Raw genomic sequence first — 126049 nt, forward strand, 5'->3', positions numbered from 1 at the left:
CATGCCTCTCCTGTTTTATCTCTCTTAAGAGAAGCAAAGGTGACACAATTATAGATATTGTTCAGAAGAACTTGAACTTTATGTGACACCCAAATAAGCATTGCAAACTAATTACATTTATTTCTTTTAAATCTTTGTTGATGTCAGACTTGGAGAGTTGCTTTGTTGTGAATGGCTGTGTTCATTTTGCAGTAGAAAAAAGTTGAAGACACTCCCTTGATGGGATAGATTCCATATATTTATCATTGTTGGGTGTTCTCAAGTGTAGGTGGCTATTTGTAGGCCATCCTTGTAGCTCCATCTGCTGTACAACACTTTGAGTCAAAACATTTTACAGTTTGTTCAACACCCTGTTCCTTTCTAGTTTGACAATATTGTATTTTGGAGTAACAGTTTAGGTGGCATGTGTGGTTCTGCACTTCTCACCTAGACTTGCAGATAAAACTACAATGGAAATAATCCTGAAAAGAAGGTAGTGTTTAATTGCCTACTTTTTGACAGTAGCTTTGCCTTCAGCAGTTTGGGGTTTTCAGGAGACATTCTAGGAAAAAGTAGATGTACTTTGTGTGTAGGTGTGGTAGGAACTTCTCATTCCTTAGAAGATGAGGACTTAAATTGGATCTCAAAGTTTTATAGCAGGTAGCTATCATGAGACTGTCTAATCATTAACTCGACCATTTGTGGACTTCTACATCCACCACTAGTTCCAGTCCTTTTCCCTTTTAACAGAGAATTAAGGGCTATGTCCCTGGCAGTTGCATTTCTGGGTTTTGTTTTGTTTGCTTTGTTTTTTTCATTCTGATAGACAACATTTTAAAACTTGGAGAAATAATTTTGTCTAAGATTTCTACTTACTGAGCTTATTTTATGTTCCAGTTGTATACTTCCCCCTTTCATAGTGTTGGTTATAGCAGTTTTGCAGTCTGGATTCTGATGTTTTTGATTCCCAGGAAAACTAATTGTAAGTGTAGTTTTCCATTGGATCAATGAGACCTAATCCAGCTGACTGCTGTGATCCAGTCAGGGCCATCAGTGGGGATCTGCTGCTGGGAGTATAAAGGAAGAGCAGACCAGCTATTTTGATGGCAATGGATATCTGGCTCCACTTTGGAATTCTGTGTAACTGTGCTCCCAATGTGCAGTGCAGGGTGTGTTAGCAAAGCTGACTTTCCTCAGTCCTGTGCCTGAAACCACATTAACCAGAGTCAGACTGCCACGAGTGTGACAGCCAAATGCTGCTGGTGGTTTTAAAGACAGTTACTGGTGCTGAGTGTTGGGTACAGGAAACTGAAGACTGCTTCTGAAAAGTGGGTGCTGCATTCCTGTCTGCTTGTTATGGCATGGCAAGGAAAGCTGCCTGTCTCATAAGCTTGCAGAGATTTTTCAGTCTGCAAGTAAATTGAGAATTATTCACTTAATGCTTAGTAACTTGTCTTTAAATGCAGTTCACCTCCTGAGTGTGATCATGGCATTTGTAAGCTGAACCCTTTGGAGGTTCAAGTGAAGCAGGATTTGAAAATGAGCTACTTCTTGCTGCCAGGCTGTCATGCTGTGGCATAGGTCAAGAGGTTTGTGTTTTTTACAGACTCATCTTGACCCCAACCTTCTGTGTGTCCTTTGCATCTGTGCTGGAAGTTGATGCATTAACAGAATAAAGCTTCCTCTTGAAAAATAACTGCCTCCTCATGCTGCCAGCAGTGCAGTCAGCTGTGTCAGTACAGCACATTGCCTCGGAGAAAGTTTCCCCCAGCAGATGGCACATGGAATTTCTTCAACAATACCAGCACCTAAAAGCAGTAACAAAATATCTGCATATATATATATATATGTGTGTGTGTGTGTGTTTATTAACACATTGCCCAGGCCAGCCCCACTGGTGTGAGCAAGAGATGCAAAGAAACATCTCTAGCTTGTGAGCAAGCTGAGTGTATTCTATAAGCTTTTTGAGCAAATATTCAAAAAGAATACTCGTTGGATAGGGAGTAATATATGAAAGATATTAATAATAATTAGAAGTAACATAATTTCTACCTCAAAGTTAAGTAAAAATACATATAAGAAATTAGGCAAGAAAGTTGATGGGGAGTTGGACAGAAGATAGCATGAAAAATGTAAATTTTACTGCTCTGTTCTTGTTCTGTGGGATATCAGTAGCAGGTTTACATTGTAGGATGGTCAGAACGGGCACCAAGAAATTATCTGAAATGATCTGTTCTGTATTCCTCTCAACGCAGAATCATATTCATCTGAGAATCTTGACAAGTGTTTATTATCAAAGGCTCTCTTCATAGAGATCCTGTAATCTGTTCTAGTGCTTCCTTGTCCTTTATGAGACAAGTAGCTTACTGCCATCTGAATGGCTCGACTGCAGACTCTCTTGTGATTTTGGACCATTAAATCTTTCTTACTGGAATAGACTGGCAGACATAAGGGTTCTGGGCAGGGTAAGTGGAAATGAGGGGGCGTAGATGGCCTAGCCTCCAGTGGTGTGTGCAGGGACAGAAGGATCCTGTAACACCCTCTGCAAATTGATGGTGTTGCAGCACATAAGAACAGCTCTGGCCTCTCGGAGCCTGCAGCATTCCTGCCTTGCTTGGGTCCTCTCCATCTCTCCTGTCTGGTGGCTTTCAGCTGCTCTGCCAAAATAGCTGCTCCAGGATACTCCCTGGAGCCTCCCACGGCAGTCCTCGAGGGCTGGGCAGGCTCTGACAGCTCCCCTCTCATGTGCATCCCTTAGGAGTCCCAGCTCTGAGAAGTCCCTGGATGGGGAGAGGGTGCCCGTGTGCTGCCCACAGGAGAGGGACAGAGGTGTGCATTTCTCTCACTGGCCTTTTGTAGCCAGGTCTTAGGTTCTGAAGAAAACCAAGGCTGTGAATGAGACATGAGTTCTGTAAGACGAGAGTCCAGACAGGGTTCAACATGCTTGCCATAGGTTCTGTGGATGAGATAGATAATAACATTTATTACTGGGCTGGAGATTCAAGGGCAGCATTGTACCTGCAAATACCACATTGCTGCAGCAGAACCAACAACAGCTGAGCAGAATGTCTCGTATCGGATTTGAGCTGCTTCAGTCCACTACTGTCCGCAACAAAAATGGGTTTTGTCTAGGTCAGGTTTAAATGCTGGCAAAGACTTGGGTTTTAAATTTGGAATTTGACATCACACTAGGTTTAATTTGAACTTCTAATCAGAGTTAGAAGACCAAAAGACTTTCTCAATTGCTGCCTTTGCTAAATTAAGTATGTCCCAAGTGGCAGCAGGTAAACACGAGGCAATAAGGAAAGGACAGTGGGTTTTTGTGGAGCTGTAACAGTGCAGGCAGGGATTCGCATCGCGGTTAGGAAAGAGGCTCGGGTGCGCGATGGATGGAGGAAACAGACTCCGCTGCCCTTGCCGCGGTGGTCACGGAGCAGGGGGCGCGGGGCAGGCGGCGGGCAGGCGGAGGGGAGGCGGCGGGCGGGGCCGGTGCCGTCCTGCCCGCTCGGGGACCCTGCCCTGCCCTGCCGGACCCGAGCGCGGGGCGGACTCCGGCGGGGCCCCGCGCCCTCCCCGTGGGCGCTGGGGACCGCGGAGCGCAGGAGGGTTCGCCGTTCCCCGCGCGTTGGGAGGCGGCTTTGGGGTGCTCTGTGTGTGCCCGGCAGCGGCACCACGGCGGGCGGGTGGGCCCGGCACGGACCCGCGGCGGGGAAAGGGCACAGAGCCCGTGAGGAGAGCTGCGCACCGCGGGGAGAGCGGCGCTGCCTTTGCGCGGGGGGCGCCCGGCTGAGGTGCTGCAGGCAGCTGAGTAATGGTGTTGGTGGAGGCCTGGTGCTGCACTTCAGCTGGGCTTCTCAGTCTGCTGTTCTCCAGCTGCTGCCGGTGATGCAAACCCCAAGCCAATAGCTCATGCTTTGGTTTGATCCATCCTTAGCATCGCTTCCCTTACAGCGCTTACAGTAGCGCAGAGCTCTTCCGCCTGAGCTTTGCCTCTGCCTGGCTTGGCTTTTGCCTCTGTGATTCTCCATCTCTGTTTATGAAATAAACAGAGAAGGAGATGATATACAAAGAAACCAAACTACTGTGGGAGGTTTCCAAGTAACCTTGTAATCAGTAATGAATGTTCAGGCTTACAAATACTGGATTTTGCCCTACAGTTCAAAGGCACAGTTGATGGGTATGGGCTCTTAAAAGGGTCTTTGCTCTTACAGTTTGAAGCAAGGAGTTTGGTAAAGGTTGAAAGCCAACTGGTATAAAAGGAGGGTAATAGTAGGGTTATCTTCTGGAAGCTCTGCAGTAAGGAAATTACCAATTGAATCCTGTTATAATCTGGTTATTGTGTTATTAATTGAATTAGTGATTTTGCAGTGCTTGTTGCACTGGGTTTTTTTTGTTGTAATTGTCTTTTCTGTAGTGTGAACATAGGGCAAATTCTGTCTGGGGGCAGTTTGTCTTCTCTGACTGGAGTTATAAATGCAGATTTGGAGGTCAGTGATTCAAATGCAGGATCACAGCTCACCATACTGAAGCACAGCATATGCATAGAAGGGTGATATCTGGATTTTGAAGTGTTTCTCATGCATGGTGTAGAAAGAACTCATCCAACATCCCTGGTCTGACTGTGTAGATGGGAAAGCTGTTATTGTCAGTTACGTGCTTGTGGACTGGGAATCAGTGTTCAGGTCTTCTGTGTCTGCAGTCCGTGTGTGGCTCCTCCTGAACACCCCGAGTGCAGAGGACAGTGATTCAGAGATCTGCAGATAAATGGAGACCTGAGTCAGTACGTGTGTGGTGCTATTAGACAAGCTGACCTCTTGCAAATTACGTGTGGGAAAATGTGATAAAACTGTTTTATTAGTCTTTCATTAGGCCTTTAGTCTTCTGAGGGATGACAGACTCGGAGGCATACTGTACAGTGAGGTGTCTTGTGCATCCAAACACAAAGTAAAGTCAGATAAGTAGATAAAATTGGATATTTATGCCCAGAGGCAGTAAGCAAGCACAGCATGCAAATAAACACCAAGCAAATCAGTAGGTGTCCTGCTGGCAGCTGTGCTGTCATTGGGAAAGGAGAACATCCTGATCTGGATTTTTTCAGAAGCCGGGAGGAATTCAGATTCTTGCCTGCCATGTGTATGTTCATTCAAACCAGCTCTTGCTGCCCCTGCCAGCACCTTGGGGGTCTCCAGGTGGCTCCCCTTACCCTGTCTGCCTGGTGTGCTGTGTAGCAGCCACGTCTGAGAGCAGTTTATCCAATGCCTTCCTTGCCCACGGGCACATTGGGCAGCAGCCCAGCTGTGGCTGCCTGTGTGGGCAGGTGCAGCTGCACCCTGGGAGTGCAGAGTCTTCCTCTGGGTTTGTGTTCTGAGCTTGGGCCTGAATTAAAGCAGCTCAGGTGATGTCGTGATGTACCTGTGCTGCTGCTTAGCCTCATCATTTCAGGAATTATTAGATTTCACAGGATTAGAGTTCACAGCTGCTCTAAGGCCAATTGGATCTGGTTCTTGGCTCACAAGCTTTGTTTCATGAACTCTAGGATTGAGAGTCCATTCCAGAAACACTGCTATAATTTTTTCTCTGTTTCCATTACAAATTAAATTCCCTTCTTTTCTTATCCAAATGAAAACAGCTTGTGGAAGTGTCTCAGGAAAGAAGGCTATTGTGTGGCAGTATGTGTAGGTGCTGTATGAACAGAGTGGCACTCACTGCTGTATCTCTGTTGTAAAGATACAACCCAGTTGTCTCTTTAAATCTTGCTGAATTGGCTGTATACCAGAAACTTTAACTCAAATGGGGACTCTGAACTTGGATGAATCTCCTTTGCTTTTGGCTTTGCCTTTGTCAGAGGGAGCAGGGAGAAGAAAGGAATAGATCTTGAGTAATTCTCAGATTTCATGTAAGACCTTTCTCCTCATTATTGTTTTCAAATACGTTTTTGTTCCTCCTTGTATGTCGCACCTTGTCCATCTGTGTGCACCACTTTTGTTCAATCAGGCTTTTCCAGTAGTGCCTGTTCTTCTTTTGCAGTTCTTTTTAAGCTCTTAAGAGTTTTTCAGGCATAGTGATAGGTCTGAACCAAATAGTGAGGTTTTGAACCCATTTGAAAGAGCTGGGTTCCATCAGAAGGAAAGCTGCTGGTGCTGGTGTGTAGGGAGCTGTGAAAGTACAGGTAAGTAATGCAAAAATGACACATCAGGAGCAGTGAAACTTAAAGACCAAGAATCCACCACACAGATAATTATCACTGTGGGCCCATTGCCTGTGGAAGGATGGATATGCTTTAAAAGTTATGTAACAGATTTATCTTTCCAGAGGCTGAAAACACCCTATTCTTTTTACAGATGGATCTGCTTTCAAATTTCTCTTCTTTATGTACAGAAGATGTTGCCTTAGGGGTCAGAGCTGCTACCAACTAAAAGTAGATAATTCTTCCAGCCACTGTTTTGTGCCTTGAAAACCACCTCTGTCCCATCTTGTTTTTCTGAATGTTGTGATCTGTTTTATCAGATCATGGTCCTGTTGCCTGAAATGACAGCTATGGTCCAGGAAAACAGAGAAAGTTATATTTTCATAGCCATATGGTGTTTGTGCAAAAATAGCAGTATTCTGGGGGTTTTCCAAAGCAAGAAAAGTGTTTTAAACAGAGAATATTGTTGTAAACTATTTCTGTGGCTTTCAGACTCTCTTCTGTCTGTGGGAGTAAGGTTCTGTAGTGTATCCTTGTATTAGATTGTTTTTTTCTTTCACAAATTATTTTACTCTTCATTTTCCACATTTAGCCAGTACTAGAAATTCAGCAGAAGAATGAGTTAGGGACCTTGCTTATGGGTTGCAGCTCTTGGCTGTGTGGAAGAAGCAGCTTTTCTGTCTTACTGCCTCTCTTAGAGGTGCATCTACTTGCAGCAGAGAGAATATTTTTGGAGGGTATGATTTTCTTGTTGAAAAGAAATCCCACTTTTTTGCAGCATGAAGTTTAGTTTCCTTTTCCTAGTTTGTGCATTTGGAATATTATGAATTTTGTGTGTGACAGCTTCTACAGCCATAAATTCTGTTGTGGAAATGCATGCATGTCCTAGCAAGGGCTGGACAGTCGTGGAATGATTTTATGGCACCAGCAACGAGCTGATCTCATGAAGTGCCTTTGTGAAGGGTTAGGACACCTGCAGTGTCCAGGACACAGGTCTGCCCTAGTGATGAACTCAACTTTTATAAAATGATAAAGCTGTGCTGTCCTGTTTGATGTGAGAAAGCACTGAAGTCACTCAGCTAAAATACTACCTCTAGTAAGTGAATGCTGTCAGCTTGAAGAAATGTGAACTTCGTTTTTCACATTTAATTCCCCTTTGTAATGTTTTCTGCCATTATTTCAGTGAACCTCTCTCTCAGTTTTTATGCAGGAGATAAGGCATTTGTGTAGTGAGTGCTTGTGTTGTACCAATCTCCTCCTTGGGGCTCTGGCTGAAAGGCAGTGTACTATAAAACTTCTGTGGCAAGGTGCAAGACACTTGGAAGGCAATAAAGCTTCAGACTTGGTGACTTTCCCATTTACATTTTGTAATTTTCCTGAAATGCAACTTGGCATTGGCAGGGAGTGTTTACCTTCTTGTGACTCTTGGGAAACCTGGCAGTTCAAACACTAACATCTAGTCATACTGGTGTTCCTGGGGGATGTTCTGCAGCTTGCTAAAGAATTCATGTAAAAACTCAGTATGTCTCAAATACACTCCAGGTGACAGGATGAGGTGCCAACTTACTGGTTTAGCTGTGTAGCTGTAATTCTGAGAGTAGAAAAAACTAAACCTATCTCCAGCTTTCCCTTATCTCAAAAATATACCTTATTCCAGCAAGAATTTCCCTTGCTGTCTCCAAACAAAGCTCAGCTTTAATTTTACAAATGAAAATGCATTGCTTTGCAGCTGTTGTGCACATATATAATTATGTTTTACTAAGGAATGTTTTAGCAATGGCTTCGAAATGCCTGAAGTTTGAAACCTTGCGAGTTCAAGTACCTTGAAAATTGGCTGGATAACAACAAAGAAATTGGGCAATCCTGACCTGGCACCTGCTGGAATACACTAATCAATTTAACCCTGGCCTGCCTGGGTTGTGACAATGTGCCTTTCCCAAGATGTGGGCAGCCGGTGGAAGCCAGGCTGTTCTGGGAGTGCATCCCTGGGGTGTCCTCCCAGGCAGAAAGCTGTTTCTTTGCCTCAGGAGGAGGCTGCTGTTGTGAGAGAAGCCTGTACATGGTTCCTTTGGTTTCTGGAGCCCTTGTGTTCTGTGCTGGCTCCTTCAGGGTGCCTTTTCTGGCTCAGTGGAGAGGTTTGGGTTCAGGTTCCTGTGTCAGTCTGCTCTCTGTTCCCCACAGACTGTGTCGCTGTCCCAGCTGCATGGGCCGTGTTTGGGACCATGGGTGATCCTGGAATTGGGAGCAGAGCTTCTCTCATGCATTTCCTTTCATCTCTTCTGCCATCTGCATGTCAGGAGCACCACATTTCCTCTCCTGAGGCCTTCCAGCCTGTCCAGGGTGTCAGGGTGACGTGCTCTCCATTTCCACTGCTCTTCCCACACTTTCCAGCCCTTGTGTTTATAGCATCTCAGATCTGTTTTAAGAGCTCTTAGTCCTACCTGTCAGCTCTAAAAACAGATGCTTCTGCCTGGAAGACCATTACAGCTCTGCAGGAGGCACGGCAGAACATCCACCATCCTGCTGGGTGTGGAGCTGCTCGTGTGGAGGGGAAGCTGGCAGGGGGACGGGGTGAACTGAGGGACGCAGTGGGAGAGGTGTCAGTGGACAGCCTGGACCACACAGCCTACCTGTGGGTGGAATGTTTACAGGAAACATGGAAAAATGTTACCCAAGAGTGTGGATTGCCAGCACAAGGTTTTCTTTCTAGTTGTTTGTTGGGGTATTGGGTTTTATTCAGGGCTTTTTTTCTTTTTTTTCCCCTCCCCTTGTAACCTTGGTTTCATCACTGGTTTCTCAAAGAATAGAACAGTGGATGTTGGGAAGACACATAAATTAGTGATGATGTTTTTGTGGTGTCCTATTTTTGATGTTTGGCTCAATTTCAAAGCATCCAGATTCCATCAGTAAGCCTTGCACTGGGCAAAGCACAGGGCAGCAAGTTCCTCAGAGAAATTTCTAACCCAGTGCTGGCTGATTTCATGGTGACTTTGTTGTCTATACTGTCAATATAAATCACCCCTTCCTCTTCCTCTTTCCTCCCAGCAAATGAACAACCCTACAGATTTTTTTCACAAGAGATACCACCTCTTGCTCTTCCAGGCCTTTTCCTTTCTGAATGAGGTAGTGCAGGAATACAGGCTTCAGATGCCACTGAGGAAAACAGGAAAAGAAGATTAGTGTGCAGAGAAAGGAAAGAACAATATCCCTCAATTGTATTTGTAACTCATCAAGCTCAATTTTGATTAAAGACTTTGAACATCACCACAGCATGCTAATTTTGGCTTCCTCTTTTAGTGAAGGATGAAGTGCGGAGGTTCTTGGCAGCATCTCTTGACAGCAAACTCAACTGAAATCAACTCATATGTTTTAATTGGTCTGGCAATACTACAGAAACACGCATAAGTAACATAAATATCATGAAAATTAAGTATTTTAAATAAACTTGGTGTAAACCTAATAGCAGCAATATTTTCTTTTTCTGTTATGTTTCCTCCCAGTTTGTCTGTCAGGTTCCTTCTCAAATAATTGGAACCAGCCATCTTCTTCTCTGTTAAATCTCTTTCCACATCTGTCATGAATTACACATTTTTTTGCAAGGTTCTTGCTTCATATTCGTGTTGTGATGTTCACAAAAAAAATTAGGACACTGGGAGCAAAATGGAGGTATTAAGTTTGTGCTGAAGCATTATTCACAGCTCTCATTTTATATATCTGATTATATAAATGATTGCCTCAGTGGGAATTAGAGAACATGACAGGTAAAAAAGCTATTATAAACAAAACCAAACTGCTCTGGAAAGACTTCAGGCATAAGATGCTTTATGGCAACAGGCCAGAGGGTAATCCTGCCACAGGGTGCTGTGGCCAGGCTAAAAGCCATGACTTCTCCGTCCTTAACAGCTGCATCACTTCAGGCAAAGCTGAGCACACTGACACTGATGGTCCCCCATGGCAGGTGTGAGGGATGGGATTTACCTGTATGGACCATGCTGCGGGTGTGAGGGATGGGATTTACCTGTATGGACCATGCTGTGGGTGTGAGGGATGGGATTTACCTGTATGGACCATGCTGTGGGTGTGAGGGATGGGATTTACCTGTATGGACTGAGCTGTGGGTGTGAGGAATGGGATTTACCTGCATGGACTGAGCTGTGGGTGTGAGGAATGGGATTTACCTGTATGGACCATGCTGTGGGTGTGAGGGATGGGATTTACCTGTATGGACTGAGCTGTGGGTGTGAGGAATGGGATTTACCTGTATGGACCATGCTGTGGGTGTGAGGGATGGGATTTACCTATATGGACTATGCTGTGGGTGTGAGGGATGGGATTTACCTGTGTGGACTGAGCTGCCATTCCCTATCATGTTCTCCCCTCTCAGCTCCAGTATAAAGCAAGCCTTGTTTTTTGCTCCACAGCTATTGCTGCAATGCAGCTTCCTGGAGAGAGAAATAGGATTACACAATCAGAGTGTGCTGGTGGAGGTAGGAAAGCAGAGGATGAGCTGGGCTCGGATGAACTCCACATTCCTTGTTTGCAGGGTGGTTTTACCAGGTAATGGATCTACAGGGGAGCAGATCTTTGTTTGTTCTGTGGTTTGGGCACTGGGTGTTGGAAGGGGCTGCTGGAACGAGATGCTTCTGCCTTGGCTGTTGTGAAAAGCAGCTGAAGCAAAGCATGGAAAGAGCTGGTTAGTGTCACAAAGGGAGGGAGTAGAGGCAAGTGGGGACAATGACAAGCAGTGCAAGGGGCTGGATTCATGTTATAGGGCCTTTGACTGGGAAGGACTTTACTGATTGCAGCAACAATCTGTGCATTGCAGTAACTATCACTGCAAACCTTGTGCTTTTCTTCTTGTAATAGTGAAATTCAAATGCCATTTCCTTTTAGCAGTAACAGGAGACTGCTTGCCTAATTTCTCATCAGTAATTTTTTTTTTCCTTTAGCCAAGAAGGGGATTGGAAAACACGTCTTGTTTCTGATGCAGGCTGTAAGATTCCTGCTGTTCATTTATTCATAAAAATTGGAGCATTACCTGATTGTGTATGAGTTTAGAGTTTGTTGTTTTGCTTCTCTGTAGATTTTGGTGTAGTAGGATTTGGTTCAATCAAAAGGGTAGGACTGACTATGGCCATGGATTCCATGGGTAGGTGATGTTTCAACAGGGAGTCAGCTGTGGTGGCTCCTCAGGGTGGCCTTCTTGTTCCTCACACTGCTTGGTTATTTCCTTGCACTGGTTTGCTCTGAGCTGAACTTGTGACTCCACTGGACACCAGAAGGGTTTGGTGATTTTTCTTCCTCAAATTAGGAATCTCTCTGGTGTGGATGGGAGACTGAGTGATGGGAGCAGATGGCAGGAAAGCTAGCTCAAAGTGGGGTTCTTCAGAAAAGAAGCTCAGAAGGTGCTACTACCCTGCAAACCCAAGGCTAGTTGCATCATTTTGGGATGCAACACTTGCATAAAATATCTTTTTATTTTTTTCCCCCAGAAAATATGCAGAGAAAATGAGTTTCCAAAGCGATCTCATAAATGGTAGGAAATGGCTCACAGCTTCTCTTTTGTTGTTCCAAACAGGAAAGAGAGGAGAAAGGAACTGTTTGTTATATCTGGTCAAAATCCACATGCAGCCTTGCATAACTGATCCTCTGCTCTGGCTGGTGGAGCAAGATTAGAAGGCTTGCAGCCACATTCCTCTCATCTCTTGTGAAACTCCACCTCTGAATATAATTTATTTATTGTCACTAGTTAACAGAGAGGGAAAAGGGGAGCTTAAGATGATACTGACACTGACAAAGCACGTGATGTATCTTCTGTGAAGAGTTACCTGATCACTGGTAAATCCTGCAATTGCATCCATGTAGTGAAACCCTGACGTTATGAAGGCGAAGGGAAATTTGCTGTTGTTCTTTTCCTGAGCTTTTGTGACAGTGCCCTCTTGAGAGAGGTTAAGTGCCAGTGAGGGCAGCACTCTGAAGGGAGCCTCGCTGTCCCACTGTGCTAATGCTGCTTACTTTTTAAACATCTCCCATAAAAAGTTTTTGTTAAATAAGCTGTTCAACCTAACTACTAGCTCATTATTCCATACTGATTGTACTCATCCTGGATTTGTTATCCTGGATTTTCCCACTGTTCATGCAGCCTCTCTTGACATCACAGCTATACAAGGCATCCTTCATCAGTTTCTTGATTCTGGGTCCCTCTTCTCTTACCCTAGCAAGTAAACTGGACTTGCTTAACCTGTATTAGAACTCCTATAAAGATTTGTCCAAATCCTTATGGAATTTTCCCAAAACTAGTCAACACTTTTTAACTACCTGAATGTGGTGCATAAAGTCTGCACTTGGATGTGCCAGACTGAAGAGCAGAGCCCAGTTTCTTGTGGGTGTCAGTGTTACCATGACAGCTGAGGGTGCAATAGAGATGTACCTTGATGAGCCTTCACCAGTGAGTTTAGCCATTAGCACACTTAGTAAGCTCCAATTTATCTCCTCAAATTCCTATCCAGGTATTTAGTACCTGTGTGATAATGCAGCAGACTCATTAGTTTGGTTAAACAGGCAATATATAAGGAGTAAATAAACACAGTTCATGCAGCAGTCTTGTGGATTTTTCCCTAGTGGGTAACTTCCAGGTTTTGATCACCAGAGAGTCTTCCAGTTCCCAGTTATTCTACCATGCCTTCGATTCTGCAGAGTTCTTTGGCTCATTCCCAACTCTAGTTTTGTGAATGGACCCAGAAAAGTAAAAGGGACCACTTGAGAAACACGTATCTTGCTGAATCAGATTGGCACTAGTTTCTTTCTCCATCTGGAGCCCAAAAATAATGTTCTAAACATACTAGGGAATTTAGTAACAGAGTCTTTTTAACACTGTGTACATATCTATGTTTCCTGAACTGTTTTGAAAACTCCCCAACTGCTGTTCCTTTTTACCTATTGCCTGAATAAACAGGAAATAATAGGACTTCTGAATAGTAGAATTTCATAGTAATTGTGCTTAATTCCTATATCCCTTTCCTTCTGAATGTGAAATTCTCAGGTTTAATGGGAATTAAAGCAGTTGACATCTGAAGAACAGAGGGGGTGATCCCCCAGTGCCTGGGTCAGTGTGAGTTACAGCAGTTACTGATTAGTGAGTAGTGCAGGGGCAGTTCAGGTGTGCCCTGCACACGGGCAACCTCTGACTTTTTCAAGCTCAACATCTGCCCACCAAATGAAATCCCTGCAGTTAGTGGTATTGATTGTGCTGAATTCCACTCTGTTCATGAGCCTTTTAACTTCTTTCACAAAAGAAAAACTGCCTCTGTGCACAGAGTGTAAAGTTGCTGGATGTGCTAGGGTAGGAAGCAGCCTTCTGCCCAGCCACAGGCTGGAAAGCTGCAGTGTGCTGGCTTTCCCACAAAGATAAGCAATCCCAGTTGTCCTTTTTGTTTTGGTTTGCCCTTCATGGTAATCCTCTTCAGCCAAATAAGATCCTTATCCTACTATCTGCAAATTGTTTGCTCAGATTTTTGTAATTAACTTGGGGTCACTGTTTATATAGTCTTTGTTTCCTTCCAACTGTATTGAAATACCTTTTAATATATTTTAAGGTGAACCTAGTGATTACTGCTCACAGTACCTAAAAGTTGATCTGACACTCCCAGCTTATGCTGTATTCCTTCTCCAAACACAAAAAGTCCTTAAGAAAGGCATTGCTCTCCCTCTTCTTGCAGGTCTGGGGTCCTGAGACCCTGCTGTGCAGCTCTTGTGCAGCTCTGTTTTTTGAAGGAGGACTAAGACTTGGTGCTGAGTATCCTGCAAGCTTTGCTCTCTGCTTTGTGATACTGATGTGTTTTGTTCCCATTTCTTTCAGATGTGTATGACATTTAGGATTTTGACGTCTTGTCTCTGCCCTGGAGCTGCTATTTCTGAATACTGAATTCTCTTCAAGTACTGTAGCTGCGTTGTTTGAAATGCTTTGTTTTTCTTAACAAAGTGTAGAAGATGCTTTCTAGGGTGTGAGGCAGGGGTTAAGGAGGGCTGTAGAGTTGCTTCTGGAGGAATTTGCCATCATTTGCAGTGAAATGCACTGGTAACACAGTAAACATTCCAATATTTTCCATAAAAACAAAACATCTTTGATGCTAACCATGTGCTTTTCTTGGTGTTATGGACCAGCCTGGCCAGAATCTAATCCCTGTTTTGCCTTGTATCATCATTGTGTATTTCAGAAGGATGTTTGTAGCATTGATACAGGGAAATATACTGACAACTGGTTCTGCTGAAGCTGGACATTACTTTCTAGCAGTGAAGGATTGTGTACTGAGTGAATCTGCCTTTGACAACTGCAAATCAGGGCAGAACATGACCTTAGTGCAGGTGGTTGGCCACATCCCTTCCAATAACAGAGTGTTTAAACAGATTTCTTTACCAATGTTCTCTTGACTAAATCAAATGCAAATCCACTGGGTTTTGGTTACAGCTCCCACTTTCATGAACTGCACATTTTTAATATATCTTAAATGAATTTTTAATAGTTATAGTTGCATCAAACCAAGTTTTTTGCCCTGCAACAGGACTTAAATAGTCATTGTCATTCTCTTTGTGCATCCAACCTGCCAGGCAGGGTAGTTGTGGGTATGGAGTGATGAAAGCAGCCATACAAAACAACAGGAATTCAGGCTTTACTCAGGAAATGGCAGTTTGGTGTTAAGCCATTTGATGCAAGGGTTAAAGCAGAAGAAATCCACTACAAATAAAAGTCTACAATGGAGCTGTAATCTCTCTGCAGCTCTGGGTTTCCAAGCAGTTGGACACAACATGACTCAGCATGAAGGGGCACAGTGCTGACTGGAGTCTGTAGATGATGTTGCTATATAACTTGTTAGCACTTTGCAGCACCAAGTACTTTTCATCCAGCATCATTTTGGTTATAAGTTTAGCCTCACATCATCCAGGGCAACACTCAGCAGAGGTACAGGAACCTCAGTCTTCCTCAGGAGCTGTAATCCTGATTATTACTGCACTGAATAAGTGTAGTAATAAATCACTGACATAAAGAATTGCTCTTGAATTCAGTGTTTTATACATGGTGAGTCTAAGCCCCTGTAGCTTTTCTCAGTCCTTGCCCCTCTGCTTTGTGATGTGTATCTGCATTAACCATCTGTCTGAATAGGATTGTGGCACTTTCTGTGGTAGATTATCTGGCTAACAGGTTCAGTTTAGAACCACCAGTTTGTTCTAATGACTTTTTAGCCAGTACAGGCCAGTTTAAATGTGTTGTTTACAGTCTGAGTATGTAATTAATAACAGATTTTAAATTATGAAGAAGGTGAGGGGTGAGGTTCAGTTCTTACTTTGGATCAAATCCACTGCTTGTTATGGGATCTGTCTTACAAAAAACTGCAGTCAAGGCTCCTTTCTTGGCAGTTGCTCACAGTACTCACATGAGATCCCAGGCTACAGTCTCCAGCAAAGGGGAAGGGAACCAGAACAGGATTAACCACGTTGGATTCTCTTCCTTCTTGGTGTTAGTGGCATTTGGATTGGCACTTTGTCTGGATGCTGATCAATTGTCCATTTTGTGTAGAAAAGCTCTGGAAAAGAACATGGTTACTTTAAAACTTGTACTCCCCCGTTAACGGGTGTAAATTGTGTGGATGCTGGTGTGACACTGTGCTGCCCCTGTGTTAGCACAGTGACCATCAATCACACCACTGGCTGTCCCTCACTGCTGCTGTGTTAGCACAGTGACCGTCACACCACTGACTGTCCCTCACTGCTCCTGTGTTAGCACAATGACCATCACACCACTGACTGTCCCTCACTGCTGCTGTGTTAGCACAGTGACCGTCACACCACTGACTGTCCCTCATTGCTGCTGTGTTAGCACTGTGACCGTCACACCACTGACTGTCCCTCACTGCTGCTGTGTTGGCACAGTGACCATCACACCACTGACTGTCCCTCGCTGCCCCTGTGTTAACACAGTGACTGTCACACCACTGACTGTCCCTCGCTGCCCCTGTGTTAGCACAGTGACTGTCACACCACTGACTGTCCCTCACTGCTCCTGTGTTAGCACAGTGACCGTCACACCACTGGCTGCCCCTTACCGCTCCTCTGTTATCCACAGTGACCGTCACACCACTGACTGTCCCTCGCTGCTCCTGTGTTAGCACAGTGACCGTCACACCACTGACTGTCCCTCACTGCTCCTGTGTTAGCACAGTGACTGTCACACCACTGACTGTCCCTCACTGCTGCTGTGTTAGCACAGTGACCGTCACACCACTGACTGTCCCTCACTGCTCCTGTGTTAACACAGTGACTGTCACACCACTGACTGTCCCTCACTGCTCCTGTGTTGGCACAGTGACCGTCACACCACTGACTGTCCCTCACTGCTGCTGTGTTGGCACAGTGACCGTCACACCACTGACTGTCCCTCACTGCCCCTGTGTTAGCACAGTGACCATCACACCACTGACTGTCCCTCACTGCTGCTGTGTTGGCACAGTGACCGTCACACCACTGACTGTCCCTCGCTGCCCCTGTGTTAGCACAGTGACTGTCACACCACTGACTGTCCCTCACTGCTGCTGTGTTAGCACAGTGACCGTCACACCACTGGCTGTCCCTCACTGCTGCTGTGTTAGCACAGTGACCGTCACACCACCCACCCCAGCTGAGCCAATGCTGCTGCTGTGGCTGCTCTGAGAGAAGGGGGACAGGGAAGGTGGTGCTGCAGGAGCAGCACAGCCTGTAGTCATGCAGTTTCCAGGGACCTTATCTGCCTCCTGCAAGCATTGCATCTTCCATCTTTGTCCCTTGCTGCTGTTATCTATCCTTGCCTCTGCCTGCCTCAGGCCCTTCCTTGCGCCCAGCTCTGCTCGTGCTGAACCAGCAGCACAAGTCTGGGGCTCACTCTGGCTGCTCCCTCATCTCCCCCCTTGCAGACAGGGTGCAGCACCTCAGTCAGAAGCCTGTGCTGAGGAAGCATCCTGCCCAAGGGTTGCATCCCACAGCTGGAGCCTAGAGAGGCTAAGGCAGGAGCCCCAGCTCGGGTCTCGTTCCTGGCTCCCTGCTGCACTGCAGTGCTGCGTTTTGGGGGGCACGAGCTTCCTTCCTCTGCTCGAGCGGGTTTATTGCTCTGATTACTGAAGTGGGTAAGTCACCACCTCGCTTGTAATAATTACAGATTTCCTCTGTGATTTTTCACTCGTCGGTTGCCACAGCAACCGTGCAGTGGCTCGGCCGAAATGCTGTCACAGGGATTTAAATCTGAAGCGGCTCAGCCTCTCTCTGCGTTCTGGTGCATCTTCCCTCTTGCCCCCCGGCACCATGGCAACCTGGCCGTGGTGGCCCAGCCTCGGCAATGGCACCCTGTGCTTTTCCCTGCATCCCTGTGCCTGAAGGGAGGCTGCTGGTGTTCTGTGGGTATCCACATCCCCCATTCCCGTCAGGAGCAGGGTGCAGCGGGAGGTGCCGCTGGGATGCGCGCTGCCTGCCGTGCTGCCTGCGCACCACCTGCAGGGAATGAGCCGAACCAAGGTTATTTTGTGACGGTCGTGTGCCTGGGTGTCACCCTCGGGAGATTTGCAAACCAGAGTCAAATTAAGGGGTTTAGGGACAAAACCCGTTCTTTAACTTCCACAATTGTTGGAAACTAAGGAGCCATTTCAAACCTTAACGCAGTCTGGCTCTGCATCTCGGGATTTGTTTTCAGAAAGCTGCCGAGGAGGCTTTCGGATGAGCTCGGACACCCACGTTCCAGAGCCAGATTCTCTCAGGTTTGAGACGAGTCGAGTGTTCCTCTCTGCTGGCTTTGGCTGAGCACATGCTGTAGCTGCCAGGAGCTGGTTCCATTAACCTTCATTAAGTGGGGCATCCCCCCCAGCCGAGCTGCGGGGCTGCGGCGCCCGGCTTCCTCTGGGTGATGCCTGTCCCCGCTGCGCGGCTGCTGGAAGGAGCTGGCAGCAATGGCATTCCTCACCAGCGCGACCAGCAGCAGCCTGCGCTGAAGGGAAGCAGGCAGTGAAGCAGGGAGCAGCACTTCCAAGCCAGGAGCTGGCTGTGGGAGCAGCACTTCCAAGGGGAGAGCTGGAGTTTGCATCCGAGTCCTGTAAGTGCCTGTGCCGTGTGCCCGCGGGCGGTGGGGTGGGCACAGAGCTGCACACTCTGTGCCCAGGGGAACGTGGGGATTTGGCTTTGGGCAGGTGTGTGTGTGTGTGTGTGTCTTGTTACGGTGTCCCTGCCATGGATATGCAGAGATAGCTGCTCCTGGTTTGTTTTCTGGACCCCTCGTACAAGAAATCTCCTGCCTGGCTGTGCTGTTGATGTCCTCAGCTGGAATGGGGGTCACCTTGAGAAAGCACAGCTCTCTTGAGATGATTCCCTGGGTTTGGTGCAGGCTGGCTCCAAGTGAGCTGTTTTATGCCTTATGGCACAGGAAAATAAATTGTGCTTTTATTTGGTCCTATTTATCTATCTATTTTCCTGGTCTCTGAGGAGGCAGCAGTAAGATGCTATGAATAAAATCTTACAAGGAATATAACTGAATTTCCTTGGAAATACCACTTGAGGGTATTTTGCGATACTTTATTTTTTTCAAAACTACAGAATGCTTGTGGAGCAACTAACCTGAAAAACATGGCTGTGCCATAATTTGTTTAATCCATTGTGAGCTGGGCTGGTTTTGTCTGGGAAATGTGTGGAAATGAACATGGTTTGGATATGTTGTTGCCATCTGCATTTAAAATAATGGATTTTAAATATGCTTGAAAGGATGTTTAATATAGGCTTGAAGAGACATTTTTATATGTACCTCATTGGTAAAGTTCACTGGAATATCAATGTGCAGGTTTTTTCAGGGGGGACTACAAAGAAATTCCTAAAAAAATTTAGAATCTTTTTAGCTAATATAAGTTTTGTTGTACTTGGTTTTTATCAGCATTTATGTACCATTAGACCATTTGTGTAGATACTGTTGGCTTTGCATCTGGAACTTGCCCCATTTCTAGCAGATGCTTTTTCAGTTCCATTTTTTGTTTCCCTGAGACAATGTACTTTCACAGGGAAGTTATAGGCACATCTCATCCCACCTTAGTTGTGCCAATAGTTCTTGGATCAAAAATGAGCTGCTCAGAAGTTTAGTGGGTCACCTGGATCCTAGTGTGCCATAATCACAACATTCCTGCCTCTTCTTATTAATTGGTTTAGGGATCAGAAGAGTTTCCTTGGCCCAATATCTTTTGGAGAGAGGGTAAACAGAGACAAGGGCAGAAATATTTTATTTTAAGAAAAACGAAAATAACATATACGTATCCAGCCACCAAACCCTGCTTAGAGGGTACCTGAGGAGGAGAACCTGGACACATGAGTGCAGTGAAACTTTAGACTCCAAATGAGTTTTAAAACTTGATGGAAGGGCTGAACCTGTTCTGGCTGCACTGCTGGTTCAGCCCTGACCTGAGTGCAGGTGCCATGAAGCAGGTAGGGATTGTCGTGTCCTGGTGGATACTGGACAGTAATTCCAAGCTGTAGGTGTGGGATTTTCATCTTGTGCAGTGCAGCTTGGTTTGTGCTTTTGCTGCAGTGCTCACAGCAGACTGACTTGAATGCCAGCTGCATGTGGAGGGAGAGAAGAGAGCTGTGCAAAAAAACCCCAGTTTATTATGCTTTTATATGCAATATTTACTGTTTTGTCAAGACTTGAAGGACAAAACAAGTCTCTCCATTTCTGTTCTTCTGAGACCTCATGGGACTGTCCAACACTGTTGGTGTCGATAAATAAACAGGCAACCCTGAATAACCAACACTTGAGCTTTACTTGTAACTATGACAACTGTGTCCTTGACAACTTAAGTACAATCATGGAGTTTTCAATTACATCCTGTTCTATGCAAAGCCATTAAGATTATTATAAACAGCCTGTCAGCTTGTGAAGTGAAGGTTTTGGCAAAATCCATGTAGGTGGTGGATGCACGTTTCCATGTGCAGGTCTTTTCCTGGTGCTCCTGGTGGGAATTGCGTGGGTGAACTCTGCAGGCACAGGCTCGCCAGGCCTTGGGGACAGCCACACTTTGCTCTTTTTTGGCTGCTGCCCATGAAATTGGGCCACATAAGTGCTGAGCTTTGAAGTGCTCAGGGCTCTTTTGGCTGGGTCCTGCAGAGCCAGCACACCTCTTTCAGAGTGTCCATCTCTGTCCTGACCCTGCTGTGTGGGCTCCATGTTGTGGGGTGCTTGTAACCACCTTCACTTTCGGAGTATGAGCTATGGCCTTTGGTGGATCAAGGTGGGGGATGAGCAGCTTCTTTTACTTTGCTGTGCCCTCTCATGAGGATGCTGCCTCTGTACTGATCTTCTTGAAATTGAGGGTTCCAGCTCTGTTTTGTGCTGGGTTTGTATAGATACTTAATGAAAAATCTAATGCCGGCCTTTTATGAACAACAGATGTAAATTTTCTTGAAACTCTTCTTAACAGAACTATTCTATTCTATTTCATTTGAGATAACTTTGGCCTAGCTCTGACTGAATTGCTAAATTCTTGGTGTTACTCTTACAGACTTCTCTGGCAAATGCTGCTGTAAGCTAATCCGAATTGGTTTCAGAACTGTACTTTGGGATAAAACCCCAGCAGAAGTAAAAGGACCTGTTGTATTTCATTGTGTGTACTCAGGCTTTGATAAATGCATAGTCCATACTGAACTCTTAACTCTGCTCCTGGGACCAAGTGACCTGCAGTTAAATGCATCAGCATGCTGCCAGGCCTCTTTATTTACATTGTTTACTACATTTAAGGGGCTAAAGCATCAAAGCAGGATTTCTAAAGTCACCCTGTGCTCTGTCACTAACTGGTGAACTCATTCAGTTGTTTCCTGCTTTGGTCTGCTGGATGTGGACTCCTCAAAGGAGGGTGGGGCTGTGCCATTTTCAAACAGCAAGTGCTGTGTTCTTTGGATTTTTTTATCCAGATACCATAAATGCAGACTAAGGGAGGACATGATTATGTTTAATAGATGACAGCCTTCACTGTCTTCTGCCTTGCCCATACTTCCATTTCTTTGTGTAATTGTTCCAGTCTTTGAGATCTCCTTGAGCTGTTCACAGAAGTAAAATACCTGAGCCAAATCACCTATGTCCTGCTTGTTGATGAGATACAAGATAAATAAAGATGCTTGTTCATGAACACTACAAACCAGGAGATTTGTGCCCCTTTAACATTGTCCTTTTTATTTTCAGGAACCACAGCTGACTCGGTTTCTCAAGTTGCAGTTCCTTCTGCTGTTAAAAGGCAGATGCAGAAAGAGCAGTGTCAGAGCATGCTGAGCTGTGAAATAAAGACCTTTGGAGGGACTCCCTCCTTGCAGTCTGTGTTCCAGCTCACCTGGGGGTGCCAGGGCAGGCTGGCTGTGGGAAGGGAGGGTTGGCACAGGGCACAGCTGGTGCTGCTGTGAGCTCTGAGACAGGGGCAGGGCTCGGCAGCCTCTGCACCCACCAGAGCCCCTGTACAGCTCAGTGTGTGAGCCTACTGCTGGGTTCACATCCAGGTGGATCCAAGCAAACAGGACTTTGAGATAATTAGAGATGCTTGAAATTTCACAATTAGCACTTAGCGTGACTGTACACTTGCTGTGCAGCCTAGAAGAGTCAAGCAAAGGAAAACAGTAAAAAAAGGAATAAATTTGCCTTTAGCACCCTCCCTCCTCCCCAGCCACCCCAAATCCACTCTTTGGAAGCCTTGTGAAGTAACTGCCCAATGCAGCTTGTGCTGCTGTTTCTAAACCACTTAATTGTTCCTGGTTAAATGGGTTTGGAGCAGCTGAGGGACAGATGAATGTCCCCCATGAATTTCAAACAGATTTCTGGGTCTTTGGCAGAGTTGCAAGAAAGAGATGCAAATGTGCAGAGCTGACTTCTCCTGCCATCCTGCTGGGTCTCAGTTTTGCCTTTACCTGTGCACCTCCCCAGAGGATGCTTTCCAGGGCAGGTTCTGTGAGCTGCAGCCTGGCACTCGATGTCATGCTGCATTAGCTTCTCTGTTAGGGAGTGAGATTGCTGCACAAACTCCTAGTTTGTTTATTTTCTCTCTTGTATCAGGATCAAGCCCCCTCTTTCTAAAACTTCTTCCAGAGTTTCCCCCCCAGGAAACACAAGGTCATTCACTCATGGAAACAATACTTCTTTCTGTGTTCCCAGTAGGCTGCTGCTGCTGAATGACTGCTGTTCTCTCTAGTTACTAGTTTTATCTGTCAGAAATAATCTCTTGGTACAGAAATTTAGCAGCTGCTGTTTAAAAAAAATACATCCAATTTCACAGCATGAATTTAAAAAATCCACATATTCTTATGTTTCATGTGTGTGATAAACTGGACTGAGCTTCCTCATTGAAAATGAAAATTTTTCTTACTAGAAAAATGTGGCTGTGACTTAAACACATGCAGTGGCAAACACAGTTTATGTAATGCAGAATTACTGACAAAATTATGCAAATGTATTCGGAAAATTAAGGTACTGAGATTCACTTCAGAATAGCAGTTCTGTGGAGTCATCTGCACCGATGGCCTGCTCCAGCTCAGACAGCTGCCAGTAGGGGAAAAATGTTTAGGGAAGACTTATGAATCTTTTTCTGGAAGGGTGTCACATCTTTGTATTCTGATGGTCCTTCCCATCCCCTTTCCTGTCAGATATCTGAAACTGGTGGCTGTGTTTTGCCTGGGTTTTGGGAATTTGTGTGGCTGCAGTGGCTCCGGAGCAGCAGGGTGATGGAGCGTGGCAGCGCTGCGGCTCTGACACGTGCAGGAGCTGATTCTGCTGGATTGCAAACTCTGCTGCTGCTTGCAGTGCTGGATCAGCCTGGGCCAGTGGGAATCCATCAGGAGATGGGTTATTGAGGCAAAATTCAGTTAGTTATTGTGGTAACCAAATAATGTGTGCTTAGACTAAGATCCCAATCACATCAGCTGATTTCCTGTGAGAGCCTGTGTGTATAATGGAGATGGAAAGGAAGACGCTGGGTTTAGTTATAGTCACATGTGATGTTACGTGATTTATTCTGACTCTGGACTAGAAAATGATAAAACTTTTTATGTAAGAACTGTCAAGGAAAATTAGGGCTAAGCTACTTTATTTTTAAGCCTCATGCAGTAGGTTTTTTCTACGAGTGGTTCAGAAAGCCAATATCATTCCCAATTATATTTTTCAGCCTCTAATGGATACTGTAGTTTAACTATTAAAGGACCTGAGATAAACAGTAAATATATTTATAAATAAGTCACATTCTGGAGCAGACATAGGTGTGGTTCACCTAGGGAAGGAAGAAGGGAAACCTGGTACAGCTGTGGAAGGTATGTTTGATTTGTAGGTGAAGAGGCATCTCATACTTGTGGAGAAGGAAAGTTGGGCAGCTGGCAGCAAAACCCCCATGGGAGATGACTGAAGGGCATGAGAACAAGGAGTGAACCTTGGTGGGTTGTTAACTATGTTTGTACTGCTCCTTTTGTGAGTTCCTGCAGAGCTGTGTTCACTTTTTGACAGCTTCCTAAAGACTCTAAAAAAGTAACACTTTGCAGAGGAAACTTATGGAGGGAATTGGAGGTTGGAGTAGTATAGAGCAGATAAACAGCTCTGAGCAGAGGACAGCAATCGAGGTGCTGGGCATTTTCTTACTGACTTAGACTAGCATTTGGTTTTTGTTAGAGGGTGGCCATGAGATAAGAAATCCATGGTGTTGGGATATTTCTTCACACATTGATTATGCAAAAGTTAGCACAAGTAAAGAAAGAAGTTGAGAAAGAAAAGATAATGAATTAATTAAACTAATTTTGTCTTATAAGTGAAGTTCCTCTTTATTAAAAACAAAATTAACTAGTTCCCTCTGCAGTTGTGACCCAAAGTCTTAGGAAGGTAATCTTGCTTTTCCAGTGTGTGCACAAGTGTTGTGCAAGTGTTTGCTCATCTTGGCACATTGCAAACTACCTTGAATTTTAACTTGAACTGTGTGAAACCAAGTGCTATGTCAATTGTCTGGGGAGGCACAGGGAATTGGTTTTGTTCCTGACTCTTAATAGGTCTATGAATTTATAAATCTCTGTAGGCAAGAAGTTTTTTGTTTTCTTTTATATATTTTGAAAAAGCCCACATGTAAAGAAGAACAAATAGTGTTTCACATAAAGACAATACAGAAACTAAATTTCTGATATTTTTTGGTTCTGGATACAAGATACTTGCTGTCATGGTAGCAATAGTTCAGCTACTTCCCTGCATCACAAACATCTGCTGGCATGTTTTATTGATGGCATAGGACTGATGGAAGCTGTAAGCTGTGTTCTCTTTCTGCTGGAAGGTCAGCTGTACTCTGAGTGTATTTGTTAAATAGATTTTTTTCCAGGTTTATGGAGAATAGTGACATTTTGTCACTTGGACTGCAGGCCTCGGTCCACTGCTGCTCCATGGTGTGCATCCAGCAAGGTGCAAATGCCAGGCAAAGGCTCCAGTGTCCTACACAGGGCACAGGGGCCATGCTGATAAGTGTGAAGTTTGAATTTAACCTGTGTCCTGGATAATAATTCAATTACCTCTTTCATCTATTCCTGACTTCCAGCCAGGCTTTCTGCACAAGTGATCCATAGTGAAAAGGGAGGCATGTTATCTTTCATGCTACTTCACTTTCCAAGGTCATTTATGTGTAACCAGCTGATGTAGAACCACAGAATGGCTGAGCTTGGCAGGGAGCTGAGGGGTCAGGTCCAGCCCTCTGCCCAAGCACTGACACCTAAAGCAGTCTGCTCTGGACCATTTGGGTTGTGGATATCTCCAGGCATGGTGATTCCATGCCCTCTCTGGGCAACCTGCAGGGAGTTTTCCTGTGTTTAGGTGGAGCTCAGAGTATTTTAGTTTGTCCCCATTGCCTCTTATCCCATCACTGGACACCTCTAAGAAGCCCCTGGCTCCTTCTTTACTCCCTCCCACCAAGTATTTATTACACATTGATGGGATGCAACCTGAGCCTTCAGGCTGGACAATCTCAGCTCTCACATTCTCTCTTCACAGAGTTGTCATTAATGGGTGAAAAGCTGGGGTTTTTTTCAGGGGATTTATTTTCTTTTATTTCCTAATGCTTGTCCTGCTGTCTTTTGTTTTAGATGAAAAAAGCTGGTTTTTTCAGGGGATTTATTTTCTTTTATTTCCTAATGCTTGTCCTGCTGTCTTTTGTTTTAGATGAGGTTTTCCTCATAAACTTAGGTCAAATCAAAAACAACAGCTTTGGCTTGAGAGACTGACTGGAAACTTTTTTTTTTTTTAAAAATTCAACATAGGCTACACATACAGAGAAAGCAGAGAGGAAGAGCAAGGGCAAATATGTCCTGACCTACCCCCTGGCCCTGCTGAAGCTGGGACATACAGCTTTAGCCTAGAAGTCATTTGCCTTAGCAAGACCAAGCCAAGAATCAGACGTGTGGCTCAGTCCTGAGACTGCTGTGAACATCAGCATTAATCCATCAAACCATGCTCCCGGTGCCTTTGGATGGAAATTAATGAAAGGGGGAGTACAGCACAGTAATAGTGGCTGCATCTACAGGGACATGAATAAGTGTTTGCTTTTCTTTTTCATTTTTTTTTCCAGAACATCAACCAGAAAGAAATCTCTCAAGATTGAGTCTTTTCCAGTAAAGAAAAGATAAAATGGCGTCAATGTTGCTTAGTCGACAGCTTACCTGTTGCCTGCAGCAAAACTCCAGACTGCTGGTATTTGGTAAGTGTTTCCTTGCATTTTCCTGCTTTGTACTTGGTAAGTGTTTCCTTGCATTTTCCTGCTTTGTACTTGCTAAGTGTTAACTTTATGCTGGTGGACAGAATTCCAATTTGAACACTGCTGGTGTTTGTCCTGTAATGTTGAGTCTTTCAAAACTTGAGGAATATGATGTTCTGCATCTTAGATAATGGTGCAGTTGTAGTCCAAAGTGGACCACAATTGTAACCCAAAGTATATCTGATTTTTTTCATTTTTCAAACAAGAGTGTATCAAGTTAATAATTTGCCCTGTAAATATGCTAACTGAAGTAAAGCTCTTCAGCCTTGGAACTCTGCTTTTACTCTCTGGTACTACGTGGTGCAGAGATGAGACAATCATCCATCAAAATGAACTGGGTTTTCTCTTTGTGCTGTGTAGCACAACCTTGCCCATCTTCCCTTGTGAAGAGTTCTGTGTGACTGGCATGAAGATGTGACCCTCACTGGGGTTGTGTGTTTTTGCCTCAAGTGAGCTCTAGTGTGAAATGAAAACTTGCCACACAGCTCAACCTACTTCCTCCTAAGTGAGTGGCAAGTTTTGGCTTGGCCCTGACTTGAAATTTAGCATGTGTATATTAAATCTGCAGTCTCTGTAAAATAGATACAGAAACTAAATTCCTGTTGGCTGTGTTGGACAAAGTGGTGTGGAGTCTTAAGAACATCCACGTACTGTTACACTGAGTACATCCACGTACTGTTACAGTATGGCTGAATATGAATATGGCTTTTTTTGTGACTGAATAAATCTTAGTGTTTCTCCTGTCCTTCCACCCTCCTTCTGCAATGCCACTGTGCTCCTTCTGCCACTGCCAGGATAAACCAAGCACACCCTTCCACTTGCTCAGAAATTTAAACATCATTGATTTCCTTTTAAATAATACACTTCAGGGAGCAACTGACCTTTGACTAAAGAGCACCAAGTTGGGTGTTATAACTATTAGAAGATATTAGTGTTTCAGTGCAGGATGCATGTCTGTTTCTGGGAGTGATGCACTGATTGTCCACCCTGGGCAGGAGCAGGGAGCCTTGGGTCCATCGTGGGCAGTGGGAAGTGCTTGCAGCAAGCAGGCCTCATTAGCTGGCAGTCCTTTGAGCTAATCTGTCACCTCAGCATCACTTCATGCTCCCTGTCCCTCCCAGTGTCCTGTACAATTCCTGCTGCTTCCCAAGCGCAGAGGTGCAAGTGGGCAGTGGAGGGCAGGTGCCCAAACTCGTCTTCCTTTCTCACCATCAGTGAGGGAGTGTAGACCCCCATAGGAAAGGAAGGCAGTTCTGAGCTCCATTAATGCATCCTTGCTTCCAGGAAACTTCCAAGCCTGCTAAAATATTGAATCAAATAACAGAGGGCTTTGGCTGCAGGCTGTGTAAGGGACCAGTGGCCTTTGGGTCTGAACACTTGTGTGAGTGAGCAGAGATCAGGAACGGTGGAGCAAGAGGAGAGCCCCTGGCAGGAGGAGCTGTGTCCTGTGATGCTGCTGCCTCACAGAACAGGCAGGAGACTCTGGTGGCTGTAGCCAAAGCTGGAGCTGCAGGCCATTTCCCTGAGCCCCAGCCCAGGCTGCAGTGCTGCTGGGCTCTGTGGCTTTTAGGGAGGTGCTCAGGGTGACATCCAGGAGCTCTCTGCTCCAGAGTGCTCGCCTCCGAGGTATTTTTGAGCACTTGAGTTCAGAGCTTTACAGGCTAAAAAAGAGACTTACTTGTACATTACTCCCACAGAAATCCTGCAGTGCCATTTGGGCTGATACTTCTTTTTGTGGATAACGAAATGACAGGGTAGCCACGGGTTGATGGAGGTGGAGAGGAGGGAATAGATTGCCTCTTGGTGGGTCTTTGTGTCTGTAGGCTGTCATTTTCAGTTGTATGTGTGCATTAAGCAAATCTTCCTGTTCATCTTGAATCTACAGTAAATTTATTTACACAAAGAGATTTTTTTCATCCTTGACTATTTCTCTTGTTAGAAAATCTTTGTTATTTAACCACTGCACACTGTTCCCCTTACACAATGTTAAACCCTGTCAAGCAAACTAGAAATGGAAAATGGAAATCATTTAAGTTGATCAAAATGCAAAAGCTAAGCAAAACACGTGATAATAAGTAATAAATAATAAGCAATACCCGACTTAAATTTTACCCAAAAATGTGAAGCCTGTAAGTGTCATGCCCTTCTTGAAAAGAAGCCCTTAATCAGGTATGCTTTTGTTTTCCTTCTCTGTTTGATCTGCTTGATAGTTTGCCCTCAAAGTTAAAGTTCACTAGAATGTGAAGGGTGGCAGAATGACAATAGAGTGAGTAACTAACCTAATCTTCCTTTTACAAAGCCTCCTGCATTGTGCTCTCTGTGGGAATCAGCCAGGCAGGGCCAGGAGAGGCAGCTGCTGGTGGAGAATGAGGGTTTATCTTGGTGTTACATCTTACCTGAATTGAATTCTGTTGTTCCTATCAGCCTGGTGTGCTGCAAGTTGATCACAACCGGTAGTGTGCATATCAATGTTTATTCCCTTTGTGCCAGCTCTGCTTTTATCAGCTGAGCACTGCAGCAGGAAAGCTGTTCTGGCTCCATGCTTTGGGGGCAGGTGGTTGTTGGCTGGTAGGGCAGTCCCATAGCTATTAGGACAGGCTGGCACTCCAGAGATGTAGTTCAGTTTCCTGCTGATTACCCAAAGGGGTTGAATTTGTCTTTGAATCCTGCACTGAAAGCATGGCAGAAGGTCAGGCTGCTGCCTGAAGGTAGCATTAGTGCATGCCCATGCCCTTCTAGGATGCTGATCTGTTCTGCAGCTTCTGCAGCCCCCCCAGGCAATTTGCTTATTGCTGGACTGACCTTACCTTTAAAACTTTTTTTCTAATATTTAGCCTAAGTTTCACAACAGGGAAAAAATCAAATCCTTACTATTTGTCCTGCCCTCAGAGGACCTGGAGGCTGGAATGTTTATTTTTTCTTTGCAGCAGCCTTTTACATGTTTGATAACTGTTACCTCCCACAAGACCTCATACTTTTTTCTCTGCTGAATACTGTTTGAATCTCTCCTCATAGGTCCAGTTTTTCTCCTCCAGAGTCTGTGCCCTTCCAGTGCAGTGCACTAAGTAGACTAGCACTTGTTTGCTGTCTCTCTGGAGAGGATAATAATGTTTAGCACCTGGGTGCACTGCAGTAAAGTCTGAGAGATGTTCATACTAGTTATTGACTTATCCCCATCACAGTTACCACAAAGAGGCTGGAAAGCCATGAGAATGATTTATTCTCAGTCACACTTTTGTCTCCAGTATTGATCCTTGCAAAGACATTTTACTTTTTTTATTTGGTTTGTACATTAAAAGCCTCCCTAAGGAAATCAGAGAGAACAGCCTGGATTTGTGTGAGGGATGTATGGCAGAAGCAGAGAACAATCCCCTTCTTGGGATTGTAGAGGTCAGCTTGAGGTCAGTTTCAGCTGAAGCCCTGGAATCTTGAGTGCAACCTCTCCTGCTGGACTGAGGAACCTTTACTTTTCTGTCTGATCACACGCTTTCACAAAAAGCTGAGCTATATAAAAACAATCATATAAATAAAACCTGTTGTTGTAAGCAAGCTCTGCTACAAGGCAAAGTCTGAGCTGGGACTGCTGTTCTCGGTTCCTTGAGTGAATGTGATACTCCTGTCCAGTTTTCTTGTTCCTTCTGTGCCACAAAGGCTGGCTGTAGCAGTGCTGGCTGTTTTCCCACCTGGGTGTTCCTTGTGGTTGGTTGCTCACCTCCAGAGGTGCCCTGATGAGCTCTGTAGCTGTTGAGCTGTTGGAAGAGAGAGGATGTTACAACTGGTTCAGATCACAAGAACTACAAGAGCAGTGGTTGGATGGACCTGTAACTCTCCTGAGGAGCTGATTTGGGATTGTGCTGGGATGGTGAAGGGGAACTTCTCTTGTTCTTTCTTCCAGGAGTTTCCACTTCTTTATGGCCTGTGTGGTATTAGTTTTTTCTTTCATCTTTGGAGAATCCAAAGCGTGTATGTGGGAGTGCTGAAACACAGACAATCTCATGTGGAAGAGCTTCTGATCTTGCAGCATAAGCACTCTGTAAATAGCAATCTCACTTTTCACAATGTTATGCAATAGTGATGTTCATTTCCCAAACATCTCTAGCTAGCCTGGCCTTTTGCCATTCCCTTTCAAGATCTGTTAGTAACAGATTCTACTTGTAACACATAAAGAGGACTCAGAGGAAATCACAGTCCTCCTACTTCTGGCTGTCAGGGCCTCCATGCTCTAAAAATTCTGTCTGGAAGGTGGTTTGATCGACGCTGTGGAGGGGAAGTTCAGGGCATGCAAGGGGGGTTGCCTGTCTGCACGTGCACAGGGCAGCAGTGGTGTGGCACATGGCATGTGCCCCCCTGGGCACTGCAGAGCTGCCCCTCTGCAGCCCTTCACAGCCAGACTCTTGTGTTTGAGAGCTCTGCTTATGCCAGCATGGGCTTTCATTCCTTTTCCTTTTCCTTGGAATTGTTCCTTCTCTTCATTGCACCCATGTCCTTTCAGTGCCTCCACTGGAGTTTCCCCCAGTTGCACACTCAGGAACTGTGTTAATGTGAGTGTTGTTTTTGGTCAGACACATGAGAGGTTCAAGCTCTTTCTAGCCCTGCCTTGATTGCAGCTCTGTTATAAGAGATCAGCACTCAGCACAGACCTGCCAGCAGTGGTGCTCTTTGTGACTACCAGCATCCCCAAATTAGCAGGGTGCACTTATATTAATTATGTTGCTATAGCAATGTGGCACTTTGTTAAAATTGCTGACTGGTCCCCTGGAGAGCAAGGGGGGCAGCGTGGGGAAGCAAAGTTGGGAAATGAGCTTTTCTGCCTGCTAGCATGTGATGACATCCTGCTGGATGAAAAGGAAGGATGTGATAATTTGGTGATGTTTTTGAAGTGTTCAGAAAGATTATGTGTGATGAGAGATTTGAGAAGTCTGCAAGAAGAGTAGAATTTAACTTATTATGCCCACCTTCTTTAAATGGGATGGGTAGAAAATTCTGTGCAAATTGTTCAGCCTATGTGCTCTCTGAATGAGGTTCATTAACCTATGCTTGTGTTTTGACTTTTGCCATGATAAAAAAGAGATAGCTTTATCGGGAAAAACGGGTGCTGTTCTTGGTCATGTCAGCTAAATGTAATTTAAGAGCTTTGGTAATGCTTCTTTAGAGAAGGACACTTGGTCAGAGCCCATTAGCTCTACACATTTGGAACATGAGAACTGAGGTTATGTCATTTGCTCCTGTTCTTAAGTTAATATAACACAAAATCCCCTTTTTCTAAGGTAGTTTGTTCAGATGCCAACAGAAACTCAAGGGATTACCTTTTATTGCAAAGTTAATGCTGTTAGTTAGGAACCAGCCACCAGGGATTCTCAATTCTTGAAAATACCTTGCTTGGTCATTGTGACAATCTCAGTTTTTACCTGTCCCTTTTCTACTGTCTTTTTGGGAGGCAAAAACCCAGTCCAGGCCTGTAAATGTCTAAAACTCCCAAATATCCAGTTGGAGTAGCCTGAATTACATTGTGTCTTGTATCTTCAGGGTTTCTATTGCAAGGTAAATTGATATTAAAAAGTCAAACAGTAAAAATTTGGGCTGAGTTGCAAAGCTCATTGAGTACCTTCAAGATAGAAATGCCAGCTGAGCAGAGCCTGCTGCAGTTTCCCAGGGGATGAAGCACTACAGTGAGTGACCTGATTTATTTGCATTTTCTTGCACCATTAGGAGACTGGTGCTGATGCTGGGGCTGGGGGGAAGCAAGGGAGACAGAGCATGGCCTGAAATCCTCCTCCAGGCTAAACAAAGCAGGTATTGATGCAGCCATCCATCACCCTGTCCAAGTGCCTGGAAAAGCCTTTACAGGAGAGCAGCCACGTCCCAGAGCTGTGCTGTGAGCAGGGCCACAGGCCCTGGAGAGCAGGAGGCAGCACCCGTGTCCTGCTGTTCTCGGAGAATGCAGAACAAAGCATTGCAGGGGGTGTGGAGAGGGGAGCGCCAGAAAGCCGGGAGTGCCCAGGCAGGGGTGCCCAGGCTGCCTTTGGCAGGGCTCTGACCCCCTCTGAGCCTTTGGAGAGTGGCCTGAGCTCCTGTTTGGCCTGCAGAGCAAGGGCAGTGGTGAGGCTGGGAATGAGGAAATGGGCTGTAAAGGGAGCAGGGCTGGGGCCATACCCTGTGCTCAGAAAACTGCTGCCCTCAGCTGAGCTGCAGTTCTCAGCTACTCCAAACTGCTGGGCTGCTTTGCCTTTGTCACCACAAGGCTTTGGACACATCCCTGAGCACCAAGGGAGCATTGTGCTGCAAAAGTCTTGGGCCATATGGCAGTAAGAGAGGCTGAGTCTGTGCTGTGCAGGTGCCCTTAGCCAGGAGAGCTCCCTGTGTGTCAGTGCTGTGGCTGGCCCAGCCTGGCTGTGCCCCCAGCATCCCCTGGCTGTGCCAATAGTCACCTTTTGATCTTTTACAAGCAGTAGCTTTTCCCCCCTCAGTGGAGCAGTTGCCGTGCAGTCTCCAGTTTACATGAATGTTAAACAGAATGACACAAAAATGGTGTTGCTGTAACAAAACCTATTAATAGCTTTGCAGAGAGGCACTGACACATCTGACTTAAAGCTGGGGAGAATGATCATCTTTGCAGACTAAGTTTTCCCAGGATGAGCAGTGACTTTAAGTACTCAAAGATGCTTTCAAAGGGCGGTGATTTTCCAAATAGTTTCTTGAAATCAAGCTTGCTTGAGCTATCCCAGCTTGGGCTGACACAAGCTGAGGCAAATATCTCGAGTCACTGTTGGAAATTTTGGCTGAATGGCTGTGCTCGAAGCACTGCCGAGCAGTATCACAGGATACCTTCTGCTTTCCTTGATAAATATTTGGTTTATTTAACAACTGTTACTTCCAAACACAAGACATTTTCAGTACAATCCTGGAAGAGAGCTCTGGCAGTGAGAGGTGGGTATGGATGGAAGTGGTGCTGTCAGGCTTTCTGGTGGCAGTGCTGCACCCCAGGGATTTCCCTGTGTTTGACTGCTGACCTGGCTGCCCAGGCATCTCCCTCCCTGCACCTCTGCCAAACTGGGGTGCAGTTTATTGGTTTAGCACCTGGCAGCATGGCCCTGGCACAGCAGGATGTGGTGAGTGGCACCTTCAGACCCCGCTGCTCCAAGTGCCCAGGCAAGAGCTGGTGCTGCCTGACTTGCCATGCTGAGCCTGGGTCTGAGCTGCAGCTGGTGACAAGGAGAGCTAAGGATCTTAATTTTGGGCCATCCAGATTACACCAGCTTAAAAATGTCTATCACAGATATTAAAAAAGTTATGCCCTCTTCTTTCAGGTCTGAGTGTGGTTCCCCCAAGTTAAGAGTATTAAGATCAGTTTGTTGTTGATACTGTGCTGGGTAGAGGTTTGCAGATGCTCCATGACAAAAATGTAATTGCCAAGAATGTTGGTTTAGTTCAATATGTAACCAGAGCAAGCTCATTGTCTCTGCTGGTCACCTTGGTAGAGCTTTGGTGTCTGTATTTCCTTTTTTTGCAAATGTACAATCCCCATATTATTCCATGATACCCTTAATGGAATGTGTACATATTTGGAATACATGCTTACCAGAACTGTCTCTGTCATATGAAGTTTGCCTAAATTCTGTGTTTTGAAACAGTTATTTCAGAAAGGGAAGCAGAGCCTGTTACTGGTAAAGCACAGGAGATTTTTGCCTTTTGTTTTCATTAAGGTGTCACGTTTATTATGATACCATACACACGTGGATAAAAACCAGCAAGATCAGAAGGAAAACTGGCAATGACTGGGACTCAGATTCAGAGCTGCACTGCAGGATGTTGGTTTATGTGAGACAAGGCCATTTACTTTCCTGAGACAAATCTTTCCCAAAGAGTGTTCTTTGGGCTATTGAAAAGCATCATACTGGATTTTTCCTGTGGACTCCATCAGGCTTTTTGGTTATTACTGGTAGTTGTCCATCTCTCTGTGTAGGAGTGGGGAATTTATGGCAAAAGCTTGCACAGGGCATAATGGACAGACTCAACAAAAGAGATGGAAAGAGATGTGCTCTCAATCCTCCTGTGCTTTACAGGAAGATTTGCCTCTTTCTCTGGGGGTGCCTTGTGATTTCCCTTGGGATTTTTTGTTTGTTGTTTTTTTTTTAATGCCACCTCACTGGTATGAGTTTTATTTTAAGACTGGTCAAAGATGAGGTACATAGTTCACTTCAGACAGCTGAATGTAATTGGTCTCATCTGTCAAGTGTTTTCAGTTAGGCAAAGTATGGATGTATCTTCTAAAAGGAGAGCACAGAAAATATGGTCTGTACTCAGGTTTTTATTATTTCTTACAGGACACAGGTATATCAGTCAAGCTGCAGCTAAAATTGACGTGGATTTTGATTATGATGGACCTCTGATGAAGACAGAAGTTCCTGGACCACGATCTAGAGTAAGTTTCCAAAGTATAGTAACTTGTTTTTTTTATATTTAGCTGTGTTTAACTTGCTGGAAAACAGATTAATTTTAAACCTTAAATCTGCTATGAATAAATATAATTCCATAAGTCTATGTCCACTTTTATCAGGAAGTTGAGAATGAGAAGCTCATTAATAAAATGCCCCTCTCTGAGAGGCAGATCTGAATCTCAACTACCGAGTTCCCATATAATAATAATAATTATTCCCACAGAATAATTCAAAGCAAAAGAGCATCATTTTAATAAAACATCTGATCAGGCTTGGTCACTTGTCCTCCTGCTGAAATAGAAACTTTTCATTATATGAAATAATGCTTAGGTTTTGAAATGAAGCAAGAGTTTGAATTTGCTGGATATTGGCAGAGTCAGCATTTGTGCACATGGTGGGTTTTGATTTTCGTGAGGTTTTTTTGTTGTTTTTAGCAAAACGGAGCTGTCTTTCTAGAACCAATGTACCAGTATCCCTTCTGTGTGACTCTGGCTTCTCTTATTTTCTGATTTCTCTCTTGTTTTCTCAGTTCAGTTGGTCAATATAGAAGAGGCAGCTTTCCCTTTTTGGAGATTTACAGTTAAACTGTGTTTGCAGCCCGTTTAGCTCTGCATGCCACAGGTCATAGTTTTGACTGTAATATTTGCGAGATGCACCATGAAAGTTCCTGTGGCAGGTAGAGTTGCCTGGTAAGCACACAGGACTACAAAGTTTGCATATGATTTATGGGATCATATAAAAGAAATAAACATTCTCCATCAGTATTTGCCAATTACACACCTGAGACTATGCCATTTGTTTTTCTCAGGAATTAATGAAGAAGCTGAATGGCATTCAGGTAATTTGTCAAGTTTTCTATTTTTTGGGGGGTGTTAACACTTTGATTACTTTGATTTCAGAACTTGTTTTAAAATCCTGGTTTGTATGTTAGTGCCACAGAGAAAGGTGAAACACTGACTCAGGGTTTCCACTCTGAGTACGTTATGTGTGGTTTATATATGCATTTGAATAAAATCTTTTGTAGTATATTTTGAATACTTCAGGATCATTTTGCTAGCATCAGGGATTTTTCTTTCAACATATGTGTTTAAACTGTGTGTGTCTAAAGAAAAGCTTCAGAGTGGTTACAGAGTGGCCAGTGAAAAAGAGGTATATTATGGTTTGAGTTTAAAAGTATGTCAGCCTAAGTACATATTGCCTTCCTAAGATGAGCAATTTCTCCATGTCTGTGCTTCATTTCTGTAGAAAAGGTAAAGACTTACCCTTTTAACAGTTATTATAAAAATAGCTGTACAGATATTCCCATGCAGTGAATATAATGTGCTTTTTTATCCTAGCACTAGATATTTTTATCAGATTTGGCTGTATAACCATTAGTTGCACCTTCCTACATACTGCCACTTTTGAAAGCACTAATTGTTTTTTTCCTTGAAGAATGCAGAAGCTGTGCACTTCTTTTGCAATTATGAAGAGAGCCGAGGGAATTACCTCGTAGATGTAGATGGCAATCGTATGTTGGATCTCTACTCTCAGATTTCTTCCATCCCAATAGGTAGGAGACAGTTGTACCAAAATGCTTTGTTTTGTCCTCAACCTGTCATTTTCTTATCTCAGGCACCACCAGGGAAATTGGTTGATTAATTTTAAAAAATGGAAGTGTCATAATGAACACCTTGTTCTGGTCAGGGACAGCTCACTGCTGTGTACTGTGTAGTGGTGGGTTTGGATAGCTGGAGGGACTACAAATTCTATACCTAAAGCTCTCTCAAAGTGCATAGTGGTGCCAGGAAGAGCGCTAGTATTAATCTCAATTTGAATGTGCAAGTTTCACAATTCAGGTTGTGTTTTTTTGGCTTGGATCTGTGACTTTGTGATTCTGTAACAGTATGTTACTATTTTAAACATTAATAAGCATAATGTGGACATTTTAACATGAAATTATATGTTTTAGTTAATATTTCTATTTCAAAATAAGTGGGGGGAAAAAAAAATGAGTGAGCCATGTGGACTGCAGCAGGATGAAAGAAGCCCAGCACTGAGTTGTGGTGCTGACTGAAAGCAAAGGTGGCAGCTCATTTGTCTGGGGGAGCAGGCACAGGGCCTGGCAAGTGCCTGGGAGAGTCAGCTGATTGCTTTGAGAAGCCTTGCAAGCAGAAGCAGGGCAGAAATGTGAGCCCCAACTGCAGGGCATACAGGTTTCAGTGGAGTTCAGTTCAGTCCAGTTCGTGTGCTCCTCATCCGTGGTTCCTCTCAGCTGCTCAAAAAAACACTACTGCAGAAGCAAAAAGAGCAGAAGTGCTGGGGTAATTTAAAAGGTAGATCTTGTGCTATGTATAGAAATTGTGATGACTCAGAATCATCCCTACAGGCCTCCTTTCCTGGGAAACAGAATTTGATGATGTTCAGGTTGTTACCAAACTTCTGGCATCTAAGACCTTGTGATTGCTATGGGTGTTCACTTACCCCAGCCTTCTTTGCAGCCAATGCTGTTGCTGCCCTGTAGCACTCAGTGAAATCATTCCTGAACCCTGCAATGTCGGTAGCTTCTTTCCTCCAACACAAGCTCTCACTGCTTTGTATCTTTCAGGCTTCACTGAGATAATTTGGCTTCTGTTCATGTGGAAATAGGGGTGAGACCCAGGAGCACAATGCTTGGATACCAGTGAGCTTGGATTTTAGGTTCTAGGACAGGAGATGCATTTACATGGCTTCCCATTCTTCACACAAGAAATTGATTTGGAGAAACAAGTCTCAGTCATGTAGTCAAATGCACACTCCAAAGTATGAAAGTCAGTGCATGCTCCAAAAGAATGAAACAGTACAGACAGTGCACTGAGGCTTTCTGACCTTCTGGTACTGGATGGTGCAAGCATACCTCTTTTAATACAGTTTTGTGTATAAAATATTGAAGTATTATGGAGCAAATATTTTCTTAATGGACAGGGGCTCTGCAATTTGCTTTCTCTGGTTGGTTAAAACTGGTGACATAGGACAAGATTCCACTGCTGTGACTGATCTAAGCCATGTAGTTCCTCCTTCTCATGTGGCAATGCCCTCCCAAGGACAAGCTGGGTTTTATCCTAGGGAACACATTCCTCAGTCCCAAAGGAGCTACAGTACAGTGTTTCTTGAACATTCTCAAATAATGGCTCTAAAATGTGCAGCAACAAAGAGTAAATGGAAATTTCGTACTTACAGGCTGACCTAAGTCCAGCACATAACATTAATTTAAGCGTTTCAGTTGTACTGAATGACAAGATTATCTGAAGCTGCCCAGGTTACTAATAATGTCCCTCTTGGTGAAGAGGTAGGGCCTGGACTGGGAGAGCAAAACAAGATCACAAGGTGCTTGTTAGTCATCTGTGCTTATCTCTCTGCAAGTAAATCCAATAAAACCTTTCATTAATCTGTCAGGACTCCCCAAGATTTAATAATGATCTGTTACACTAGAATATATGTATCAGCAGAGGTTGAGAAGTAATAAGTGCCTGTGTGGAGAGATAAGAAATAAAGTATAAAAAACGTCTAGGCAAAGATGCTCTAGGCTGTCTCTTGCTGAAAAACAAAAATTGATATAGTTTTTTACCACACTTTTAAGGGCAGTTGTTGCACAGCTGTCCTTTCATCCTACATCTATTCTGTCTAACAGAGTTAGAAACCCCATGGAGCCAATTGCAAGAAGGATGTTATTGACATGTTTGCCAGCAAACATCCTGGAATAGCAAATGAAACAATGTGTTTTTCAGTGCTGGAAAGGTCTGTTTTGTTTGGGGAGATGCAGAGAGGTGTAGTTTGACGTTATTGACAGCAGCCTGCTGCTCAGTTCAAAGGATTCTTTAGGCTTTCTCCATCTCATTATTTTAGCAGGCGCTAGTTGTTTTTCCTTTTGCAGACAGGCACGTTCATGAGCCTGGAGGACATGTACGTTCCTGTCACGCTGATCCAGACACCAGCAAGAGAGATGGAGCAGGTGCCCTTCCTTAGAGCCAGCTCTGGGAGCAGATTTGTAACGCTGCAAACCCTTGTGCTGGTCATGGCACCAAAATGAGTTAGTGCCTGTTTGCCATGCCAGCCTGGAGCTGTTTGACTTGTCTACCACGTTATGTAATGGTTATTCAAGCATTTACTTCTTCCTGGTGTTAGTTCCTACCTGTGAACCCACATGCCAGCTCAGCTCCTGTCACACAGCCCGACCTGTCACAGCAGCTGGGCTTTCAGGATCCCCTCCTGTCACATTCACATTCTCTGGAAAAATCCCTTTGCCTGGGATTTTTCTCCTGGGAAGCTGAGAAGCGTCAGAAAAAAGGAGAACAATTCTTATCTCATTTGCTTCTCCTGTGTTGTGCTCCTTTGGAATGTGTTTGGAGATTGTTCACCCACAGGTGATTGTTTCATTGGGTTCTTCTGTGAGTTGTTTTCACTCTTTGGCCAATCAGTGCCAAGCTGTGTCAGGGCTCTGGAGAGAGTCACGAGTTTTCATTATTATCTTTTTAGCCTTCTGTAAGTATCTTTTCTGTATTCTTTAGTATAGTTTAGTATAGTATTCTTTAATATACTATAGTATAATAAAGTAATAAATTTGCCTTCTGAGAACATGGAGTCAGATGCATCATTCCTCCCTGCCACGGAGTGCCCTGAAAATACAATAGTCTCCTCCTTCACTGGGGCCCCTCTGAGGAGGCACAAGGATGAGGAAGTGCTAGGAGGAAGACCAGACCCTTTGGCCTGAAGTGAAGAGAACAGGAGAGGAATTCTGTGTGGGTGCAAAAGGGTAAATCAGGGGTGGCAGAGGTTTGTGTTATGTAGGAGAATGGTATCTCTGATACAATGGCATTTACATGTGGGAACAGCAGCGACAGGATTGCAAGTTCTTACAGGCAGCACCAGAGCTGATCCTTGAGCTTTCTGAGCAACAGTAGCTGTGCTTTGGAGATTTCTAAAACACTAGATTTACTCTCAAAGGGGCTCTCAGTGGCAGCCACAGGTGCAGTTCTCAAGGACACAGCTCTCAATGTGTCATTCCCTCTAGCTGAACAGCTCTTCCCATCACAGCAGACGCCATGCAGATTTAGTTGTTCTGTGTCCCAAATAGCCACTATTATTATCTTCATAAAAATTTTAACAGATTTATCAGCATGACATGCTGCTAAAACAATATGGATATTCATTTGTTTTCAGCTAAAATATTCAAAACTGAATTTATAATTGTTTTGTTAACACAGTCTCCTAATGCTCCATTGCTCAAACAGGATAATCAGGGCTGTTGTCATTCCACTGGAATGGGGATTCAGAAGCACAATAAGCTTTTGTAACAAAATTACCATTGTCTGACTTCTTGAGCAGTAGGGAAGATGAGGTTTCCAACTGTTTCTAAAAGGAAATTTAAAAGATGATGTTAATCTCTGGCATTGGTATTTCATACATTAGAGATCAGGCTTAAAATGAAATTTCTGGCCTCCTTTGAAGATTATTTTTCTTAACACCAGATAAATTGGTTTTGCCTGTAAGCAAGCAAGTTATCCTTGAGACTACCAATGGGTATAAATTAAGCACCTCCAATGTGTTCAAACTGAAGCTTAGTTTCTTGGTAAGAAGGATAAACTGTTGCATCTTTTTCCAAGAAAACTTTGTCAAAGTGAGGAAATGGGTGTGCCACAGCTCCCAACAGCAGTGCTGTGCTGTGCCTTGCACCCAGACAGGCTGCTGAGGCACAAAGAGCCCAGAGGTTTCTCCTTCTTCAAAAGAAGTCCCATTATTAGTTAAAAATATACAAGTTACACATAAACAGTCAAGCATGAAGTTATGGTTATTCTCTAGATTATGCTTTGCATTACTTCATTGAAACCAGATAAAAAGAACTGCTTTCTTTCTTTCTTTGTTCTTTTTAATTAGGTTACAGCCATCCCTCTCTGATAAAGCTTTTACAGCAGCCACAGAACCTGGTAAGTGAATTAGAACATGAAGGACGTGAAGGAGTTCTCTCTCTCCTTGGTGTGGGCTTTCTCTTTTTAACTTAGACTGATAGTGAATGCTAATGATTCAATTTAATGTATGATAGGATCTGCTTGCTTTACTTCCCACTAGATGAAAAGAGCTTTGTAGTGTTTAAGAAAACACCAAAACCTCTGGGAAGTTTTACAAAAAATAAACATTTGGGTGTTGCAAGCACCTGATATATTTGCAGCCACATTTAAATCCTAGTTCAAACTTACTGTCTCAAATTAATATTATTAATAATGTTTTCTGAAGATTTTTTGAGCCTGAAAGCAAGCCAAAAACCTTGAGAGATAATACAATATCTTGGACATGGTGCCCTACATTTGGAATGCTGTGAGAAGTTTAGGGGTTTTTTTGAAGTTGGGGATAATGGCTGATTCCCAGCTCCTAAGTGCACTCCAGCAGGGCAAAGAAATTTGAGTTCCCTGAGCTGATTTCCTTTATGGAGTACTCATGTCTTCAGGTGAGAAATTCTGCCTTTCCCAGGACTAAAATACCTCAAGTTGTTAAAAAAAAGCAAACAAAAAAACCCAAACAAACAAAAAAACCCAAACCACAACCCACCAAAAAACAAACAAACAAACAAAAAACCAATAAAAAACAGGACTAGAAATGCTGGAGTTATCAAAGGCAGATCTGAATATTTTTTAAAGACCAATATTTATGAATACTTACATTAACTCATAAAGATGATTTCTGAGAATAATATCTTCACTATAATGCGTCAGTAGGCAAGGCCAAATTTAAAAAACAAACAAACAAAAATCCCCAAACCAATTTAAAACATCAAAAAGCCCAGTTGCTGGTGGCAGTTGCTGATTTGCCCACTGGGGAAGGGCAGTGACACCCCTGGGAGCCTGCAGTGGAGAAACTCCTCCAAAGTCCCACATGAGTGGCACAACTTCCATTAGTGTTGGCAAAGGGGTTGGTGTTTTCCTGGAGGGACTTTTCATTTGGTTTGTAATGCTCCACACACCCTCTCTACCAGCTATAAACACAGAATGTGCGTCTGTTTATTTGAGTCCACAGCAGCTTGATGTCAGTGGTCTATTTTTCTCAGTTCTGGGTATCTCATTAACTACAAAAGAAAAATACTCTTTTCTGCTTAATGGCAAATGTTGTCAATTGACTGTGACAACCCATAATCAAATTCACCACAAATTTGTGCTCTTCACTTTTGAACGTGATATGAAAATTTACTTCTGAACTGAGATAAAAAGTCAAGTGCCATTTCTCGTAGCTACTGAACAAACACTTTGTGTTAACCTGTCATTAACATCCTTGCTTAGCTTTTCTTTTAAGCTTGAGTCTGTTGTAACAGTGTTTTGGAAGTGAGACACTTAAACAATTTACAAAGTCCTAGCACATCCAGTGTTCTGTCTTGTGTGATACTTGGTTTTCCCTAGGAATCCTGATGAAATGTCCTTACAGGTGCAGTGTGACCACTTACAGCCCTTGCTGTGCCTCACACCTCTTGGAATGAATATTTGTCTTGAGGAGAAGGACTGAAGGATGCTGATAAATGTGCAAGCCTGAGCTGCACTGAAAATATGAGTGTTTGGGAGGAGGTTGTGTGTCCCCTCTGGAGACCCATTGAGACTTATCAAAGCTCAGCCTTTAATTTCAGCCATTACTTGTTCAACAAGAAAAGCAACAAACAAAAGAAAAGGGCAAATAAAGCTGCTTGGCAGTTGGCAAATTTATTGAGCTTGTCCTTCTCTGAGAAAATTTAATTTAAAATAAAGAGTAGCACGGTATGAATCAAATAAGATTACCCACAAAGACCAAGAGCAGCAATGAATCGATTTTAATCCATGACACAATTTAAATTAATTGCATAAATGTGACATTCATCTCCATTAGTGCACCAGGGAGGCTGAGGGGCTTTTTCCACAGCTGCTCCTTAGAAACCCCTGTGTGGGCTGCAGGCTGCTGTTCCCTGACACCAAAATGACCTTTCCCAAAGGTGGGAATCCTGATGTGGCCAGTTCCCAGCCCCACTGACACTGGAAGGGACCTCAGGTGGTGTCTTGGCCAACCTCCTGCCCCAAGCTGGGTGGCTGTGAGATAAGACCAGGGTACTCAGGGTTTTATCTGGGACCTTGAAGACCTCCAGAAAAACAGCCTGTTTCACTGCTTCACTGTTCTCTTCCTGCAAAACCTTTTCCCTGTACCCACGTCAGTACTTCTCATGCTTTGATCCATGCCCATGGCTTCTCATCTTCCACTGAAGAGCCTGGAGCCTGGCTCCACCTTCCAGTGTTCCAAAGTGGTCTGTCTTGAAGCTCACTAAGGATGAAAATGCTGCTGTCCTAACTACATTTAGCTTCTCAAACTGAAAGCAAGTCATAAAGATTTTAAAGCATATTTCCTGTGTGTAAGGAAAATGGAGATTGAGCAGCTAAAATGGCAATACTGAAGAGGAAATGTCAGTGTGAGTTAGCATGCATCTTTCCTAAGGTGTCCTGCAAGAATAAAGTAGTAAGGATTAGACAGAAAAATATATGTAAGGCAGGAATAGTAATCTCTACCTTAAAACTACTTGTGCCATGATACAGATTTCTGCCTGGTAATTATAATTAGAATAAAATGGAACTGCTTTGATATCAACACATTTTCCATGTGATAGTAAGACCTAACAATTCCTCTTGCTTTGTCTTTCTAGAGCACTTTTATCAACAGACCTGCCCTAGGGATTTTACCTCCAGAGAACTTTACAGAAAAACTGGAGGAGTCTTTGCTATCAGTAAGTTTGAGATACCTGTGGACTGATCATCATTATTATCACCACTGTATTATCATTTTGCACTATAATTGCATTCAGTGTTTCAAGAACAATTTTCTGTCTTTGCTGACAGGTGGCTCCTAAGGGTTTGTCACAGGTGGTGACCATGTCTTGTGGATCCTGCTCTAATGAAAATGCCTTTAAAGCAATATTCATGTGGTACAGAGTAAGTAAAACATTAAGGTATTTTTGTAGGTTTACATGTAGAAATGAGTACTTACTCATAATCAGAATTGTTATTGCAAAGCAAGTTGAGGCTTGGAGGTTGTCTTGCTCATTATGTTGTTTATATTCTATAATTATTATAAAATCTTTATTAAAACCTCTTTGTCTGAGCTTTTACTTTATATTGACACAAGTTTAGAAGTTATAAAGTAAAGGAAATAAAGAAAATGCAAATGGTAGTCAGCATGTAAAAGCTACAGATAGGTATTCCTTGACTCCAGTCCTGAATACCAGCATTCCTGGTTTGTGGTTCAGCCATAAATGCCTTGGTTACAACTACAGACACTCATGTTGGGTTGTTTGTGGTTTTTTTGCAGAACAAGGAGAGGGGCCATAATAATGTCACAAAAGAAGAACTGGAATCTTGCATGATTAACCAGGTAACATTTGTTTTTTTACCACATCTACAGATGTACCAATGGTTTGGGCTTGGAAGGGAAGATTGGGAGGAAAAGCTTGGTTTGCTACATGTGAAGTGGAATCTGGGCTTTGTACATTTAGGAAATAGTGAAATAGAGACTGCTCCCCACAAAGATCAGGGAGTCATCAGGAAGGCAGGGGGTGCAGCACAGGGGAGCCCAGCACAGCCTCCTCACTGAGCCCCCGCAGCCCCAGCCACCCCATAAGCGTGTGCTCCTAATTTGTGCACAGAGGGGGTCCGTGCTGAAGCTCAGCCCTGCCTGAGCTCCGCTGTGCAGTGATGTCAGGCCACAGCAGCCACACCACGGGTTCGTCCCTGTTAACTCGGGGCTCTGCGAGCTGGGGCAGGGCTGGGCTGACCAGCGTACTTGCTGAAGGGGAGGCTGTAACAATTGGTGGTGCCTGATGGAAGAGGAGCTCAGGGGGCAGTGGGGGGGATGTTTTCCCCTGGCTGACCCCACTGTGTGCTCTGCTTGCAGCCCCCTGGCTGCCCTGACTACGCCATGCTCTCCTTCATGGGTGGCTTCCACGGCAGGACCCTGGGTAAGCTGTCCCTTGTCCCCCCTCGCCCCTCAGCTCAGTGTGCTTGTCCTTACACACGCAGTACCAGTGGAGAAGCTGTAGGTTCATTAAGGTTTGCCTCGGAAGCCCCACCAGCACTGGAATGGTTGAGTGACAGTAGGAATTGATTTTATGGTTTTTGAAAATTTCTTTTCAGACAGGCTCTTATCTTCATTCTGAATTTGTAGTTTCCTGTCTGTACTCATGAAAATCTAACTCCTGGGGTAAAATCACCACAAACATGCTGTCACTCACTTTTACTGGTTTATATCAGCTCCATCCCTGTTCTAAGCATGTTACCTGAGAGTGCTGTAACTGTGAGCTTTGTGTCTTTGGAGGGATGAGACCCACCTTGTCTGAGCAACTCGTTCAGACTGACAGAGGTTCTCCTGCTCTTCTGGAACAGAGTATGTGGAATCTGATGCTTAAGATCTAGAGCAATCCATTTAGGCCTGACTAAATCCAATTACCCAGCATTTCAGAAGACAGTAAAAACACAGAGCAGTTAAGAGAATTCTACAGTGAGGCCATTTTTCACCTCTTGGTGGCTTTTCTTCTTGTATTGGTCCTAGATGGGTATTATTTTAATTTTTCCCTCTCTGGGCTTAGGTTGCTTAGCTACAACTCACTCTAAAGCAATTCACAAACTGGACATTCCCTCACTGGACTGGCCTATTGCTCCATTTCCAAGGCTAAAGTATCCCCTGGAAGACTTTGTGAAAGAGAATCAACAGGAAGAAGCCCGTTGTTTAGAGGAGGTAAAAAATTCCCTGGCAGCTTTCTGTTGTTTTTGATTTGAAATAATGAATAGTGTTGGTAGGATTAGTGCTTTTCACTAAAAGAATGTTTTCAGGGATTGGAACAGCCTGTGATTGGAGCAGCATTCACTGTTGTTTACAGTCAGACCTTTCTCCCTGCCAGCTCACTGGGAATTCAGGGCTGCATGAGTGACCCCAAAGTGAAATTTCACCCTCAGAACTTGGTTGTATCACAGTGAGCTCACCTGCCAGCTCTTGCCAAAGGGCCATGGGCTGAGAGAGAGCACAGTGTGGGTGACTGTGGATAACCCTCTCTGCAGAGAGGACCTCTAAGAGTATTTCAGCCTTTCCAGCTTCTCCATGGCAGCTTGTGGTGTAAAGCTCAGATTGTGCAGAGATGGACCTGCCAGACCACTTAGCCAAACCTGCCTCCCTTCAGAGAGCACAGCACAGCAAGTGGCCTCCCTGGGGTTGCCCCAGGGTGGCTTTGGTGGGAGGAGTGCAATGCTGGATGCCATTATTTTAGAAACAAACAAATAAACCAAAAAGGCAAACGTTTTCTTAGCAAGTCTGTGCTGGGCTTACTGGCCCCCTTTGGAAACCATTGCTTTGCACAGCCTGCAGGGGCTGTGGCCCTGAGGGCTGTGAGAGAGATTTCAAGCACAAACATGCCATTAATTGCAGCAACTGGCACTAGGAGGTTAATGAGAATTATCTGTCAGCCCCTTACAACAGTATTTTTGTACTATTTAATCTGATTAATTTTAATATATCTGAAGTGGGTGACTGGAAAAAGTGAATTTTCCAGATTACCTTTTCTAATGCATTAGCAGAGTTTTGGTTTCTGACACAAAATCTATCCCCTTCCATATCACTGAGATGGAATGACAGCAGTGGCCCAGTGAGCTGCAGTGGTGCTCAGCACACTGCCAGCTGAACTTGGCTAGAGCTTTCACAACACTGTGGATAACACTGCAGCTAGTTACAGTGTGATTAGGACATGGTTTAAACCCATTCAGGAACAAGAAGGCAGCAGTACATGCTGGAGGAACCACTTGTTAATCTTTCGTGCCTCCTGGTACCTTTATAGCCAGGAATGTCCATGCAAAGTTGAAGTTCTGATGAGATTTCATCTAGCTGAGAGGAAATGTACAAATGTTCTGGAAGGAGGATGTGCCATAAGTGCTTGATTTGCAGGTGGAAGACCTGATTGTAAAGTACAGGAAAAAGAAGAAGATTGTGGCTGGGATCATTGTGGAACCAATCCAGTCAGAGGGTGGGGACAATCACGCTTCAGATGACTTCTTCAGAAAGCTGCGAGATATTGCCAGAAAGGTAAGAAAACATTTCTCTGGGCACTCAGGGGTAGCTAAAAGATGCACCCACACAATGTGGGTGTCTCCAGAGGCTTTGCCGTGCCCCAGGCTCTTGGAGGGTTTCACAGGCCTCCTTAGCAGCAGTCAGGGTAGGTATGTACACATAGCAGCAATCCCTCTCTTCCATTTGATTCACACTAATGGTTTCCTCAGTCCAATAAATAATCTTCTAATTTTAAAGTTAGAGAGAAATTACTCTGATTCATTAGCTATGAATTCTGCAGGTGTGTTCTTTAAATGATCATGCTTGTTGTTTGAGGAGGTTCTGCTTCTGAACAAGCAAGCTGTGAAAAGTATAAATGTTTAATGACATGTTTTTAATTGAAAAAAAAAAAAAAGCTGAAACACAGCTTGGGTCCAGCCACAGTGCTGATGTTCCAATAAAGCAATGAAAAGGACAGATGTCTTGATATTTGGAATGTAAAGTTACCTATTTAGAAGCTATGACCCCCAGTAATATTTACTCCATGCTTTTTTTCACCCTCAAAATATCTGTGTGCTGAAGAGATGCTGCCAAAAGTACTTACCCATTGTTTTTAAATACAGAATTATGATACAGCTTGCTCTCCCTATCACAAAGTTTGGACAAAATAGTCCTTCACATAAAAAACCCACACTGCCAGCTCACAAGTAGCTCTTTCAGCAGAGCTGTCTGAAAAGGCAGCTTTTCAAGCCCCCTAAAACGACCAGCTCATGCTGCTGGTACTGCCTCTGTGCCACATAATGCCCAGCTCTGACTGGGGGCAGAGACTTCGTATTTCCAACAAACAAAGCCCCTAGAAATGACACTCTGCTTCCCTCAGGGGCTTTGAAAATGCCACTTCTGCTCCTCTAGTTTTCAGGTATCCTCTAGAAATGCTCAAGACTATATAAAAACATGTACCTGATGAGTATGGGTAGAAAACAAGTTTCTAGTGCCTTCCTGAAAAAAGAGCTGAAATTTTAATTATGAAATCTGACACGAGTGGCATTAGTGGAGGGGTTGAGGAGGGGAGTGAAGGGAGAGGAAGGAGGGGTTGATGCCTTGTGTTGATGTGTTCACTAAGGGAGGTGTTTCTGCTTTGGGAAGGAGGGCTCACACTCCCTGCTCCTCACGTGTCTCTGCAGCATGGCTGTGCTTTCCTGGTGGACGAGGTGCAGACGGGAGGCGGCTGCACAGGAAAGTTCTGGGCACACGAGCACTGGGGCCTGGATGACCCAGCTGATGTGGTAACATTCAGTAAGAAGATGATGACAGGAGGATTTTTCCACAAAGAGGAGTTCAGGCCAAACGCGGTAAGATTTTTAATGAAACCTGGACTCTGTGCTGGTTGGTGACCCCCTGAGGAGTGACTGTGACACCCAAGGAAGGGACAAGGTTTCCTCCAGCAGTGCAGCTTCAGCTGGATGGGGCTGCTGTTTCACAGAAACTTGCTGTGTGCTCACACAACAGTTGTCGGCACCTCTTCACTTTTATTCCAGTTGTTGTCAGTCACCAAGGTCATAAAGCTGGTGGGGGGGAGAGGAGAACTGGGTTAAGCCTAATGGAATAATCCTTCAGTACAAAATCCAGCCACAAACTGACACCTTCTCCTGTAGGGCAACTTGGGAATTTCAGAGTTTGTATGTCAGCATTACAAATTCTGTCAGCAAAATTTCTTCTTTGCACTAATGACATTTTAGATGTAATAAATGAAAAGTCATATTAAGGGGAAGAACATAAAGCTTGCTGTAAAGCCTGTATAGATGATGCTGATTTCCTGTTATCAGTAGCTGTGTTTCAATGAGACATCAGAGTAGCAAGGCAGAGTGCACTAAATGAGAAGCATGAAGTGATCACCCTGTGTTTCAGCTCAGCAATGGGATTTTGCTTTACAAATGAATAAGGGTGGTTGGTGAGATTAGTGCATGCTTTTTCATACACCATGTTTGCACTGCCAGTGTGATGACTTGCTTTTCTTAATTTATAGTGATTTGCTTGTTAACATGTTCCACAACTCTTTTTCCACTCTTTCCCAAGCCCTACCGGATTTTTAACACCTGGCTTGGAGATCCATCCAAGAACCTTATGCTCGCTGAAGTCATTAAGGTTATTAAAACAGAGGACCTTCTAAACAATGCAACCCATGCTGGGAAAGCACTGCTGACTGGGCTGCTGGATTTGCAGGTAAACATCTGGAAGGATTGTGGATAAGGAGAAATTGGTGCTGAAGCAGGATCTGACCTGATCCAGTTTAAACACTTGGGCTGAGGAGATAGAACTGGGGTCTAGACCATTATAGTAACTTCAACACAGGCCTGAATAACTGTCCCATTTGGAAATATTGAAGTAAACTTTCTTTCACTGACTTAAAAATGCTGGGTTTATATAGCTTTATCCAATATAAAGGGTGATCCCCAAAATATCTGTAGGTATGTACCGCAGCTAATTAAATTATTTTGCTGGAAGGTTTTGTTACTGTAAGCAGCTGGTATTTCTTTGTCCTAAAGTTCTTTTCAAAGGAAGGTCCTTGCATATTTTGTTCCAATTCTGCTGGGCTGTTGAAATAAGCAAATTGTATCTTTCCCTCCCTTGTTTAAGGGAAATTCCTTACAGCTTCTACTGTGGAGCTCTACAGACAGGCATTTAAAGATAGGCTTGCAGGTGCTCACCTCCCAAAGGCATTTTATATATATATATATATATATATATATATGATTGCTCTTCCAAAAGATGGGGACTGTGATTAAGAATAAGTGATGCAGATACTACTGGCAAGTGTCTCAGTGCAGGGGAAGAATGAGCTGGTTTCCAGCCCCAGTGCAGATGGTTTATGCTCAGGTTTTCCTGGAGTCCACTGTAGATGCAAATAAGGTGTGTTATGCTCGTTCCAAAGAATATTTTACTTGACCCAGCTCATGGGTGAGACTCATTCTCCCTCCCTGCTGTGTGTGGGGCTCTGCAGGCTGAGCAGAGCACCATGTGAGCGTCGCTGCACTCCAGCGGAGCGAGGAGGCAGCAGGGTTCCCTCCCACCTGGCAGAGCCAGCCTTGCCACCAGGTGCCCTCTGCTGCAGCACCTGCCATGTGCCTGTCTCTCCTCTCTCTGCAGGCTCGTTACCCCCATCTCATCAGCCGAGTGAGAGGAAGAGGAACATTCTGTTCGTTTGACACTCCAAATGATGCAACTAGAAACAAGTTAATTACAATAGCCAGAAACAAAGGTAAGAAACTCTGTGTTTGTGAATGAGCTTCATGTGTAGGTAATGCTTCACATTTTCCTTTTCATATCATGCATGAGTATTTCAATATTAGAGGACAGTAGTGAAATGACAAAGTTGGATTTAGACTTTTCTGGAAATGTTGTCAGAGACCTCTAAGCAGTCTGTTGCACGGTGTGTACATTTACCAGCCTCTGCAGGTCTGAGGTTACTGGAAGAGATCTTTGTAGGGGATGAGTTTTTGTGACATCAGGTTCAGAGTCCTCTGGAGTGACTTTAGGTGCCCATGGACATGGCTTACTTCTAGAAACAGGAAAGTTAGAAGCAAGTCAGTGTCACTCAGGAAGACACAGAGAGAACAATGAGTCTTATAAATACACAATTCCTATACCTAGGAACACCTAATGATTAAATACAAGTGCCTAAAGTCAGTGTCACTCAGGAAAACACAGAGAGAAGAACGATGAGTTTTATAAATACACAATTCCTATACCTAGGAACACCTAATGATTAAATACAAGTGCCTAAAATGAGCACAGATCTACAGTGACATCCCTCTTTTCCCACAGAACTGTTAACTGCAGACAGGCCCAGGTATCCAGAGGGGAACCTTGGGATCCACATGTAAAATTCTCTTTGGATTTAACTGTGTGGGTCCTGTGTTTGCTGCTGTCTGTTTTTGCTGTTACTCCTATCTTTTGAAAGAAGCAGGCAGGGTGCATCTAAACTGTGGTGAAACCGAACTTCTATAGTGTAAAAGACTCATTTTTTGTTCTTGGAAACTATGTCAGCAAGGAAAGCAGGCAAGTGGTTTGTTTCATGGTAAACCAAGGTTCTGCTTTGAGGCATGGTAAGCTCAACTTAGTAATCCGGGTTTTCATTCAAACATTTAAAAGAATTTATTTTGGGCTAAAAAGTGCATTTAAAACACTGCAGGGAGAGGTTTGCAGGCACTGAGACATTTTAATTTCTTGTCATTAAAAACAAATTAGTTTAAAAACCAATGCAAAGAAACCTCCTGTGTCTTGTTGTGGCACCAGGACACTTGACCAGGAGAGTACTGCAGCTCTGAAATCTCAGATGCTGTTTGAGCTCTGTGCTGGATGGATTCTTTCCATTGCTGTCAGGATGAGTCCCAAAGCTCCAAGTGTTTTCTAGAAGAGCTCCAGGCAACCACAGTGTCCTTCTAAGCTGCAGTGAAGCTTGAGGCCATTCACACCACAATGTGCTGTATCATGGTGTGGCTAGCAGGATTTGGGGAGCTTCTGTTGGCCCTCCACAGTGAGGGTATCCCCGTTCAGAGACCTGAATTTTTCTGGATATTTGGCAAAGATGGAAATGACTAGAGGACCTATTCTGTTCTGTTTCAGGTGTTGTCCTGGGGGGCTGTGGAGACAGATCCATCCGTTTTCGTCCCACGCTGATCTTCAAGGACCACCACGCGCACCTCTTCCTGAACATTTTCAGTGACATCTTAGCAAACTTCAAGTAAAAAGCAGTTCCCTTGCACTGAACAGCTGATTATGAAATTAGTTTGCATTAATTCATGTCTTCTCTACTTACAAGATAAGTGTAAAGTCATAAACTGAGGTTTGTGTTCTGTCTGTAATCCTGCCCAAGGCAAGCTGCTCCACGCGCACGCGCCCCAGGCAGAGCATTGGCACTGGTCACCAGCAGGTACATGCAGCTGTCCCTCACTGTGCATCCCTAGAGCCTCCCTCTTCTGGCCTGGGCCATGGTAACTGCAGAGTCCTCCCTGCAGCCACGTCCCTGACTCTGCACTGTCTGAGCATCCAGAAGCTCAGAACGAGCGTGGCCAAACACTCGGAGCCACACGGCTGCCACACAGGGTGCCGTTCTCCAACGGCAGCTGGAATCCAATCAGTGTTCCAAGGAAAGCTCTGCTTTCCACCACTGCCAAGCACAGTATTTGTATTACAGAGTAATTTCCAGCTTTATTCCCTCGAGTACAGGCATCTGCCACACCAACTGCATCAGGGCAGCTCTGCCCAGCCTGCACTCACTGCTTCACGGGGCACTGGTGCCCTCAGCCACACCGACAGCGCTGCAAGTGGCACTGAAGCCCTTGTCCTTTTGTCCTCATCATGGATGGGTTTTAAAACTTTTGACTTCTCTTACAAGCAGACTTGTACAGAGAAAACTCTACCCTGAAGTATGTAATCTGCAAAGCTTAGAGAACCATGCAAAGCACATTCTTCCACTTCTGCCAGCAGTCTAGAACGATTCCAGATTATTTTACCATTTGCCCAGAACACACAATAGCCATTAATTTATCTATAACTTCTACACAAATACTTGAGGTATTTTGTAAAACTAAAGCAGAAATGCCATTATCTGGTATCAGAGCCACTACAGTGAAGTGAAGGCCTAGTCCTGACTGCACATTTATAATGCAAAGTTAATTCTATTTTTGTTCTAATAGTATATTCTAAGTCATTGATATTTCAGAGATCTTCTAGAAAGCCACAGGATCAAAAAATGTGTCAACAGTTCATTAATTTGTTTTTCTTCAGAGAATTGTTTTGGATGTCTCTTTACTGTTTGCTGAAGGCTGACTTGAACTAGATCTGGTGCCTTTCTTTTTCTTTTTTTTTGGTGAGCATCTGGATTTTGTTTACTAAGTTTAACTTTTTGTTGTGCACCAAAAAACAGGGACCACAATGGACTTTTACAGTTGCCCTTTCAGGACCTGACCACAATTTTTAAGTGCATAGTAAGAAACAGAGAAGTTAAAAGATTTACATGTTTAATACAGCTACCAAAATGTGAAAAGGTTCCTTACCTGCTTTGAGAAGTGTTAATCATGGTTTTCCCATTTTAAAGTACTGCTATTGGGAAACTCAAGCACAGTCACTTCTGCCAGCTTAAACCCAGTGGGATTTCTGTAAACATCTGCAGAAAGCAGAATTCTGGTGCCAGCTGGGCAGAACCTGAGCAGGTTTTTGAACAGAGGTTGTAGAAATCTGGGGAAAGGACTGGTAAAAATTGGTGTTCAACAAAACTTCATTGTCATCGCTGTCCTCGTAAGCGTGTTATCAGCAAAAGGAAAGTCAAACCAAGAACTGGATTTGACAGCATTTTGGGAATTAGTTTGTTCAACATATCAGTGCAGTAGTTTTAGTGAATGTCTCTAGCAAGTCTTGTACTTTTACAGAAGCAAAGGTCCAGTAATTTGAAGTCTTACCACATCTTCACTTTTATTATGACTACTCTAGGTGTTTTTATAATTTTTACTGACACTCAGTAACTGTATAATTGTGTACAACATGTTGATGAAATCGTTAGAGAATACATAGAAAGCACTGCAGCTGAAGCATATAAAGTTAATATTGTTTACAGCATACTGTAGACAGTGCCAAATAAATGTTTAAACAAATACTTAAGTACACTTCATGGTGTAACTAGTAACTGTACACAGATTCATAACAAATGACATCAATCATGTGTAATCAATATTCTTAAATAAAATATTTATAATTGAGCTTCTCCAGGACTCTTCATTTTACACACAGTGCATGCCTGAACTGAACCATTAGTGCATTATTAAATACATTCTGATGAAGATAAACCTCCAAGAAATGCAGTATACCTGTACAACCCACTGTATTTTGCTGCTATGATATTTACACCAAGGAACATTTGCATTTCTTCTGATATTGCTGTGCTACACAGTGTCAGCCAAAATTTAAACTCACAGAACCCCATTAGGAAAAGTTAAACATGAGAAATAGTAATTCAGGGTTATCCTGTGCACTTAAATGGCAATTTACTTAACTGATCCTTTGCTGATCCACCAAGAAACAGATTTCACTTCACATGAGGAAGAAATAAGGAAAGAACACTCCAGATTATTGGTGAGAGTCAGTTTATTTGCCAGTTTCAAATGAAGCTAGAACTAGAAGAGGGGTGTAAGGATTTATCTTGCTTCTGACAATTCAAAAAATGTATTATATGTTATAGATGATATGTTTGGTTCTTTCTCGGGTTTAAATTCCTCATTTCTACCAAGGTTTTGGAAAAGGAGAAATCATACCAGTACCATGGAATAAGACCACAGTCCTTCATGGAGACAGGTGCTGGTTTTCCCACTCCAATGAAGAATGGCAATTTCTGTAAGACACTCCTGAAATATTGTCCCAGCCTTTAACTTAACAGCTGAGCTGCCAGTGTCTCTTTTGCCCAGTTTCACTCCCATCCTGGAGGACCCTCCTGAGGCCAGGACAGCCCACACACCTTCCCAGTTCCCTCAATTGCACTGATATGTGAGCAGTACCCATCGTATGGATGTACCAGACCAGCTTTAATTTCCAGAGACTCCCAGCCAACCTGAAATTAGCTGAAAGAAACACTGAGTTTGAACTGAGGATGCTCTGGCAGCTCCTGCATTTCATTTCAAGAGATTTTTCATGTTGCATAACCACCAAAGAGGCCAAGAGAATCAAACAGCCAGGGTCAGCCCCAGTAATTTGGCCTCCTATGGCACATTCCAAGGACAGTTCAGGCTTGGAATGCTGTGACATTACTGAATCCCACATGGAACAGACACTCCTCACACCACACACAAGCTGCAAGACCTTTAATCCAGTGGCTGTGCCTTACCACTGTGACTCTCTACACTGGGTGCACTTACAGCAGGCTTTGCACAGGAAAAGGACAGGGATGTCTAGTTTGGTAAACTACTTAAACCTCATGGAACAATAAACACAAAGAACATGGAAAGTCATTGGAAATGCTGCTGTGTCACACAAATTCTCCAAATATTTGAGCAAATTTCTGTCTGTCTACAATCTGGCCATACTTAATTGTAAAATACAAAGTATCTGTACTGTTATACCGCTTGAACTGGTGGAGTAGCTCATCCTTGCTATCTCCAACTTCATCCAAAGTCACCACTGTCTCTATGGGACAGTAAATATCATTACGTCTTCCCCAAAATGTCAAGTGGGCCACTCTGACAGTTTGTCCAGTTTCACTTAAGTAGATGAATCCAATAATCCTTCTGAAAAAGTAGCTCATACCATACAACATTGCCCCAGCAAAGACAGCGATGCCAGTTGTGTAGAGGAGGATATTCTGGGACACCTGGCCCTGCAGGTAGAGGTAGCAGATGGGAGGCAGCATGACCATGGAGGTGGCAGTCTGCAGCAGCTTCAGCCTCGACAGGACCCTGCAGTACTTTATCCCTGGGAACCTGTAGACCAGTTTGAACTCTTCTGTCCTCCCATCCACAGCCTTCTGCTGGACCACTGCAGCAGGGGCCAAGTGGGACAGACACACAGACGGCTCTCGTGGTCTCCTGAGATAACTCCTGACACCATGAACTCGCTGGGTTTGTGACTGCAAACACTCCCACGAACCAAAAATCCAGGGCAGGCGAGCAGCTTCCCTTCTCCACGACCTCGTCCAGAGCTCCTTCTGTAGCGATCTCCCGAAAGCTGCTGCTGTGCAGACTGCAGTCCTAGCAGTGCAGAGCCGAGCCTGTAAGGTAACATTGCCACGGGTCATCTTTGAGTCTCTAAAACCCAACCAGCGAGCTCAGAGTTGGTCCCTCGGGCCCCTACAAACAATAAAGCACAAGTAAAGTGACACTAAAGTCACTGTAACCCTAAACCAGTGCTCTGGTAGGAAACTGGTGTTCGTGCTCGCATCCCTCCCTGCAGACAGAGGGAAAACCTTGCTAGCAGGGCTGGTATCAGTGACTCAGTGACCGACCCCTGCCCACCCCGCCTCTCGCTGGCTGCGCGATACCCCAGCAAAGCTGCTGAAACCGCCGACTCGCTAAACAACTTCAACAGCAGTTTTAGGGAAACAGAAAAGTGGACTAAGCACGGTAAAGGGGAGGAGAGCACGATCAGGCCGAAGGAGGGAGCAGACCATGGGACGTGCAGAACTGCGGAGCGAAGGCGGGAGGGAAGCTCCGCGCTGCCCCCGCCATGCTGCAACACGCGCGGCCATGTGGCTGTGCAAGGACCCGACACCGAGCGGCCCGCGACGGGATGGCGACAGCGATGGAGACAGGGATGGAGACAAGGAAAGGCAAGGAGACGGGGAAAGGACAGAAGGAGGACAAGGGGGAACAGCCCACGCCGGCAGCCCCGGCCCTCACCGCCGCCATGCCGCAGCCATGGCGCCGCCGCCCGCAGCGCTCTGCCTGTTCGACGTGGATGGCACCCTCACGGCGCCGCGCCAGGCGAGTGCGGGACGGGCTGCGAGCCCGGGGGAGCGGGGCGGATGGCGCAGCGCGTCCCGCCCGCGGGGCCCGCCGCATGCCCTGTGCCGTGGGCTCCGTGGGCACGCTTAACTCATTTAACGCTGCTTAAAGCCCCGCGCGGCGCTGCGCCGTTGGGCTGCTGCTTGCGGAATGGAGGCGCTGGCCTCTGGCAAATCTGACGGCTCTGTTTTGGACCCCAGAAAATCTCGGCGGAGATGGCGGCGTTCCTGCAGCGGCTGCGGCAGAAGCTGAAGGTGGGGGTGGTGGGCGGCTCGGACTTGGCCAAGATCCGTGAGCAGCTGGGCGAGGACGGTAAGGGCCGCGCTGGTGCAGCCGGGCCGGGCAGCGTGAGGGGCACGTGGAGCTTGGACCCCGCTCGTCCCCCTCTTCCCTTTCCATTAATCTTCCCTGCTTTTAATTATCTTCCGGGTGGTGTTGTGGTGTACCCAGGCTGTGGGGAGCTAGTGCCCGGCATTCGGGAATCGCAGCCTGTTTGCACTGTGCAGGTCTCTGGATATCAAATTTAGAGGTTGTTACTGATGGTGAAAGCCTGCCTTGGTGGCAGAGCCTCGGGAGGGCTTTTTCACACTGCTGGGTACAGGCAGCCGTGTGTGTGCCATACCCTGTGTGTGTGCCTTACCGTGTGTGTGTGTGTGTGCCATACCGTGTGTGTGTGTGTGTGCGCCATACCGTGTGTATGTGTGTGTGCCATACCGTGTGTGTGTGCGACACCGCGTGTGTGTGTGTGCCATACCGTGTGCGTGTGTATGTGCGCCATACCGTGTGTATGTGTGTGTGCCATACCGTGTGTGTGTGCGACACCGCGTGTGTGTGTGTGCCATACCGTGTGCGTGTGTATGTGCGCCATACCGTGTGTATGTGTGTGTGCCATACCGTGTGTGTGTGCGACACCGCGTGTGTGTGTGTGCCATACCGTGTGCGTGTGTATGTGCGCCATACCGTGTGTATGTGTGTGTGCCATACCGTGTGTGTGTGCGACACCGCGTGTGTGTGTGTGCCATACCGTGTGCGTGTGTATGTGCGCCATACCGTGTGTATGTGTGTGTGCCATACCGTGTGTGTGTGCGACACCGCGTGTGTGTGTGTGCCATACCGTGTGCGTGTGTATGTGCGCCATACCGTGTGTATGTGTGTGTGCCATACCGTGTGTGTGTGCGACACCGCGTGTGTGTGTGTGCCATACCGTGTGCGTGTGTATGTGCGCCATACCGTGTGTATGTGTGTGTGCCATACCGTGTGTGTGTGCGACACCGCGTGTGTGTGTGTGCCATACCGTGTGCGTGTGTATGTGCGCCATACCGTGTGTATGTGTGTGTGCCATACCGTGTGTGTGTGCGACACCGCGTGTGTGTGTGTGCCATACCGTGTGCGTGTGTATGTGCGCCATACCGTGTGTATGTGTGTGTGCCATACCGTGTGTGTGTGTGCCATACCCTGTGTGTGTGTGCCATACCTGTGGGCTGCTCAGCTGTCCTGCACATCCCTGAGGACCTGGTTGTGTTCACTGTGGGGCTCTGTGTCTATGGACTCTTGCCTCAGTCCGTTATTCTTTATGGTCTTCCCTTAACTGATGCCAGTGATAGGCTCCTGTAGTGCCCAGACAGCTCAGTTGGTTTGCGGTCCAAGTGCTCTCCAGTAAACCACATCATCTTGTGTGGTGCTGAGACTCACAGCTCCCAGGCATCTGCTGAAGATCAGTGACACTGAGGAAACAAACCTAAAAGGGCAGTATTGGACTTGCTCTCAAGCCAGGCCATGTGCCAGTTGTTTGGTCATTCCTTTACATTTAATGCAAAGACCTGTGTCCCTACTAGCATTAATCTTGTGCTTCATGCTGTGCTGCGCTGTATCCCTCTAAGTAAAACCACAGGTAAGTCAAATGACTTCACGTGATTTCAGGTGTGTGTTAATCACAGTGAGAAGTGGGACTAGCATTAATCTTGTGCTTCATGCTGTGCTGCTGAAACTTTTATGCTTTAGGAGCTAATGTTTGCTGTATTTTAAGCTAATTAACATTTAAGACAATTCTGCCTTAAGCATTGTGGGGAAATGATGACTTACTGTCTTTTTGCTTTTTTTGCAGTGATTGAAAAATATGACTATGTGTTCTCAGAAAATGGCCTGGTAGCATACAAAGATGGGAAATTCCTGAGCAAGCAGGTAAGTGTGAAGTTTCCAATAGTGAGAAAAAGACATTTTCTAAACAAGACTTTGATTTATTTGTACAGTGTAGTCCTCTGTAATCACCCTTTCAAAGACCAAAGTTGCTGCTGCTTTCATGTGTTAGTCCTGTTAATGGATCATTCATCTGGCATGTAATGTTTAACATAAATAATGGAGAGCAAACACTTAGAGATCCTGGCTGAATTTGCTGCCTTGACCAGTGGTTCCAGTTTACTGCAGGAGCAAGCTCCATTTCTTCATGCTTGGCTGTAGCAGACATTAAATGCAGCTTTTTGTTTAGGGCTGCTCCTGTGGCACAGTTTCCTTCTGAAGCAGGTACAACTAGGAATCATATTAAAGAACAATTTGGTGTTACAAAATGAACAAAAAGAAAAATGAGAGCCTTTAGTTAGTACCACATGAGCATCAGCTGATGTTACTGATTGAAGGCATGTTTGTTTCTCTGTGGTATTAACCATGCCTGATTACCCAATGTGTGTGTTCTCCATGTGACTTGCTTTTAGAATCTCAGATTCTGGACCCTTGGTTGAATGGTGTTTGTTTTGTTAGAGCATTCAGGGCCACCTGGGCGAGGACATCCTTCAAGATGTCATCAACTACTGCCTGAGTTACATTGCAAAGATTAAACTGCCAAAGAAGAGGTATGTGCACACAGACATCTCAGGGTGGTCCTGTTCTCCGTGGGGGATATAAAGTTCAGCTCAGGGTGTCAGCAAAAAAATGAGTAATTTCTGCTTGGGGAACAGCACTGTGTGTGTGAACAGAGCTCTGTCCATGCACACAAAGACAGGTTCCCAGCTGGAGCACAGGGCTTGAAATACTGATTCAGCACTTTCATGTCAGAAGGAAGGAGATTCACTTTTGAAGTAGGAGTGTTCCCTTGCCATGTTTGGAATTCAGCAGCACAGTGCTTTCCAGAGGTGAGAAGTGCAGCCAGAGCAGCTCTGTGTGATGTGTGAGGTGCAGCTGTGCAGAGACTGAAATGTGCTGTGTGAGGCAGGGCAGGACACTGCCCCCATTGCTGGGAATTCTGCAGCTTCACCCCAGACTGACAGGCTGGCCTGTCAGGCTCTCAGCTTGATGGGATGCTCCAGGCACACTTGTTAAACCAAATGGTACTTTCAAAAGCCAGTAAGGATGATGATGAGGTTGCCAGATTCAAAGTCCAAAAAACTTACTGGTGCCAGAGGTACCTGCATGTAGTGAGGCAACTGATTCCCACTGCCTTTAGAGTTAAATGGAAATTTACTGTGATATTTAGTGTTTTGAGCAGTTTTCTCATCTATTTTCTGTCTTGTTGATCAATTCCCTTGCAGAGGCACTTTCATTGAGTTCAGAAATGGGATGTTAAATGTGTCCCCCATTGGAAGAAGCTGCAGCCAGGAAGAACGACTTGAGTTCTATGAACTTGATAAAGTGAGTTACAACTCTTGAAAAATACCCAGCTCTCCTGGAGGAGGCAGTTTTAAAAACTTCTATAATTTGTGCAAATTTTTTTTCATTTTAATCCTTTTCATTCCTTTTTAACTAATTTCCTTATTCAGACCTCAGGAAGTAAATAGTGTTTTGGGTTTTTTTTTTGTTGGAATAGCAAGGATTACTTGCAGAAGGGTGGATTTGGCTCATGTTTTTAATCCAATATCCAGAGTACTGAACATCCTGCTTCTATACATGGAGTGTCTAAAAAACCCTCTCCTAGGTAAAACCATTCTTTCTCAGTGTCCTCTGTAGTGTAACCAGCCTGGGTCCATTCAAATCAATAAAACCATTCTTTTTTAGAGGTGTTTTTAGGTTATCTTTTCATTGGTAAATCAGCACAGTTACAGCATGTAACTGTTGATGGGTTTTGGTTTTTTTTTTTCCTTAACAGAAGGAGCATATAAGAGAGAAATTTGTAGCTGATCTACAAAGAGAATTTGCAGGCAAAGGCCTCACGTTTTCAATAGGTAAGACTTTTGCCATTTAAAACATCAATTAATTTAAATTTCATTTAAGTCATACTCTCTTATGGCTGTGACATCCCATCTCATTTGTGTGACAGGTTTCTCTGGGGATGCTTGCAGGCAAGACTGAGCCTCTTTTTCCTCTCAGGCTTTTATTGGGACATTTTAATTGAAATCCATCAACAAAGAGAACTTCATTTCTTGTCATCGGTTCATTGTTTTTTAATGTCAGTTGTGTGACAGATTCTGCTCATTTTGGAGCATATTAGATGCTTCAGATTAGTCAGAGTTGTTTCTGTGAATCAGTTTTGATCAGAGCTACTCCCTCAGTGCTGTTCCAGTTGTCCTTGGTTCTTCAGCTATACCTGCATTGTGTGGGAGGAAGGAAAGAATCCAAAAGCAAGTGCAAGCTTAAGGAAAAAAAAATTATCATAAGGGAGAATTAATTTTTGATGCATTTTTATTTTACCTTCTCTCCTAATGCATTACCACACTCCTGCCTTTTATTATTTTTCAGAATTGCAAAGTATGGTTGGCATTAGTGCTGAAGCACTAAGGCAGAAGTGATCTGCAGTGCAGCTCTCCTCTCTCCTTTATGTTGTAAATACCTTTTGTAAGGTATTTATATTTATGTTGTAAATACACCTGCTTCATGGGAATCATGCTCTTAGTATTGGTGAAGGCCAAGGGTTCAGCACTGGAACAGCTGCTGAAAGGGCTGATTTCTCCCCTTTCCTACTCTGAAAGCCTTGGAAAGTATTTTGCCTACGATTTTATGGCTGTAAATATATCAGTGGCTGTGTTCATGTGTCCTTCCTTTCTAAAAGTAAAGAGGTCAAATGTAATTCTTTTAAAAGGTTCATTTGGATAGCAGTGAGTATTTGGGAACATGCTCAGACATGGATGAGCATGAATGGATAAATAATCTCTGAATCATGTTTCTAATAACTGATATCCTATAAAACACTTTCTGTACTTGCAGGACTTAACTCCAGTATCTCACAATATTTCTGTGTCTTCTGCAAAGCTCCCTCTACCTAAAATCTTACCCAGTTTAGGTTTTTCTTTCACTTCCTCTCCCTTCAGAAATACATTGTTGAAATGAAACAAGTCTTGGTTCCTCTCTCTCCTAGGAGGGCAGATAAGCATCGATGTGTTCCCAGATGGCTGGGATAAAAGGTACTGCTTAGGAATTGTTGCCAAGGATGGATACAAGACTATTTATTTCTTTGGAGACAAGACCATGCCAGTGAGTACATTAGTTTGATATACTAATTTGAGAGCTGCTGTAATTAAACCTCAAGGAGTGCAGGTTCTAACCTTGTAACCTTAATGCTGACAAGAGCTGAAGTCAGGGCATAAACGTGTCCATGTTTACCTGGCTGCAGATGGGAGGTTTTCCTTGTTTCCTGAATTGAACACAGGGTTCTTGCCTTAACAGAGGATGTTTTAAAATTGAACTTGTGTAATTCTGTTAAACATCTAGGTGACATGGCTGTGTGAAACTGATTGTCCTGCTTGGTCAGTGTAGATTGATTTTTGTTGGCTGGTGTTTATTAAACATATTTATTTCCTGTTTTACTTATCACTGTGCCTCTGCTCACCGCTCTGTCTGTCACCACCCTGGGGAACTGAACAGAGTCCCTTGTTCCTTATCATGGGGCAGAGCTCTGCAGGGCAATTCAGAGGCTTTTAAAAATCCTCAACAGAGACCTGACAAGAGCCAGTGAGGGCACTGCCAAGCACAAGGACTTGCTTGAAATTAAAGCTGTCTGAATATGGCCAAAAGACAGTGTCAGGCTAAGTTTTATAAGGAAAGGCTTGGTTTGATAAGAAGTCACGGTTATAAAACTCTTAAATTCCACAGGACTTTATAAATTTTAAAAGATAAAGTTTTATAAGAAAAAGACAAGCTTGAAATTAAAGGTTTTTTCCCCTGACATGAGCTGCAAAAGTAATCACCTGTCCCTCTGGCACAGAGCTCACAGACAGTTCATTTTAAATCCTCTAAGTGGCAGTGCAGCATTTCCAGAGAGTTGAAGTATGGAGAGCTGATGCTGACCCCGTGGAAGCAGTGTGGCAAACAGAAATTAGGGAATGAAGCTATGGATTTTGGGCACCTGTGCTCATACAGGGGCAGTGCTGTTGTTCACTGAGCCTGATCACTGCAGGCCCTTGGAAAAAGTCCATTCTTTCCCTGTATCCTTTTATTTGTCCCTTTTTGTGACTGTGTTTTATGTTAAATAAAATTAAATCCTCTTCTGCTTCCAGGGAGGGAATGACTATGAAATTTTCACAGACTCCAGAACAGAAGGCTACAGTGTCACATCCCCACAGGATACAAGAAGAATCTGTGAAGAGCTATTTTTTAAATAAAAGACTTCCAGAATTCACACTTCCAGGACGGTTAGAACAGCAAAATAACTTGAAACATCATCTTCATTCTGTATTGGCTTTTTGTAATTGGTCATGAATAGCAGGTGCTTTGCAGGTCAGTCATTACTAAAGGGAAATGTTTTCATTGAAGACCCCTTGCTGAGTGGGGGAACACAGCAGAGCTCATTTAGCAGAGCTCATTTAGCACCATCCTTTCAGTTTCCAGTCACATAAATTGTTTTCTTTTTGCTTGGTTCTGGGGTTTGGGTTGGGTTAAATTTTGGGTTGGTTTTTAAGATACCTGTATTAATTGCAATTTAGGGAGTGAAGGGGAGGCATAATCTGCCTCTAGTTGATTCATGGTCTCAAAATTGGCCTGCAAGGCTTAATCCCTAGTTTTTTATGTTGAGGCAGCTTTTTAAAAGATGCAGGGTTTTTTTTTTTAAATACTTACCTTGTGCTATATGAATTAACATGAATTGTAAGACAGTTTCTTGTCTAAAACTGAAAGATGAGTAAAAGGGAAAGGTTTTATTTCTTCCTGGGATTGGGAAGATGGCACTGAACCAGAAGTCCCTGACTACCATCCCTGGGAATGCTGGACCAGCTGGTGCCAGAGTTCCCTCCTCTGGATGGATGTGGTGCCAAAGCACAAGTCAGGTCATGGTACCTACACTCAGTGCAGACCAAATCTAAAAAATCATTCGATTTTTTAAATCTAAAAATTAATTAAAATAACTTCAGCGCATAAGCAAAATATATTTCTGTCACTTTCTGATCATTTTCTGAGATTCCCGGTTAAGGCATTTAGGGTAGGTGAGATTTTTTCATACTACAAAATGACCTAAATTTTGTTTCTATTAAAATTCAAGTCAATGCCTGACACTGTCTAACTGTTAGTATTACTTTTCTCATCTGGCATTAGGAAAGTAATCTTGAGTATAAACGGTTTGATTTAGTAAAGGAGAATAAAATCTGATTTTATCATGAAAAAATACTGGTTTGATTTGTCATTATGGAAAATAAAATACTTGAAGCAGACCTGTTACATGCTGCCTGTCTGTACAAAGAAATTAGTAATGTGAATTTTTCCAGTTGCAGGTTCATGGGATACTTGCACAGTTTTAAAAATGCAGAAAATAGAATGTTTGTGTACCACCTGAAATCCCCAAAAGGGCTTACAAAAACAGAGGGGGAGTGCAGTGCACCTCATGCACCAAAACTGTTTTACCACTTCTTCCCCAGCTAATTCCTGTTTTAGTGGGAGCTGACCTGGGACCAGGACCATCCCTTGTGTAGGAATGCTCTTTAAGGACAGACTATTTAAGAGCTGCTGCATTTGTTGTTTTCAGCCCCAAACACAACATTTCTGGCTGCTGTGTCCTGGGAGCCTCCTCTGACGTGTGCTGGCCTTGTTATTTCCTAATTGTTTCTGTGAAAACATTTCCTTAAATAAAACAAGTCACCACACAGGAGTGCATGTGCAGGCACCTGCCTTGTCCCCTTCTTTAAAGCTGATCCTCTTCAGCATCAGCCACCCAGGGAGCAGACTGGAAACACACTAAAGCACTGAAATAGTTGCATTTATTGTAAAGAAAGCAGGGGTTGATATTCCAACAAGCTGCACAGTGATAAACCCACCACTACCAAGGCTTATGAGTCATAAAAAACAAAACCAAACCAAACCCAAACCCCCAGTACACCATGGTGTAACACAGGCACAGCTAAGGGAAAACAAGCCAGCACAGCAGTTCCTGACCCCACATCACACCTGGGCAGATCAGCTGCTGTGAAAGGCTCAGGACAGCCAGCACCTCTTGGTGAAGCTCCAAATACACAACTGAAGCTACACTGTTTTATACAACTAACAAGAGTTGTGCCTTTTTTTTTTCTCTTTTTTATTTGCAAAGTCAATATAAATCCACTGTTAGGAAAATAACAGATAAAAATGCTTAATTTGAAAAAAAAATGTGGAAGGCAAATAGGAACAAAACCAATTTAGTAGCACAACTACATGAAGAGTCTGGGGAAGGTTGGCCCTGTCACATCCTACCAAGCGAGTTTGCCAGGGAAACGGACACAGAATTTACTCCACCAGGACAGCTGAGCCTGCAGAGGAACTCGCACAGCGTTTAACACACAGGCACAGGGGCAGCACACACCTGCTGTGCAGCAGTGCAGCTGTCCTGCCTGCCCCTGGCACACCACGGCAGTCAGCTGGATGCAGTCCTGAAGGCAAATCTTCAGCCTGGTCAAAATCCAGACACACTCAGAGGCTATGAAGTATCCACTACTCTATGGTTTTCTACCACTTACCTAGAAGCAAATTTAAATTTGGGATGGATTTTTTTTTTTTTTAAATACTGGCCTATAAAATCTGTTGCTAATCAACCATCAAGGCACCTAAGTAAATTCACAAACAACCCCAGCTTTACCAGTACAAGTTTCCACACCATGCAGCCACACCATTTGCAGTGGTGCAGCTGATGGGCATTGGAGCATAACCACCTGTTGGAAATTTTCCACCCTGTGGCAGCTGCTCTGTTTGTGAACTTCCTTCCATGAGGAAAACAAATGAGCAATGAACACCTCTGTCAGTCAGGCCAAGGCATTCAGGCACTGTTATCAGCAATAAAGGTACTGCAGCCCTGGGAGAGCAGCCCAGGGAGCACAGGGCTCACCCAGGGCTCAGGGTTGTGCTGGACCATCTGCACCAGAAGAGCTCTCCTTGAAACCTCTCCCCCTTCCCCTGGGCATTTCCTGGAATCAGTTCACAAGACAAAAGAAAACCCAAACCTCCCCTCCTCCACCGAGCACACAAACTAGGTCTCTTTAAATACATTTCTTGTAAACACATTACGCTAGATATTTTTTCATTAGCATTTGAATTGCCTTTTTTTTTTTTTTTTTTAAATCAGGCCAGCTGTAAAAAATGGTAATTTGGGCCTGCTTCTGCTTTATTGACAATGCAGTATTTCCTCACACACAGTATTCTTCAGCCAGGTCCTGCAGCCAGTGGTTGAGCAGAGCCCAGCCACGCTCCAGGGGACACCTCAGGAGCTGATGACATGCCCTGACCACGTCTCGTGCTTGGTGCCAGGGGCCAGGTGAGTGATCACCACCTCCACTGCCTGCAGCTTCTCGTTCTTGGGAGGGATGGTGCACATCTTGTAGGTGACCTCGTCGCCCGCCACGGGAACGTACTCGCCCTCAATGCTGTGGAGGGAAGCTCCAGTTAGTCATGAATCACAGAAACACTCGTTCTCTTTTGCAGCCGACTGAATTTTTTATTATAATTGTTATCTTAGATGCTCAAAGTACTTCAGGGATTTTATAGAGCCTGTCATCTGTCAAAGTCTGAGGCTGATTTTGGTTGTTTTGCAGTGAAATCCTATGAAAATACTATAAACGCCACCATTGCCCTAAAAAACCAACCAACCACAAGAAGTACAAAATAAAACCCAATAAAACTCACAAAAATCCCCACTCTAATCTGCCTTAAAGAATACTCAGGTGAGCCCAGGTTTGGACTGAGAACTGTGCACCAACACTTCGCTTGCAACAGCACTAGAGGGCAGGGCTGCCACTGGCTGCCACTTTCTTCGGGGATATGGTTTTTAAACTAAAGAAAATTGATCTCTTTTTGCTTGTTTTTTTTTTTCCTCCCACTTAAGCTTTTGAAGATTGGGGTTTTTTTTCATTTTTTCTTAAAAAGAATTGTACCATGTAATGGCAAAATTTTCCCTTTAGATTATTCCACCATAACACACTTTGTGGTATAACATAAAAGAGGAGCCCAAGTGAGATATGGTATCAGATATTTCAAAATTACCTGCTGTGAGAAAATAGACCTCTGTTCTCCTGATGTGTTAGCCTGCAGAAACACCCACCCAGCACTCAGGGAGATTTCCAGGAGGCTCCTAGCTGGCCTCACCTCCCCCAGAGTGGTGCCAGGGGATGCTGAATGACCTGCACTGTGCATTTGCTACTGCACGTGAGCCCGTGTTTGGAATCACTGGGAGATGCCAAAAGGGCTTCACCTTCTGTTCAGAACAAGGTGCTGATGACACAGAGAGCTGCAAACAGCCCTCCTCACCTGCACCCTGTGTTTGAGATCAGAGCTTTGTAATGGAAGTCCCAGCATGTGCCACTGAACACTGGCAGAGATTCCTCCCTCCTGCATTGCCACGAGGCTCTGACAGAACAGAAGATGCCACTTCACCTTTCTTTAAATGTACCTGCACATACAAGCTCAGCTTCCCTGCCCTGACAGCCCAGTCTCTACACTTCTCAGTGAAGGTTTTCAGCATTTCTCAGCAGTATCTGTATTTGGGAACAGAGCAACACTAATAACAAATTCTACTGGATGCCTAATTGGTGTGACTTGCTTGGGAACTCCTGTTACACTGGAGTCCAGATTTGGGTCCAGGAAAAAAAAAAAGTGGTCTAGGTCAGAAGTTTGTAGTGCAACACTGAATTTGGTATTTGCCTTCTCTGAGAGCACACTGGGAGCATGCTCACCCCACCCAGGAATTTGACCCCATGTTTTGTTAACAGCAGGGATCTCAGATTTTAGCAGTGCCCTTTATATCCACTCTCATTTTGTGACCCATTGATCTTAGGGCTTTTCTATTGCAGGAAAGGCTGGCAGGACTGATGGGAGGTAAACACACTGGCCCCTACTGCCAGTTCTAACCTCACATCAGAGTTTGCTTCTCCTCTGAGCTCTGCAAAACTTCTCCAGCTTCATCCCCAGCACTGCCTCTCCCCAGCCCCTGCCCTCTGAGGGCTCCTGGGTGAGCCCTGCACTGCAGGGGCTGCTCAGGGAGCTGTGCCAGCCTGTGCTGAAGCAGCAGCAGCCCAAGCCAGACAGGACAGGGTAACCAGGCATGTACAAGGGAAGATAAAAATGACCCCTAAATCAAGATTTCTCCCATGGGAAATTCAAAAGAAAAGTCATTGTTTGCTAGCTGATTGTATCAACATGATATTGAAAATGCTCCTGTATCTAAATATTAATCTAAAACCTGCTAGGAGGAGCTAAAGACATTCCCAAGGCTGGGGTTTGAAATGTTTGAGGGATTAAAGTCCTTCGAACTTTATTTCCCTGGAAATACCTCGACTCCAGAGCTGCCCCTGACTGTGGCAGACTCAGGAGGGCATGTCTGAAGCTGAACCCTTCAGAGCAGTGCCTGGGAAAATGGGACTAAATTGAAGGCAGAAGAAATATTTACAGAAAAATCAAGATAAAGCCTCCTTCATCAGACCTGACAGCCCTCTCCAGCCCATGCAGGCTGATCCAGCTGACCTTTATTTACCTCCAAAGTCTCCAGGCCACCCTGTCAGCCCAGCCCAGGATCACACTGGGCAGGCTCCCACGTCTGACCTTTGCTGTGGCTGTCCTCTCCAGTCACTGCCTCCGTTTATGCCCCACTTCCCCCTGTTCCAACAGGTTTAAAGTCCTTTCAGGTGTGAAGGGATTGCACACCCAGCCCTTACTGTCCTTCCAGGAGCAGAAACTAATTTACCTTTCTAGTGCCAAAGGAATTTGCCAGCAAAACCCAGAAGTTTACCCTGACTTTGAAACAGCAGTTTTGCAGCAAGGATGTACTGGAACATGATGAGGGGACATAAAACCCCAAGAAGAGACACAGGAAAGGGTTGAAAGAGCCAAACCAAAAGTGAAAATAAAAGTGGTGTATAAAAAAAAAAAAATGACATCACCTTTCCTACTTAAACCTCTTGAATCTCAAGGAACCTTGATCCTTTGTTGCAAAAAAAAAAAAAAAAAAAAAAAAAAAAAAAAAAAAAAAAAAAAAAAAAAAAGAAAGAAGAGAAAAATCTTGCTATAAAGCTAAAACCACTAAAACTAAAGCAGCATCTCCCCTTGGTGCTCCAGCCACCCACTGCCCACTGCAGAGCCCCAGGCCCTGCAGGGAGCAGGAACTCCTCAACCCTGCACAGCGTCCCAACCAAACGGATGCCCTGCCCAGGAAGGGATCTCAGGTTTGGCTGAATTTTTTTTTTTTTTAAACAAACAGGAACCTTACATGTTTTTTAAAAGCTCCTGTAAAACAGGATAAGCCACGGTTAGTAAAATAAACGTTTGAAATCTACAGAAGTAGGTAAATATGGTTAATGCAAAAGGAAAGTGGATTCACAGTTTCCTGAAGCACCAATATAAAAAAGCTTTAAGCTCCTGAAAAATGGAGGTAAATTAGGTATCTCTTGAATATTCAAAATCAAGTGAGGAAGAAGTACAGCTTGAGCACTAGAAAGGGTGGGTGTTTTGTTAGGATATGTTTTATTTAAATGGAAATATGAATATGTACCTGGAAGGTTCTGGTAAGATGTGTGTTGCAGGTACACTGGTAACAAAGTGATTCTGCTTTTCCAAGAAATAAGCCCAAGTGAATCAGTACACACACAGAACATGGCTAATACACCCCACGCTGCAGCCAGGGAGAGCAGAAGCCAAGGCCCAGACTGCAGGACACACTGAAAGCCACCATGTCCCTCAGGCCTTGGGAGGTGACTCTGGGGCACTGCCTATGCCAGGCCCTGGTCTGCCAAGGAAAAAGAAAAAAAAAACCCAAAATATTTACTGGCCCACATTTCTTATGCTGAATCATGAGGTTAAATACTCATGTTCCTTCTGCTGAAGGGATCAGATTATGCCCAGAGTCTGCAGAGCCCCAAGCATCACCCAGACCAGGCAGGTGCACTTTTCTCTGCTAGAGAGCATTTCTTGCAGGGCTGAGCATTATGCTGACAGCATCAGATCCTTTCTTGGTTTCACTGCTTATCCAAGCTGACAATACAGGTGACTGGAGCTGGTGATAAAACCTCATTCAACCCCAGGACAGCTTCATCTGATTCCTACTTTGCTGTCCTTCCTCACTTGTTGAGGTGACCCTACCCCACCAAGGCCAGGCCTGTCCTTTGCACAGCTGTGTGTAAAGGTTGTGGCCAAACAAACATCTCCAATTTCATTTTCTGCTTTTGGCCTTTAAACTTTCCTCCCACAGATCAGACATTCTTTTGTGTCCTGCAGGTTTGTGATCCCTAGTTATTTTTGGTGCCTAACAAACGTGAGATCATCAGCTCATTGCCCCCGGTGCACACGGAAAGCAAGAGGACAAAGGTCTGCAGCCTGAGCAGAGCTGAGAGTGAACAGTGTCCCCTGGGCAGTGTTTGCCACCAAAAGCTGCTTCTGGGACAGCCACAGACCTACTCCGGCCCTGCTATCACCACTTGTGAGGCTTGGAAGGAGAAACAAACACATCCAGGTTCTGCAGTGCTTGTGGTGGCACGCAGAAAGGACAAGATGGTGTGAGATGATGGCAGTGCAGGCAGAGCCCCACACAGAGCTGGGGGAAGATCCTCCAGCAGGAAGCAAGCCTCAAGCACTGGGCAGGAAACAAACTGGAAAAGATCAGAGAGAGTAAACAGAGCTCTTGGAACAGACTCAGCCTGCAACAGACATCCTGTAAATAATATAAGTTACCTGGAAAATTTGGTAAAGGAAGTTAAACATGGACTTTTTTGATGTTACATATTGATTAAATAATTTTAGATCTGTGGTTTTTTACTTTCACCCTCCATACATATTAAATGTTGATCTAGAGGAATGTGGAGGTTTCCACTGCTGTTTGAGGTATTGGAGTGCACCTTCAATTCAAAATAATGAATATCTACATACCCAGGAATCTTAAGACACTTCAACAACTTCAAATTCAAGCTAAAAATAGGAAATGCTTCCCTGATGTTAGAGTCAGAGAGAGACACAATAGAGTGAGTTTTAGATTATCCAGCACCTCCCATTTCCCAGCTCAGTGCCAGTCTGGTATGGTGGAGCGTTTTATCCTGCACTATTTTTAGGGAACTGGGAGGTCATTAGGAAATTACCTAAATAAGGAATGTTCTAGTTCTTCCTTCTCACAGCTGCTATTCATATTCCAGGACTCTAGTTAAACCTCTTGGGACAAAGCTAAAGTCACGTGGAACCATTTTGGAACAAGAGTTTTCAGTGAATTCCGAGCTTTGCTGGTCACCAAGCCTGCCATGGAGAAGGTGCCATGGATGACACCACGGAGCACTTCCATGGGCTCTGTTACCTCCTGGGCTTCTTGAAGTTCATTTAACACCTGTCTCAAGAAACCTGAGGTGTCTTTAACAGCAAGATGCAACAGAATAATGAACCATTGTGAGTTACTAATCCCAAGTGCCCTCCCGTGCATTCCCTGTGCAAGCCAAGGGCCCCAGCAGCCACCACACAGCCAGCAGTGACCTTAGGGAGCTGGCTGGCAGGAGCAGGGCTGCCTGTCCCCACCAGTCACACCAGTGACTGGGACAGACAAGAGTGAAGAGGCTCAGACACTGAAGAATCCCAGCAGTTCATATCCAAGGTCACTGCTCCAGGATCCCCTGTGCTGTTGCAGAGAAATTTCCCAGGAGCTGCACTTCTCTCCCAGTGCAGTGGATGGAGCATCCTCTTGGTGCTTGAATCCCTATTCAGGGATAGTTATGGCTCCAAAGCTACTTCCAGCAGCTAATTCAAGCCCAGGCAGCACAGACACCCCGTGAGGAAGGAACAGGAGAGCTTTCCAGGAATGCCTCTGTGGCAAAGACAAAGACACCTGCTCCTGCAGACAGCCAGCCTGGATCCTGTCACAATCCCACCTGCTGTGTGCATCTGGGAACCACAGCAGGGGCAGCCACACCCTGTGCTCACTGAGCACAGAGCCCCCATCCTCCAGCAGCCTGCAGTGCCACCGTGGCTCTCACCTATTACAGTCTGGATCATTGAGGGGAAGATTCTGAGAAGACTTTGCTGCAATAATGACCACAGCAACCTGACTCTCCTGCATGCACCACTGCAAAATGAGTTTTCTGACCCAATTGGGGGTTGGAGAACCCTTAGGAAAAAGATAATCCATATTCTATTCATTCCCAAACCCCTCTCAAGAAAGATCTAGAATTCTGCTGCCTGTCCTTCCTACCCCAGATAATTTACCTGTTTCAGACAGCACCACAGAGAAGCCAGGAGATGTGGCACTAATGCTTTGCACCAAACAGTGATGTGGGAGGAAATGAGAGGAATGGAAGGAGCATGAAAAGATGATCTCTCCATGGACACAAGGAGCTCAGAGCCAGCTCCTCGGTGCAGCAGGGACACAGCTGGGTTCTCCCTGCAGGGAAATGCATCTCCAGCACAGCCAGCAGCTGGAATGCAACAGCAGAAAGGGACCATCCCCACCTGGGAGCCCAGCCAGAGCCCCCGAGTGCTCAGCCTGCTGAGTCACAGACACTGGAGGCAAAACCCGAGATCACACCATGGAGAAGTAAAGCACAGCAAGCACAGGATGTCCCTGGGGCCGCAGGGTGCTGTGTGCCAGTGTCCCTGGGGAAGCACAGCACCAATCCTCCAGAGCCATCACTACCCACGGGTCAGGAATCCAGCCTGAAGGACAGCCTGAAGGCCTCTCTGCAATGCAGCATTTTCCCCTTCAGAGCCAAGTGCTGGCAAACTGCAGAAAACCCACAAGCACTGCATGTTTTTTTCTTTTTCATTAAATATGCTGCTTTTGCAAAATAAAATCTTTTAAAAAACCAAGAGTGTGGTCATTCATCCATCACTGCTCTCTGGTGAGCCACCTCCTTGCCTTGCCCTTGCAGGTACACAGGCTTCAGGCCAAGTCCCAGATAAATGCAAAAGCCTGGAGCACAAACCATCTCCATCATGTGCCCACTCCCAGATGCTCTGGAAGCAGAAGAGTGGGTGCAGTGCTCTAATGCACAACACTTGATCTGCTCCCCCATGCTCCCCAGGCCCCCCATGCCTCAGCAGCCCAGCTGGGAAGGGAAGCTGATGTGAACCTGCCTGCACAGGCAGCACCTGGCAGGGGACATCACCAGCCAGCACTGCAGGGAGTCCTGTCTGCCCTCTGGGAACATGCCACAGCTGCAGGTGCAACAGCAGGAGGGTGAGAGGGAGGCCACCAGAGCCACTGCGTGTGGTGACAACCACAGCAGGGAGTGTGACGTACTCCTAGGAGGGAACAGGAGCCAAGGAGGTGACACAGGAGGATAAAGCTCTCACACTGGTGCTGTAACAACACCATCAGTTTGGTTACAGTGGATCATCTACAGGCTGGTGGAAATGGAAGCACTGAGTACATGTCGCTATTAAAAATGCAATTAAGGGCTTTTTAAAAAATTCACTCCAGGCAAATGAATTTGCCTTTGCTTCCTGCTTTCCAGAGATGGACAGTGGATCATCTACATGCTGGTGGAAATGGAAGCACTGACAGTACATGTCGCTATTAAAAATGCAATTAAGGGCTTTTTAAAAAATTCACTCCAGGCAAATGAATTTGCCTTTGCTTCCTGCTTTCCAGAGATGTTATCTGAATTACTATCTCAGCAACTCCTCTGCCTCCATGCTTGCCAGCTAGGGGTTTATATTCACTACAGCAAGCATGTTTTGTGTTTGTTCTAGAGAGGGGTGAAGCATGAATCTGAGAAAAACAAGACCTTATCACACCAAAGAGCCATGACATTTCCCTAGCACAGCTATTTATACCAAGTTGAGAACTGTCTCCAGCAAGCACAAGGGAGCAGGACTCACTTGTACCCAATCAGTTAAAAAAGAGAAGTGGCTCCACACAAGTGTCATCAAACACCAAAACAAATCATCTCTGCAGCCTTCAGAGCCACTCACTGAAACAAAGCCAGGCAGACAAAAAACACCTTTCAAAGCCAGCACAGGCTGGGGCTGACCCACTGGAGAGCAGCTCTGCAGAGGGACTCAGGTGCTGGTGGGTGACAAGCTGACCACGAGCCAGCAGCAAGTCCTGGGGGCCAGGAGAGCCACTGGGACCCTGGGATGCACTGGGAGGAGCGTGGCCAGCAGGACAGGGAGGTGAGCCTGCAGCCATTCTCCTCAGGAGAATGACAAGGAGCTGCCAGAGAGGGCCCAGCAGAGGCCACAAGATGGTGAAGGGTCTGCAGCATCTCCTGTGAGGAGAGACTGCAGGAGCAGGGCCTGTTCAGTCTGGAGGAGACAGGACTGAGAGGGGATCTCACTGGATTTAATTCTCTCAAAGGCAGTTGCCAAGAGGATGGTGCCAGGCTCTTTCCAGTGGTGCCCAGAAACGGGACAAGGAGCAATGGCCATAAACTAAACACAAGAAGTTCCACCTCATAATGAGGAAGGAATTCTTTATGTCGAAGGCAACTGGATCTGCCCAGGGAGAACTCTCCCTGTTTGGGGACATCCAAACCCACCTGGATGCATTCCTGTGTAGCCTGCTCTAGCTGACCCTGCCTTGGCAGGGGCATTGGACTAGATGTTCTCCACAGGTTCCTTCCAACCCTAACAATTCTGTGACCCCATATTTCTACCCCCATCTCACAAGTCCAACACAATAAAGCAGCTATAGTGCAAGTTCCACTCATAAAACATGTCTGCATGTCCACATTCATGCACAGATACACAAAAAATTTTGCAGACATCAAGTGAAGCTTTTGAATGCCATATACATTTGACTTTATTTTTGGGCTAATGCTCACTTATAGGAAGGAAATGCCAAGCCAAGTGTTGTTATTATCTTACAAAAAATAAAGAAACTTACAGGAAACAGACATCCCATCCTATGGAAGACATTTTCACTAAAGTACAACCTCACAGCTTAGCAAAGAAAATAATTTAATTCCTCAAATTAAAAGTTTATGTCGAAAATCATAGTAATCTACAAGATAGGCAGCTGGTCCCTATGCTTAAAACTTTCACTAATCATCACAGCTTAGTGATGAGCACAGAGGATCAGTCTATCTTAGTGAATCCAAACTGACATAACCATTTCATCCAAGCTCCTGAAATCCCAGCTTTTGGGAAGAGTTCAGGAGAAACAATCTGCTTTCATTTCAGGAGAAGATACCTGTACCACACTGAGACAGTGAACAGACTAACACCTCTCTCACACTCAGATTTAATTGAATAAATAGAGGGAAAAGAATCACTTGATAAACATGAGGAGGATCTCAAAACTCTGTGCAAACCAGAGTCACTGGAGTCCCCTGAGCCACAGGCCTGCTTACAGAATGCTGCCACAAAAAGCAATTCCAGTTAATAAAGAGCAATCTATCAAATTCACTGTGAAATAAACTGAAATGAAAGGCATTACTAATTCGTCCTTCCAGTGTTGCCTTGCATCAGAATTAAGACAGTGACACCATCACCCTCCAGCACTAAAAGCTGCTTCCAGCAACTGAAATATACTCTGAGTAATTAAAGAACACAATGTGCTGAAACCTTCAGTACTTCAATAATAGCACTTTTCACTAACAGGTTGAGGCAGAAACATCAGCTATTTTTGAAATGAAGCTCTGAGACAGTACCTAATGTGAAACATTTAAAACAGTGGCCCATTCCTGGCACAACAGAAAAGCTGCTGTTGACTTCAAGAGAGCAGAATTGACTGGAGAAGCTGTAAAAATACAAAACACTTCAGTCCTACAAAATCTATATGAACTAACCTTGCTTAGATGTTTCTGAAAGTGCAAGGAAAATAGTCTTTAAACACAGTTTGTACCAGAAGAAGGGCATAGTTTGCCTGCTGTGGGATGGGAGGAGAAGTGGAGGTCCATGTTGAAAGCCAAGTCAGTAAACACCAGAAAGGCTCAGAGCCTGTTCGTGGCAGGAGGAGATGGCCCAGGGAGGGAGAGGACCCTCAGCATGGAACTGCCAACCATGGCTGGGCAAAGCCTCTGCCAGAAAGGCACCTCCCAGCAGTACAGGATGGGGTACAGGAGGTGCCCTGCAGCCTGCTCCTGCTGCACTGCAGGGACACCACAGCACACGGAGCCTGATCCTGGTGTGAGAGCTGGACTGAAATGACACAGCTGAGAACACACAGCCAGGCTGGTGCCGTGGCTGTGTCTGAGGGGCCAGAGCCTCTCACCCTGCCCACAGAGCAGCTCTGCCCCTGCCTCCCCAGACAAGGGTGGTGGGGGGCACGGCTGGGCGAGGCTGGAGGAGCAGAGAACCTCCTGTGTCAGCCAAACAAACACACTGAAAACACCTCCAGAAGTGAGGCTGGCTATAAACTTTTACAACCTTTTGGCTCCTTGAGTGGTGCTTTAGGATGGAGGGAGTGGGTGGCAGGAAGGGGAGGGTGGCACAGCACACTGAGGGCATGGTTACCCCAGTGCAGTTTACTGATGGCTCCCAGGCAAAGCAGTCTGAGAGCAGATGGGAGCAATGCACCAACAGCACAGCCCACCAGAGGGGACTCCTGTCACAGGGGCCTCGCACAGAGCACCACACATCACAGCACACAAAGCTATTTTTGTAATGTCACTTGGGACCTCAGCATAGGAGACATATGGGAGTCTTAAACAGGGAAACAGAAAAACCATCTCTGGAGTTTCTACTGAGTGGAGGGGAATTGAGGGCAGGAGCACCTCGTGCACCCAGAATCAAGTCCAAGACAGAAAGATGTGTTGGGTCGTAGGATAAGAACCTGAAAGAGCAGTTCACATTTTGTAGAGACAGAACAGCAATCCCAATCAAAAAGTAATCTCCAAGGTTTTAAAAGGAATAATTTCACATAACTGAAGAAAATTTTACTGAACTAGTTGGAAGAGAAAATGTACAGAGAAAAAAAAAAAGAGGACTGAAAATAGACAGTTCTTTAAAAGGAATTCATTAGAAGGCTGAAAATTCATGTTTCTGTGAGAAGGCTGTTGTAGCTAAACTCCTGCTGATCAGTAACTGTATAGGTCAGGCGAGATATTCACAGTTAAATTTTTTTTAATTGTGGCATAGGAAATGCTATTTTTAAGTTATTCTGGAAATGAGGAGAAATAGTGCATTTGCATTAGACAAAAGAGAAAAGAGATATGAAATGTCACTTCCTTGGGCTGAACACAAGTCACAGCCTATTTGCACCCATATGCCCTATAAAGCTTTGGGTTGTCAACACCCATGGTACAGTAACATTCCAGAAACCTGGAGGAAAGCCACGTGCTCCTTCTCCAAGGACACATGCTGCACACACAACCAGGAAAGACAGCTGGGGCAATGGGAGTGGGTTTGGGAATGCTTTTGTTGACTTACCACTGGATAACCACTCTGAACAACAAATAAGGATTATACAGCCTCAGTACTGTGAATACTCAAGTACTGAACAATGCAATAGGGAAAATAACACTGGTGGTAGATCTAGAAGAGGTTACAGGAGAATAAACATCATTCTTAACACACACACCCTCAGAGACCAACAGCCCCAACTCTGGTCAACATCTCAGCCTAGGAACAAATATTAAAATTGCTCATTAAACCTTGCAGATTAGCCAGGCCATAAACACCAAGGGCAGTGCAGGCATGGGGTGTGCTGGGGAGCCCTGGGCAGGCAGGGCCTGTCCCAGGAGGATGTGCTGCTCTGCAGCCAAACCAGGAGCTGCACATCCAGAAATCAGGAATGCAGCCAGCCTGGGAATGCCAGGCTGGATCTGGGACTGCACCAAACTTTGACACTGCAGAGGATGCTGAGGTCACAGCAGGTAAGCAAAGACTGGGGATAAAGGGCTAATGTAATTATGGGATATACAGAAAGAGAAACAGAGCAGAACTGGAGGAGATTTTATCTCCTTACACTGAAAGTGTGCACAGTGTATAGTCTTGAAATTATACTTAAATTCTTCAGTCTCTTTTCTAAGCGTGCAAAGACTGGCTTAGACTGGAGAAAAATTCTCAGCAAGGGACTTAAAAGGCTTTATCTGCTTATTTTATCAAAAGGTAAATTCAGAGGGGGTGGTTCTCAGTGTGCTCAGGACAAAAAGGGTTCAAGTACTAATGAACCCTTTAACAGAGAAAGCTTTAACTATAAATTGGTCACAACCTAAGCTAGATAAATTCAAGGAAGTAATAAAGTGTGACTCTTCTCAACAGTAAAGGCAATTAACCTTTAGTTTAATAATGGTACAAGCAGTGCAAAGTAAAAGTAATGAATTTTCAGTGTTATAAATCTTTACATTTAAACTAGACACTGCATGGAATATTTGCTTCAGGTAAATGCAAGTTTCTGGGTCTGGGCAAAACTCATAGCTTATTCTAAGAGATTTAAGGATCATCTTCTAGTTTTTAACTCAACAGATTTATAATAATAACAGGAAAAGAACTGCATCATCTATTGCTGCCAGTAAGATCTGCATAACCCCTCTTTGCTGGAGTAAGGATGACAGATTATAAACCAGACTGTGTCTGAAATGTCGAGAGCAGTTGGTAGAGAAGGCACAGCAGAGCTGCAGCCCCCCTTGGGCACAGACAGACACGGAACTCACTCGGAGATGTGCACGAAGATGTCGGGCCCTCCGTCCGCGGGGGTGATGAAGCCGTGGCCCTTGGAGCGGCAGAAGCACTTGCAGACCCCTTTGTAGATGGGCCCCTCCGAGGCTCTCACCGTGCTGCAGGAGGAAGCACAAAGAGCAGCTCAGGGCTGGGCACATCCCACTGGCACCAGGGCACACCGAGCAGCAGGCACAGCAGCCAAGCCCTCCCTCCCTGCCTGGGAGCACCGAGCTCTGCAGCAGCTGCTCGGCGCTCACTGCCACACACTGCACTGCCCGGGGCCCCTGGAAGGGACACTCAGATGAAGAGGATGTTTGCTAGCACCATAATGCATCAATTGCCACCTTGAATTCAACTGCTCCATCACTGGAACATGTTTTACTCCAGACACCACACTAAATGTAAGACTCTTCTACCTTTGATGAGTTTGGGAGTACCAGTGTCCACTTAAGTGTTGTGCTTTCACAGATTTCACAGGAAGTGTGAAGCCCAGCTGCAGTGCATAACAGCAAGACTCCTGCCTGAACTCCTCCTCCACTGCCAAGGGACCTGTATTTTAAAATGAGACACATCTGCAGAGCCTGCAACCTGCAATACTGCCATCAAAAAATGGCTTGTCCAGAAAACTGTGTGGTTAAATCCTTTTCTGCATCAATACACTGATCCAGGGTTTGGGTCCAGGGATCCAAACTCACTCAAACACTTCCATTAATGAAAACCAACTGGCTCAGATTTATCATGGGGTTTACTCTGAGCATTGCTAGGTCAGAACCTTCTTCATGCCAGGAGTATCCAGTGGGTTCCATGTTAGAAGAGGATTTTGGTGCAATTCTTCAAACACAATGACTGTGCAGCCATCTGGTTATGTGCCTCATGGCAACTTGGACATCACTGGCCCAAATGTTTAAATTTTACTGAAGTCTAAATAAAATTGTTTTTTAAAAATGGTAACAGCTTTGTTCCTTAAATCAAACTAACAATAAAGAAATGCAGTTGAAAGTGCTAAAGAAAGAAATCTCCATTAAATCACTTCATTTCCAGCTCTATAAAGCTGTCAACACACCTGACCCCACAAGTGCTTGTTACACAGAAAAGCACTCACTGTCCTAAACAAGCTATTAAAGTTCAATTGCATCTTTCAAAGAGATAAGGCACTGTAGGGGATGAGGCCCCCCCATTCCCAGTGAACCAAAATTAAATAATCCCAGTGAATAATAAGCCACTGCCTGTCACATCCATCTCTTTATACAACTGCTCACCTAGAGCTCTTGTTTAAAGAGGAGACACACACACAAAATTCAGAGCTATTTTGGTTTTCAGGGCAAACAAATACAGCAAGATTCCTACACTAATTAATGATTAAAGAACTGTGGAAGCCAAATAACAAATTCTTTCTTTTTGTAAGAACCAAACTAAGATTAACAGCTGAGAAGATTTACAAAGAGTTCATTATTAACACAGCACTGAAGCAAGCTAGCTTGGACTTGCTTTTCAAGGGCAACCCCAATTATTAAGCCAATTATGTTCCTTTTAGCAGTCTACTTCCATCAGAAAGTTCAGGGCATTTGAAAGTTTTTGGAACTGACAAAATATAAACTTTTCTTCTGCTTCTCTTCTTTTTTGTCTCATTTAGAATTCAGAAGTAATAATATGAAGCATCAGTGAGACCGTTATTATTTAAATCCTCATGGATAACTCTGGAAGAAAAGAGCTGGAACACTGCAAGAAGTAAAAGGGGAAAAGCACACAAACCAGAGTGAGTGGCCCAAAACAGGCTGGCTGTGGGGCTGAGATCTTACTGCCACAGCATTCATTCAGCACTGCCACACCTTCCTCATACAGAAATAAAGGGCTGTGGCAGAAGCTTCACATTGCACCCTGATTCAAAGGCTCTGAAATTAACAAAGCCCACATTGCCTTCTTCAGGTCAGCCCCTCACTGGGAGGCCCCTGGCAGGCACTGGGAATTCTTTGCAATGGCCAAACCTGGCCCCACCATCCTCTGCTGCTGCACTGGGGAGGGGTTCCCTCTGGACAGGGCTCACAGCACCATGGGGCCCCAGAAACGCTGAAGGAAAGCCAGCTCTGCTGAAAGATCACTACAAAAAGCAACAAATATGACCTCGTTTCATGGAAAACCTCATACAAAAAAGCTTAGAGAAAGAGATCAGGGGTGACACCCTGATAACCAGCATATTCTTTAACAGGTATATTTGAGCAATCTTAAGATGAAGGTATTACTAAAACAGAGCATTGAAAAACTATGGGACATTTGGACTGAAAGTCTAAAGGCATCAGAACTTCTTGGAGAATAGTATCACCCCAAAGCCTCTTCAGACACAAGCCCCACTCCAGCCCAGAGCTCCCTGTGCCCGTGCAGGGGCTGCTGGCTGTGCCCTATTACTGTTGAGTAAGAAAAGATACAGCTTTATTAGAAGGCTGGCTTATAGAACAGTAGCTTTAATATGAAAATTCTCTTACAGATAGATTTGACATATTCTACTTGACTGGTTAATTAATAAAAACATTTTTCTTACAGACAGTTTCTGAGAAGAGCAGAAAAGCAGAGTAGGAAAACACCACTTGTAGGTTGTTTATACTAATAAGTTATCACTGTTTCTCTACAACTCTCTAAAAAGTCTGACAAATCCACTGTGAGAAAACGATTTTTTCTGGCTGTCTGCCCAGGCTGTCACACGGCCAGAGGCAGGCAGGGCAGTACTCACGCCGAGAAGGTCCTGGTGCGGCGGGTGGGCAGCGGGCTGGGGATCAGGTACCCCCGCAGCGGCGACGGGGAGCGCTCCCGCGGCCGCCGGCTCTCCGGCAGGTGCAGCGAGCTGGGCGACGGGGGAGAGCCGGGGGACTGCTGCGACGAGGATGAGGTGGGCTCAGAAGACATTCCTGAGGCCTGAGGAGAGCCTGCGGAGAGGAAGAGATCTGATTTAGCGCGAAACGGGAATTGTCACAAATGCCACAAATGCTTGCGGATGCTGATTTTGTAAGAACGTGACTCACTTCCTGCAGACGTACACACGGACACAGCTCCGCCACCAGCTCTGCTCTGGATCAGTGAGTTGATATTTTGTAAAGTTTATTTCTTTTGAAATGTCACAGTTTTGTCAGCTGTACTAGGAAGCTCCTCTGCGAACAGATTACTCCACAACTAACGTATTTGCTCACTCCTGCCTCACTCACAGGCTCTTGGGGCACAACTGAGCCCCAGCTCTTGGTCTTGGTGTGCCCCACACACCTCCCAGACTGATGGGCTGTGACCACAGGCAGCACGGAGGAGCTGCACACATCTGCACACAAACACACATCACAAGAAAGAAGCCCTTGAAGAAGAAATGCTGAGACCAAGCTGCACCTCCAGTGCTGCAGGTTTGTTTTGCTGCGTGATCATCATGATAACTTCATTGCTGCTGCTGCTCACTTATTAACACATCTCTGTCAGCTCGTAACACCTCCAGCTTGACTGTGAGAAGAGAATCAGAGGAGTGCTCCTTAACCCCTTCAGACAGATGATTTACTCCGTGGGACAGGAGCACAGGCAAAGGTGGAGGCAGTGCCAGCCCTGAGGAGGTGACTCCTCCTGCCTGGGGAGATCTGGCAGACCCAGCAATGCCCTTTGGGAGGTCTGGGTCTGCCACAATCTCCCAGCAGCTAGGGAGCCAATAGTCCACACCTTCATTCGGACACCCAGCACGGTCAGGTTTGCTCTTGCTCAGGTTCTACAGCAGAGGAGGGAGAAGATCACCTTCTCAGCACACCTTCTCATCACCAACAGCAATACATCTCATAACACGACAGGCAGAACTCCCAGAATCCATGCAAAGAGCAGGATCAGGAACAGCAGCACTTCTACACGCACAAATGCATGGCTTACAGCAGCAGTGGCAGAAATAAGAGGAAATAACCAGCACTGCTCAGATATTACTATGCAAGTCCCCATCCACACTGAAAGAGGAAGGTGATTTGCAAAAATAACCAATAACCCACTACAGTCTTACCTAAGAAGACTAAAAATATCTGGTTATCTGGATGAGTTAGCAAAAAATGTGGCGATCTGAGTCAAGAAAACATCAAAAAGGCAAGAAAAACTGCCTTTAAGACCAATAGTTTAATTGAATTGAAATCTCTCATATCCATTATGCACCCTCCTCTTGACACCCACACTCCCCAGCCCATGAATTATGGAGTGGATCCTTGACATGACATTTGAGAGATGCAGCCTTCTTGTCAATGGCAAATCCATATTATTTCTTCCTGAAAATAAAGACTAAAATTAAAAAGGCTTCTTAAGAATGAAGTCACCAGGGAACAAAAGCTTTTGTCTTTAATTGCTCAGGGTGCTCAGAAGATAGAAATGACTAGTCAGTCATACTCCCTCCTCTACCAGCTTGAGCTTTCCTCACTGTTCTCAAGAACAACTCAGCTCAGAACAAAACCCCAACTTTAGGGATGGAATTTCAAATATGGATGATATATGTCACCCATGAGCTAATGCCCTGCCCAGTGTCACAGCACAGTGCTCAGCTCAGACCAAGATGATAACACCAAAGGGTCAGGATTTTCCAAACTTCCTCCTCCTCAAAATAGACCTGCTGTGCTGGCTGGTACAGAGGAAGTCTCAATTTTCTAAAGCCCTCTCCTCTGGACACCTTGCTTTCAAGGAATGTGTTTGACATGGCAGGACCATAGCCCTAGTAAGTCACAGGAAAAATAAGAGCAAACAATTAAAACCTGGTTCTGATAACTCAGCACACACGGGCTGGCACAAGTGAAAACACAGCTTTTAGACTCACATGCTTTCTCTCCTCTTCTAAATATAAACCAGCTTGTCAGGTGACAAGCAAAATGCAGAGTATTCATCCAGCCACAGAGTGCTGCCTGTCCCCTTCCTCAGACAAGGCTAGAGAGGCAGAATTTTCCCTCCTTTCTTTAAACCACAGACAAACCACAAAAATATTTACAAATAAAGAAGACTAAATGGAGTTAGAAGTGTGCTGCCGTATGTTATTGTTCCCATTTATATTATTTTGGTGCCCTCTGCTCCGTACACATAAAATAAAACAGCGATGTAGAACATTCAGTACCTTGTCACTGTACAAATGTCCTTTTTGTTCTCTGCACACAGCAAAGGTGGGTGAATAGCCTCGACTCTCATCACTTCTATTACATGAGCCCTGCATTGTGCCCAGAGCTGGGTGAGACCTGACCCAAAACCACAGAGCTGAAGGCAGAGAGCAGCAGCCACACCACACTTGGCTTCACCACCACCACAACCAGCGGGACACGGGGAGATGCTGAGCCCGTGCTGCAGCTCAGTCTCTACAGGCGGTATGGTGCATCTGTGCCCAGGAGAGTTCACTGACATCCCTCTGCCTCCTGGGCTTCTCTGACAGCTGTGCAAACAGGCATAATGGGAGGGATGGGAGCCTGACCGACCGAGCTGAACCGTGTGTGTTCAGCAGGATGGCAGCAGCTCCCACCTCCCCTGACCCTCGGCAGAAGCTCAGCTCATCTGGACCTTTACAAAGACAAAGGTGCAGCTGGGCTGTTTCAGTGCATGCTGGTGTGGCCATTTGTTGACGTTGTTCATGCAGGGATTAGCTCATTTCCCTTGGCAGCCCTCCTGCAGGAGCAGAGACACTCTCCCCACTCGCAGGCGCAGCTGGAGGCCGGGCAGTGTTGACACAGGAAGCTTACAGCAAAAACTCAACAACACAAAACCCACACCCCAGCCCTCCCAGCCACCTCCTCACAAATGCTTTGCCTTCCTAAGGCAGTCACCAGCAGTCTGCAGAGATGTTTTCCAGATGTTATCCTAGGTTCTAAACTGACTCCTGTAAATCAAGGATCACCCCTGGAACTTGTGGATGGCTGTCTACCAGCCCTTCCTCCACACCCACAAATTCCTTCCTCTCTTTTTGACTCTGTGACTAGCTGAACAAACCCACTTACCTGCATCTCTCAGAACCCCCCTGCATCTCCCAACCCACATCTGTCATGTTTTCCCCTAATTTTCCCCTAAAACCAGGGAAAACCCCTGGTTTTCCTCCAGCCCAGCCAGCACTCTCCCCTTGGCCATGGCAAGGACATCATCCCACAAAGCCCAAGAGCACCAGCAGTGCATCCACCCCGAGCTGCCAGGAGCACCCATCCCCCTGTGCCAGCACTGCAGAAAGCCCAGCAGTGAGATCCCAGCCAGGCCAGGGAGCAGGGACAGCACAGCCAGCAGCTCTCTTCTGCTTGAGCCAGCAAAACATGTGCCTGTGGGGATTTACAGAGTGAATGCAACATGACGTAGGGTGGTGATGTTTTCAGGCTCTTTAGGAAACTCCAGCCACATGCCACATTACCCTGAAATCGCCCCATATTTCAACATGCATCATTTGTCTTTCTCCAGTGTGATTTTTTTTTTATATTTATGTTTAGGAATGTACCAAACTTGAATATAAATAAAATAAATTACAGTAACATCATGGCAAAAATAGACTAATTTAACATTTCAAAGCAAAAATATTTTTTTACCATACCTTTTTTAGAAAAATTGGCCAATGTGTGTAGAAAGAGACCCCAAAATGTCATCTGCAACAAGTGACCTACAAAGCACCTGTAGCAAGTGAATCACAAAGAGCACAATACATGCAGGAGAAATTTCTGAAATTCTCCATGAAAAATAACTTTTAAAAGCTACTGAAGTGATAAGATTGGGAGTATATAAATGTCACCATAATTTCTCTATGTATCTATTTATCCTATTTATCTTAAAGTCTGCACCATACCTGCAGGAATACCCTAAAAATAGCAGGTTTGGAGAAGTTATCCATTCTGACCAGCATGACACTATCACAGAAATCTTATCTCACTTTTAATTCATGTAAATGCCTGGAAATTGTCCAAATTGATGTGGCAGGATGACAGGCTCCATGAAATCTCTCCATCTATGAATGGTTTCTTTCTCCCATCACAGGCTGCAACACCTCCAGTGAACGGGCACAGGGAACATCCCCAGGGAACGCTGCTCTGCAGCCTTCTGTGCTCCAGCATGGAGAAAATGCTCTTTCCGGCCTCCTTAGTCTGGAAATGATCCTGCCTGGAGGAGCTGCTTTCAGATGGTACCACAATGGTCCAAGAACAGGACAGCACTGGCTACGTTTGCCTGGAAAATGAGGGTTTTTCTCAAACACAGAACAAAGCTGCTGCTTTCAGATGCAGGTTCTGCAAGATCTCCTTCATTTCAATCTCTAAAAGGAATCTGAAAAATATGTCTAAAAGACATCTGAAAATCTGATTGTTTTCTGGACTTTTCCTGGACTTAGAAACAACACCAGAAACTCTTGCTTTTTTTTTAATTTTCACTTTCAAACATCCTGGTTTCCAAATTTATTCTGTGCAGCTGCATTTCTTTCCTTCTCCAAGGAAGCTGTGCAGATAAACCCCTCAGCTCCACCTGCTCTTCTGCTGACACCTCGAAAACCTCTTCTCAGCAAGAACATCCACAGTCCTTTGCTCCCATCTCTGAGAGAGTGAAGGCATCAGGACTCCCTGCTCTGTGCCCTGATAGAGGGGAGGGACTGAGGGTGTCCCCAGTCCTAGAGCAGCTCCCAGCTCCCTCTCCGAGGTGCCTGAGCACCAGCCACAGCACTGTTCCTCCCTGGAGCTCCTTCCAAAGCCCTTTGTGGCACTGGGACCCCGTGCACACAAGGATCCCAGCACTCTGAGCCTCCAGCACTGCCCCTGCACCACAGGGTGAAGCACTTACAAAACACAAACAGTTACGAAACAGCTTCCGAGGGCTTCCCCTTCCAGCTTGGTCTGCATGACTAACTTTCTACAATTAATACTGGTATTTCAATTAGCACTGAAACTCAGAGGAGTTGCAACATGCATGTGACATGTCACAGAGGATTATGGTATAAGCATGATGCTTTTGGAGGCTGCAGAGTGCCCACACACTGGAGTGATTCGTCAGTTAATGGAGACCAGGACATGTCCAGTAAAAGCCTAATTATAAGGTAAGCAAAATACAACAAGGACAAATTCTATAGCTTGTTTGGGTGTGCAAATTCATTTGGATTAAAACAGGGTTTAGTTTACAAACAGTAGCAGCTATTTCCAAGCTATCTCAGCACTGAACACTGTCTCCAGATGCGGGGGGTGCCCTTCTGCTCCTGCAGTGAGCAGTGTCTGTGTCGGAAGGAAGCACTGCTCAGGCAGCACAAACCCACACTGCACAGCAGTGATCACAAAGAGGGATGGGGAGGAACTCAGTCATCAGCAGCCTATACAGCACGTTGGGAGAGATGAGGACTGCATGCAGTCCCATGTTTTCCACTGCTCATGAAAGCTGATAGGTACACTCAAAAAAAAAAAAAAAAGTTTAGGTGAAGGAACTGAGTGGTTAGTCAGATGAAGTACATGTTTCAACTGATGTAGGATACTAAGGATATATGGTGATACCCTGTGGTTCATTTTATCAAAAATACAGAGGAATCAGGATCCTCTCTCGCTGGAAATCCAGTATTTGCCATGATTGATGATGCACAAACTTGTTGCTCCAAGCTGAGCAAAGCTAGCCAGGGTCCTCCACTGGTAAGTGAGCACAGGAGGCTGTTACAGATGTACTGTCAGCTGCCATGGGGACAGTGTGCACAATCACACAGGACCAGCTTCCATCCTGCCCCTTGCAAAAAGGTACTTCAGAGGGAGCAGAGCACACCAGCAGCCAGTGGTAAGGCAGGTTACTCAGGACAGTGCTGGGAATGGCATGGAGCTGTCCCAAGACCAGCACACCTTCCCTCACACGCTTTCACAGGAGAAGCCCAAGCCTTCAGTTTGCTTATAAAATCTCATTTATCCAGCTCCTTTTGTTTAAAGAATAGATTGCAAGAGGTGAAAACTCTCCCCAGCTCATGGCAAGCCTGGACAAGCAGTGACAGGTTCCAGACAAGCATCCTCCTCTGGGAGCTCTTCCAAGCAAGGATGAAGATGGTAGTTGAAGATGATGGTGGTAATTAAGTACAAGTGTTGCCCAGTGACTTAATTTGCTGTGCACCTATAGTATTGGGTAATGTAATCAAGTATTTAAATGACAGCAGGAAAAGGGGGTTCTCACCTGGGCAGGACACCACAGCCTGTCACCAAGCAGGCATGTGGCAGTGCCCTGTGGGATGGGCTGTCACACCCATCCCTGTGCCCACAGCACACCAGGCACTGAGCCAGCACCAGCACTGGGGTGAGATGCCCAGCATCTTGCCTTGCTCGTGGTCTGCCAGCTGCTTGCTGTGTGAGCTGCCAGGCTCCAGCCCTGGCTATTTCAGTGGCAGCAAGGACACCATGTCACAGCAGTGCCCAGCTGCTCTCAAAGCCACTGCCAGCCTCCCCCACAGTGCCAGAACCCAGAACAGAAACATAGACACCAACTCCCAATGCCCAGCCCCAACCCAGGTGCACCTTCCCTGAAGCCAAGGACACAACAGGTCACCCCCAGGTCACCAGTGTTGGTGCCCCCAACCTCCACAGAACTGTGATAAGGGCAGTGTGAAGGCAGATCACAAAGGAGCCTTCCAGTAAAGCTGGGGAACATCAGGATGACTTTACTTGATCCAACACTGGTAGCCAGGTGTGGCTGCCCAGGTCAGAGTTAAATACAAGGTGAGTGCAGTGTGGTGCTTACTCTCAACACCATCCCTGCATCCTCATTTAAAGAAATGGCAAACTAAAGGTTGCATAGTGGTATTTAATAACCTTCTGTGAGATTTTTCAGGCCCTTCCTGAGCTCATATAATCTTTTTAACCTCTGCAGTATCCTGTGGCAAGGAATCCCACAGCTTAACTGCCTATGAAAAAGAGCCTCCACTCCTTTTAGTGCACTGTGAGGAGAGGCCCTTTTTACAGGGAAATTAAGAAAGGACAGTGACACCAAAAGGCAACAGCAAATTAGAAAAGAAACAAAGAAACAAATGGGAAAAAACCATTAGCTTAGAGGAACACACAAGAAAGGGTGTACAGACTTATTCATAAATCAAACTTTAAATCTTCTAGCAGAAGTGACATAAAGAGGGTAGAGAGCAAGAATAGCTACAAGCTGTTTCTGGTGATCTTGCCCCCCTCCCCTTTAAATATCCAAGCACAAATGAAAAACCTTGTGCCTTTTTAAAACAAAACACTCCCCACTTTGTCACTTGAATGGCTGCCATGACTCTTTCTTAGACAATAAACCCCACTAGTATCAAATATTTCTGAAGATTTCGCTTTGTCAACAAGCTAGCTGGTTTGGGCCAGAAAGCAGATATTATCTATTCAATGTTTTATGGTCCCCAGCACAGAACCATTGTGCTGGTCACTCCAAGTTCCTGCTGCCTTCATCACTCCTCCATTAGCCAGGGCTGGGAACTCTGCTCTGGGGTAGCAGAGCCAACACTTCACATATCTCATCCTAAACTTGTTAACATGCCCAGTCACAGTGAGCTGATGTATTTCCCAGACAAAATACAATGTATGGCTGAAAAGGGAACTTTCTGTCCTTTCCAGTGCTTGCTCTCCAGCTTTGGAACTCAGCTCCTCCTTCAGTGTTTTTGCAAGTCTGAAGATTTGCCTCTGCCATTGCTTCCATGATGGAGCATTCTCTGTGAATTTATTCTAGGATTTATTTCATATTGGTAGAAAATATTTATACCAGAACATGAAAATCTCGCATGTGTCTTGTGTCTAAGCATCTTAAAGCTCATCTACAAGGCAAATGGGTTATACATGTCATACTATTATAAAGAAGTTATACATATGTAAATCCCTAGACACTTTTGAAAAGCTCTCCCCTTTTCAGCCTCCTCTCACATCACAAAACTTCAGGCACAATTGTGGTTAAGTTTGTTCATGTGCAACTTTGAGTCTTTTAAGGCTACTGAAATCCCCTGAAATATTTATGTTGCTCAAGTGTTACTCAAAACAATTAGCTCACTGTGTTTCCTCCCTAATCAACATTTTCAACAGGGGAAAACAGTTCACATTACAGAGATCTATAACCATGGAAATTTATGAGGCATATGTGTATTGGCAAAGAAAAAAATAAATCCTCTGAGGGTATTTCATCTGCCAGCATTCCAGCAAGATGCAGTTGGCAGGGTACAGAGTCAGAAACCACTCAAAACCAGCCTGATCCTCACACCAGCTCTGTGAGGCACCCAGAGACCCCAAATGCCTTTTGGACAGGCCAGGCTCTAATTTCTGGTTATCTCAATGCATAGGCCACGTCCCAGTCTCACTACTTGACACTTTCTATGCATATTTTTAAGCATCTCAGGCTAATAACTGGTGTCTATTTCAAATAGATCACTCAGAAATCAATTAAACAGAATGTTTGTGATGGAGACAGAATTATGAACCTATATCAATATCAAGTAATGACCAAAAGATAAAAAATTGACTGAAATACTTTAAGAAACAGAAAATGCTCTGCATCTGATGGGATGATAGACAATGGAGAAACTGACAGATAGCTAAATAGATAGACAGAGATTTAAAGATCACAGGCCCACTTAACAATTGCATTTCTGTTTTTTCTTCCCTCCATTGCATCCCTCAACACAATTTCCAGTATATCTCACCATGCTGTACACAAGTTTGTGCTTGTGACCCCGAGAACCCCTCTCAGTGTCCTCATGCTCCAGCACGAAGCAAGTGCTCCATCAACACTGTAAAACTAATGGTTACCTCTTAACTCTCAGCTGAAACTGCCTTAATATGTTTAACTGAAGTCTGTAGGATAAGAACTACATAAGTACACATGATGCACAGGTTTGGGTTTTCTTACATAACCAAACAACTTATGGAACAGAGAATATGTAACCAAACACAGATAACCAAACTCCTTGGCTGAACAGAAAATGTTGCATTTTACCTCACAGAGCTGCTCAGTCCTGGCAGCACAACTATCCCCAGTGCCAGCTGCTGCTTTACAGAGCTCTGTGTGATCTGCTGCACTGACGGGCAGCCCTACACATGCAATCAGACCTGCGATGCACCCAGAGCACACCCCACAGCTCACAGCCTCCAGAGCTGTTCCAGGGACACCAGCCACCCCAATAAACACCCCAAATCCTCTGGCAGCTACACACCCTCCATTACATCCTCCCATGTGGCAGCCTGGAAAACACCACTGATGATGCACTTTAGGGTTCCAGGGAAAAAAATATTTTTTAAGTCTCAAAAATGCTTACAGTACCCCTAGTCCAGCCAGCCTACTGTAGGCAATGGACCTGTGGGGAGTGTGACTGCCCTCCCTGGTTATCCTGCGTGCACAAACCAGTCTTTCTGGCTCAGCACATCCACCCTGTGCTCTCAGCAATGGCAGAAGGAGTCACACTGTGCTGTGGTGGCTGCAAAACCGCAAAGCCAGCACGGGCTCGTGTGCTGGGCTGCATTTCGTGCCTACTTACACATCAACAGAACTATTTACTGTGCTGTGATTTCCAGAGCCACGGCCCCAGAGCTGTACTGAGCAGGACAGAGCTGTCCAGAACCACAGGCACTGCTGTGTTATTTGTGGCTGCTGTGTTAGTGCTCAAAAGCCAACACAGACCACAGCAAGGGAACGGGCAACTCAAGCTTTTCAGGCAAGGTAAAAATCAACTGTTATAGTCGAAAAAAAGCAGGCAAATCTTGAGGCATGTACATTCTTCAGGTATAAAACTAAACCTCTATATAGAAGTACATGTTTAATAGAAAATTGCACTAAAGTTTTGTGTTAGAGCAAAAAACTGCATTCACTTCAACTGCAAATCAAAGAGGGAATGGGACACACAAGCAGAGCAAACACTGCACACAGGAACAGCAGTGAATGCCTTTATGAAGGATTGTTTTGATTCAATTTACCTGTTTAGCCACATGCTAATAGCTACATGACCTTATGAAACTGGGCCAGAGCCACTAACAACAGAGACGTGAGATCAGTAAAGAAACAAAGACAGGGATATGTATAACAGTGCCTTTGTTGTTTTTATCTAGCCCAATGTTTTGTGTGAAACCTGATGCTACACAGCTAAGAATCCTCAGGGTCTGCCTGCCTCAGGAACAAGCCCCGAGTCCAGAACAAGCCATGTCATGGTACTGAATGCACATCTTGTGGGTTCACCCTGGTCCTGGTGGCCAGGAGAGCCCAGACTGCACAGCTCCACATCACAGAGTACCAGAGAGAGCTCCTCCTCAGGATCCATGCCACGGAAGAGGCAATGCAGCCACACTGCAATGTTCAAGAACAAATTTGATTAGAATCCCAGACCCCAGCTGTACCAGTCTAGTGAGTGTCCAGCAAAAACACTTTTGTCCCCATGGGGCTGTGGTAAGTGCTGAGACAGCTCTGCACTACCTTTGTTTCTTATTTTATTCCACTGGGATGCTTTTCAGGTGAGGTTTGTCTACCTGAAAAGTCTGAGGGATGGACGGGAAGCATGCGAAAAAGGGGTAGTGCAGACAGCAGCATGGTGACATCATGATATGGGATGCTGCTGGCAGTGCCTGGGCAGCAGCTCTGCCAGATCCAGACTGGACTGGGGTCCAGCAGTGAGTTCCTGTCCTCAGATCCCTGCTGCCATGGGTAAAAGACACTGCAGTGGATCACACATCCCCAGGGACAGAGACCATTTTTGTCTAAGCCTGGCACAGGGAGAAAAGAAAAAATCAATGTAAAAAATATCAGAAAACAGTGGAACTGCACAAATATTTAAGTACATCCAGATACTCCTTCTACTCCTGGTGTCCTAAACATTGGTGAGAATAATTTCTAGGACTGACACAGATCCTAGGAGGGAAAAACCACCCTTCTGCATAGAAGAAAAAAAAAACAAACATGTTTATTCAGAAACTGAGACCTGAGTAAGATTCAAACACACTTTCTGGAACACTGTATAGGAGAAAACTGACATTCACTCTATTTACTGTCTCGCCTACCTGTAAAATGAAAACTCCACTACTTTAAATAGTTTGAAATAACTTTAAGAACTCCTCCTACCAGTCTCCATCACAAAGAGACTCCATGAAAAGGTTATCACCACGTTTCATAATTCTCATTGCTAGATTTTCTTCAAATATTGGAGAAAATAAAGTCACAGTCTTCACTGTCGAGTAAATTTTGCCTCTCCTGGCTGAGATCAACAGAGGCAGGTCCTGTTCTGGACCTGCCACTGCACAGAAAGGCACTCCCTTGATGAGCTGGGTGAGAAGATCCAAATCATGCATTTAATGTATATTTACATTCCAGCAACAAGCATAAATTTTGTAAACAGGAAATTCTTTGACGTTGCTTTCTGGCAGTTTCATTTACCCTTTCAAGAAATTGTCAAGAAGTTGAAATCACGACCAAGACTTACTTTTATCAAATGACTGATGTAACTGAAAACAAGCAAATGCCTTTGACCAGCTTTCTGAAATCATATCATGAAGAGAAAGCAGGAGACAAGAAGCACTGAGAAGGCAGGAGCTCATAAAACAATATAGTCCATTTTGCCAGAGGGCCTCCATCAGCGTGACTGGCTGTGCAACGTAAACAAACCAAACATTAAACCAGGACTGACATAAAAAGAAAATTCCTCCCCCACTGGACAGACAAGATTAAATATTTATTTCCTGGACACAGTCTAGTCTTTGTTTGGGCATTCTCTTAAATAGCAAATGGCAAAGAATTTGAAACCTTGGGAAAAGCAGTTCTCCTGGAAAAGAGTTGTGCCTGGAGGAACACCCCATGGCAGAGGACTCACCATGCCTCCTACCCTGCTCAAAACCAGCCCTGGGAAGACAAAGTGAACATCAGATGCTGAATGGGCTGCAAACCTCCTGCAAACAGCCAACTGATAAACAGTCTTTGGAAGCAGAGGTTCCCTCTCCAATTCTCAGCAATTTTATGTTTTGGTTTTGCTGTTAGTCACCAAGATCTGCAGTTGCAGCAGGCAGCTGCAGCCTGTCCTCCACCATGGGACAAGTACACCATGGTTGATGTGACAAGGGGCTGAGCAGGACAGACCCTTTGTTGAGGCTCTGTCAGTGTGCTGTGGGAGCTCTCCCCACGCTGGCCATGCTCCTCTGGAACCTCCTGGCTGCAGCACCATCAGTGCTCCATCCAGCCTGGCTTCCAGCTCCCGGGCAGTCCCCAGCATTTTGGCACACAAGCTGCCCCTGGATAATACCAGCACACACTTTGCTTCCCTCCTCGGGACCAGCCTTAACTCTTAATGCTCTGTCACTTCCCCAGTCATGTGCTGCTTATGAGGCATGGCAAAGGACCAGCAAGGTTTAATATCCCAGAGAAACCACCAGGTCAAGGCTCCCTGTTTTCCTTGGTCCTGCACAAAGCGCTCTGTGATCAGATCAGGCATGGAGCCACCGGGGTAAGGAACACATGGTGCACACAGGCCTGCTTCCTTTTTCCAGAGAAAGGTAACAGAGCCCTCCCTTGCTGTTCACAACCCCCCGGGGATTTAACTGCAGGTTGTTTTGTTCTCTCTGTGCCTTCACCCCTCTGCTGTCTGATCACTGGGAGGCTGCAGCTCAAGCCCAGGTTTACCTTCCCAGATCCCAGTGCTGGGCAAGAAGTGTGGTCACAGGCCACCAGTTATTGCCCAAACAGCTGGGCAAGCACCCAAAAGCCAAATTCATAATTGCTGTCCTTGAAACAGCCCTATTTAAACATCTGTTGAGACCTTGACCCTATCACCAACTCCTCCCTGCAGAAATACACAATTCAAGGTGAGCAGAGCCTAACACACCATGGGTCAAAAATTTAATGTTCATTTTCTTTAGACTTCTATTCAGTTTCCAAATTGCATTAATAATGCAAGAACCTCAACGTGAGTGTCATTATGCCCAAGACAATCGTTATTTTTTAAAGATTGGATAGGTTACTTTGTTATACATGTATTTATCTATCTATATTTTAAATCGACCCAGAGAAAAAAAAAGCTGATGTTCAAACCAATGGCAAATAAAGAACCAGCAAAGCTCTGGAATCCATCAGTAGGATTGTAGTATCGGAGGAACCACACGGATGAAGCTGATTTCAGGAAGCAGGAGGGGTTTCCAGGCTGCTGAAGCCCGTCCATTAGAGTGAGCTCGGGCTCCCGGGCAGCACCCACGCCCACCTACCCCGAGGCACCACAGCCAAGCCTGGGCAGATGCGATCTGACTCACATGGTGTTTCACAGCTTCCCTCAGGGGGGGCAAACACACCACTTTAGTGTGCTCCACGTGCCCCAAAAATGACAGAAACGAAAGCCGAGTGTCTTCCTGCACAATGCAGAGACAAAGAAAGCATCAGTTTGGTTCCTTTCCCAGCTGCCATCGAGGCGCTGACGATGCTCCGAGGTGTCACCTCCTGTCAGAGGGGATCCCATCTCCGCATCTTCTGTACCTTAGCCTTTTTCTCAGCCACTAGCTATGGGGATCTCGGCAGAAAATGATCCCGCTCTGCTTGTTTACAAGCGCCAGGAGGCTGTTTGTTCTGTTTATTCTCGGGAAGGGAAGGCTGCGGGGAGCGCTGCGGAGCTGTGGCACAGCGCCGGCTGCTCGCCCCGCTCGCCGGGCTCTGCCTGCCAGCGTGGGCTCCAGCACGCCAGCCACGGCCACACACGGCGAGAGAAGGAGAGCAGGCACGCAGACAGACCCCGGGAGCGCGGCCTGGCAGCTGAGGGTGGCTCGGACAGAACGGGGAGTGTGGCCTGGCGGCTGAGGGTGGCTCGGACAGACCCTGGGAGTTCAGACAGACCCTGGGAGCTGCCTGGCAGCTGAGCCTGGCTCAGGAGCGCGGCCTGGCTGGCTGAGGGTGGCTCACACAGACCCTGAGAGCTGCCTGGCCGACTGAAGGTGGCTCGGACAGACCCTGGGAGCTGCCTGGCCAGCCAAGGTTGGCTCTGACAGACCCTGGGAGCTGCCTGGCAGCTGAGGGTGCTCACACAGACCCCGGGAGATAACACAGACCCCGGGAGTTCACACAGACCCCGGGAGCGGCCTGGCAGCCGAGGGTGGCTCGGACAGACCCTGGGAGCTCTCACAGGCCCCGGGAGCTCACACAGACCCCGGGAGCGGCCTGGCAGCCGAGGGTGGCTCGGACAGACCCTGGGAGCTCTCACAGGCCCCGGGAGCTCACACAGACCCCGGGAGCGGCCTGGCAGCCGAGGGTGGCTCGGACAGACCCTGGGAGCTCTCACAGGCCCCGGGAGCTCACACAGACCCCGGGAGCGGCCTGGCAGCCGAGGGTGGCTCGGACAGACCCTGGGAGCTCTCACAGGCCCCGGGAGCTCACACAGACCCCGGGAGCGGCCTGGCAGCCGAGGGAGGCTCGGAGCAGCAGCGGCGGTGCCGGGGGCAGGGGCGCGGCCGCTCCAGCCGCGCTCAGGAGCCCCCGCAGCCCCCGCAGCGGAAAGGAGCCGCAATCAGTGCGGGAGAGGAGGAAATAAAGATCACTGATCCCTCATGGGAGTTGCCTCAGAAACGAGGAAAAGACACAGTGAGAGAAGGAAGCAAAACAATTGTCTCTGCCCTGCTTGGAGAGAAAAGGCAAAGCAGTATGAACGCTTTCTAGTTTTCATTTTATCTGGACAGTGCTGGGGACTGATGCATCATGCAAACCCAAATCACCTCTCTGCATCTCTCCTTTCTTTACAGTGTTTCAGCTGGGGTTTTTGTTTGGTTTTCCATATCAACCTGTTGCAAAAAGCAGGATTTGAGTTTTTAAAACTGTTGTGCAGAAAGAAAAACAAACATTTCATTCCTTTTTCTTTTTTTTTTTTTTTTTTGTCCTCTTCAAAGACTGCCACCCCTCTGCTGTGCACAGTGCTGTTCCCAGCCTACTGGCCCACAGGAGATGGCAGCTGCCACCCCAGAGAAGGGATGTGATCCTCACTCATCCTTCTCCTTGATGTTGATGGGGCTTACACTTTGCAAGCTGAATTCTTCTCCTTAGTCTCTGCCAGAAACCTTCCAGATGAGGGGCAGATTAACCAACAACTCTCACCATCAACATCCAGAATATTTGTCAACCTAGACTTGAACAGTTACAGTATCAATAAATTTTGCTAATGCTGATCACCATCAGTCTTTTCCCAAGTTTCAAGCAGTTACTATCAATCCCTGCGAACTCTACTCCATGCCAAGTGATTAAAAAATGGTTCCTTACAGAAATTTGAGACAAAAAGATGCAATAAACAACTTCAGCTTTCACCCTGAAGACACCCCAGCCATGATAAAAGAGACCCCAAGTCCTTCTGCACCCCACAGCCCACTCAGCGTGAAATGGAAGCAGGGAAAGGATTTATTTACTTCTGTCACTGTCAGGCTTGACACCAAGAACAAAGTTGGCACAGCCTGCTGGTCCTATTACCTAGAAAGAACCCCACACACCACATTTCCTCCCAGGAACCACATTTGGTGTGGTGCACGAACAGGGTTTGGCAGTTTGTTGTAAGAGAGCTCTACTGAAGCAGATACCTTCATGTTCATGGTGGGTTTCATACTACAGCTGAATATAAAACCTGGATTCACCCTAAAGACAGCACTACCCAGAAAGCCACAGTGGTAAGAGACGACAGAAGGCAGCTGGCCTTATCTGGCTAATTTAAATTACTTGCAGATAAGCATTTCTGAGCTTACATGCATGTAAGTAAAGGAAAGGATGGTGCTGGTCAAAATATTTACAACCCTGGGCACAGCAGAGAGGCAGAAGCTCAGGGTATTGAAGGGTAGCTGCAGCCACCAACACGTGCTCAGGACAGGGGGGGACAGGGCAGCAGCACAGCCATGCACTGGGTCACAGCACACACGGGTGTCACAGCACACACGGTGTCACAGCACACACGGGGGTCACAGCACACACGGTGTCACAGCACACACGGGTGTCACAGCACACACGGTGTCACAGCACACACGGGGGTCACAGCACACACGGTGTCACAGCACACACGGGTGTCACAGCACACACGGGGGTCACAGCACACACGGTGTCACAGCACACACGGGTGTCACAGCACACACGGGGCCGTGGGACGAGCTCCTGCCTCAGCTCTGTCCCTGCAAAGTGCCACTTGGAAAAAACGTGTTCACAGCACACACGGGTGTGACAGCACACACGGGGGTCACAGCACAAACACGTGGGGGTCACAGAGCACGTGGGGGTCACAGCACACACGGTGTCACAGCACACACGGAGTCACAGCACAAGCACGTGGGGGTCACAGCACACACGGTGTCACAGCACACACGGAGTCACAGCACAAGCACGTGGGGGTCACAGCACACACGGTGTCACAGCACACACGGAGTCACAGCACAAGCACGTGGGGGTCACAGCACACACGGTGTCACAGCACACACGGAGTCACAGCACAAGCACGTGGGGGTCACAGCACACACGGTGTCACAGCACACACGGAGTCACAGCACAAGCACGTGGGGGTCACAGCACACACGGTGTCACAGCACACACGGAGTCACAGCACAAGCACGTGGGGGTCACAGCACACACGGTGTCACAGCACACACGGAGTCACAGCACAAGCACGTGGGGGTCACAGCACACACGGTGTCACAGCACACACGGGGGTCACAGCACACGTGGGGGTCACAGCACACACGGGTGTCACAGCACACACGGGCCGTGGGACGAGCTCCTGCCTCAGCTCTGCCCCTGCAAAGGGCCACTTGGAAAAAACGTGTTGTCTCTCCTTTACACCCCCACGTAGGGTGTGAAAATAAACCCATTGTCAGAGAACAGGCTCATCTTTCCTACGGTTTCTTTGGCACACACAACTTTTTTTCCTGTAAACACCCAAAGCCTTCATATGAGTTGGGGCTTTTTTAAACTTTTTTGCTGTATGTTAGTTAAACCTCTAGAATTAATGACATACTAAGATGTATTTGTGAAAGCCCAAGCCTTCTGGAGCTACATTAACAGGCCTTGCTATTGTCCACTATTAATAATCAACAGAAGGAAAGAAATTATGTTTGCCAAACATAAGATAATAGTCAGAAAGTAAAGGTTAAGAACAGCAGTCAAAAAACCCCTTTCAACCTCACAGAAATTACGACTAGGAGAGACACGTCAAAGCAGCCTGAAAGTTTTCTGAGACTCTCTAAGAAATCAAATCTAGCAGCACAAAAGGTTTTGCAAACATTTCTCAGAAGTAGCTCGACAGGGCCAGCAAAAACAGCATCAGAAAAGAGCTCCAAATCCCCTCCTTGAAAGCCAAAATCAGAGGCACAGATCCAAAGTCAGCCTCGCAGGCTTCTTTACAAGAGCAAGAAGTGACACGCACACACATCCAGCATGCCAAGGGAGCACGACAAAAGGGTTGCTTCCCCGATTTTTTTGATTTCCCCGTTCTCCTGAACAGAAGCGCTGACTGTAAGAGCGGGCAGTTCACGCTACAGCAACAGTCTTTAACGAGGCTCCGAGTTCTGCAGTGCCCCTCTGAGCAGCCAGCGCCGAGTCCTTTCTCTTCCTATGGCTCGAAATCTCTTGTTCAGCGCTCTTTGTCTCGCTCGTCATTTCTAAAACGAGCCATTCTCCGAGTAACAATGTTACACCCCCGGTTCCAAAGCGCAACAAGAAGACGAAAGCGTTAAAAAACGCAAAAAAACAAACAAACCAAAACAAAAGAAACTGGCCCTGATCTCTGAGGCGAAATCAATCCACCGCCCCGGAGGAGGAGAAGGCGGCACCGACACCTCCCGGGGGCTCTCCGAGCCCGCTCCCCCGGCCCGGCCCCCCAGCCCCCAAGGGATGCTCCCTCCTCGCCCCTCGGAGAGACCCCGCTCACCTGGGCAGGGCAGGGCAGGGCAGGGCAGGACGGGCTGGCGGCGGCCCCGCTGCCCGGGCTGCTGTCGGGCTGGCCCCGTCGCTGTGCCGGGAAGGGAGGGCCGGGCCGGGAGCCCCGCTCCGCCCCGCTCCGCCCCGCTCCGCCCGGCGGCACCTGGCCCGGACAACAGCGCCGCAACTTGTCCGGGATGCTGCGGGCCCAGAACGCCGGCCCGACAGTAAAACCACAGCAGCCGAGGGGAAACGGTGTTGTGGGAAGGATGGCATGGCCGGAGAGCTCAATGGAACCAGCGGAGTTCCGGATGGATAATCCTGGTGAATCCTCCCGAACGGTGCGGTGGGGACGAGGAACGGGGCTGCGGTGTGCGCTGCCGAGACAGCGCACGGTGTGCTCTGAACTACCGTCATTTGGGTGTGCTGGGCATCTCCTGCATGAGCACAGCTGTCACACAGGGCCTGCAGCACGACAGCTGATGGCACAGTCCAGGGCAGCAGTGACAACAGGCTCCCAGTTAATGGTCACGGACTTTACTGGGAGCACAAAAATCCCTGAGAGACCTTGGGACAAAGTGTGCTGTCTTCATCCAGCACCCGCTTTCAGCAATGCTTCCATTTGTGCATTATTTCCCTGGCTGATAATAACCCACAGTACTTTAAAAGATGGTTTTACAAAGAGAGCTTAGAAAGTGCATCCATTCTAGTTCTTTTCCACTTGTAGATACCAGACAAAGCATGCCCTCATATCGTTACAAAGGTAAGACTCAGGAGACAGAAATATACACTCTTTTGGCTGGCCATAATCACACAAGAAACAGCACTGGGCAATTTGTGATAAAACTGCCACACACAAATCTTATCAGGGCATTTAATTTTTTTTTTTTTCCATGAGGAAAAGCAAACAGAAGACCCATAACAGAGTGTGTTTGATCTAGACAGAACTAGATAGATCTAGATAGACAAACTAGATAGTTTGATCTAGAAGAGGCCTCACCATATACAGCAACCAGCTTCCTATGTCAACCACGTGGTTGTCTTCCAGAGTACTTTACCTCCCCATCCCATTCTGTTCCACACAAGATCTCACCTCTTTCTAAGATACAGTTACAGGACTGATGACTTCTTTTGCTTAAAATATTAATTAATGCTACAATTAAATATTTATTCCTGGAAATCTTTTCTCCTTTGTTTTGTGTGTCAAAACTGCTTTTTACAAGGTGGAGGAGGATGAATGCACTGCATGAGCAAGCACTGTTCAGAGCAGCCCCCCCAGCCACACAATCTGGGATTACAGCTGTGCTTTCCTCGAAGGTTCAGCACTCCTGAGTCATCCCTCTTTCTTCCCTCTCTCCCTCTGCTTCCCAGGCAGAGACAAAGAGCCCATGGGAGTTCCATGGCAATGGATGCCCACAGCCTCCGGCTGGTTTCCAACAACAGAGGGGTGTTTGAGGGACCCTCCTGTGGGTGTCAGTGCGTTTGTACTCCCAGCTACCACAGCTAGGAAATGGGATTTTGCCTGCCTCTTTTTTTCAACAACTGCTGGAGACAGGAGAGGTTCCAGCTTCCCCCAAACTCCAGCTTGTTTCCCTCCCCTTCTCCTTTCTCTCAGCACAATTACTGACCATTAGTTAATAATTTCCAGCCCACGTGCCTACCTTGCTCCTTCTGTCCCTGGTGTTGGGGGGCCGACAGCAGGGCAGCTCCTTCCCAGGATGCAGGCGGGGCTGGGAATCTTCCCTAAAGCCAGTGCTGCTGGGCTGGGCCAGCAAGGAGCACCTCACACTGGGAGGAGGGCAGGAGGAGGAGGTCCAGAGCTGCAGGACTCACCTGACTCTCTCTTTCCTGCTGGATGATCCCCTGCTTACTCAGACACAGCTCTGGGCTGTTGCAGGGACTGAGCACTTCCCTCAACTGTCCTGACAGGGAAAGGAAAAAAAAAAAAAAAACCAGAAGGATTTCTTGATAGCATAGGATCATTATACCCCTTTTCATTCATTTAAAGTATTCAAAGTGCAATTACTTACACAATTTGAGTCGAGGAAATGAGTGTGTAGGGGGAAGATGTATCAGGTAATGTGATTCATTAGTAATGGTGGGTGATACATGTCCCTGTGCTGCTGCAAGGATGAGGAGGTTTGAACAACTCTTAAATAATTAGATGGGTGCTGCTTGTCAACATAGGGCAAATATTGCCCATCTCTCTTAAAAAGGCATGAATTGGTCTAGGATTGCTCCACACATCACAAAGGCAATCCTGATTTCCCGTTGGGCTTCAGAACTATTTAATCTAAGAGATATGGTTGGCACAAGCACAGAGGGTGTAGGCTGGACATGAATGGACTGTGCCTGGAAATTAGGAACAGGCTCTTAAATATTAGAGCAATAAGATTGTAATAGAGAATAATAGGAGGAAAAGTACCCTTAACTCCTTCAATATGTGGCATATTAAGTATGCTTCAGTCCAGATTGCTCTGGACTTCTCCAGAGCATGAGAAGTGCTCTATTGCACTTCATATTCTCATGTCCAGTCCCAAGGCTGGCTGGAACCCACATTGTGCCAGCCCCAAGAGTGGGATCTGCCTTTCCCTTAGGCTGTTTACTACATAATGGGATACACTCATTCTATTTTACCAGATCCATTTTTTCCTAACAGGCATCTGACAAGTTATTGTGTGCTCTCACTATCTTAATCATCTGTAATTCTGAATCATGCTTCAGATGAGCTCTGTTCAGTTTGCAAAGCGTAGGAACTGAGGATGTCTTTGCTCTTCTCAGATAAATCATAGCAGCAAGACCCAGGGAAAAAATGCTCATAAAGAAACAAATCTTCCTCTGTGGTTAGGGTTAAAATTCAGTTCACATTAACAAAATGTACAAATAACCTTGCAAATAGTTTACAGAGGTTTGAAATAATAAAAACAAAGACCCAAATTGCCATATAGTCGTCAATAACACAGTGTACTAAATGTAGCACTGACACAACCTTCTCAAAAAGAATTTAACAAACATCTTTCCACCTTTCCCTCAGGGGAGGATTTAGCCCCCACACTTAGTTATCAAATCCAGAGCACTCCTAATAATAGGGTAAGAAATTAGTTCCTGAGCCCCACAACCAAGACTGGAACACAATGTCATGGACAAGGAGTAGGTCATCTCCAGGTTGTAATCACTTCCCATTTTGTCATCCTGGAAGGTGTAGCAAAGCCCTACCAAACAGGTATTGCTTAACTCCTAATCTGGCCAGCTGGCTATTTCATTTGGCTAGTGAAACAGTGACAACTGGCACAAACTTGCCTTGAGCAGGGATATCTTCTTATGTTGCTTTTTCCCTTTCTTACAGCAAAACAGTTCCAGGTTTTTTATCAGGAAACAAGGAACTCCATACCAGTGCAGAAGTCATCAGTAAGCAGGTTGACAGGTGGCACAACCCACCCACTTGTTGCAGATTATTTTTTCTCTTTGCTACCTTTTTTTCAGGTTCCACTACTTCTAAAGAAGAATTATGTTTATCATGAGCGGAGGAATCTTTTGATGCTTCAAATCAGCCAGAAGCCACACAGCTACCACAGATTTTAAGGTCAGTCAGGCTCTCTCTCTGTTGGTCCTGGTACAGTCACCTAATATTCAGCTCTCAAATCTGATTTTTCAGATCATTTGTCTTCACAGTCAAAAGGATAAGTTTTTTACTTCAGGAAAAATAACATCTATAGATTGTGCTGAAGTAGAAACACAGAAAATCTGAGCTTTTCAGCAAGGTGAGCTCCAGGGAAATTGGGATGTTTTAAGACTATGTCTTGCCTTTTTGGTGGTTTTACTTCTCATGAAAAACGCTTCCTTAAAATAACCCAAACCTATTCTAGTAGAAAACCACGGCCTTAAAGAAGAACTGTTTCTCTCATTTGCTTTTTATTTTGTTAATATTGACTGCCTGACACAAATAAAATATTGTCCCCTGCTCCCTGCTCTTCAGCTGCCATCTTCCACCCTTACTCTCGGTGGTTATCATCAGCTGCCTCACTGGCCACTCTGCTTGCCCTGTGGAGACTGACATCCCTCAGCCTCTGCCCTTCCCGAAAGCTTCTCCTGCGCTTCCAGTCAGCCCTGGCCAACTCAGCACTGCCCCCACCCTCGGACCTGTTTGCCGTGAACTCAGCACCAGATGCCAAGCCGCTTGCTTTCCATTCTTCCCCGAGACCCGAGGGTTTGCATTCTGCATGCTGGAGGGCCGGCAGGAGCTGATAGGCAAAGGCATTAGCATTTGAAGAGAGATGCAGCAGCACAGCTGAAGTTCCCTTTCCAGCAGAGAGTGTTACCAAGGGGTTAATCTACAAGTGCAGTGCGAGGCACAAAGCAACCACAAGCACCGAGGAGGGGAGAACCTTCTGAGTGTACTCACTGTGCACAGCACTGAATCAGGCAGCTGCTTTTTGGAATACAAAATAAAAAAGCAGCTGCTCAACAAATGCATTGCTATGGCCTCCATACGAGTTTACAAATTTGAACTGAAGCAAAGATCAAACTGACTCATATTTAACTAGTTCTGACAGTTGTCATGATCCAAAGATGGCAGCAAGTCAGACTGCTGAGCCACTCTGACAAAATTGCACATATATATCATGTTGTTATCTGCAGTCATTTCAGTACATTTGTTTTACCACACACTGGATGATAATATTCATAATTCACAATGATGAAGAATGATTATAATGATCACATAATTTGTGATGATGACATGCTGATAAAGAGAAGAGAAGGAAAAAGAAAAAAGAAAGAGGAAAGGAAAGGAAAGGAAAGGAAAGGAAAGGAAAGGAAAGGAAAGGAAAGGAAAGGAAAGGAAAGGAAAGGAAAGGAAAGGAAAGGAAAGGAAAGGAAGAGAAGAAAGAAAAGAAAAGAAAAGAAAAGAAAAGAAAAGAAAAGAAAAGAAAAGAAAAGAAAAGAAAAGAAAAGAAAAGAAAAGAAAAGAAGCAGCTATGCTCTGTCCAAATGAACATACAGGAAAATCTTTGTGGTGAAAAAGAACCTACAAAACAATCCTCTCCCACACTGGGTTGGGTTGTTGTTGTGACCTGCCTTGAGAGATGGCAACCGCCTGGGGGAGTTACCTGGGGCAATTTCCACACTTCTTCTTCCCTCACTACCTGTCCATCCTCAGATTATGCACTGTTCTCCTCTTTTCCCAGCCTGTCTATTCTGTTTAGATCCCAAATTGCACACAGAGGTCATATCTGCACTTGAACTGTGTCTCCTGCAAAGAGCTCTGTTCATTATCAATTGACATTCTGTCATAGCTGTGATCAAACTGATACAAATATCTTTCCCTCCCTTTTGGTGAAAGACTGGCTCACATTAGCAACAGGAATTGACTGGAAAAATAGATTGTTCCAAAACACTTGAAAATGTAATGCGCTACACATCAAGAAAAAAATTATCAAAAATTGGATTTTTTTTTTTTTCCTGAGAAGATAAAAATTCCCATGGTGCTAGAACTATCAAGTGAATGAAAACAGAGATGGAAAATAATACGATGGGGAGAGAGCAGTACCAGGCTCCAATGTCCCAGCATCCAGAAGATTCTGTGCTCTCCTGTTTCCAGAAGTTTGGAGCAGAAACCACAGTCACAGTCCATGTAACAAGATGCTGTTTCCTGTGTTAGTGATCAATGTGATATATGGGTTAGAATATTTGTGTTTGTTTAATTTTGGGCAATGATCCCATCAGCATTTTCACTCCCACACCAGGGAAGGAGAAATGCGTTCTCCCAGCTACATTTTTTAATGTATGGTTACTTGTTTCAATCTACAAGTCACAATTAAAGGCACAGTCTCTGCCTTCTTTTTCCCTTAAAAAACTCTGGATATTAAGTCTCATATACACATTACCTCAAGCCTTCTGAAAATTGACAACAGCAAGTTAGATCTGGCAAAACAAGGGTGTTTTCACAGGCTGGCAAGCCTGCCACTCTTGAAAGCCTACCAGGTTTAAATATTTAATGATCAGTCTTAGCATTCATTGTCCTAATCAATTCTTTTTTTAGCTACGAGTCTGTAGAGTCTCAGAAAGTGCAGTCAGGCTGTGCTGGAGACCTGTAGAGGCTTCTCACACCAAACAGCCAGGAGAAGAGATGGGGAGGCAGGGTTCTCTGCCCTGTTCCATTAGAGGCACACTGAAGCCATAAAAGGGGCAGATTGCCTTGAGATAAATTGGCTTTGACAAAGCCTTTTCTTTATATCCTTCATGTTGGTGGAATTTTTTCTTAGAATTAAATGAAATGGAAACTTATACGATGTTGAAATAAGGACAATTCTTTCTTGGAAGGCGGTGGACAGATGTAGGCCCCTCACATGCAGAGGAACTGTGCAGTGGGTGCACGTGAGCACAGACATGGGCTGGGTTCAGCCAGGCAGTGGGACACACCATTTGTTCTAGAACTCCATGGAGTACACATGGGGCTGATGGAATATGAGAAATAAGACTGGCAAATAGTCAGAAAAGAGTGTCTGAAGTTATCTTTTGAAAAGAACTGATGAACTTTCAGCCATATGCTCCTCCTCCTCTGATTTGCATTCCCAATTCTCCCTCCCTTCTGGAGCTAAATATTTACCCCATTCCTTTCTGCAGAGCAATAGCCAGAGGGGGATTGGTGCTTTTTCCCATTTTTAGTGTCCTGATCCATCCCAATGTATGTGGGAACCAGCAAGGGCAGTTCCTAGGGAAGAGAAGACTGCTGGAGTCTCTCAGCTGGTCTCTGTTGGCCCAAATGTACAAATCATCTGGGGGGAGGGCTTGAGTTCTGGACTCTTTCCATCCAGAAGATTCCTCTCATCAGTAGGTGATCCTGTAATTCCTTCACCATTGGATTAATAAACCTTGGACTGTTCTTATCAAAAAGAACTGCATTGTCTGAGAGCTTCAGGGCTGAGGACCACACAGATCCCCAAGAGATTCGCATTCCAGAGGTAGACTCAGATTAATTCAGACAGAAGAACAGACTAAACCCCGCTCCCTCCACAACTTCAGTGAAGTGCTGAGGTTTATGACATCTTGCTTTGCAGAGAACAGTCCCTAGGAAATTATTTTGCTCTAACTGAAGCAAATGAAGCAAATGAAAAGTGCTTCCTGCCCTGGAATTTCTCTTACATCCCCATGGACAGAAGCTGAACTGAGAGAGCTCATTAGCACAGCCTTCCTTTGGACCCAGGGTTTTACACCCTGCATTTGATACTCAGATTATGATGCACCATGAATACTCATATCTAAACAACAGAAATCAAAATTGGTTTGAAAGAGATTTAGTGAGAATTCTGGTTGGCAGGAAAAGGGGAATGATGTATGCAAAGATAAAATCTCTCTTTACAGAGCAACAGGATTGATCTGGCTTGTTAAAGCCACCCAATAAACAGTGGGGCTGTTGTTTTTTTAACTGCAGCTTGTCCTTAAGAAAGAAGGTTGTTTATGCTTTCCATGATGTTCGCAGGTTCTTTTTATGGCACTTCATATTTCTCTACTGCACAACTTGAATAGAGATTAGGAGAAAATGTAGCTGTGCTTTATTTCAAAGGTCTGTACAATAATGACAATTGTACAGTCCTTTGGGTGAAGTCCAGGACACCCACAACTGATGGCATCTTACAAACTGATGGATAGGATGAGCTGATAAAGGTAAACATGTTTAAATATGATTGTAACATTCTCAGAGAGTACTTTTCTAGATCAGATGAGTGGTAAGAAAGTAGTCATTAGTGTATTGGGGTGGAAAATGTATGGGAATATTTTCACTCATTCTCTTACAGAGCTGCATTTAAACTGCTGCTGCATTCCACCTCAGAGGAAATGCCTCCAAACATATAAAGAGGGTGCCAATACAACAATCCATTTAATCCTGTAAATCAACATTTAGTTGAACGCACAGAAACTGCACAGAGTGGGTAGAGATGTTGCTCACTCTGTATTTTTTATTGACAGAAACATTCACATGTGGTACAGGCAAACATAAACAACCCTTGATGCAAGTCTATGTGCAAGGAAAGACAAAACGCTGACAAAAAACCTGACAATTAAGAAAATGAATAGAAATGGTTCATCTAAATTTGAATCTTTATCAGGAGCTCAGTATCAGAAAAAAACTGCTCAAAAATGTGTGTGTGTGGAGGGAGTCAAGGACAGGTCAAATCCTCTGTACAAATTTGATGGAGTAAGGGAGTAAATGTATTAAGTCAACAAGTAAATAAGATTTAAAATCTCCAGGCAGCACCATGTCCGTTCGATGGATGAGTATTGAGGCTCCCTGCAGCCATTCTGGGGGCAGGATCTGGAGCAAGGGTGCTGCACTCCTGCAGGAACCCCTCAGTGCCGGCAGTGCTGTCTGCAAAGGTCGGTGCTCCCTCCATCCCTCTGCGTCCCTGTGATCTTGTTTGGGCAGCAGTGAGCCTCCAGAACGTTCTGCAGCACGGAGGGTGGTGAGTTATCCTCAGCTGGGGCTGGCCATGGCTCTGGAGATGTCACACACACATTTCCCACACTGACCCTGCTCCCATCACCAAGAGGAAATGCTTCCCAGCCCTTTTGTTTCAGATAAAGCAAACAGGAAATACTCAGCTACCTTTCTGCCATCCCCTTCACTGCTTCCTGCCTCTGCCTGTTTTGGGAGAGAAGTGTTTAAGAAAATTGCTTCTTCCACAGTTCAGGTTTCTCTTGTGGAGGCAGATTGAGCCTTCAGTTCTCCCTCCTCCTGCCCTCAGGGCGGGGAAAGGGCAGGAGCAAAAGGAGGATGAGAGCAGGAGGGCTCACGACATCTGCTTTTAGTTTTAGCCTTTCCTTCCTTTCAACTGAAGGCTGTTCTCACAGCATGGAGAAATTGTTCACAAATATTCTCTCTGTAGTGACAGGCTGGGATCCTTTGGCAGTGGGAACTGGCCATGCAGGGGCAGGCATCACAGTTTGGGGTTTTTTTTAACTCTTTAAACTGACAGTTCCAGGTGTTTGATTTCATCAGTCATTTCAGCAGAGTCAAACACTGGCTCTATATTCTTGGAAAAAAACCAAAACAAAAACAACCAAAGAATTTAATGCAGCCCAACAATTTCTTGTTGTTTCCAGAAAATTTTGAGGCAACACTAAAAAAATGAATTCCTCTTTGTATGGTAAATGCAAGGACAGAAGGATTTTATATTTGCATCACACTAGAGTATGAAGCAGGGGAAGACTGGAAACATCAGAGAGGTGTTTGTACAAAGATGGCAGCTTAAAGTCCTTCTGCTTACGATGAGCTGCAGTGGTGCAGAAATGTCACACCTTGGTTGGTTTTTTAGGGAATATTAAAAATTATTTTATGCCAACACCGTGGCAGCTGATAAGGAGAAAGCCAAAATAAGAGTGGTCTGATCAGGGAATTTTTTATACCTACTCTCTTTCCATCAGCTATATTTCCTCAAGATGAAACAAGTCATTGGAAAATACTAACATTCCCAGAGACATTGTTTGAATTAAACTATATCTTTAAGAAGAAATCAATATAACACTTCCTACTACTTCATCAGGTCAGTTTGCACCTCATCCTTCTCTCCAGATTTGCAGCTGCAGAGCTCTGTGTGTGTTTATTTCCTCTCTGCTGATCTCTAATTATCTTTTGACCCTAGAAAAGATTTCACAGTCAGCCTGTAGAAAGTCACTCCTGTACAGTGTTGTTTAAGAAGAATAACCCCAATACATGCTCAGTTTTTTATGGGTTCGTGACAGCTTTGGGATGTGTCTCACATCCTTTAACCTTTGGGAAAACAGAGCACACACGAGGCAGAAGCCCTTAGCAGCTCTGATTTTTTCAGGATGACATTGATTCAGTATTTGGTTCAATTAAACATTCAGATGATGCCATGACTACCTCCAGTTTCTGCTGAAGTAAAGAGGAGTAAATAGGAATAAACATGAATCAACACCCCAGATCATAAACACTAAAGAAAGAAGAGGGCTCCTGTTCTTTAGGGTTTTTCCAGGTATAAGCTGTATCCAGGTGACAACAAGTATTGCAGCACTGCTCTTTGCTTCTTTTTACAATTATCTCCTGTAACATTATGCTTTTCCATTATTCCTCCACCTGCACTCTCAAATTCCAGACCGATGCACCAGAATTTGCTGTATAAAGGTTGATTTTATTAATCATATATATTTTTGTATGTGGTGCAATACTTAACCTAGACACATAAATGTTTCTGTGGACATGAGAGGAATAAAATCTCCTGGATGACCTGGAAAGAAGGACTCACTAAATTAATTGTGTGAGCAATGAGGTGATTCCCCATTCTGATGCTAAATCTGCTGCAACTCCACCAATGCTATCACACTACAGCCTCTGGAAATACCACCTCAGTAATAGGTTTAGACAGTTGTTGTTGTTGTTGTTGTTTTATTATTATTATTATTATTATTATTATTATTATTATTATTATTGCAAATGTCTTAAATGCTGCATCATGGCAGAGATGCTTTATACCAAATACAATGTTCCATTTAGTGCAACCTGCATTTTCCAATTAAATCCATGTTTTGTTTTGAGCTGATTCAGAGTGAAATTGCTTTCAATTTTTCACTTCAGCCAGGCAATCGAAGAAGCAGCCTTGCAGCCTCACCATTGTGTTGCCAGCAGGTACCCAATTGTTCAGGGGGGACTTGCTTTTCTTTTGAAAAAATTGGTGAGTCCTAGATCTCCCTTTTGTCTGAGACATTCACAATCTATGCATGTGAAAAAGAAAAGAAACAAACAAACAAAAACAAAAATCAAACAACAACAACAACAACAAAAACTCAAACAAAACAAAAAATCCCCAACAAAACCAAACCAAACCAAACCAAACCAAACCAAACCAAACCAAACCAAACCAAACCAGGTATTATTCATCTTTTCAAGTTCCTCATGATGTACTCAGGTACTTTCATAACAAAGGAAAATGTGCTGGTAAAACAGACTTGAGAATAAAGAGATTTAATCTTATTGAGGTTCAAATACCCCAGCAACCCCTGGTTTTTCAAACTAGGAGTCACTCTCTGCTCATGGCTTGCAGCCTTCACTCTCTGAATTTTCCTTAATTTGGTGAAGGTAAGCAGGCTGCATCCCAGCTTTTCAGAGCATCTCAGGGGAGCTCAGGAGGAGGATCTGAGCAGCAGCCTGCTGAACCCACAGGACTCCCTCTCCTCCTATCCCAGGCCACAGCCTGGTGCAGTTTTTCCATCTTCTCAAGCTGCACACATTTCTCAGCTCTCTAAACACTGTTTAAAGACATCTCTCAAGCACAAAATCTGGGGTCAGCCAATTGCTTGGCACAGAGAGGAAAAGTGTCAGAGGAAAAAGCACAGAAGCAATGGCCCTTGGACAAAACAGCTTCACAGCTTTGATGTTTCCTCTCTCTCCTTTTCCCTAATTAACTCCATGGCTGCTCTCTGCACAGAGCCCAAAAAAATGCTCTTGCATTGGAGCAATCTTGGTATCATTTTTGGGCTTCTCATCTTGCCGTGTGTGTCCAGTCCATACCAGTGCTTTACAGCCCATGGTCTGCAGGGATAATATGGACTCTGTCTTAATTTGGGGTGTTGGAATAGGGACTGTTTGAGATACTATGGTCTATTTCTTATGGCAACACAAAAAAGTGCAGTATTATCAGTTATTCCAAATCCATTGTCCCAGGGCCAAAAAACTCAATTGTTTCCCAGTCACAGGAACCAGGAAGCTGCCAAGCCAGGACAGCTCCATTTCTGCCAGTGCTGACACCATTGTCAGGTCTTTAGCAGTCAGCATCACCCTAACAGGCAAATATTTACCCTGCAACTATTGTTGCACCTTCCAAAAATTTAAAACTCACTAGCAGGCAGTGGATTTTATTTTAAACAATGTGCCTGTCTTGTGGCTCCATTCTTGACTTATATTGCTTATATTGGTTTTCCCTCAAGGGCCTCACTTACAGTAAACACAATTAGGGCTAAGGATATTATGTATCATAAATCATCATTAGAAACTGCCTGTTGCTTTTAGCTTTGCTTTGGGTGTAGTCTGCTCAAGACACAAGCCATCCCTCAGTGATTAGGATGCTGCAGCTCCACATCTTAAAACCCTTCTTGACTTTAAGGGGTGGGCAGCATTAGATGCTGCAGACTCTAAGTCACAGGATAATGATTTTACTCAAAAAATGCTGCAAAAGGTTTTAAAATTTGGTTATAAATTTAAGCTCGAAAGGCTGTGCTACTGCTGGCTGGAGCACCAAGCTGGCTAAGGAAGGGGAGCAGGGTACAGGGCTCCCAGGAATGTGGAAACACATCTTGGCATTGTCCTTGTGCATCAGCTTTGGTTTTATGTGAGTAACTGATGAGTGACTCTGTCAGGAGTAAGAGGCTTAAATCAACATTTCCTGCCTTTGTCCTGGAAGTGACATTATTCCCAGAGGATGCCAGCTGGACAGGGTACTGATAACCAATCCTTCCAGATCAGCTGGGAGGGATAGAATTTTTCACACTTTTTGTGTGTTTGAGTGTTTGCTGCTTTAGTTTCAGTAATTCCTCTGCACAAAGCACATCACAGCCAGGCACAGGCCAGGGACACTCCTGCCAGCAGATCCTGGTGCAGTCCCTCCCCAGGAGACACTGAGAGCCCAAACCTGAGCTCCCTGGCTCTGTGCTCCCAGGAACACCCAGGAGTGTTTCAGAGCAGAGCAGGAAGCCGACAGATGGGGCAGAACGTGACTGATCAGCCCCTGCAAAAGCATTGATGAGGCAGCTCTGGGTCTTTCTCTGTCATTTGGGTTTTGTCAACAATGCTGATTAATGCTGTTACAACAGTCCAGAGACAGGTTGCAAAGGCAGATGGGAAAGTGCCACAGCTGACAGACAAAAAAGGAAAATAAAAATAGTATTTCTGAGCTTCTTAATGCACTGGTCTGTCTGACTGCTCCAGGAAACTCTGAGCCCATTTACATGAGCCACTGAGAGCAGCACTCAACCAACAGCACAGCAAGAGAAATATTCCATTTGCTCTGCAGAAAAATTTCTGCATTTCACAGCAATGCCACTGGCTGATCAATTAGTCAGTGACTTGACCATTTTCTGAGAAATAAAGTGAAATGGATGCCAGGATAAAAGGGGTCAGGGAAAAAGACTAGGTTCAGCCGTGAAAGGTTTTATCATCTTTTAATTTCTTGCATAATGTCATTGCTCCTAATTGATAGAGGCACCATGAAGCAGATGTGTTATATTTCTCTGACCAGTAATTTTGCAAGAGTTAATGAGAGACAAAGCAGTGCAAAGCATATTCAGAGGTACATAATCTAACTCACTCTTGTTTAATTATTATTTTTTGAGAAGAAACACTTCCACTCCAAGCAGGGCTGCTCAAGAGAAGTATGCTGTGTTCAAATTAATCTGCTCTCTGACCTGTCACTTGCATGAGTTCCTCATGCTCTGAAAGTGGAATCACTTGGTTAGGAGCACCAGTGTGTCTCTTGATCTTTCAGTACATAATCACTGGGCATCTTGCCTGGTAAAATATCTGAGAAGCAAATAGAGCACCTCAAGTGCAGCACTGAAATCCTCCTGAAACCAGTAAAATACAGTGACCCATGTCAGAGTTTTGTGCTGAAGGAGTTCTCTGTATCTTCTCTTTCAGCCTAACATACTCAAAGGCACTTAAAAATTAAAAATGGCATTACAGAGCTTGAGACACTTCAGAACTAAGCCAAACTCACAACTGAAGCACTCGGCTGGTGCTCAAGATACCCTGTGCTGGCACAAAGTCATCATCTCCCACAGTGCCACCTGACAACACACACAAATTAGCCCTGGATGTGCTCTGCTGGAGTTATCTCCATCTTCCTGGGTCAGGATTTAAGGACATTCCACCAGAACAACCCAAGGAGTTTAGAGCACAATAACTCTTTCTTTGACATATTCTTTTGTCTTATTCTTTTTTCTTTCTGCACAGGCTCACACACATAGCCAGGACAATTCCCAGTTCCTGCACTTTTTGAATGACCCAGCCTGGTCAGCTCTTCACTGAGCCTAACTTCTGGTCCTTGATGGGGGCAGGGGTTTAATTATTTTGCTGTCACCAAATAGAGGGATGTTTGATGGCTCATTCAGCAGCTGGAACAGCTGCCATCCAAGTGAAGGACACAGCAGCCCAGCCAGCTGGTACCCACAGGAGTAAACAGGGGCAGAGCTTGTCTCTTCAGGCCAGGAAGAATAAAGCTGGATCAGTGTGGTTTTCACTCGCCCGTGGTGATCACAGCTACCAACATCTGCAGAGTACCTGGTTGCTTTTTCACAAGGCTTGCAGAACAAGGACTGCATTAAAAAGGGTGGAATTTCAGCAGTTTTTTTGGGACTGAAACCTGAATAGCAGAAAATGGCTTTAAACTGAGGAAAATTGTCTTGTAAATTAGAGGGGACATACCCCAACACAAAGATGTGGTTTCACAGCCTGACAGGAGAGCATTATGCAAGTTCTACAGTACAGTAAGTACCTTAACAATCATCCTGCTTACAACTGATTTCAGGATAATTCCCTCCCTGATCTCCTGGACTACTTGTGCACACCTTTAACTCTCTGCAAGTCCCTCTTGACATAGTTTCAGACACAGACTCATAAACATTTGGACATTGCTGGACAAGTTTCAGAGAATTGTTCCAGCCACAAGACTGACTTCCTGTGTGTCTTTCTTTCCATCAAGAAGAGCACTGCATATGAAGTAGAAGGGATCATTTTAATTAGTAAGGTCTTGATACCTCAGCTGCTGCTCAAGGCTCAGCAACAGGGTCATTCACATATGAGAGGGCTCCTGGAGCAAGTCCAAAAATAACTTTAAAGGTACCTAAACTGTGAGGAAGGGATTATGGAGGACTGCAGGTTCTGGCCCCAACTTCAGCTACAGAAGAAAATCCCATTATCCTGTCCCCCACACAGATCTTTGAGTGGCCTACTTTGAACTCAGTGAGGGAAAGGAGTCATTGCTTTTAAGGTGTAATCTTCATGTAAGAGATGAGATACTGGGCTACAGACCTTGTGAGCAACCATTAATAGGTAATACTATTTCTTGTTTTATTTTGATGGAATAGATGATAAAAGATCTAAGTAGATGACTCTGGGTTTTTTGTTACTTCTGTTTGCTTTTGTAATTCCCTGGTTTTGTTAAATATCCTGTAAAACTACTTGGAAGGAGATATTTCGGGATATCAAATACAAATACATTCTAACCTGAGGCTTCTAAAAGCAAGAAGCAGATGGGACAGAGGTGTCCTGGTTCTGCCGGTGCCACGGTGCCGAGCTCTGGAGCTCTGCAGGCTGCAGAGGGCAGCAGCCTCTCACCCAACCCCGGCAGGGTGAGCTGCACCCGGACAAAGAATCCCGGGCTGGAATCCACTCCTGCACACCGAGTGCTGGGCTGTCTGCGCCATTCCAGCCAGAGTTTTCCATCTTAATACAATATTGGTTCCACTTGCTAATGGAACAGTAATGTGCATTTTACTTTTTGATTGTATGACGTTGCTTTCTACACATCACAGTCACAATTGCAGCAACTGAAGTTGTGTATAGTTAAATTTGCATGTAACTTGTGTAAATTACTCTTTGGCCAGCAACATCTTCATCAAGACACCAGGAACACAGAAAATCTGCTTTGTCCTTTGTGCAAGTCAGAGCACAGGGATTGCTGCTCTCCTTAAGTGGAACCTCTTTTCTGGCAGATTTTTTGTGAAGTGCTCTAGAAGTTCAATCAAGGGAAAGAGCTAAGAAAAGACATTATTATGGACTATAAAAGAGGAATATATGTTCTCTTTTAAAATGTCATTCTTTACCTAACAGGCAGGTGAAGCAACCTTCCAAGAAAATCTCAGCATAGAAATTCCAAGAACACTTTGCATTTCCAGGGATTTACTGGTTGGGATTTGTACCTTTGATTATGGCAGTAATTCAGCCACTAACCTGCCACAGCTAGCAGCAGCTGTGCTGAGCTCTTTCCATCCTTTCTCTTATAGAAAGGATGCTCTAATCTCCTGCTTCTTTCATATGAGGAAATTAAAGGAATGTCCAGGTGTTCAAGATTTAAATTTGATTATCTTGGAAAGAAAAAGAAAAAAACATAATTTTCAGATAATCTTGTTTGCTTCCAGAAGCTGACACCGTTTGGAAGTGACCTAATTAGGATCATCACATCCAGCTCCCTGCTCTTCACAGGACTGCCTAAAAAGAAACTTAGGAATCACAGACCTAAAAAACCAAACCAAACCGAAAGAGTCCATCTAAACTCATGAACTATGGATGCTCAAAATTAACAAAAGGGTGCATTTGCCAGAGCAGGGCCCCATGCAGTAAGGTTCATTATGCCCCAGTTAATTAGAGCACTCCAGAGCCTTCGGGGGCCTCCCCGGGCTGAACCTGCTGCAGCTCCCTTTGCTCAGGCTCCTCCTGGCTGCAGGAATTGCAGCCCCTCTGATGAGAGGGCTCAGGCACTGGCAATCCGTGGTTTTGTGCCTTTTGCATCCTTCGACCTTGTGGTGGAAGACAGGAGTGCACTCGCCCCTCTGTGTACAGGAGGATTCCCTGGGGGAAGTAGCTTTTAAAACATTTGGATTGCACTTGCAATGAGTCTTTGCAAAGCCTGTGCAAAGTCAGCACAGTCATATCTTGGCCTATTTGAACTGTGTTGCTGTGTTCAATCTCCTTTCCACGTTGTATAATTAAAACAAAATAGAGTCCTAGGGACAGCTGGAATCCTTAGATACCTATTCCTGTGGTGCACCAAAGTGTGCAATTAGACAATAATTCAGGCATCTGACCATGTACTGTTTCTTACATCAGAAACATCCCAGGCTTGCAAGCCAGCTCTGCTGATCAGTTCTTTCCAGCATCTCAGTGCTCACCACTGAAGTTAATTACCTGGATGTGGATAAGGAACTTCCCAAATGACCCTGAAGGTTAAGGGTCCACTCCTCTTCCTTCCCAGATCAGCATGATGATCTTTAACATGGTTTTGTGTCATGTGCATCATGTAGGTGGCAATGCTGCTGATTCTCATTGCTAGAAAAATCTGAAATCCCTTTAATTCAAGCAGAAAATGTGACACCTCTTGGACATGCCAAGCACAGCCCGACTGTATAATCAGCACTGTCAGCACCACAGTCACGTCAGCAGAGCAGGCTTTGTTCTCCCTGCATGAAATTTCACAATTCCCTTTTTTTCCCAGCCTGTGAATCCTTCACGGCTCTGGCTCTAGCAGTTCCTAAGGTGTGATAATAACCAGGAGATGCAATTCCACTGCTGTAGGAAGGTGTCTGCTCTGGGTTTCACACTGTGCTCCATCACTCCCAGGCACCAAGGGCTCAGCAGTGACCTCGCAGCTCCCACTGGCTCCTGCAGCTCTGCCTGCCCTGCCCAAGCCAAACTCTGCTCCAGGCTGGAAGCACAAGAATTTCTGTCAGTGGCAGGGATGTGTTTGCAGGAAATTAGAATTTGTTGTGAGTGCAAGGACTTCTCACCTAACAGAACAGTTTCCTCTTGAAAACCATTAACAGCCATGGTGGTCAAAACCAGAAATAATTTTTAAAAATTAATACATTTTGAAATGTTCTCACTGACTTTTCCCATGTGTTGTTTCAAAACTTTTCAAATACCAAGTTAGGATTGTGGATTTTTTTCAAAATCCAAAATAAAAATAAGAAAACAATAAAATACTTCTCAGGAAGGTATTCCTTGCAAACCAAGAGGGACATTCACTCATCTTCCTTTGATTCAATGATTAATTTTGAATTAAACTGTTAAATGTTTTCTGCCTCACATCATCAATGAATAAGACTACATGGATGTATAACCATCTTTCTGACACCAAGCTCAAAGCTTTTAAAGCTGTTATTTTAAAAGGAACAAAAAGAAAAGGGAAAACCCACCACTGTTGTGCTGTTAGTAAAACTGGCTAATGGCTGAGGACTCAGATCAGATGAGTTGCAGAGGGTACAGTGACTTTTCAGATTCCTGCATGATGTGCTGTTGGTGCTCTTTCTACATCTTATTTCAGTAAGCAAATTACCAGAAAAAGCCACTGTCCAGTTTGTCATACTGGAGATAATTTTTCGTGTGGAAAGCATTGCACAGAAGTGGTTTCTGCTTTAAGCTTGTGCCACGTGCCACCCAAATACTTACTTTGCACATGAAAGCGACTCATCTCTAGATCTTATCAGAGAAGAATGGTGTTTCATATTTGAGTCACTCTTACCTTCTTGTGCAATCAGTGTTCCAAGAAAATGCTGCATTCAGATACTGAGCAGGACAGGCGAGTTCCAGCCAGGAGGAGCGGGGTTCACCTGTAGTGAACTGGCATTTTACCTGGGAAAGGAATTCTTTCTCCCTGCACTGTATTTATGGCAGACAATAGCAGGGATATTCACAGACACTGAATTTCTTGAATTACAAAACACAGCTCCAGATCCCACTGGCTGCACACAAATACCTGCTGGTGTAAACAGGGAGGAGAAATGCACAAGGGCTCTGCTTTCTGTAATTTAAAAAATGGTTCAGATCATTCTCCAAGCTTTATTAGCAAAGGACCTTTACTCATTGTTAGTTTTCCAGTAGCAGAGAAGCCATATCAAAATATGAGTTATCTCTAATAAGATCTCAATTCAACTTGATTTTTGTCATACTTTAAGAGAAGTTGCAGTCAGCTAGACCTGAACACAGAAGAGCAAGCAAGAGGCAATCTCACTTCAAAGAACATATGAACTATTTAATGGAGTCAAAGAGAGAATTAAATCCCAGTTTCACCCACCTACAAGTCAGGGGCAGAGCTCTCCTCCTAAAAGTCATGAGCCACTTGTCTGAGGCCCCCCTAAAGTCAATGGAGAGCCACAAAAATCTCTTTTGTGCCCCATTCCACCTGCACAGGTGGGTGAACAAGACCTGTCCTCACTGCTCTGATGGGTGCTCTGTCCTGTCCTGGGCTAGGTTCCAAACATCCCAGAGCTTCCCCAGGGTGAGCTTCCCCTACCTGGGGCACGTAGGGCTTGAAATCCAGCAGTGCTCTGCAGAAATCCCCAGGTGAGAATTGACAGTCTTTATCTCACACTGACATCCTTCTGATCTTAACTCCACAGTTACAACACCCACAGTAAGAAACAGGGCTACAAATTTCATGCAGGGAAAAAGAAAAAGAAAAAAAACCCCACAAACAAACAAAAAAACCCCCATAAAAATCTTGAATCCAGTTTTCCCATCCTATGAGAAACTGTAAGCAAAAAATGGGAAAGAAGCCACCAATAACAGTGAACAGCTCCTAGATGCAGCAAGTGGCTATTTTTCACAAGGATAGGAAAAGCAGTCATCACTTGATGAACTAATTTATAATGATTATTGCACCCTTGTTTGTCCCTGATAGCATACATGATATTCAGGGGGGTGATACCATCTCTCTCCTCCCAAGCATCACACTGTTTCTCCTGGAGCAAGCACAGTAATTAAGGTTGGGAAACAAAGCCAGTGATACACATGTAAACCAAAGTTTAAAACCACCGACTTCCCCCACAGGCTGGGGAGTCACTGCCAGGGCAGCACAGAGGGACAGAAGCAGTTTGGAGGGGCAGGAGGGTCTTTGCACCCCTCCAGCTCAGCTGCAGCAAAGGCTGGAGCTGAGAGAGCCCCCGGTGGCACCGGCAGCAGGGGCACAGAGCTGGCACTGCCCCTGCCCACAGCCCTGGGGCACAGAGCTGGCACTGCCCCTGCCCACTGCACAGAGCCCTGGGGCACAGAGCTGGCACTGCCCCTGCCCACTGCACAGAGCCCTGGGGCCAGCTGGGCAGCACGGCGCGCTGAGTGGGTTAAAGCTGCTGTAAGTATTGAAGCACTTAAGCCATCCTACATCACAGCAGAATTTCTTGTGCATGAGTACTTCTGGGTGCACTCGTGGTTCCATCACTTCTTCTCCTCTGCTGTTCAAGGACAAGGAAAGACAACATCCCCTAAGCAATGGCCCCTTTTCCCCACGCTGATTTCCTGATATATTTATATATAAAAGGACTATCCTTAAATCCATTTTTTTTCTACAGATGTTACTATTTTGACACTCACTTCCCCCCCTTTTTTTTCCTTCCACAGTGTTTTCTCTAGACCTTAAATCACCTCTATAAGAAATAGTATATTGCAGTATGAACAGGCAGTGACTTTCCTAAGAAAATACTGTCAAAATAGTCTCTCCACAAAGAGTTTGAGTTTCAATAAAGCAACATCTTAACATTTCTATTGAAACTGATTTATTACAATCAGTCTATTATTTTTCTTTACATGAAGACAACACAGAGGAGTGAATAACTTGCCCAATATCACACAAGAAACCTGTGAAAGAGCAAAGATTTGAAAGGCAGAAATGGGATCAGCCACAGCTAGTGTCAGCCATCCTTTCAAATTTTTAGTTTAGCCTGGAGATGTGACTCTTGAGAGGTGAGTCTGCAGCTGCTCTGATGATGTGTGTCGTGCACTAAGTGCTGAGCCTCCACTTTGGCAGTGAAGCAAATCTGAGTAAGTGCTCTGTACCTGTCCTTCGTGTCTGGAGGAGAGGCAGGTGATGTGCTGTCACCATTAACAGCATCCAAACCCACCAAAACATCAATTAACAACAACAAAACATCTGTTTCCAGAGTTTCCAAGTTGTGGTGACAAAAGGGGCATGAAAACTTGGAGTGCACAACAATTTCCTGCCTTTGTCCTTTTCCCATGGCAGTTTCCCAGCTGTACTGGGAAATATAAAATTCTATTTTGCTAATTGTTGTGCAATCCTGACTTTCCAAGCTCAGGGGCTTCCTGCACTGCTGCAGCCCTTTCTTAAAGAAGATTTTGCCCAGGAGCTGAGCCAGCAGCGTGTTCTGTGCTGGAGATGTGAGTCTGCCAGACCAACCCAGGGCATCATGCTCCATCCTTGTGGGAAGATCTGGGAATGGGCTCCTGCTGTGGAGGAAGATCTTTGTACAAAACAGTTCTGCAGGAGGTTCAGATGAATAAAAACAATTCTTACTGAGAGGGTCACAGGGCCACTGTTATACTTGGAGGTGCCAAATGTGTGGCATCTGAGGGAGATGGTTTTGTCTGTTTCTTGCCTTGCCAATACATTTTAATTGGTAGTAAATTCAGTTAGTTTTCCCCAGGTCAAGTCTGGTTTGCCTGGGATGGTGATTGGTATGTGGCTTCATCTCACCTGAAGAACATTTCCATCTTATTTTCACTGTTGAGGAGGAGAACAGGAACATCTGGGTGGGCATCTGGCAATCCACCATGAAGCATCTATTTAACAAAAATCCAGCTCAGCCACAGACCTGGTTACCAAGAAGATCCCAGCTAAAATACCAATAGTTACCAACCTGCACTGAGATCTTTGGTGATCTAAGCACACTTAATTGGTCAGAAATTTAAAGTGATCACTGATCTCAGTAATAAAATATTAGAGCCCCAGATACACCTGTACCTGTGGTTTTTCATCCTTCTTTTCTCATAGAGAAGTACACGCTTGGGTGGGACACACACTTTTCTCTCCATTCCCTCAAGTTATTTCCGTGCTGCTTTTCATCCTCTCCCTTAGCATTTAGCTTAGCACAAAGGAGAATTTCTGGGATACCGGGAATAAAACCAACCAACAAAAACAAGCCCTGGTGCGAGCCAGTCCCACAGCATTCCTGGTGTGGCAGAGCAGGTGTGAGCAGAGCTGGGCTGTGACACACTGGGGTAATTACACCCTGCGCTGCGCGGGTGTCACGGGCAGAGCCGGGGCCATGTCCCTGCCCAGCTGCGGCTCTGTCCCCACGCACACAGGGACAGACATGGCTGTGAGCACCTGCTGAAGCTTTCCTGCTCCCGGGTTTGCCAGAGCTACAGAAAGGTAAGAGCTTCCAAAGGGCCTGGGATCAAGGCTGTGTTTGCTCCTCGGGAGGCAGAGACAGAGAGGGGACGGAGCTGGAGCACTCGGGGAGCGTGGCAGCTCCGGCTCTGCTCTCAGTGTCAACTTCTCCTGCCTAAATTGGCAAGCTCTGAGAATCTGCAAGCCTCTCTCTTGTCCCTAAATTCCGGAGGCAGAGATTTTTCTCAGGATATTTTCTCTTTCTCCTAGAACAGATCAGAGATGGAAGAGAGGAAAAGAAGCTTTCTGAGAAGGTGGAAATGAGCAGTAATTAGGATAGAAAATCAACTAATGCACCGTAGGAAAGGTCTTAGCTCACACCTAAAAGCAGGGCACATACCTCCTTGCTTTAAGTGGATTTATTCATAATAACTTTTAAAGAGTTGCTAAACCAGCTCCAGATGCTGTAGGACACATTACTTGAGCTGCTCTATCAGCTTTCATTTGAAGGACAAGTTATGGACATTATTTTTAAAAGGGTGTAAATGAAATGCTGGCTACCCATGAGTCAATGCTGTTGGTGAGGGAATGTTCATCTATAAAGGAATTAAATTAAAAGTTGGCAAACATCAATTTTTAAAGTAATGATTAAGTGCTGGAAACAACTGTGTAAGGCTGCCCTCAATTTTGAAAGCTAAAAGGGAATGTGAAAGAAAAAGTGTTCATAAAGGACAAAGGCTGAATCTAAACTCAGCATTTCCCATCTTCTGTTTGGTCCAGCTGTAAGACACAACCAAATGTGACCATGTCACAGCAGAATTGATGTAGTATCTCACCAAAACAGTACTTCTGTCCACAACAGAGCTAAGGAAAACCAAGAATAATTAACTGTTAAACGTCATTGTGGCAGAACAGGAACTGAGCCCATTTTTTTCCTCCTGTTCAGGTTAACGCACAAACCACTGGACAATATTTCCCTTTGGTGGCTATTACTCTATTTTTGGAAAGGTAATTAGGGAGGGACCAGTTCTAATGCAATCCCAGGGCTCAGCTGTGCTCACCCTTCACAGCAAGTGCCCTTTAAATGTGAATCAAGTTGGTCATCTCAAGGGAACAAGGGATTATACTTCAAACAGTAAATTAAGGAACAAGGTTTAATAGATAAACCTGGTTTGAATCAAAGGTTAGCACAGAAAGCAGTGATGGATCTTACTCAGTATTTTAATTAATAACTGTGGCAGAAATATAGGAGTGGCTAATAAAATGTATGACTTAAGAAACAAATTATGGAAGCAGAAAATCTATTACATGGAATAAGAAAAGTTAGAGACCTGCTGTGGCAGTATTTGTGTGCATTATAATGCGACAAAGCAGCCCACTTAAAAAACTACCCAAAATTCCAGCTGCAAGCTGGGAGTTCATTAATGCAGAATGACTTTGGAGGAGAAGACCTGCTGCTGGTTAATGACAACTTAAATACAAACCACCAGCGTGAGGTGGCTGGGAAAAGGAAATAAGTGCTGCTGGATTATTCTGCAGACAACTTTTCCATTAAATACAAGATGACATTCATACCATTCCATAGGCTGAGGACAGAGGTCACTGACCATTCATGGAGAAGAAGGATGAATTCACTGCACAGAAATGAAAAGGACTCAAACCTTGCTTAGTGCTGTGACGGGAAGGCTGCAAAGGGACAGGGATGTTCTCTGGGCTGTTCTCTGGGAGAAGGTTTTCTGTAAAAGCATGATGCTGGCACATCATGCAAGAAACTCCTATTAATAATTCTAGACTAGAAGGTTTGTGAAAGTTTACAGTGTTTTGAATGGCTCTAAGGTGAGAGCAACAGGAGCAGTAAATATACTGAATTATAGACCAGGGCTCCCTTCATGAAGGACTAACCTAACACAAACATCTGATGTGGGACAGGACTGGAAAACCCAGGCAGTGCCTGCCTTTCCAGAGCCTTGTGAGTGGGGTGAACCAAGACACTCAACAGACAAGAAAAGGGAAGCAGGTGAAGAGTTTGCAAGAGCAAATATGGTGCATAATCAGTCAGTCCCCCTCAGCTACATCCTCTCCTTTTGAAGAGGCTGGTAACCTGATTCAGACTTAAAAGCCAGAATAACTGTGATATTAAAAAATTAATTTCATGAGTAAAGAATGGGGAATTGGCAGAGCATTCTTCATCTCCTTGAAAAGGTTGTCTACTCCAGATATAATGAATGCTTTCTAAAGTCCAGCTTCTCGTTTGCTGCCAGCAGTCCTCTCTTTTAGCTTCTGTTTAAGAATGAGAATAGGCAAATACCTGAGTGCTGCTCCCCACTTATGTTTGTCTGTATTAGAGCTGGAACTATTCCTTTTTGAACATCTGAAAACCCTCAGCACATTGTCAATGTTACCTGAAATGACCAACTCTGGACTAAAGGGAAAAGATCTCTCCACTGAGGAATTCAGTGCTTCATTGCTAGCCAAAAACTGGAATTAACTGCTTCAATCAAGTGAAACAGGCTCTTGATATTGTTCAAGCCCTAGATGTAATTGCATGCCAGCAGTGGCATTTTATGGCCACTCTTCAAAATATCAGAAATTTAAATTGCCTCATAAGCACAGCTGGAAGGGCTAAATGCAAGGAAAACGTTAAACTAGTGATGACAGGAGAACCAGAACACATTGCAGCAAAAGCCTGAAAGCCTTTGGGCCAGTGTCCTAGAAGCCAACAGGCCACTGGAGAAAACTGCTATTCCTCCCCATGTCCATGAAGTGTGGAGATCATTTACTATCATGTTTTAATGCCAATCTTCCCAAATACCAAAGTTTTGAATGTAGTACCCTATATTCTTCAAACACCCGAATCTTAGAGTTCCCTCCCAAATTCCTGTTCCCTTTTTTCTGTCTCTGAGCACACCCTCACTGAATGACAAATCCCACACTGACAGCAGAGGAAGCTGGAATGGAGATCAAATGCTTCCTATAAAGTCACTGCTTGCTGAGATGCCATCCTTGAGAGCCAGGCATGAACCTGGAAGAAGTATTGTACTGCGGGGAACTTTTGTTTTCAAATGAAATCCCTTTCCAAGCAGAGATGACTTCGGATTAATCCCACCTGTGGGGTTATCAGCCAGCAGGGACATTCAGGAGGGTCGAGGGACATGCAGAGCTGCGGGTGGGACGGGAGAGCGGGGCTGTGCCTGGAATTTCACAGCTCATCGGCTTTGCTGGCCAGCACCAGGCTGCTCTGCACAGCCAAACACAAGGTCCTGGAGCAAAACAGAGGAAGATGATGGAAACTGCCTGCCCATCCTTCCCTGGGGTCTCTCCTTTCAGAAAGGAGAGATCAGTGCCTGCTTGCACTGAACCGCCTCTGTGTGCGTATGCCTCAGGGTGTGATTCACTTCTTGTTTTGAATACTGATTTCCACAGGACTTCAAATCAGCTTTATTTTCCCGTGCAAACCGGTTTATATCCATGTGTAGACGAGACTAAAACTTGAGAGAAGATAGGGAATTGTTTCAATGCCCCTGGGACAATGCAGTTCATCCTGCAAATCAAGCAGTTTGCAGTAGTTGAGTCAATCTGTCTGGACAAACCCAGCCCACCCCAGGAGAGCCCCAGGAGCTCTGCCCTGGCTCTGTTTGCTCAGGATGACTGCAGAGAGGACAGCTCACATCACTCCTGAGCCATTCCTTGTGACCCTCCTGGCTGTCACTGCAGGCAAGCTTACAGGGCATTTTCCTGCTCTTCAGGAGCTGCTTCCTGATATTTCTCCTTATGGACTTTTCCTCCGGGGCTACTCACACTCTTGTCTACCTTATCTTCCTCTCCAACATCTGAAAAAGAGGGAAATGGCTTGCTCTAATTTATGGCAACAACACCTGCAGGTTTGGGAGTCTCAGCCCTGAAGGGCTCCCGGGCACCTCATTCCCGGCTGGAGCCAAGAGCTGAGAGTGAGCGCTCCTATGCCAAATTAAAGGGTCTGCAGAGCTTCGGGCACCTCATTCCCGGATGGAGCCAAGCTGAGAGTGAGCGCTCCTATGCCAAATTAAAGGGTCTGCAGAGCTGCATAAACACCCCTAGAAAATGCCTTCGCGGGACCTCTGGACGCTCAGCATTCAGGCCCAGAGGGTACCCGAGCCCTGGTGCTGTCCCCACCCAGCCCTGGGGCATCCCCCGCTCCCAGCGCCGGAGCTGCTGCAGGCGGAGCACGGCACCGAATCCAGGGCTTTATCAGCCTCAGCCCACAGCTCCTGTGCTCCAACAGATCCAACACAAACCCGGCATCCCACACCATTCCCCGCTCTGCTGCTGATTCGCTTTTGCGCCTCGTGTCCCGCACATTCGGCGGTGATGCTATCCCGATCCCTCCCGGGTGGAGCCGGCATTAGTCAGGTGTGCTTGCAGGTACCTTGACGAGTTCTCACTGTTAGCCATTATTATTGCCTCCTACCCCGTGCCTCTTGCAGGAGCCTGCCTGGCCTTATAGGCACTGGATGGAATTCAAAAGCTCTTTCCTCTTTTTCCTGTTTCGCAGCGAGATGAATTCTGCAGAAGTGTCACCCAAACGGACACCACCCAGTATTTACTGCACCAAGATAGGAATAACACAAAAACTTGGAGACTCCCTGTAATTTTCCCCACTAATCCCTGTCCCAGGGAAGCAGCTCTTGGCCAACACCAGCTAATGTAACATCATCTATCACCGCACTCCTGAGCCCACAGTCACTACTGACAAACTCCATTTCTTCTCCCTTGCTTCTCACAGCTTCATCCTGCCCAAATTCTCTCGACACACCTTTTTTTTCTTCTCAGTGGGATCATCATGAAGCTTCTACAACGGCCTGTTAACACCTCTGCCATTCCCAATCCCCTGGTTTAGCTCCTTTATAACAATTACAGAGATGTACCTTTCTCCAGCCATCCTCTCCAATCCACGTATTTGCAATTTCCTGTGGCATGTTTGGCCTTAACGTGGCCAATGCTGTATTTCCGATTTTTTCTCCACACCATCCTATTCCCTCAATGATTCATTCTCCTACCATTTTTCATATCACTTGACATTCATCCAGATTTGTGAAAATTACGACACATCTTCCCTGGTGATATTTTCAAATTCCTTTTTTTTTTTTTTTTCCTCCCTGAGGGGCTGATGCTTTAACTCAGCACTACTGATCCTCCCTCTTTTGCCCTGCCTTCACCACCCCTTGCAAACAGACCTGTTGGGACCATCCTGCCTTGCCCAGCAATTCCTCTGCTGCTTTTCTTTGACCTCACACATTAGGGCAGTTTGTGCATCTGTGCTCCTTTTTCCCAAAAACTTCCCCTTTTCCCCAAAACTCTCGCTGACCTGTGCAACAAGGCTGGCCCTTTCTTCTGCAAAGGACTCTCCCAGTAAATGTTAGTAGGAAATCAATCAGTTAATGCCGGTTCAAGGGGCAGCTAGGAATAATTATCTCCTTTCCGCTGGCAGGGATACAAACGCACATCTCTGTCCTGTCCTCCTGCTCCACCCGCCTTCACTGCGAGGAGCAGCTCCTGCTAACACCTGCAAAACACACATTTCGTGGCCTCATCTTGCTCAGAGCCCCAG

The 126049-nt window shown here is 45.2% G+C and overlaps 4 protein-coding genes across 5 annotated transcripts; 2 read left to right on the top strand and 2 right to left on the bottom strand.

Moving 5' to 3' along the window:
- The first annotated feature begins 25804 nt into the window (after positions 1 to 25804).
- Positions 25805 to 53206, top strand: ABAT (4-aminobutyrate aminotransferase). The gene is made up of 15 exons (XM_041401437.1): positions 25805 to 25908; positions 34290 to 34387; positions 35212 to 35241; positions 35838 to 35955; positions 40296 to 40345; positions 43066 to 43146; positions 43259 to 43351; positions 43728 to 43790; positions 44310 to 44373; positions 45001 to 45149; positions 46347 to 46484; positions 47633 to 47800; positions 48525 to 48671; positions 49596 to 49707; positions 51075 to 53206. Exons 1-15 carry the CDS (start codon positions 25839 to 25841, stop codon positions 51194 to 51196), a joined length of 1503 nt encoding a protein of 500 aa, XP_041257371.1. The 5' UTR covers positions 25805 to 25838; the 3' UTR covers positions 51197 to 53206.
- Positions 53207 to 53576: 370 nt separating this feature from the next.
- Positions 53577 to 55785, bottom strand: TMEM186 (transmembrane protein 186). Its single transcript, XM_041401438.1, has 2 exons — positions 55600 to 55785; positions 53577 to 55203 (listed from the first exon to the last, which is right to left on the bottom strand). The coding sequence occupies exons 1-2, from the start codon at positions 55678 to 55680 to the stop codon at positions 54466 to 54468; spliced, it is 819 nt and encodes a 272-aa protein (XP_041257372.1). The 5' UTR covers positions 55681 to 55785; the 3' UTR covers positions 53577 to 54465.
- A 51-nt stretch (positions 55786 to 55836) lies between these two features.
- PMM2 (phosphomannomutase 2) lies at positions 55837 to 63501 on the top strand. Its single transcript, XM_041401439.1, has 8 exons — positions 55837 to 55915; positions 56137 to 56248; positions 58041 to 58117; positions 58691 to 58782; positions 59458 to 59557; positions 60012 to 60087; positions 61218 to 61333; positions 62356 to 63501. The coding sequence occupies exons 1-8, from the start codon at positions 55850 to 55852 to the stop codon at positions 62458 to 62460; spliced, it is 744 nt and encodes a 247-aa protein (XP_041257373.1). The 5' UTR covers positions 55837 to 55849; the 3' UTR covers positions 62461 to 63501.
- A 526-nt stretch (positions 63502 to 64027) lies between these two features.
- On the bottom strand, positions 64028 to 98747 carry CARHSP1 (calcium regulated heat stable protein 1). Of its 2 annotated transcripts, none has more exons than XM_041401440.1 (4): positions 98622 to 98747; positions 80541 to 80733; positions 77809 to 77931; positions 64028 to 65676 (listed from the first exon to the last, which is right to left on the bottom strand). In XM_041401440.1, exons 2-4 carry the CDS (start codon positions 80711 to 80713, stop codon positions 65514 to 65516), a joined length of 459 nt encoding a protein of 152 aa, XP_041257374.1. In that variant the 5' UTR covers positions 80714 to 80733; positions 98622 to 98747; the 3' UTR covers positions 64028 to 65513. The 2 variants fall into 2 exon arrangements, with proteins under 2 accessions (XP_041257374.1, XP_041257375.1); XM_041401441.1 differs by having other exon boundaries at positions 80541 to 80741; positions 98625 to 98730.
- Between the last annotated feature and the right edge of the window lie 27302 nt (positions 98748 to 126049).

Source organism: Onychostruthus taczanowskii, unplaced genomic scaffold (assembly GCF_017590055.1).
Source record: "Onychostruthus taczanowskii isolate IOZ18803 unplaced genomic scaffold, ASM1759005v1 scaffold19, whole genome shotgun sequence".
NCBI classification, from domain to species: Eukaryota; Metazoa; Chordata; class Aves; order Passeriformes; family Passeridae; genus Onychostruthus; species Onychostruthus taczanowskii.

What these genes read in the sequence shown, in the direction of transcription:
- CARHSP1 (XM_041401440.1), bottom strand. Translation starts at nt 80,713, where the DNA reads ATGTCTTCTGAGCCCACCTCATCCTCGTCGCAGCAGTCCCCCGGCTCT. An exon ending in CGCACCAGGACCTTCTCGGC is followed by an intron (nt 77,932 to 80,540) that starts GTGAGTACTGCC and finishes TTCCTCCTGCAG; the next exon opens with CACGGTGAGAGCCTCGGAGG. An exon ending in ATCTTCGTGCACATCTCCGA is followed by an intron (nt 65,677 to 77,808) that starts GTGAGTTCCGTG and finishes TTCCCTCCACAG; the next exon opens with CATTGAGGGCGAGTACGTTC.
- PMM2 (XM_041401439.1), top strand. Translation starts at nt 55,850, where the DNA reads ATGGCGCCGCCGCCCGCAGCGCTCTGCCTGTTCGACGTGGATGGCACC. An exon ending in AGTTCTATGAACTTGATAAA is followed by an intron (nt 59,558 to 60,011) that starts GTGAGTTACAAC and finishes TTTCCTTAACAG; the next exon opens with AAGGAGCATATAAGAGAGAA. An exon ending in TTGGAGACAAGACCATGCCA is followed by an intron (nt 61,334 to 62,355) that starts GTGAGTACATTA and finishes TTCTGCTTCCAG; the next exon opens with GGAGGGAATGACTATGAAAT.
- TMEM186 (XM_041401438.1), bottom strand. Translation starts at nt 55,680, where the DNA reads ATGGCCGCGCGTGTTGCAGCATGGCGGGGGCAGCGCGGAGCTTCCCTC. An exon ending in GCAGTTCTGCACGTCCCATG is followed by an intron (nt 55,204 to 55,599) that starts GTCTGCTCCCTC and finishes GTTACCTTACAG; the next exon opens with GCTCGGCTCTGCACTGCTAG.
- ABAT (XM_041401437.1), top strand. Translation starts at nt 25,839, where the DNA reads ATGGCGTCAATGTTGCTTAGTCGACAGCTTACCTGTTGCCTGCAGCAA. An exon ending in TGGAGGAGTCTTTGCTATCA is followed by an intron (nt 43,147 to 43,258) that starts GTAAGTTTGAGA and finishes CTTTGCTGACAG; the next exon opens with GTGGCTCCTAAGGGTTTGTC. An exon ending in TGCGAGATATTGCCAGAAAG is followed by an intron (nt 46,485 to 47,632) that starts GTAAGAAAACAT and finishes GTGTCTCTGCAG; the next exon opens with CATGGCTGTGCTTTCCTGGT.